This window comes from Macaca fascicularis, chromosome 2, assembly GCF_037993035.2.
Source record: "Macaca fascicularis isolate 582-1 chromosome 2, T2T-MFA8v1.1".
NCBI lineage: Eukaryota > Metazoa > Chordata > Mammalia > Primates > Cercopithecidae > Macaca > Macaca fascicularis.
Window position 1 is genome coordinate 97,990,266 of NC_088376.1, and position 105,723 is coordinate 98,095,988.

At 43.6% G+C, this 105,723-nt stretch overlaps 1 protein-coding gene and 1 long non-coding RNA gene across 3 annotated transcripts; one reads left to right on the top strand and one right to left on the bottom strand.

The window, feature by feature from the left end:
* Nucleotides 1-9,564: 9,564 nt before the first annotated feature.
* Nucleotides 9,565-71,851, bottom strand: ETV5 (ETS variant transcription factor 5). Of its 2 annotated transcripts, none has more exons than XM_045386505.2 (13): nt 71,702-71,851; nt 68,549-68,667; nt 68,326-68,413; nt 68,149-68,196; nt 68,005-68,055; nt 43,802-43,931; nt 42,574-42,861; nt 28,558-28,817; nt 27,496-27,555; nt 20,691-20,759; nt 20,343-20,512; nt 15,301-15,402; nt 9,565-12,083 (listed from the first exon to the last, which is right to left on the bottom strand). In XM_045386505.2, the coding sequence occupies exons 2-13, from the start codon at nt 68,591-68,593 to the stop codon at nt 11,862-11,864; spliced, it is 1,533 nt and encodes a 510-aa protein (XP_045242440.1). In that variant the 5' UTR covers nt 68,594-68,667; nt 71,702-71,851; the 3' UTR covers nt 9,565-11,861. The 2 variants fall into 2 exon arrangements, with proteins under 2 accessions (XP_045242440.1, XP_073887726.1); XM_074031625.1 differs by lacking the exon at nt 71,702-71,851 and adding an exon at nt 71,219-71,529.
* Nucleotides 71,852-104,660: 32,809 nt separating this feature from the next.
* LOC141409659 (uncharacterized) lies at nt 104,661-105,025 on the top strand. Its single transcript, XR_012430970.1, has 2 exons — nt 104,661-104,785; nt 104,910-105,025. It is a non-coding gene; the product is annotated as an uncharacterized lncRNA (long non-coding RNA).
* The last annotated feature ends 698 nt before the right edge of the window (nt 105,026-105,723 follow it).

Genomic DNA, 105,723 nt, shown 5'->3' on the forward strand with positions numbered 1-105,723 from the left:
CATCTGTGGCTCCACCATCCCCCCAGGGTCTTGCCACCTCCTTCTCTTTCATCAGGGCTGAGAGTCATGTTTCATTGAAGAGGTGTATGTGAGGGCTCCAATATTATCCTTAGGTTCAGTGATATGTGAGGACTCAGAATTCAAAAAAGCTTTTATACTCAGGGTTATGCTTTGTTATAATGAAAAGAGAGTTAACATCAGCAAAAAGAAAAGGCACATAGGGCAGAGGCTGGGACAGACCAGATGCAAACTTCGTTGTCTTTTCTCGGTGGAGTCATATGGACAGTACTTAATTCTTTCAGCAATGATGTGTGAAAACACTCATAAATTATTGCCAACTAGGGAAGCTCACCCAAGCCTTGGTGTCCAGGATTCGTATCAGGGGTTGGTTGATCCCATAGGCATGGCTGATTGTGCTCACAGCTGACCATAGTTATTCAAGTCTTCAGCTCTTCCAGAGGCCAGTTGATAAGAAGACCTCCACCATAAATCACACCATTAGCATAGACTACCTGGCGTGGCCTAAGGTCCTAGGTAAACAAAGACACTCTTATCAGGCAGGATATTCCAATGTTTTTCTTTTTTCCTTTTTTTTTTTTTGAACATATAGGGCTTGGACAATGTGAACTGAGTTAATCCTTTACCGCACAGCAGGGTATGGCTATTGTTCACTGAATGGTACGGAAGTGCCTTGCTGGTTGCACTTGCTGGAAATCTAACCTACTGGGTGCCAGGGAAAGCTGCTCAACCCATTTTGCTACAAAACTGCCTGGAAGGGTGGGACCAAAAGAAGCTGCAGGCTGCTAGGTACTGCTGACTACTGTGCACTACAGTAGATGGACCCTGGAGAAGCTGTGATCCTTGGAGGAGGCTGCACACGGGAACCAGGAAGAAAAACGCTTTTCTCTTTCAGTATCACTCTAGCACCCCAAAGCTTCAGTGCCAGCCACCAAAGGAAAAATGTTTAAAGGTCCCAGAACAACTTTATGGAGCAAACAGACAAGGGTGAATTTTAGCTAAGAGACAATATATTGATAACGGGCACAGCCACATTGCAAGGAATGCTGGGAAATATAGCTCACCCACATATTTACCTAACAATCTTATTACTAAAAGAGAAGAAAAATGATTTTGGTGGACAGGTAGCACTCTGTGCCACATGATATTTCTTAGACTTAAAATGGAAAATAGGAATAGAGATGCTAAGCCCATCTCATTCTTGCAGTGAACTAGTGGAAAAAAACAGTAACACTCCCATCTAGCTCATTCAGAGATTCAATTCAGACAGATTTTTACTTTCTATGTTTAGTAAGTATATATCAGATTTGGTGATCTATTTATGTTTTCTGATCAATTGTGAACTAATACTTATAATTGCTCAATACAGAATAATTTTTAACATATATAGCTTTATTGTCAAAGGAAATTATTTAAAATAATTTGCTGTATACAAGTATGATAGAGTAAAAAAAATTTTTTTTTTTTTTTTTTGGGGGGGATGGAGTTTCTCTCTTGCTGCCCAGGCTGGAATGCAATGGCACAATATCAGCTCACTGCAGCCTCCACCTCCTGGGTTCAAGTGATTCTCCAGCCTTGCCTCATGAGTAGCTGGGATTACAGGCGCCTGCCACCACGCCCAGCTAATTTTGTATTTTTAATAGAGATGGGGTCTTGCCATGTTGGCCAAGCCGGTCTCAAACTCCTGACCTCAGGTGATCCACCCACCTCGGCCTCCCAAAGGGCTAAGATTACAGGTATGAGCCCCCGCATCTGGCTGATAGAGTAAAATTTAAAAGTAGGATAAAGCCTGGCACAGTGGCCCACACCTGTAATCCTGGCACTTTGGTAGGCTGAGGCAGGTAGATCACTTGAGGTCAGGAGTTTGAGACCAGCCTGGCCAACAAGGCAAGACCCTCTCTCTACCAAAAATACAAAAATTAGCTGGGCATGGTGGTGGGTGCCTGTAAACCCAGCTACTCGGGAGGCTGAGTCAGGAGAATCGCTTGAACCTGGGAAGCGAAGGTTACAATGCACCAAGATTGTGCCACTGCACTTCAGCCTGGGTGACGGAGTGAGACTTTGTCTCAAAAAAAAAAAAGAAAGAAAAAAGAAAAAAAAGTAGGGTAAAGACTTCCAAGTATAAAAATATATCAGGATAAAATACTTTCGGGGATATACATGGAAATATGGATTCAGGGATAAAAAAAGAATGATATAAAAGTCTGTTAAAGAAGAGATTGTGTATTTTGGTGGTAATTAATGGTGATAATTTGGTGATTGTGGTAATTAAATTGCTATTGTATACAGAATCCGTTGCTAACTTATAATATTTTTATTTAATTTAATTAATTTATTTGAGACAGAGTCTCACTCTAATGCCCAGGCTGGAGTTCTGTGGCATGATTTCAGCTCACTGTAACCTCTGCCTCCTGGGTTCAAGCGATTCTCATGCCTCAACCTCCCCAGTAGCTAGGATTACAGGTGTGCACCACCACACCTGGCTGATTTTTGTATTTTTGGTAGAGACTAACCATGTTGGCCAGGCTGGTCTTGAACTCCTGACCTCAAGTGATCTGCCTGCCTTGGCCTCCCAAAGTGCTGGGATTACAGGCATGAGCTGCTGCACCTGGCCACTAAATTGTGATAATATTTTTAAATGTCAGAATTTGTAATAAGTGGGAAATTATTTTTATAATATGGTGGAAATTATTAAGGGTCAACTTAAAATAGTGTTAAAGGGTACCTAGATTTTCAAAATTCTTTTAGAGAGAATGTAAGGAAAAAATGTGAAAACTACTGATCTAATTTATCATTTGTCCTCAACATCTGGCTCAGAACATGGTACATAATAAGTGCTCAATAAATATTATTTGAATAAAGATAAGAAAGAATGAATGGCAAACAGAGGTGTACATATAAATAATGCCCAATGTAGACAAAGATTATAGGAACCTTAGCAAAAGAAGCTGCAGGATATTAGTAAAGGTACGAATCCCACACAATCTTTTCTGGAAGGCTCTTTGCAGTTTATATAAATAGCTTTAAAATTTGCCTCCCTTTTGACCAAATCATGCATCTTCTAGGAATTTATCCTGGAAGTCGTAAGTGAACAAAGATACTCGTAACTGCGTTCAGTCAGTCAATACATATTGCTTAATCACCTACTCTTTATCATAGATAAAGCAGTTAGGTATGGTCCTGCCTTCATAAAATCTATTGTTTACTGGAGAAGGCCAAGTAACTAATCTTGCAAATGAAAGGTTAAAAATTGTGAGAAATTCTATAAAAAAATAGATAGCAAGCACGGAAAGAGTATTAAAATGGTGTTGGAGGGGAATGAGAGTAAATCCAGGAAGGCTTGGAAAATGAAATTATTCATTTATTTGAAAGATAAACTGATTGTTTTCCCTGGGGTGCTCTTAGAAATGGGGGTAAAGAGTGTGTGGAGGGTAAGCTGCTTGGAGGCTAGGGATGGATTCAGGGGCAGTATAACATTTCAGCTCCAGGAACAGCTCATGTCAAGGCTGAAACAGGAGGGAGCAAGGTATGGCGGAGACACTGGAAGAAGGCGAGGGGCCGTGGAACACATGTTATAGGGGAGAGGATGGTGCACGGTGAGGCTGAAGAGGTATTGGCTTGGTAAGGCCAAGTTCAGGATTTTTATTTTATCTCAAACAATGACTGTAAGTATTTTCAGAGGAATAATTAACATAAAATAAAATGCACACACTTCAGGTGTTCAGTTCAATGAATGTTAACAAACATATACGTATAACTACCACCCAAACCAAGATATAGACAATTTCTATCAATTACCCCAGCATGTTCCCTCTACCCCTTTCCAACCAATACCTGTCCACCCATCCCTTGCTACCACTTTCTATCACCATAGGTTAGTTTTGGCTATTCTACAATTTCATCTATTATAGAATCACACAGTATGTATTCTTTTGTGTTATTATTTAGTTTAACATAATGTTTTTGAGATTCATCCATACTGCTATGTGTATCTGTAGTTCATTTTCTTTTATTGCTGAGTAGTATTCTGTTGTATGGATACCATGACTTGTTTATTTGTTCTCTGGTTGATGGGCATTTGGGTTGTTTTTAGTGGCTGTTATCAATAAAGTTTCTAGAAATGTTCTTGCATATGTCTTTTTGTAATACATGTTTATATCTCTTTTTGGCAAATACTTAGAATTGGAATTGCTGGATCATAGAGTAGATGTATGTTTACCTTTGTAATAAACTGCCAAATAGTTTTCCAAAGTTGGTTGTGTCATTTAACACTCCTGCCTGCGTTGTATACTTGCCAACATTTGGTGTTGCTGGTCCTTTTTATTTTAGCCACTCCAGTGGGTATCGCTGAAAAGTCTCAAGTAGGGGAGTAACTTGTGCTTAAAAACAAATCACTCTGACTACATCATGGAGAAGGGGCAGGGGTGGGGTAAGAGTAGATGTGGTGAGAACTGTTAGGTGGTGACTGCAACAGTCCGGGTGAGAGATATTGGGAGATTTATGGTACTGATGATGGAGATGGATTTTAGAGATATTTAGAAGGTAAAATTAATAGGAGTCGGTTACTAATTAAAACAATAGAAAAGACCAAATTATTATTTGCCATTTGTTTGATTTTGGGCTGGGGGGAGTGTAGATTACTTGGTTTGGTGGGCATGGGCACATCATATTTGTGGTCCCTTTAACTCCAGCAAAGGGGGACTCTTAAATATATGACGTTACGTATCTACTATGGAATCACATGCTGTCGTTAAAAATGGTGTAAAAGAATTTTTCTTGATATGGAAAGATGTTCAAAATACAATGCTTAAAATAAGTTTAAAGACTTCGTAAAGTGTACAGCATGACCATTTTTAATATTTAAAATACAGTATAGAGAAAAGCCATCTGGGAAGATGTAAAGTGTTAACTGTGATCTCTAGGTTGAGTTTTCAGAAAAGTTTTTAATTTGGGCTATGATTTTTTTTCTGGTTTTCTACAAAGAACATATGCTAATTGTGTAATATGAAAAAAGTTATTTTAAAACACTTAACATTTCAAAAATAGAAATTTATTTTAAGAGCACAAAATGAGAATAAATAGAGCCCCAAGGGGATGGGAAAGGTAGTGATAACAGGATCTTGATCCTTCTTCCTTTATCCTCAGATATTCTTTCCCACCCTGTATCTTCTGGTCCGGCTACCTGGCAGGGGTTCCTAGGCCTTTTTCAGCCTTTGAGGGTCTGAGAGTAGAAGGGCTAGTCAGAGAGGCTGAGCTGAACTCAAATCCAGGATTTTGAAATCCATGGAATCTTCTCTGATCCCTGTCCCCAACTGAGGGTACATTCAAACCTCCTTTGGATTCTAGTAGTATTGATCAGTTCTACTGCCTCTGCTACTCTGGAAATGGCTTCTGCAAGTCATACATGGCCTCCACATTGCTAATCCAGCCACAGTCCTCACCATACTGGACACATCATGATGAAGCACTGGCCATTGTCGCCCTCTCCTGCCTCCTGAAGACACCCTCCCGGTTATCCCCTATTTCACTGGCCACTCTTTTTCAGCCTCCTTTGCAGGTTCTTCTTTGTCTCTCTAGCCTCTTAATCTTGGAGTGTCCAAAGGCTCAGTCCTTGGAACTTTTCTTCTATTTATACTTACTCCCTTAATCATTTAATCCAGTTTTAGCTTTAGATACTCTCTTGCACACTGACAATTCCTAATTGCTATCTGCAGCCTGGATCTCTCCCCTGAACTCCAGACTTGTATAACCTAATGTGTTCCCATCTGGATTTCTCAAAGGCATGTGTAAGTTAATATGCCCCCTAAAGAATACCTTTTCTTCCCCACCTCTCTCCAAATTGTTCCTCCTCAGTCTTCTCCCTCTCGGTAAATGGCAACATCAACCTTCCTTGGGCTGAGGCCACACACCTTGGAGCCATAATTGACTTCTCTTTCGTTTCTCACCTTCCATGTCCAAAGCCTACTGGCTCTGTCTTACAAATGTATTGATATATGCTCTCTGTATGCCCTGACCCATGCCACCATCTCACCCCACCTGGATTACTGCAGCCTCCTACAACTTGGTCTTCTTCCTTCCTTCCTTGTTCCCTACGGTCTATATTCAACTTAGCAGTCAGAGTGATCTTTCAAAATACACATCAGATGATGTCACTTCTTAGCTCAAAAAACTCTAACAGCTAGACATAAACAGAGTAAACGCCAGAGTCCTTAAAAAGCCTACCCGGCCCCAGATGATACAACCCGTTACTTTTCTTTTAACCATATTCTGCCTGACTTCTGGATCCAGTTTCACAGTCCTTGTTATTCCATAAATATTCCAAGCATGTTCAAAGCTTCAGGGTCTTGTACTTGCTCTTCCCCCTGCAGGGAATGCTTTTCCTTCTGATATCCATCTGGTAGCTACTTTTTTTGGTCTTTGCTCAACTGAGACCTTCCCTGACCTACCTCCCTGCTTAAAATTGCAACCCTCCACTCCCACTACTCACCATTTCCTTTCCCTGATTTATTTTTTCCCATAGTACTTAATACTTAACAAATTCTATCATTTGTTTTTTTCCTCCCTTGCCCAGATGTAAGATCCTTGAAAGCAGAGATTTATTTCCCTCCACTAATCCTAGAGCAGTACCTGGCATAAACTAGGCACTATTTATTGGATGAGTAATACTCAGTATGTTATACCTTGTATTCTAGTTTCACCTGGAGAAATGTTTTCCCCACTAGATTGCTGGGTGCTGAAGGAGAGGGCGGGCTTCATTGTCACTCCCTTATCTCCACCTGCAAAGTGTCTATTACAGTGTCTTACACATCATAGATGATTGATACGTGGTAACTCAACGATCAAAGCACAGACTCACCCTTGTTTCACTCTAGCAAACAGGTCATCCAGGACAGTCCGGCTAATTGTTAAAGGTAGGTGTCACAGACATCACTGATGCCAGTTCCATGTACCCTCAACCCCCTGAGCTAACTGCATCTGAAAACAGTTCCTAGCACACTGATTATCTGCGTCTACTCTCTTCTCTTCCTGATAGGATATATATTGAAGAGTTAACATCTCTGGGGATAACCTCCAACCAATAGGGGCAGGAGTTGGAGGATAAATGCCCCAGCCCCTCCAGCTTCTGGTTAACATGGTCTGGATAAGATGGTGTCAGTAGTGTTTAAGTATGACCTGGAAAGTATAGCATTTAAACATGTAAGAGGTTGTCACACAATTACTATACCACAAACAGGGCTTTCGCTTGAAAATGCCGTCTAACTCATTTATGTTTAGCATCCAGCAGTGCCTGGCACCTAGTAGGTAGGTGCTCAGCAGATGACTGAAAATGAAGAAACATGTCCTTAATGGTGGAACTGAGCCATCTTCAGAGCTTGCTTAAAAATGGTGACTTGAGAATGGTGTTCTTAACTAGTTGTTAACTCTCCTACACACGCACAACCCCTCTTGACTTCCCTAGGAAACTCCTTTCTTTCTCCCTTACTGCCTATGAGATTGGGGGAGTAGTACTTCATCAGTGCCCTCAACGAACCTGGGAGGTTAGGCCAGATGGCCCCTGAGACCATCTAGTTAAACCCAGTCAACCACTGAACTGGGGCCAGAACCCAAATGTCTATATAGCCTCCATGGGACTAGTCCTCTTTCCACAGTAGCCACTGTGAAAATTCCAAAAAAGAAATTAATTTTGGAGGCTAACAGCCATGGCATCTTCAGACTCAATTTCAACAGTATTACTGTTTAAGAAAGGCTGCCAAAAAGATAATGGAGATGAAAAAGTGCTCTGTAAACTGTAAAGTGCTACCCGAAAGGTTATCTGACTGCCAAGGTCAACAAACCCGGGCTTGGGTGTAGAGCCAGCGCTTAAAACTGGAGGAGCTGAGGCTGGTCATTCAAAGGGCCCCTTCTGAATGGGACACCAGTGTACTCGCTGGGATCAAAAGGACATAGCTGCTCGCCTGGTACCACCCTCACACCCTCCCCCTATTTTAAGTACAATACACTTATGCTGAATAGAATACTTAGACTATGTATTTGTACTAAACAATACTTACACTATGCATTTGTATTAAACTGATGATCTTTTGGACTTTTTTCCTTTCGTTTGTATTTCAGAGGCCACACATTGAGCAGCAGCCACCTGCACCGCTGGGCAATGAACTGCCTCTCCAAAGTTTCCAACCGTCTGGGTACATTAGTGTTTTTCTTCCACATTAGTTTACATTTGTCCCAGCTGCATTAGAATTTAGATTCTGCACATACTCTGGCTCTCAAAACCACATTCTTCTGTGCTCACACTACCTCTTTGTCATCTAACAACTGAATACGCATTGTTCCCCTGGCTTGGCTCATGAAAGGGGACCCTGATGAAGAGTAAACTGCCCATTTTCTGGGCTTCCTTATCCTAGCGCCCAACACTAGAAGGGCGGCAGTGTTTGGTGACCTCCTGCGTTAGGTTAACGATCTGGGTCTGGGCCCAGGCTGGATAACGAGCCCGTGAATAATGGGGAGCGGATTGTTAAAGCCTTATCATGGTGAAGCTGAGAGGCGGAGACGGCTTTTTCCTGCGCACCCCTGCCCCTTCTCCCCAAGCATCTTTTCTTAATCTGTCGAAGCTAATGGGGTTTATGTGGCAGACATTCATTCCTCACAAGTTCCAATTCAAGCGGCGGTGCACGGATTCAGTCTCGATGTTTCTACACTTAGAGGCTTGTAAAACAGTAAAGAAAGATAGCAGATAAACCGACAGAAAGCCTTCTGTTCTAGGCTTGAAAAAAGGCTCTACTTTATTTCTCCACTGTAATAGGAGTCTTGAAAAGGCCAAATTAGAGGTGCAGAAACAGGGTGAAATTAAGAGCACTAAAAGCCATAATAATACTGCATCCAACCCAGCGAACTTTATTTTCTTCCACGTATTTCCTGAGTGGTATATATTTCACGAGAAAAAGACAAACTTGGAGGAAAGGTTTTTACTGCTGCATGGCCAGAAACAAACATAGTGGGCAAAACGTTCCTGACCTTTTTTCGTTATTTATCAACCATTAATTGAATTTTTACTTGTCAAAAGCAAAACTTATTGGGGAAAAATTAGAAAATGAATGGTCTTAAGTTCTTATTGGTTTTCAAAGTATTCACATAAGGGGCTGAGAATAATCCTGGGACTCAAAAGTCCTAGACTACTTTGTCATCTTTTCACACAACCCAAAGCCAAACATGGGCTATAGTTTAAAATAAAATAAAAAAAAAAGTTACTAAGAATTGGTGGCTCGGTGGGCTCAAGGGGATGAGGCGATCTCAGCTTACCATTGGCTGGGAAGAGGATCTCTTGACTTTCTACGTCTTTGGATTACATTTTTAGCTGGAGTTTAAGAGCAGTTGTCTATGTCTATTTCCAGGTAACAGAGTTTCCTGAACTGCCCTCAATTCCACTGTCCACTGGTAAGGTTATATTGTTGAGAGGGCTAGGGTGGGGGTGGAGAGAAAGGCAGAGGGCTTTTGCCTGCTTTAGAATTAGACCAATGAGGGCAAGAAAGAGGCAGGTTCAGGTGCTTGGTAAACGAAAAGCAAACTTCTTTATTGTACACAGTACAGAATATAACGCAGCTTGGCAGGATGCATACGGCCCTGCGCAGGGGAAAGTATTTCAAATCAACTGGCAGGTTAAAGCCTTTCTGCACTGTAGACTTTCCACACTCTGGAAAAGAAGCAAACAAACCAACCCCAAAGAACCCCCGAAAAAACCCAAAACCATCCGGGAGGTGCATGAGTCCGATGGGAATGCAATGGTGATGCTGCTGTCCTATGCCCGGTGACAGCACAGGCCACGTAAGTTACAGCAGGGGAGGGGTAGCTCAGGCTACAGAGGATTATTTTCATATTGCTAAGACAGCATAAATCCATTCAAAAAAAAATCCAAACCAGGGTAAGTAAAGAAAGGAAAACCAAATCTATACAGCATTTACAACAAATAAATCTCTAGCCAGCTGGGGGTAAAATATGCATCTATGTATAGACTATGTGTAGGTTAAGAAAGCTATAAATATGGTTTAGAAAGAGTCCTTTGATTAGAGTACAACGCTAATTAAGGCCCAAGCTACAGGTTTACCACCTTTGTGGGCTAATTAGCTTCCAATAGAGGAGAATCTCACGTTTCCATAGCTATAAAGTACACCCCTTATCCCTGTGAACCTCTTCACAAATGTGCTGTTGGTCATAAGGGGGACAGTTTGAGACTATGGAGTGCTCCATTGATAGAAAAGCAGTTCAAACATGTGTCTCACACTCACGGAGTCAGCACTGCCTCCTTCACATACGAGGAACAGTGCAGTCCTTCTTAATGTGCTAAATGTCATGGGGAGCACAGAATTCTACCAGCAGAGCAGGCAGCAAGGTACCACCAGTAATTTTTTCCTCTACTTTGAGCTCAGCTTTCACGTAGCTTTAGCTTGGTTGTTTAAAACTTTTCCAATATAATACAGCAATGAGAATAATTTCTTTTTTAAAAAAGGCAGGAATCTAGAATGCTAGCACTGTTGCTTACCTGTCAGTTACACACGTAAGTCTCAAACCCTACTGAATCACACAGGTAGGGTCTAAAGTCCAAGATTTAAAGAAAAAGGAAAACAAAACGAACTGATGAAATGGAAATTGTCATCAGTCATGCCCAGGGAAGAATCCCAAGGGTTCTCACCAGGTGACCAGGTTTCCAAAGGACATGACACATGTTATATACATATGCTTTCCAGAGAGGGCATGTTAGTGAACACGGGGAACTATACACAGAGAATCTAAGCTTGTGTCCAGGCTGCCCTGCACACTTCAAAAATGTACAACTCAGGTGCAAATGTTCCATCAGGTTGTCTGGTGCAGAAAGCACAAAGCAGGCAACACGGCGGGCTTTCACATGGCCAAGGGGAAGCCTCAGCAAAGCCCCTCTCAAGCTGCAGTGTCTTCATAAGTTGGCACGGCCCTGGCTAAAGGACACAGTGCACAGTTACCAAAAGGTTTGTTTTTGTTTTTTGTTTTTTTGCTTTAAATACCAAAACTACAAAAATCAGTTTATAAACTGTTTTTCCAAAACAACCACCAAAACAAAACAATCCCCCAAATCAAGGCAAAACAAAATACTGTCAAAAAGTGTTAATCGCCCTTCTCCTAAAAGTCATCCACACTCAGCCATGTGACTGGGAAGAGAAAGGGTGCTTGCTCTACTTGGCGCACATGGCTGATGGTTCCCAAGAGTAGCCATGGTTTATGATTTTGAGAACCACGAACTGGGCTACAGCTGTTCTAACTGCCCCCCTTTTTCTAGACAAGGGGTAATATTTCAGATTCAGCTAGAAGAGCTTTCCAATGTTTAAGATATATTTTTAACCCTTAATGGTTTGAGCCTCCCCAACTTAGCCTACTTACTTTTCTATGGGTTTGTAATTTTTCGACAAATTGTGCAAATCAGAGCCCTTCTATGTGAAGGCATTTAGTAGTCCATGATCGATGCAGATTGTCACATACTGTGTCCCGTTTTGCGGGTACTAACCTGAACAAGATATTGCTTTGCATATATTGTCCATGGTAAGGAGACTCCATTTTGATCTCTTCCCAGAAACCTCATCAGAATCAGAGTTGAGGCACCAGCCTTTTGGTGGTTTTTTGCCCCTCCCTGTTCCCACTCCCCAGCCAATGTATCTGTCTTTAAGGGTGCCAATCCAGAGACGACTTGGGTTCTCCAGATAATACTCAAAGGGCAAGCTTTAGGAACAGTCAAAAACACAAACAAAACCACTGCCCTCGTTTGCCTGAATGGGAACTGCTAGCTCTAGGGTTTGGCCACTCTGCCACTCAGAAACTTAGTAAGCAAAGCCTTCGGCATAGGGGAGGCTGCTGCAGCGGTCCATGTCCAGGAGGTAAGCAGGGCTGTCTTCAAAGTGGGTCAGCGGCAGGGTGTCCTCCTCGCTGAGGTGGCACTCAGACTCTGCCTTCAGGAACGGACGCTGGTTATCCGGGAAAGCCATGGAGAAGAGGGCATCTGGGTCACAGACAAATTTGTAGACGTATCGCTCTCCAGCCACCTGAGGGAGAAAACACACCTTACAGGGCCCAGTTGGAACAGGGCATGGGATCAGGGGACGAGAACAAGGTATTCATAAGTCACAAAGGCAGGGACCAAAGGAGCAGCTGATTATCCCCATCACTCAGACTTATTTTGAGAAATCCTGGGAACCTATTATCTGCCAAGTATTTTACTGACACTACAGCAATTAAAAAAGAAGGTATCTGAATTTTGAATTCACACTAGATGGACTCTTAAAAGAAAATTCCCACTTTCTGTCTTCCAGTGACAGCTTTGAAAGCATGGTTATACTGAGCCTGGAGTTTGGTGTTCCAAAAAGGTGTAAGGACTGACAGGTGCAAGGCAGAAGCCTGACCATATTTTTGGTCACCTCCGGAGTTTACAGTCTTTGCAGTATGGCCTTGTTATTTGAAAGGTTAGAAATCTGATGAGAGAGAGCCTATGCAGAAGCCTTAAGTATGTTCCGAAACAGAAAAGAATTGCTTTTGGCTTACGCTGCAGTTTTAAATGACTCATCGCATGGCTCTGTCACACTGAGGGAACCGCTAACTACCTTTCTATGGGTTTTCTGCATTATAATATTAGAACCAGAAGGTCTTGGTTATTCAAGGGCCTCATGGTATGTGGCTGATGAGCCATCTGTGTCAATGGGATCACCTTCTCTCTGCTGGTTGTTTAGCAACAGTACAAGAGGCACCTAATACCGAAAATCAAACCCAGTAATTGGCGTCTGTCTGGAGACGCAGAGGGGCAAGGGAAGGCAGCCAAAATTACTGATAAGATAAACATTTTAGATTTAAAAATTCAAACTGTTGAGTTTAATCTTGCCCTTCAGTCATTCTGCTGTGATTCTAAAATCTTTTTTTTAATTGAACAAGTATGGCTCTGCTTCCAAATCTCTATCAATCAACCATCTCTAGTTAGTGTTATATGCCAGTTTTACCTTAAAGCCCAACCCTGAAAATTAGTTTGTGTGGAAGAGTGCGGCAGGAGAGCACAGTGGAAATAATCCTAGATCAGAAGCCGGGAGCTGCCAGCTTCCAGTCCTGGTTTAGTCACTAATGAGTCTTAACCTCTGTGAACCTCAATTTTCCCTTCAAAAATGGAGGGTACGGCACTACAGCTTTTCTAAGTCTCTCTACACACTGACGGGCTATCATTCACCTTTTAATCAGCTCTCATTTACTTGTGAGTCATATAACAAATACAATAATAACCCCTTCTTTACATTGGATGGCACATTATTATTTCTGAAATATTTTCAAATATATTACCCTGTGGGATTAAAGCAAGAATTATTATCTACATTTTTATTAGAAATAGAGGCTTTGGGAGATTAAGTGACTATCTACATTTTTATTAGAAATAGAGGCTCTGGGAGACTAGGTGAGTTTCCTCAAATCATACAGCCAACAAATTGAAGTGTTAGGATCTGAGCCCACGAAGCCTCATTCCTGGGCCTTCCTGTACTCTTTGCCTATTTATTCTCAGAAACGAAGTTCTCTTCTACTCCCTTAGAAAACACAGAAGCTAGTCATAAGGACAGCTCATTTCCATTGGTTCAAGTTACTGCGTCCTGGGTTGCATCTCCCCGTGTTGGATGTGGAGTTGGGAACAGCAAAGGAATGATGGTGGCTCTCCCACCTGAACTTAGGATTTGACCTGATGATGTCAACTCTAAGGAGGACAGGGGACAATGTGGGGTGGCTGCTGATGGCTATGGTGTTTCTTTTTGGGGTGATAAAACGTTCTAAAATTGATTGTGGTAATGGTTGTACAGCTCTGTGAAACCACTGGACCGTATACTTTAAAAAAAGGAGGGGTAGGGTAGCGGACCACCTGTCCTACAGCATTTAACTCTGTGTCAAGCACTCAAGTTAAACCTCAATTTCTAACCCAAGGGAACTCATACTCCAGTGGGGGGTAGCAACAAGGAAGGAGTTATTTGAGACACAGTGAGAAGAGCAGTGGTAGGAACAAGTACTGGTGCCATCAGAAGCAGCAAAGGGGACCACCTAACCCAATCTGAAATGGAAAGGTGATGACTGAGACAGAAAACAAGGAGGGGCTGGGCAGGTACTGAGAGCATTAGGAATGTTCTAGGTCTTAAGGAGGATGTAGTTTAACAGGTGTTTTCCATTTTATGGTATGCGTGATAATGTACATGTATGTAACATGTATTCTCTGGCAAACAAATACTGCATTAAAGGTGGCTATGCTAGTGAAAGCCGTCAAGTTTGAGTGAAGAAATGAGAGCTGGGTGGTGACCAGAGTGGGAATAGCCTCAGAGGCTGTATGAAGCACTAACAAGTCTAGAGTTTATCTAGAAAATCACAACGAGCTGTTGAGTATTTTTTAAGGTGGCGAAGAGAATATAGGGTCACATTACTACCCACCTATGAGAAAGAGGAATCTGGCTTCTTGTAGACAAGTTCTCAGCAGTTTTGCCCATATGCTTCTGCCAAGTTCATCTCATTGGCTACTGCCAGGTAGACTGCCTCAACATATAAATGCCAGGATCTGGGCAACTGTACATTACGAATCTGGTAGCTAAGAAAGACTTGCCATTCCCATCTTCTACTTCTCCATGGGATGCTGAGACTGTGGCCCTCGCTACCTATCCCACTAAGATTTTTGTACTGATTTCCTCAAAATATGCTTCATCCTTTATTCCACAAAGAGCAACCTGCTACCAGGTGACTCTGCTGCCATTCTACAAACTTTGGGTTTTTAACTTGAGTTCCAGTTTCTGTAAGTCTGAAATAAAAATCAGATGTTCTTATTCCTCTAACACTTCTGAGCGTATCAAACTAACAGATTTGGAAGTCTAGGTGTTTTAACAACTAAAGACTTCAACCAAGCTGTTGAAGTAGAGACCTTCAAGCTGATTCCCTGGAGTCCCTTTCGGATACAACAGTTGGCCTACGTTTCTGGGAATTCTCATAGATAGAGGCAGTTTCGGGAAAGCAGAGGAGCCTAATTTTCCATTGTGTGTTCTACATGCAACTTCTAGTTTCCACATGCCCAAGAGCATGAAACGTACCCTGTATCTCATTTGATTCTTGTCTCAAGTTTGTCTTCTCAAGATTGTTTCCTACCACAGAATCAGGGGGCTAACATTTTCTCCTAGTGATGACCACCAGTCTCACTATACAAGCCCTGGACTTTTTCCTTAAGAGACCAGAGTGGGCTAAGGGTCTTGTATAATGGCTCACCTTCTGCATGATGCCCTTTTCATAGTAATAGCGGAGAGAGCGGCTCAGCTTGTCATAGTTCATGGCTGGCCGGTTCTTCTGGATGCCCCAGCGCCGAGCAACCTGAAGAGACAGTAAAGTGAAGAGCAATGAAAACGCATTCCCTGGGCCCTGTGTTCTCTCCCAATCCCAGCAGAGCCAGTTCTGTAACCTGATTGCTTTGGTCAATGATCCACTACTCTGACCTGGAAGGGAAGGCATTTAGCTCCTTCCAGACCAAATGTTCAGCAAAGGCGATGACTCAGTGATGACTACTAAGAGGTGAGACCTAGAGATGGAAGAATCCTAGCACTTTAAGATTGCAGAGGGCTTGGCTAACATCCCAGAGGATGCAGGCCCTCTACTGTTTCTCCACATATGAATTATTGACCAATACCCATAGACCATTAACATGTTGCCATTAAGTGCTATGGTTTCTGTAGCAGTCAATAAGGAATAATTAGAATGGTCATTCCTGAAACATTAGAAACACACTAGTGAGTTGCTAATGGGCCAGCAGAGCAAAAGTTCAATTCTAATAAGATTGGAGGGGGGCTGGGAGATGTTTACTTATTGCAGCTCACGGACTAAGGGGGAATCAGATCATTTCAGCCTGCTGCCATCCAATCCCACGCTCCCAGCAGACTTACAGAATGGACATTAAAGCATGTAGCACCATTATCCACTTAATGAAAAATTAACAGGGCTTTCCAAACAGTTCTGAAATGCATTATATCCAACCCAGTCCACCTGAGGTGTGCTGATAGGGCAATATAATTGGAGCGCTGGGCAAAGAAGCCTTATAGCAGGAAAACTTCCTAGTAGAGTTTACCCAATTATCACGGCAGCCAAGCAATTTCTGTACTCAAGCATATCAACTTCCAAAATCCTACTCATGAGAATGGCTGTCAAGGTAAGAGAATAACCCTGAAAATGTGAGTTTTACTCGGAGGTTTTCAAATGTATGCAAACCGTGGGTCGGGGTCATGTTTTGAGCATTTTAGGTCAGTTTTGGAAACTTAAAAAACAAAAACAAAAACAAAAAACTATATTCCTTCGATATTTTATTTTTATCTTGTGAGATGGAGTCTCACTCTGTTGCCCAGGCTGGAGTGCAGTGGCACGATCACGGCTCCCTGCAACCTCTGCCTCCCAGGCTCAAGTGATTCTCCGGCCTCAGCCTCCTGAGCAGCTGGGATTACAGGTGTCCGTCGTCATGCCCGGTTAATTTTTGTATTTTTAGTAGAGATGGGGTTTCACCACGTTGGCCAGGCTGGTCACAAACTCCTGACCTCAAGTGATCCACCTGCCTCAGCCTCCCAAAGTGCTGGGATTATAGGCATGAGCCATTGCGCCTGGCCCCTTCGATATTTTAAAAGCCAAATGTTAGACACGGAGTAGGAGGCAGAGAGAAAACAGCATTTCACATAAACCTTTTCCTTAAAATATCTGGGCAGAATGAAAGCAACATCTTCTAAATTCAGGATTCTAAAATGACCTTTAATAAAAACCAAAAATTATCTGATAAGAATGCATCTCTCTTAATTACAATAATAGCAATGATTCTACTCTGCCTTGCAAGAAACCTTATGAAAGTTCAATTTCCGTTCAATTGCTTCATGTCCCCACAGCAGACACCATGTCTTGGGTCTCCTCTTTTCTCCATATGGTACCCACTCAACTCTACCTTTGAAACAGCCGAAAAGGCGAAATTAACCAAAAATTACATCCTGGTTAGAGAAGATAAACATTTAAAACCAATAGAAATAATGGTAAGAAGAGAAATCTGCTAACCTAATAACATACGTCATTGTACCCTGTTCAGAAATGCTTTATAAAACTAATCTTTAACTGCTATCTGCCACAAGTGACACAGGAAAATTTCAAAGAAGCCCAGCCTCATCATTTTACTACGTTAAGGGGTGGAAAACAATCTTTGAATATTCTTCAACTTCAGCGGCCACCTCTCAGCTGTCACTTGCATATGCAATTGCTTACTGGAGAAAGGTTTGGTATATGCACAGATTTCAAAGCAGCTCTGGTAGCCATAGTTACTGACTCATCCTCTCGGGCCAGAGCCCTGTGATTCTGTAGCCCTCACCACGGCTGTTCCTTCTACAGTAATGCATGGTGCGGCTCAGCTCCAGAGCAGCTGGGAATTAGGGCTGCCCCTCTTCTGGGATTGGGGAGGCAGGCAATAGCTTGTCATCAGATCTTTCTTCTCTCTCATTAGTTACTTTGGTAGCACATATCTTGAGGACTGAGGCTGAAGGAGTTAACGGATCTACCTATTCCTCTTCCCCTTTAAAGAGAGAGCAGCCACAGCCCAGGGAGTGGCTCTTTCTAGCAGCCCATCCCTTCAAACCTCCCAGCAGCAGTTATCTGCCACATGTTCAACAAACAACCCTACCCCCCAAAATATTCATTAATGCAGATTCACAGTTAAAATGGCTCCAGATTAAAGCCGAGTCAGTCATAATTGAGAGGGTGCTAAGCTGGATGACTATCAAAAGACATTTGATTAGGGGGCCTGCCAAAACGCAGTTCTAAAACCACAATTTCCATGCACAGTGTAATGGATATTATGGATAATTACCCAGAGTGCACTACTCAGCCACACAGCTGCCTACAATTACGTCCCCAACAGCTTCCTCCTCCGCTTCACCCTTCAAGCTCCCCCATGACGACTTCTTACAGCTTTTTCCAGAAGCTGGTATCTTCCTGACATTAACAAGAACAGGGCCCTCACAGGTATACAAGGAGGGGCGGGGTGGGGGGGAGCTCAGCAAATGTCACCTGTCCTGAGGCTAACATGCACATGTGGCACCCAACTGATCCTGGGTGAAGAGAAAGGAACATCTGGAGCTTAGGGAAAGCTTGGGGACTTCAAGGTGGGGTGGAAAGCACCATTTCCTGAAGAAACAAAGCTGCCCGGTCAACCGAGGGAGGCTCAAGGACACCACAGGCTTCTCACATGACTTGGATGCCTGGCACTTATGAGCATTCTGTATTAATATTAGCTTCTTTATTAAGTAAGAAAGCAGGGGCCCTTTGCCATCTGTTCATCATTCTCTATGCCACTGGTAGGAGTGCAGAAGATTCAATAACAGCTTTACCAAGGGTCATAACCAGGTTTACCTGCAGCTGGACGGCCTGTGCTTAGGCCCGAGGCAGTGGCAATAAAATAATAAAAGCTCCTGTTTGTGAAACAAGATAGATCAATAAAGGCTGCCCACATGACAGAACTACTTTCAGAAAGCCTCAGTGAACCTAGGTGACACGCTTTTCTCCAACTTCACATAAACCAGGCCACGTTATTTGGAAAGCAGTGAGCAGAGGCATGGGTCCACGTGGGGTGGATGGCTCTCTAGGGGTGCTAGAAGCCTGAAGCATGGCTTTGTTTCTACATAGCAGGAAAAAACCACGTAGGCACTAAACTAACACAGTGGCACTCAACTCCAGCTCTGAAGGTAGACTGAACCAAAGAGAAGCTGTTTAATTAGTCCATCTAGAGATGCTGACACATTTCCATTCTTGTGACTGAATGTAAAACAGGGAACACATATGCGTATCTTGTTTTCTAATTGCCTTTAATGAAGTCTGCCTTCTATCAATCAGGATTCTTCATAAATTTCCAATCCATACATTCTCCTCCTTTTCCTATTTGAACCGTTAGACCACTTTCTTCTTCCAAACCAAGTCTCAGGTTGCTACCTCCTCCTGTTAACCCCATGCCAACGTATTTCCTTGGTGTGCTAAAGCGAGCCCTAGAGTTAACTGAACACTGAAAACAGCAATTGTCGTTCAAATGCTTTCTAAGAGTGTCTAAGAGTGTTGTTCCCAATTTAATTATACCCAACCCAAAGATGCCTTTTGATCTGCTGGTTTAATTTATATGCCTAAGAACATGCTACTAAAAGAAGCATATGTCAGTTTTTTTGGGCAGTTATTTCTGTTCCATTTATAATCTCTCTAGATTCTAAATCAAACAAATTAAAAATCAACCCCTTTAGAATATGCTATACTGAGAGCCTGATTTAATTTACTTTGTTATGTGATATTCAGGAAAGGGATTCTAGGGTGTGTCTTCTTCATTGAAGAAACAGTACTGGTTCTGTCAACAGAGTTATTTCTGTTCTGGGCACAAACACAGTAACAATGTTTTTTTCCTATTAAAATAATTGAGGTTTGTATCATCTCTCAACTACTCTATTATGACGTCACATAACACACTTTTATTTTATTTTTTTGGACACAGGGTCTTGTTCTGTCACCCAGGCTCAATCGATCCTCCCTGCCTCAGCCTCCCAAGTAGTTGGGACTACAGGCACACACCACCATGCCTAGCTAATTTTTTTTGTATTTTTTGTAGAGATAAGGTTTTGCCATGTTACCCAGGCTGGTCTCAAACTCCTGGGCTCAAGCAATATTGTTGCTTCAGCCTCCCAAAATGTTGGGATTACAGGTGTGAACCACTGCGCCCGGCCATAACACACCTTTTAAAAAAAAAAAAAATCTAAGCTCATTAAGATTGAGTCACCTCTGATAATTTTATTTCTCCAGGCCACAGCCATTTGTAATACACTGTGGGTAGCTGTATCCTGTAATATATTGTCAAAATGTCATACAATATGTTCATGTAGCCTCAGAGACAGACTATGGCCTACAGGGGCTAAGACCAAAACAAGTCTGTATCATTGAAACAATACTTGAAAAAGACTTTCCAAGAGGGACACCATATCCTATTTGAATATAAGACTTCATGATCTTGCTCCCTAGATTTTGCAGAAGTGTTACAAATACTTTTAATGTATTCTACAGTGGAGAACTCTGCCTGTGCATGCATTATAAACTGTCCCATTAATAGGAGGGATACTGCCAAGCCCAGTAGCCACACCAGAATATGAATGAGAAAGAAAAGCAGACTTGACACAATACGAAGCCTCAATGGAAATCTAAACAAAAAACACCATCATCAACAACAACAAATCAAAACCCATCTGAGTTCAGCATCCAGTGCATACCTCTTCCGGTTCTATCAGCTTGAACTCCATGCCTCGGCCTGTCCAGGCAATGAAGTGGGCATTGGCTGGGTCATCAAGAAGGGTGACCAGGAACTGCCACAGCTGAAGGGAACCTCGCCTCTGGTAAGGCGGCCCCTCTCGATACATGGTAGGCTCCTGTTTGACTTTGCCTGTTTAGGACAAGGACACATCACACAATAGCTTAGTCCTAAGTATCTCAGGTGGTTGGGACGAAAAGGAGTTGTTCATGCTGATTTAATCACTGGACTTGGGAAGAGAGTCATGGCTGAGGTGTTCTGACATCTGCCAACCTCTACCTGGCAACAAACCTTGGATGGGGCTACTTACCTTCCAGTCTCTCAGGCACAACACAAGTGTCGTCAAAGTATAATCGGGGATCTTTTTCATATGAAAAACCTGAAAGAGAATTTAAAAAGAAAGACTACATTGCTTAACAAATTCTGTGTTGTACTAAAAAACTATGGATTTAAGGACTAGAGTGGCATCCTGTCATTTCAGACCCTAAGTCCTACTGCTGTATCTATGACAGACGGAATTTTCAGGGACTTCGAGAGGGCTCAGGCATTCCGATTCCGATGTAATCACCTGCGCCTCAGTCAGAGCCGCATCAATTCCTGCTTTTACAGCTAAGGCTGCGGGGAAGTGCTGAGTCACCAGGACGTTCCTTCACATTTTGCTTCTGAGGTCCGCCTGGATCAATGTTGCTCTGACTAAGCCTTTACATCTGAAAACACATCTCTATTTCAGTTGGCCTAGCTGGATGGATTTGGTTCATCTGTACACAGACCTGCCATTTTCCTTTTAGCTAAAATTAATTTCAACCTTTCCTATAAAGTCATCCAAGCTACTCACATACCTCATTCAATTACGAAAGAGCTTGAAGGGTAAAGAATGTTGCCAAAATGAATAAAGACTTGGGCCTGTAGAGGATTTCGAAAGCAGTATTGGAGGTATTATTACCAGACACAGTGGAAAGGATCTGAAAAGACTTTCTAGCAATGAAACAAATTCATTGTATAGATGACAAAACAGAGGTCAAGAAGGAGGAACTGGCCCAACAACACATGCAAAGGAAATAAAAGAAGGCAAGGCAAAAAGTTAAAGGGCTCAAGAAGGAAGGATGGCCTGACAGTCTTCCTCCACAAACCCCTAATATACATTCAGTGCTAACCACCATGTCACTAGGCACCCTGTCAAGATTGGTTTAAATCAAAGCCAGGTAACAGGTAACTCTGATGGGGGTCCCATCCCTCCTTGTAGTTTAGCCTGTCTCAAGGTGTAAGGTCTCCAGTGTATATTCCTTTACCAGCACACATCTTAGGACAATGCCCCAGGGCTCCCGTCTGATAAGCGGTGCTTCCCTGTGCTCTATTTTCCCTTCAGTTCACCTGGCTCATAGTACAGGTCTATGTGTGTTGGATATGCAGTACGGGCAGGTAGGTGAAAAGGCTCTGCAATGAAGGACTTTCATTAGAGTCTGCGAAGGATTCACTACGACTTGAAAAATCCACGAGGCTGGGCATGGTGGTGAGCAATTATAATTATAATTCCATGAGCAATTATAAGGATGACTGCACCTGTAAAGGTTCAAGGGTTCTGAATGAGGATAGGCATAATAACAAGTGCTATGTGGCTTATGGAGGAGTAGGCAATAAGTGATTTTAGATCGGTTTGTTGAAGACAAATAGCCTGTAATCCCAGCACTTTGGGAGGCCGGGGTGGGTGGATCATGTGAGGTCAGGAGTTCGAGACCAGCCTGGCCAACATGGTGAAACCCTGTCTCTAGTAAAAATACAAAAAATTAGCTGGGCATAGTGGTGGGCGCCTGTAATCCCAGCTCCCTGGGAGGCTGAGGCAGGAGAATTGCTTGAATCTGGGAGTTGGAGGTTGCAGTGGGTGGAGATCACGCTATTGTACTCCAGCCTGGGCAACAGAGAGAGGCCCTGTCTAAAACAAAACAAAACAAAACAAAAAACAAAAGAAGAAAAAGAAAGAAGGAAAAATCCATGAGTAAAGGTGCCAAGATATAATTTTGCCATTCTTTGTTTCTTCAGTCAACCCAGATCAAGTAGCTTCTTGGCAGGACCAGCACCATTTTTAAGAGGCCTGGGACTGAAGAAACTCTGCACAACTGAGACTGTTTTGAGGTTTGTATTATTCATTTTTGTTTTCTCAGCCCTAAGCATTAGTTCTCTGTTGCTTAAGGACATCAAAGGAAGTCTATTTTATTGACATTTATATATTATTTAATCCACTAAGTATTTATGCCAGGCATTGTGCTAGAAGGGAGTCAGTAGCCAGGCGAATATAGACTTGGTCCTTGTTCTCATGGAGCCTGTATCTCAACTGGGGGAGACAGACAATAAAGGAGAAAAAGAAACAAGAGGTGGCACAGCACTGATGGACCCCAGTCAGCTGTGTGATCTTGAATAAATTAATCTCTGTGCTCCAGTGTCCTCACTGCAGCAGATAATTCCTACCTTATGGTGTTGTTATGAGAGTTTAATTGAGTTAGTATCATTCAACTGATCTATTTCTCTATCTTCATACCAGAGTGCCAAGAGTAGCTCCTGGTACATAAGTGTGTAATAAATGATAGTTAAAAAAATAAAGTCATTGTACATTGTGTTGAGTGCTATTAAGAAATTAACTGAATAATGTGAGAGCTTGATCGTATATCCTCCATGAAAGATTCTAAATTCCTTGAGGATAAGGATCGTATCTTGGTATCTTAGTGTCCTCATGGCACCTTACACATAAGTACTAAGTAAATATTTGAATAAATGAGAGGTTTTATAGTCTTCATTAAAAAATATTTAAGAATATAATGCTAACTTTCAAGTCAGGGATTAAATGACTCCTGAAAAATTTATTTTCCAATTTGGCACTCAACTGACTTTTATGACAAACTGGTATACTCTGTATTACCAAAAAGACTTTCATAATCCACTATGCTTCAAATATTTTGCCTTGTCTGCCAGAAAGCTATGTATTTCCCGATCTTCCATATGTATTTTGATATTCTGGTGATGTTCTAATGGTCTTATTATAAAGTCATTACAAGTGAACTACTTCAAAGTTTACGTATCTGTCAAACTTGCCATGTTATTTTTAGAGTTCTTCTCCTCTAAGGTAATCACAGTATGTAGAAAAAAAATACAACCACCTACATCTAGATGAAATTCTGGTTTGGTTTTCAAAACTAATCAGATAAAGGTCTGCCTATAAGAAGTATCACTTTGGCATATTTTGTGGTTTCTAGTCATCGCCACATGCGGTCCTCTACACCACCTGGAAGATACTATTGGTTTAAGTGAAATTTAAGTCAGTTCAATTTGAGCCAGCAGTTATATCAGTTGTGGCCACAATCATCTCATCACTCAAATAAAGGTGGCAGGAAGGAAGACCTGTTTGAGGAGCAAACTAGAAACGAAAGACTCAAAACGTTATTATGCAAGGACTCCAGGTGAACACTTAAGGCAGGATGGCTATCTTAGCAATCACAGATGCCAATCAGAAACACTTGTTTCATTAACTGTTCCACAGGCATCTGTGGTCAAGCCTGTATAAGGATAGGAAAAGCATGTCAGGGTAATTTAGAACAATTAAAAATGCTGGATTCTTTGAAACTAACTTCTTTGATGTGTGTGAAGTCAGGGAAAGGAATGGGAAAGGGTGGAGGGAAAACACACACAAATGCACCAGATAGTCTGTGTGTAGTAAGCAACCCAATGCCTTGCTAAAAATATTTCCCTTAAGAGCATGCTCTTTCCTAAATGTTGTAATTATGCAAAATGTTTTCCTCCCTCTCTTCCCGACTCCCTCCTAGTTTGCCTGCTGCAGACATCAACTGCTTTTGTAGAAACATTCAGGAACCTCAGAGAGCCCCAAGCAGCTGTGCCCATCACAGCCAGTGTCCGGGAGACAGCTCTTCCTTTCCAGGGCTAGACACTCACTCAGAACATCACAGGGTACCCGGGGAAACAACACTCGGTCTCCCATCTAACCAAGTGAGCGCGAAGCAGCTACCCATAAAAACGACTCTTATGAACCAATCACTTATAAAAGCCACCCAGCGCTTCATGAGTATCAGCTCCTTTGACTTGCATTTAAAATGACAGACCAGTGGTTCCCAACCTTGGATGCACACTGGAATCACCAGGGGAGCTTTAAAAACTACTAAAGCCTGGGTCCCACCCCAGAATTTCTTATTTAATTGCTCTGAATGAAGCCTGGAAGTCAACATTTTTAGAAGCTCCTCAGGTAATTCCAATGTTTGACCAAACTTGAGAACCGTTACTACTCAGTAGTTCTCAAACTTGAAGCTGCATCAGCATCTCCTGCAGGACTTGTTAAAACAACAGACTGCCGGGCCCCACCCCTGGGGGTTCTGATTCAGTAGGCCTGGGATGGGTCCCGAGAATGTACATTTCTAAAAAGTCCCAGGTGACGCTGTTGCCACAGGTTTTGGGAATCACACTGCTTTAAATCTTTAGGGAGAAATGTATTTGAGAAAAAGAAGACATACATCTGGGGAAGGTGTTATAAAAAAACTTCAATGTTTCAGTGTTTAGAAGGGAATTCCTCAATCCACCATCCCAAGTTAGCCTTTGCCCAAAAGGGTAACTTTAAGCTCTGAGCCCACCTCTCCAGGCCTTTCATGCCCCGCAAGCATGATCTCAGTCCCTACCAGGGCTCCTTTCCGTCAAATGAGCCCATTGATTTGCTACTGTCATTCATTTATGCAGGAGATTAAAAGCCCAATTATCCTCCCCCAACAAAAGGCTCCCTTCTTCCTTCTGATTCACATCTAATGACTTCTTTAGAGAAATCCTAAAATTAAAAAATCTGTGACAATGCACTAAAAACAACAAAACAGACCCTCACAAAAACCAGCAGCAGATGCCTTAAAAAATGTCATACCCCCTTTTACCCAGAAATTTCAGAAACTTAGCTTCAAGAATCAAGAGAACAAGAAAACAGCTAGATGAATGTTCACAGAATTTGAGAATAATCTGGAAGTACCCACTTTTCAGCAACAGGTGATCAGCTGAATGCATACTCATGCAATAAGTACTGTGCAGCCATTAACGAGGAAATCACAGGGGAATGTTGGGTGCTAAAGAGATGACATTGGCTGTGGAGTATGGAAGGAGATGAAGAGTATGGGCTCTGGAGCCACAGGGCTTGGCTTAGAGTTCTGGCTCTACTCTTACAGCCACATGCCCTTAGGCACATCTTTTATCCTCTCTGAGCCTCAGTTTCATTACCCTATGGGGCAAATAGAAATATCTATCCCTTGAGAGGTTGAGGAGGGCAGATCACGAAGTCAAGAGATTGAGACCATCCTGGCCAACATGGTGAAACCCCATCTCTACTAAAAATACAAAAAGTTAGCTGGGTGTGGTGGCGCGCGCCTGTAATTCCAGCTACTTGGGAGGCTGAGGCATGAGAATCACTTGAACCCGGGAGGTGGAGGTTGCAATGAGCTGAGATCGCGCCACTGCACTCCAGCCTGGCAACAGAGTGAGACTCCGTCTCAAAAAAAAAAAAAAAAAAAAACACAAAACACAAAAAACCAGAAATATCTATCCTATAGGGCTGCTATGAGAATTAAACAACTGAATTTATGCATGTAAAGAACACAGAACAGTGTCTGAAACATAGTAAGTGTTCAATTTGAGTTAATGACTATTGTTTAAAAAAAGACTATAAAACAAGGATGTTTTGATGTATGATCTGTATAATTCTATATTTACATATGCACAGCAAAGATTGAAAGACTATGTAGCAAGTTAATGGTTATCTCTGGGTAGTGAGACTTAATTTTCATCTTTTTGCCTGTTTGTATTTTCTGAATTTTGTGTAATTAGTATTTGTTGCTTGTGCTAAGAATAAGCTACAAAAGTTTGTATTTTAAAGAAAACTAGGCCAGGCGCAGTGGCTCATGCCTGTAATCCCAGCACTTTGGGAGGCTGAGGTGGGCGGATCATGAGGTCAGGAGATGGAGACCCATCCTGGCTAACACAGTGAAACCCCGTCTCTAGTAAAAATAAAAAAAATTAGCTGGGCGTGGTGGCGGGTGCCTGTAGTCCCAGCTACTTGAGAGGCCAAGGCAGGAGAATGGCGAGAACCCAGGAGGTAGAGCTTGCAGTGAGCAGAGATCACGCCACTGCACTCCAGTCTGGGTGACAGAGCGAGACTACGTCTCAAAAAAGCAAGCTCCTCCAAGAAACTGACATTCTAGCTCCATTCTGACTACTTCCTTGAAGCCATATGCTATGGAACACTTATGCATCTTATTTGTTCCCAATTACTTTCACCTAATTGGTAGGTCAGCACTAATAAAGGCAAAGTCACAGGCTCAACCTTGCCCACTGCTCCTGCTCCTCATTAGGTGAGATTATCTCAGAGACTTACTGAATTGAGTTGGTCCCAAAGGGATTGGGCACAAGAACTTGAGCAGATAACATATACCGTTGATATAAAATGATCATCTTCACATAAAAGTAAATGTTAGGATATGTGTCAAGGTTGGTGAAGAATACCTTCAATTTCCCCCCCATGTTAAAAGTGGCAACCATTTATCATATAATAATAATTACAATGAAGAGTTACCCACCCCGAGCACTCAAACTAAGTAAAAAACCTAGAGACACATTTTTAAAACTCTAAGACATCCTTGGACCCTCACTGACATAACTATAAAATGTATAAAAACCACTCTCACTGACATAACTCCTAAATTCCAGTTTAAGCTGATATTGTTATATAAACATAACCTTCATTTCTGGAATTGTGGAAATACGGTGGGTTTGTTTTTTCTCCAAATTGTCCTATCCTCTTAAAAAGTTGGGGTCATTGCTAATGAAAATGGCAGCCCTCACAGGGCTCAGGGGCATGCCTTAAACCCTGCCTGCAAAATAATTGAAGATTGCAACCAATTAGCTCTTATATTCATGAGCTAAGCAAGGTTTAATCTATGATCTCAAATCTTAGCCTGGAAACTGAGCAATTTTAAGCTTGAGTATTATTCAAGGAAAGAAAGAAAGAGGAAGGAAGGAAGGTAGGAGAAAGAAAGAGAAAAAGAAAGGAAGAAAGGAGAGGAGAGGAAAGAAAGCAGGCTCCTTACCTTCATGGCTGCTGGAGAAATAACCCCCTCTCATGTAGGATGACTGACAGTTAGGCACTTCTGAAAGGAAAGCAAAGGTGGACACAATCCTGTCAATAGTTTCTGCAGCAGACACAGCACATCGGTCAACTGCAGCTCTGTGGTAAAGCCCCTAAACGCTCTGGGGTCATGTCTTTTTGGCTTTGTCCTGGGAAAGAGGTGCCACACCACTAAGCAAGATGGCAAACACCACAACCCACCATCTGAAAGGCAGGCTCTCCTACTCAAGAGTCACGGGAGGAAAGAAAAAGATGTTTCACTCTCGTTGTTCACTCATTTTAGCAATTAGTTAACACCAAATCTGGTGAAAGAGCCAATGATAGTGGAAAAAATATTAGCTTTCAAAAGGCCAAGCCTGGCCTCTTGCCCCATGCTGACTCCTGGGTGTTAGGGTGGGAAGGGGAATATGACTGCTTCAGATCTTTCCCAATTTGCTCCCCTTTACTCCTCGTGGTCACATCCAATTCTGCTCCAAGAGGTGGGAGTATTTTTAGGCCAAAGGGATTAGCAGACCTGAAGTTAGGACGCCAGGACCAGCATTGGAAGGGGGGTACAGGATTGCAGTTTGGTCCATTTTTGCCATGCTGGGACTGTCACACTGAAACCAAACCACACTCAAGTGACCTCTTCTTCAAGCATCATGTTATCAGTGTTTCCCATAACCAATTGGTGCCTGAATAGATCAATCTACGTATTATCTCAGAGAAGGTCAAGAGCAAATTCCATCCAAAACTGAACCCCAACACTCTTCAAGCTTGGACTCAGAGATGTACTTCATACCACTTCTGAATGCCTACTGCACTTCCTACCACTTACATACCTTTTCCGTTTTGTTTTGTATTCCGTTGTGCATAAACACGTCAGCTCTACTAGCTCCTAAGTTATTTGAGGGCAATTCTTATAAAAATTACAAAAAATTCTTATAAAAATTCCTGTCCCCAAGGCCCTGCATGTATAAGACACTGAATAACGAGACAGAAGAAAGCAAGAATGAAGCAACGAATAGCACAATTTGATGCTGACCTGAATCGACGCAGTAATCCCGAGGCTCCTGCTTGATTCCCATTGGTGACTGGAACCCGTGTGCTGGGGGCCCTGGCATGGCTGGGACCCCATGTTCATAGAGTGGGTCATGGTATTCTTGTTTGAATCCCTGAGGGGGCGGGGGAGCTGCAGGGACAATAGGCTCTGACATTTGCCGATGGTAACTGGGGCGATTATCTCCAGGAACTCCTGGCTGAGGAGGGAAGGGGTGGCAGGGTTCAGACAGTTGTCTCTGAAATCTGTAAGAAGAAAGAGGTTTTCGTGGTGAACAAAGACTTGATGAATACCTACTATGATTGAGCACTGGGGACTAGAAGAAGTTCCAATTAATGAAATTATTTGCAAGATATTTAATAATGCTTATTTCTGGACATTTTTACCTTCTTCCCAAAATTACATTGTGTATTTCGAAGCTCTTGAGTCAGGAAGTGGCAAAAAAAAAAAAAAAAAAAAAAAAAAAAATCAAAGCAATGATGTGGTAGCCTCTTTTTCTTTCATGTATGTATACTGTATGCACAGTCTATCTGTAAAGATGGGCCAGATTATGTATATGAATATATGAGACCAATTATTTGCAAATAGCACTAACATATACATAAATATTTGTTCACTAGTTCATCCATTCTCTCACCTACAGATAGAAGGAATTTTTAAAGACTGAATACAAACTAATCAGTTAGAAAATGTAGTTAAAAAGGAGAGAATCCCATTCACAGTAGCAATAAAAAACATAACATTCCTAGGAATAATCAGGAAACGTATAGGCCATATAAGAATAAAATCTTAAAATTGTTCTCTGAGGAAAAGAAAGAAAAAAGATCTAAGAGAAGATATTTAGGACTTTGAAGCTATTGATTCACTGAAAATTAATCTGTAAAAGCAAATGCCTTCGCAACTAACTTGACCAAATGATTCTAAACTTTATTTTGAAAGGACAAAAGGACCCACTAGCTATTGACATATGTCATAAAACTACACTAATTAAAACAGTAATACAAGGAATTGAGAGATAGGCAGATCAAAGGAATTTAGTGGCAAGCCAAAAACCGTCAAGTATATTTCAAAATTTACTACTTGTTAAGGTTAGCATTTCAAGTTAGTTGGGGAAAAAGACCCCATTTTATACAGATACCAAAATAAATTTCACATGGATTAAAGGTTCCAATATAAAAAGTGAAACCAGGCCAGGAATTATGGCTCATGCCAGTAATCCCAGCACTTTGGGAGGCCGAGGTGGGCAGATTGCTTGAGGTCAGGAGTTCAAGACCAACCCGGCCAACATGACAAAACCCCATGTCTACTAAACTACAAAAAAAATTGGCCAGGCATGGTGGTGGCTCACGCCTGTAATCCCAGCAATTTGGGAGGCCAAGGTGGGCGGATCAGGAGGTCAAGAGATTGAGACCGTCCTGGCCAACACGGTGAAAACCGTCTCTACTAAAAATACAAAAATTAGCTGGGTGCGGTGGTGCATGCCTGTAGTCCCAGCTACCCGGGAGGCTGAGGCAGGAGAATTGCTTGAACCCGGGAGGCGGAGTTTGCTGTGAGCTGAGATTACGCCACTGCACACCAGCCTGGTGACAGAGCAAGACTCCTTCTCAAAATAAACAATAAAAAAACCCCCCAAAAATTAGCCAGGCGTGGTGGTGTGCGCCTATAATCCCAGCTACTCAGGAGACTGCAGCATAAGAATCACTTGAACCCGGGAGGCGAAGGTTGCAGTGGGCCCAGATTGCGCCACTGCACTCTAGCCTGGGCGACAGAGCAAGACTGTCTTAAAAAAAAAAAAAAAAAAGTGAAACCATAATATGAAAGTAAATATATATGAAAACTTACAAAACTTAGGAGTGAGGGAAAACCTAAGTATCATACCAATAGCAGAAATCATCAAGATAAACCTGGATATACCTCACTGTATAAAAATTTCTGTAACTTAAAAAGACACCAGAAACGAAACAAAACCAAAAGAAACACCTCAAACCAAGGGGAAAGAAACACATCAAACCAAACGCCAGAAACAAAACCAAAAGTAAAACTGAGGAAAAATCTCCACAGATACAGCAATCTCACTGTTGACATAAAGAGCTTTTAGAAATTAACAAAAGATGAATATCTCAAGAGGAAAAAAATGGGCAAAGGACATAGGAATATCCTTACAGAATAGAATGGTCATAAACAAAAAGTTTAACTCATTAGTAATTAAAAAAGTAACAAAGTCAAAAGAGAAGTATTTTTTTCCTTTTAGCTTGGAAGATGAGCAGGCAGTTAATAATTCAGTGCCAGGTACCCAAACAGCACTTCAATCACAAATGATGTGTAACTACAAAGATGGTCACCAATGCAGCTGTCTAACAAGGAAATCGGCTATATATATTGTGATACAGTCATTTAGTTGAAAGCAACCATTAGAAATTACATAATATGTAAATATATAAGGGCTTGGAAAGGTATTTTTGACATATTCAGGAAGGTTGCTAAACAGTAGAGTATCAAAGCTTAGCAAAAATAAAAGTAGTAGTATGGTGTCACATAAAACCACAGAAAGATTGACATTTAAATATTAACACTGCCTATCTGTGGGGTGGTTATAATTTTAGGTGAATTTCTTTTTTTGCTCATCTATAGTTTGATAATAAATATGCACTGTTTTTATAACAAGATAGAACAATAAAAACCTGTTGCTATTATTTGAGTTTCCTTAACACTCTTCAGTTGTCAGATAGATCCAGATGCATGCCAGCTGCCCTTTCCCTGTTGGGTGTGCAGTGTAGAAGGGAAAGCCTGCCATCCCTTAGTAGGGAAGTGACCAAAGGCAAAGTTTCTTGGCTTTGTTTGCTTATCTGTGACATAGGGATGTATTATCCTCCAAATGCTTCTGAAATGGTGAAATACAATCATGTGTGTAAAGGATGGTTTCTGCCACAGCCATAATTGACAGACTGGGATAGAGTTTAGGAAGGTGGCTGTGGAAGGTTAGAGATGTGTGACCCTCAGTCCATGAAATACACAGGAAGCACTAATCTATGTGTATAAAGAAAAGCATTTATGAATATATACCCTCAGGTAGAAAGTAGGAGCCAAGGTTCAAGGGAAAATAATACAATCCTATACTTTTAAGGTCTTATTCTCTACTTTTAGCTTAAATTCTATTAATTCATAGGATTCTTGAATAGCTTTAATAAAATAGTTCGAATTTGATTTGAATCAATCTGTGGGAACAGGTGGCCAGCAGATTTCTAGAACATCAAGATTTACGATCTTAAACTGAAGAGATCTGTGGGCAGATAGGATACTGTTTACACCAGGGTATAGCACAGCACAACATGCTCTGTCTTTACTACTCTACCTAAAGCAGCACGGTAAGATCATTTCATAATATGAAAACTACTGGGCAATTTACATATACTTATCCTTTTATCCCAGACATCAAAAGCCTCAGAATCCACCTGGCCAATGTCTTAAACAAGTTTTACCAACTATTGAAGGTTCAGTGGGCTGACAGCCTTTCACGGGTCACTGAATGCCCTGCAGCAGAACTTCTTCAGGTTGCTGTTACTTAAAGAAACCTTTCAATGGTTTTTAAAGAAGTGTAAACTCCCAGGTTTACACTTGACATTTAGAACACAGGCACCGGCACCGTGTTGCAAACCTAAAGGGAATTCTTTCAGAAAAGAAAGACGAAGTTTTTTTTTTTTTTTTTTAAAGACAGAGTCTTGCTCTGTCACCCAGGCTGGAATGCAGTGACTCGAGTGACTTGATCTCAGTTCACTGCAACCTCTGCCTCCTGGGATCAAGTGATTCTCCTGCCGCAGCCTCCCAAGTAGCTGGGATTTTTAGTAGAAACGGGGTTTCACCATATTGGCCAGGCTGCTTGAATTCCTGGATTCAGTGATCTGCCTCTTTCAGCCTCTCAAAAGTTTGCTGGGATTACAGGCGAAAGTCACAGTGCCTGGCCAATGAAGATACTCTTTTTATTTATTTTTTTTTGAGATGGAGTCTCACTCTGTCATTCAGGCTGGAGTGCAGTGGCATAATCTTGGCTCACTGCGACCTCTGCCTCTCAGGTTCAAGCAATTCTCCTGTCTCAGCCTCCAGCAATTCTCCTGTCTCAGCCTCCCAAGTAGCTGGGATTACAGGTGCCTGCCATCATGCCTGGCTAATTTTGTTTGTATTTTTAGTAGAGATGGGGTTTCACCACATTGGCCAGGCTGCTTTCGAACTCCTGACCTCAAGTGATCCGCCCGCCTTGGCCTCCCAAAGTGCTAGGATTATAGGTGTGAGCCACCGCACCCGGCTGAAGATATTCTTAAGGCCTTGGTTTTGTAAAGTGCCTAAATCTTGTGCTACTTGAAAGGAATGGTAAAAACACCTTCCATTTTCTCTCCTTTTCCCCTCTGCCACTATTCCAGCACCTTCGAAGGTGACCTCCATAAATCAGTTCCTTTGATAGCTCCGAGTCGGCATGTGCTGCTCAGTTCTGTAACCAGAGCCTCTGCAGCTGGCAGGCCGATGGCCTCACTTCCGCTTAGTGCTCATCTTCTCACCTTCCACAATGAAACTCTAGAGTTGGCCTGGTATGGCCTCCTCAGGAAAAGGTACTTCCACATGGGCACTAGCCAGCTACCTCATCCCCTCCCCGCAGCATAACTTTAAGGATGCGCAAAGCTTAGAGGCCTGTGATCTGCAGAACAGATTCTATAACTGGGATTGTTCTGTACTGGTTTGTTTTGAGAGAGCGGGAGTGGCCAAGGGGGATCTCAGGGGTAGGTCACAAAGCCAGTGTCTTTGGAAGAAAGATTCTCAGAGCTTGCTGCTGATAATGTCTTTTATGTGCAGAGATTAGTAAAGTCATTCAGTCCTTGTCCTCAAAATACATCCTGTGAACTTTACTCACTGACCTTCATTTGAACCCCCCTCCCTTCTCCAGTCCTTTTGAAGTATGTGAGAATGTGTTGTATACATAATACAACCACGACAAAGATGCCTCTAATTTACCAAGGCAGGCAATCACTTTCAGTGAAGGCACAGCCTGGTTCCTACCAAACCTCTTCTTCCTCCCCTCCCTCCACTCCCACCATTAGCCCAACAGAGCACACGTGTAGGGAACTCACATTTGGTGAGCAAAGGGAGACTTCTGACTCTGAAAAAGCCTAAATTCAATAGGTCACAGTTTAAGGCTTTTTCGGTGCAAGTTTATTTAAAGAACCAGTTATTTATTTATTTGTCAGATTTATATAGCGCCTTTCCTCCCACGAGCTCACCCACACTCCCAACATTTGGTTTACGTTATGAAAACCGTTAGATGCTTTTTCTGCATTTCCTTTTTGGTTTCTGCTGCCAGCACACAGAGTAAACAAAATGCTTACAGGAAAAAAAAAAAAAGGAGAAAAGGATCTCACAAAGGCTATATGGTGATTATGGGTGCCAGGTGAAGCAGTGACCGTTTAAAGGCCGGCTGAGAAATGATACATAAAATCTGCCAAGAAATCAACATCATGCACTTAGTACTTCCGTTAAGGCTCAGAGAAGAAGATGGAAAATTGAGAAGCAGCATAGCTGGGTAAGAGGCTCTAGCTGTGAAGTCAGAATATCCTGGGCTGAAATCCAACCTTTACCACTCAGTAGCTGTGTGACCTTGTATGAGCTTCTAACTGCTCTGAAGCCTCAGTTTCCTCTCCAAAAAACTAAGGACAGCCAGGATACCTTGTAAAGATGATGTAAGATAATGTATATTTTAAGGCCCAGCCCTGTTACAACACTGGTAAGTTCTCAATGAACATTATCTTCAACTGCCCCACCTTCTCCCCACAACTCCCAAGCTAAAATCAGAAGATATGCAAATATGGCTGGGCACGGTGGCTCAGGCCTGTAATCCCAGCACTTTGGGAGGCCAAGGTGGGCAGACTACCTTGTGAGTTCCTTACATGATGTTGGGAGTTTTGAGACCAGCCTGGCCAACACGGTGAACTGAAACCTGTAACGGTTTCACCGTTGACATGGAGTCTCGCTTAGTCGTCCAGGCTGGAGTTCAGTGGCACCATCTCGGCTCACTGCAACCTCCGCCTCTCAGGTTCAAGCAATTCTCCTGATTCAGCCTCCCAAGTAGCTGGGATTACAGGCGCCTGCCATCACACATGGCTAATTTTTTTGTATTTTTAGTAGAGACAGGGTTTCACCACATTGGCCAGGCTGGTTTCAAACTCCTGACCTCAAGTGATCCACACACCTTGGCCTCCCAAAGTGCTAGGACTACAGGCGTGAGCCTGTTGCAGTGGCTCAGGCCTGTAATCCCAGCACTTTGGGAGGCTGAGGCGGGCAGATCACCATGTGAGTTCCCTACGTGAGGTCGGGAGTTTGAGACTAGTCTGGCCAACACGGTGAAACCCCGTCTCTAGTTTCTACTAAAAACACACAAAAATTAGCCAGGTGCAGTGTCAAATGCCTGTAAACCCAGGTACTCGGGAGGCTGAGGCAGGAAAATTGCTCGAACCCGAGAGGTGGAGGCCGAGATCGCGCCACTGCACTCCAGACTGGGTGACAGAGCGAGACTCCATCTCAAAAAAAAAAAAAAAGCAAATAAAAGAGAAGATCTTAAGGAACTGGGAGACTATGATACACACAAGCCACACACAAATCAAAGGAACCCACTGTTTGCCTTTTCAATATCCATTCTCCTTTTGCAGAAAGAGAATGGTGATTTTTGTCGGAGGTGGCAATGTGCCAACTTCACAATAATGTTTATTTTCCTGAGATACAATGAAGAGCCAGACTCTGTCCCTAAACATACACCAAAGAACTCCGAAACAACTCCATAAGGCCTGCCAACACTGCTGAGACTCAAATGGGCCCACTTAAACTGTGAGAAGACACTGAGAGATAAGGAACAAAAAGCATGTCCTTTCTAGGCCTACATGTTCGTCTGACTTCTCAAGATCAAATATGGGAGAGGGATGGTGTTGAAACTAAGACATATCCCCAGGATATCAGATAGTGAAAGTATTAGTTGTAGATATAACATTAATAACTTTGGCTGGGCGTGGTGGTTCACACCTGTAATCCCAGCACTTTGGGAGGCCGAGGCAGGCAGATCACCTGAGGTCAGGAGTTCGAGACCAGCCTGGCCAACACGGTGATACCCCGCCTCTACTAAAAATACAAAAATTAGCCTGGCGAGGTGGTGTGCTCCTGTAATCCCAGCTACTAGGGAGGCTAAGGCAGGAGAATCGTTTGAACCCGGGATGGGGAGGTTTTAGTAAGCCGAGATCCCACCACTGCACTCCAGCCTGTGCGACGGAGTGAGACTCCATCTCAAAACAAAACAAAACAAAAAATATTAGTGTGATGATGAAAGATTAGGGATAAAGGGAGCATTACATTTTAAAAACTTAACATTAAATAATGAAGTTTCTCAGTTTGCGGTATCTACTTCATTTAAGGAAGCGTCCTTTAGTATAGTTTGTGTAAAATAAAAGTGATTTTTAAGAAGTAAAATTGTCATAGAAGCTAACATTTACTGAACACCTTCTCTATCCAAGCGTGATTTTATTTAATCCACCCAATGCCTCTATGTGGTGTCTATTATCCTATTTTCACATGAAGAAACCAAAGTTTGGAGAAGGTGAGTGCCTGCCTAAGGTCACACAGTAGCAGAGCAGCAATTCAACCCCAGATCTGTCAGTCTGTCCCACTCCAGAGCCACTGGTCTACAGTATTTCTACAATCGTTTTAAAATACTCTCTGGAGGAGATTTAAATAAAAATCATATAGTCCAGGCAGCCAGAAAAATCCCATATGTTTAGAAATTAAGAAACATATCTATAAAGAACTCCAAGGTTGAAAGAAATAATAGAAAATACTTGGAGCTGAATTTTTAACATACTGCAAATCAGAACTTGTGCAATGTATCTAAAGCAGAACTTGGATAGGGAGATCAAATAACTGATTGTCCAAACCAGGATCCTTTGGAGAGTACAAGAAGCAGCTATTAGCAATCACTTCTAGACAAGGCATAGACAGACCATAAGTGACTTGGCAAACTTCCATGTACAGTCACCCCAGCCTTAACAGAAATTTTATATGGTTTTGTGCTTATATATTATAAAGAAAAAGGGCTAAAAATTAGTGAGCTAATCACACAACAAAAGAAGTTGGAAAAACAGAATAAACCCAAAGAAAACAAAGAATAAAGTATTTTAGTGAGAGCAGAAATCAATGAAACAGAAAACACCCGAGAGAGAATAAGGCCAAAAGCAGATTTGTTGAAAAGGCAATATATTGTCTGCCAAGACTAAGAAAAAAAAAAGGTCTATATAAATAATATCAAAAATGAAAAAGACAACTACAGATGCTATAGAGATTTTAGAAAGGGCACCATGAATAACTTTATGTCAATTAATTTTAAAACTCACACAAAATGGACAACTTAGAAAAATTTATTTATTTATTCAACTAAATAGAAATCCAGGGCAAAACTGTAAAATGTGAAGACACTGAGCCAGTAATTAAAAATCTTCCTACAAAGAAAATGTCAGGCCCATATGGTGTTACCAGTAAATTCTTCAAAAAGTTCAAGGAATAAAGACTTCCAATTTCCCATGAGATATTCTAAAATACAGAAAAGGGAAGACACCCTCTACTCATTTGATGAATATAACCTCAATGCTAAAACCTAGCAAGGACAATATAAGAAAGAAAAATTGTGTACTTTCTCAATCATGAAGACAGGTGTGGAAGTCTTACATATTTATATCAGAAAACCCAAATTCAAGGGCCACATGTGGTGGCTCACGCCTGTAATCCCAGCACTTTGGGAAGATGGGGTGGGTGGATCACCTGAGGTCAGGAGTTTGAGAGCAGCCTGGCCAACAAGGCGAAACGCTGTCTCTACTAAAAAATACAAAAATTAGCTGGGCATGGTGGCGCCCGCCTATAATCCCAGCTACTAGGAAGGCTAAGGCAGGAGAATTGTTTGAACCTGGGAAGTGGAGGCTGCAGTGAGCCCAGATGGCGCCACTGCACTCCAGCCTTGGTGACAGAGTAAGACTCTGTCTCCAAAAAATAAAAATAAAAAAAAAAAACAAGTTAGCTTTGTCACAAGAATGCAAGGTTGGTTTCATATAAATCAATGTAACTCACCATATTAAGAAATTAAAGGAGAAAATTATTTGATCATCCCAATAGAGGCAGTAAAAATGTTTAATGAATTTCAACCTCTATTCATGTTAAAAACTTTCAGTAAACTGGGGATAAAAGGAAGTGTCCTTTAGCTTGTTAAAAGGTAATAAGAAGCCTACTGTAAACATGATGAAACGCTGAAAACAAACCCTCTTAAGACTCAGAACTTAAAAAATCTCTGCACTCTAACCATTGCAAGAACATTATTCAGTCTGTCAAAGAAGGTTCCATTAAGCATCCACGAAACTCAGTTTCAGATCCCAAAGTGAATTTGTGCTGCATACACAACATGCTATTAACAGGCGCTTGGAGAAGAGATGCATCAGACACATTCACTTTATTCCAGGCCAGGCTACAAATGTGACTCACAGTTAAGTTTATTCCTCTCTAAAAATTATTGTACTACAAAATCTGAAGGACAAAAATGAATAGCAATTTACTTTAAGGGTAATGAACTTTAAGAGAGGAAGAAAAAACGAGGAAAAACAAGTATATTAAATCTCTTAATTTATCTAGCATCCTTAAGGAATTGGTAGTTTTTGTTAAATCAAAATTCCAGAAAACTTAGCCCATCCCTTTAAGCTTTGAATCCTCAATAATAACCACTGAGGGAGACGTTCTTGACATTCTCAAACAGCTTAGGCCGTTTCCTCCTTCAGAAGACACTACCCAGTTGACCTTTTCCTGATGACTCCAGCACGGCACATTATGTTCTGTCAATTTACAGCGTGCTAGCCTACCACAATACTGATGCCCTTAGGGGCTATCCAGAAGCAGAGGATTCTTCTACTACAAGAGCATTTTCCTTAAATGTTGCTGCTTCTTGGGTTTTAACCTCTTTTGTTGATGTCAAGTAAATGACAAAGCAATGTGTTCCAAAATTCTTAAGAGATACATTTTTCTTAGTGGAGCTTCTTCAGTTGAATTGTAGGGCTTTCCTCAACACAAGATATAATGAGATATAGTTTAATAAAGGCCAAAAATATATGCGGCCAGTACTATAGGCATGACATAGGAATATTTTTCTAAGTTCCTCCACCCAGCACATGTAAACATCATAAATAATACAATGAGAAAACTCTCAAGATTGGGAAGGCTGAAGGAAAAAATATTTCTCCTCTTCCAGGAGCAGCCAGTCTTTCAGGATAAGTGGAACATGTCTGAACATGTCAAATTACATATCTTTTCCCCTCTCCTTGTGGGGAGGAAATCACCAGTATAAATCATGGCTTTCAAACACAGTATTTATCTTCTAAAAATAAACTGAATTGTGAAGAATTATATGCTAAGACTATATAAAACATTAAGAATGTACTTTTTTCTTTCTTCATTATTTTCTTAGAGATGGGAGTCTCACTATGTTGCCCAGGCTGGAGAGCAGTGGCACAGTGAGATCATGGGAGTTTTGACCTGCTCTGTTTCTGACCCCTGGGCCAGTTCACCTCTGCTTAGGCAACTTGGTGGTCTCCACTCCCAGGAGGTCACCGTATTGTTGCTAAACTTAGTGTGGACACCTGATAGATCGGCATAGTGTACTACAGAGCCAGGACTCCCGGGGTCAAGTGATCCTCCCGCCTCAGCCTCTCGAGTAACTGAGACTACAGGTGTGTGCCGCCATGTGCGGCAAGGATGTACTTTTGACTAGATTACATTTTAGTTATTTACGGCATAATTTAGCAAATTTCCATCACTATCAATAAACATAAATGGAGGACAAATAAGATACAGGGCTAAATATGGCCTAAAGAAAGGAGTCTAAATCACAGGTTTTTATCCTCAAAGAGCTTACTCTATTCAACTGAACAGATACGGCACACCCAGCGAAAAAAAAGGACACATGTTAAGCACATGGGTTTGGATTAAATGATATAGGAATTTATTAAGATTTTGTAGTTGAAGAGATAGATAGAACTTAAAGTATAATAAAAAAAGAGATCATGTTCAAGGTCAAAACATATTTATCAAGGTCAATTACGCAGTTTTTATAGTAGACATTAGTGGATGTCAGCAGCCCAAATAAAATCATAACTGAAACAAATGGCGTAATTATACGTCATGAAAGTTTTTGGTTGCTGAATGTAGGACCCTGTATTTGGTTATGTGAGCTTTAGAAAGTCCCTTAACCGTGCTGAGGCCTGATTTGTAACCTGCAAAATGGTTTTTTTTTTTACTCTGCCTATGTCACAGGGCTGTTAAAAGTTTCAAATGAGACTCTATTTACTTCTATCATGCAAAATATCATGTATTTGTATTAGGGATTTTGTTTTGAAGTAACAGTCCCTCTAATTTTAAGTTCTAAGCCAAGAGACAACCTAGTCACCAATAAAAGTAATCTGTCCCAGTTTTCGGCAAGCATAAAAGTTATTAAATGTATGATTATTAAGCTTGATATTATCCATGACTGTAATTTCTATTACTTTTACAAAAATCAAACCAGGGATTTTAGTCTGTCTCATTTTCTGTGTACTATCCAGTATCTAAAAGCAAAATCAGTCATGTTTTTGATGTGTTTTATGTCACACAGATATCACGTGGATGACCATATTAGTAGACAAAGGCAGTAGAAACAAAATTTGGTAATATATGCTTTAAATAAAGGTGGGGTGGAATAAGGATGAGGGTAGAGAGAGCTGCATCACAATTTCTCAAAGTGTGACAAGACTATATCCAAGCCCCACCCCAGGCCCACCGACTCTATCTCTGAATGTTAACAAGGAATCTGCATTGAAAATCCCCCCTCCACACTCCGTGGGGACTCCTGTGCACTTTCAACTTTGAAAGGAGAGCATTCTTGTGTAGAAAGCCAAGTGCAAAGTGTTGTTTTTAATCAATTTGGTAGCCTACAGAATACCTCCCCCTTTACCTCAATTATCTCAAGGATAGTGTGTGTGAGAACTTTGAATTTTAGACCCATCAGTCCTAAAGGCAGAGTATAAGAACAAGTAAGTCCAAAATGCACAGGCAGACTTCAAGGAGGAATCACCCAAAAAAGAAATATCTGCATTCTGGTTCCCTCCTCTCTTCCTTTCAACACCCAAGGGCAAATAACTCATCAATCCCAGGAATCCAAACCTCCTTCCTTCTCAGGAGGCTGGGTGGACTGGAGACAGGCTTATTTCACAGCTGAGACTGGGGCTACCGTCTCCCAATTCTCCAGGAGAACTAGGATACTTGTCTCCCAACTCAGTTAACTGTTAATACAGTATGTTACATAAGCCCCTCGGATAAAGAACAAGGATTGAGGGGGAAATATTAGATAAAGGAATTTTCTTTTATACTTCATGGTACAACAAATAGAAGTTTGCTAAGAATTTCAAATACTGGATATATACCCGACCCCACCCCACCTCCCCAGTTTCCCCATAACCCTTGCAGAAAATCAGCAAGATGCTGTTTAAAAACACCAAAAAACCATTGAAATAAAAATGATATCTAGGCCAGAGTTCACAAATTGGCAGGCCTGCGGGGTGATTTTGCCCAGAGAAGTTTTGTTTAGTCTGCAGAGTGATGTTGTTTTTAATTTGAATTAGTTGCCAACTTGAAAAAAAAAATCTACAATTTTTACATAAAAAACCAAGTATCCAAACTCTCCTGCACAAGTACAGGTTGTTAGTACAAGGTAACAATTGCCAAAAGCTCAGAGGCAGCTGTGTGTTCCAGATGAGCCCCGGGTGGCAATAGAGGCCCACTCCCAAGCCAGCCCCCTCGCCAACTCCATCAGTGCTCACCCCTTGAGCCCTGTGTAACACGAGTGTTCATGTCCCTTGGCCTAACCAAGGAATAAACAGCAACTAGCCATATTCTGCTGTTCTTAATGGTGACTTTCAGAGCAAAATGGGAAGTGGATCAGAACCAGACAAAGGGACCTTATTTTTTTCCCTGCATTTCATCTAGAAATAAAGTGATCTCCAAGTAAATACTGGCAGGCATCTGGAATGGACCAGGCCTGGGAAAGGGACACTCATGTATTTTCCCTACCCCTGCCCCATTGCCGCCCCCCCACACCATCTTGCATCCTTTGGTAATATTGTTGACAACTACCCACCCATGGTTATCTCCTTATCCCAAGGAAACTTGAAATAAAAAAAGGCCCCCAGCACATCTTCTATAAAAGAAGGCCACAAGCATCAGAGATTCTAGAATGCCACAGATAATAAACTTAGAAGGCTGGAACTTTAAGAGGTCAGGTTTGGAGTGCACAGAGAAGGTTCCCTTTACACACTTTTTTGATAAATGAATGACTCTGGACAAGTTACTCCTGATGCCTCAATGTCTATAGAAATATAAAAACCCCACCTGCAGTGTAACCAGGAGATTTCTATCTCAAAAGCAGACGTATAAACAAGGTCCTTAGCTAATCTCCTACTGTTAAAACATGTTAAAGTCAGATGAGTAATACTACCTTGTATAACTCAGCAATCGTCCCTTATATGTAAGTGAAATGTTAACAACCAAAGTTCGATTCTATTAATAGTAGGCAGCATCCAATGAGGAGTCAGGAACCTGCCCTCAGTGAGGGACAAGACTATCCTGGCAAGTCATTCTTCCTCTAGTTCTGTGAGAAGGGAGAATACCAGTTACCTCTCCCTTACCTACTTCATAAGGATGTCGTAGTCCATCAACCATCTGGTGTACCTTGGGAACAGGGTAGTATATAAACAGTCATATTCATATTGCTATTAGTCTTGCTTCACAAGCTGCCTCAATGCAATCGTAACTTTTTAGGAACCTGGTAAACAAGAAAAACTGCTTCCCTTCTCCCACTAAGAAAGGACAGGGATGAGGGAGGCAGGTAAGGAAGAAGGCCAGATCAATACCCACCTCTGTTCTGATGGATACTGGTTTTCAGGCATCATCTTTGGCATCTGCAGGGGTTGATGTGGTGGTCGGGGGACCGCAAATGTTTGCTGCTGTGGTCCAGGCTCTGGAAGCGAATGGGGGGCGGGGGCGGGGCCCACACCTTGAACAGGGCCAGCTGCAGGGGCGTGGGCTGAGGTGGGCAGAGTTGCCTGAGGTGGGGGAAATAGGGGATTCTGATGGGTGGGTGAGAGGGGGGTTGTAGGAGGGGTTAATGGCTTGAACCCAGAGGGAGGCTTCCTATCATAGGCACTGAAAACAGAAAAAGAGAAGGAACCATTAAGCTGAAATGAAGCCATTAGCATGGTTACCAAGTCCAGCAGAAAGCTAGTTTGCAGCCCATTGTTGCCAGGAAATAACAGCATTAACATAGTTAAATCGCTCGTAGCCCTGAGGGGATATTTGTACCTCCGAAAAGTGACAAACACACTGCGTCACAGGGACTTGTTTAACACTTCTAGTGATTTTTCTCAAGGATAATTTTAGCCTCTGCTTCCGGTTTCCTTTCTCCCTCCTTCTAAAAGAATTCTCCGTGTATGCCTGTGTAGGGTGGGTGGGTGAGGGGAGAATTTACGCTTTGCCAGGTGTTCTCTGGTCCCCTCTCCTAACTATTCCAGGGTTCCCAGGAATTAGTCAGAATCTGTGTTGAAGGTACGTCTGTGCTGTGACATCATTTGAATTAACAACTCTTCTCCTCCCCCTTTCAGGCAAATCTATGTTTATCTTCTAGAGCAAAGAATGATTTAAAATTAAAGCTTCATTCCTGAGGCCTGGATATTCTTAAGTAAAGGGCACAAGCTTCAAGACTTTTTCATATATTCTGATTTGGAGATTACTTCTTTGGTGCTTAAAGTTCACATTAACATATGATAGACATGAAGAAGTATATATTACCTGCCTCAAAGCCACAGATCAAATATCCCAGGATTGAGACTCTTTCCCTAGAAGGACTGGGTACCCTATGAACTTAGCGCCCTGCGGAGCCACAAGGCTTTAACGGTTTTCTTTCGTGTGCAGTACGATGATCCCAAGGGGACTATGCTACACCTGGAGGATGACACTGCCATGAAAGGAGGATGTGTTCTACCCCAGGGTCTGCTGGGTAAGTAACACTGGGAAGGAACATTCAGGTTGATGGCTACTTCCAGAGCCTTTCTGGGCAGCCTTTCTTCGACTCCACTTGCCCACTTACCAATAGTTGTAGAGGCACTTTTCTCCATAGTTAGCACCAAGAGCCTGCTCATGGCTACAAGACGACAGCTCAGAGGAGGGGCTGTGCAGCTCCCGTTTGATCTTGGTTGGAGGTGGGGCATGAAGCACCACTGAAATCAGAAGAGGGATGAGGGGGGGAATAGAGAGAGAACAGCTGATTAACAGGGAGCACAATGCTTCCTTCTGCAAACCTTCTAACTAGCTGATTGTTCTTGGAACTCATGTCAAGTCACATGTCAGAAAAAGCAAAACGATTAAACACACAACCTCCCATCTAAGGCCAATTAAATTCTTCAAAGTCAGAAGTCATCATCTGACACTTTTAATTATCCAAGTCTTTTTTCCCAAATTTCTTTGGTCATGGGTCTTGCTTTCCAGAAGCTGCAAAACCCTTAAAAACCTTGCAGGTAATGGGTCTCCACCAAAAATGCAAGTGGCTGCAGACATGAAGAATTTTGTTTCCAAAAAGGACGAAACGACCAAAAATGTGTTGGTAGACATTACCAACACATTTAAGCTTATCAAAGGCTTAAAATTGCTGTGGCAAATATATTTCTTATTCAGATGCATATTTACAAATTAAATATAGAATTTTTAAAAAGTCCTTCCTCAAGTAACTTTAAATATCAGCTCTCAGCAAGAAATATTCAACTTTAAAAGCATTGGAATGCTTTTAAATATTCATTCCAAAAATTTTAAAAGCAAAGGAATAAAACAACAGACCAATCCACTACCTAGAAAAGGCTAATGAATACAGAAAGCAGAAAGCCTGGCTACCTTTGTGCTTACATCTGCTCCAGGCCTGTCTCAGTGACTGACCAGCAAGGGTGGGTTTGTATAACCAGTCCTTTCATAGATGGTACAGTGAATGTTCCTGAATTCATGGAATAAATGCATGGAGCTACTGCTTTTGGTTTGGAAGCCAACTACATATTCCACGTAGGATCCTGAGAGGGCAGAGTAACAAGAATTTTTCAAATCAAGGTGATTTACATGTAGTGGCCAAAAAAAACAAAAAAAAACCAAAAAAAACCCAAAGAACAAAAAACCGAGTTTGCCTTTTCTGTCTTCTCTAGGAGCTAAATTGTTGCAGAGACAGCATTTTATCCGAAGTGGAAAGATGCATTTCACTCTATAAGGGCTGCCTTCTAGTTGAGTTAGAACAGTTACTCCTTGTCTAGCTACCTTGGAAGGTGGGGAAGGAGAGCAAGTTAAGCTTCTGTGCTGGCCACTGTATCAAAGGTCTCATTAAATAGCTAACTACAGTCAGTGATCTGGTGACCCAATAACATTTTCAGTTTGACTCAATGTTTAAACCTGAAACATCTTTAGGAGTTAGGTTAATTCTTAGTAATTATACTAGGTAGAACTAGCTAAACAAATCATCACTTCTCTCTCTTTTTTTTTTTTTCTGAGATGGAGTCTCACTCTGTTGCTTAGGCTGGAGTGCAATGGCGCGATCACCGCAATCTCCGCCTTCTGGGTTCAAATGATTCTCCTGCCTCAGGCTGCTGAGTAGCTGGGATTACAGGCGCCCGCCACCACGCCCAGCTAATTTTTGTATTTTTAGTAGAGACAGGGTTTCACCATGTTGGCCAGGCTGGTCTCGAACTACTGACCTCCTGATCCGCCCACCTCGGCCTCCCAAAGTGCTAGGATTACAGGCGTGAGCCACCGCGCCCAGCCTAAACAATCATCTCTTTTCTATTAATATCTGATAAGACCGAACAATCTTCCAGCCAACTGGCCTCTCAGGTGCCTCTATAATCCCAAATTCTGAACTCAGGAGTGAGTACGAGGCAGATGACTCTATCACAGATGACAAGGTTATAAAGCAATGTTGCTGCAAAGTCCTGCCAGTGACTGACTTGAAAGGACAGGTTTTCATAATTCCTTTCTTACATAATGCCAACTGCTTTTCCTGAATACATAAAATAAGCTGAGAACTAGCAGATTATATTTAGAAGTCATTAGAGTTTCTCTCGTGATTTTTTGATGGTGACATCATGGCAGCCAACACTCAATTGTTACCAATTGTTTCAAATATTCAGACACAGAAAATAGTGAAGCTTGTTTGAATGTTGGTAGTAAATGAGAATTTGACACAGAAATCCCTTTCTCCAACGCAGTAGATAGTCTGGCAGTTCTCAGCACTGCCCCTTGGTCACTGCCTTTCCTCTCACCAGTCTTCTGCTATAAAAGTTTTGGCAAAATAATGAGGAAAGGTAATGATGACCCAATTTAAACAAAAGCTACATGTCCCTGAAACGTCTACCTTTCTTGCTTTATCTAATGATAGTCATTTGCAATCACTTTACCTAATTGTTTGGAAAGAAAACAATTAGTGTATTATTCAATGGTCTGATTTCAGGTTTTAGAAGTGTCTTGACATTGTCACAATATTATTATAACAGTTACCAATTCTGCTGACAAGTCTAACACCAGAGGGTAAGCCAAAGTTGCCCAGAAAGAAACATTTTGTATTTGTTTTGGGAACTGCACATATCTAAAAGGATCTAAATTGCCAGCGAATTCTGATGTCTTGATTTCTTCAAATCTAGACAGTACTTAGTGTGTACCACATCATTTTGGCTCTAAATTATATAGTACCTTCTATCCCAAAATGTCTTGTATGTGGAATAGTATATTCTTTATACAAAGGGGGAGTTCAAAAAGTATTTGCGTGAACAAATGGATTGTATTTCCAATTTGTTCTTACCCTTGAAGGCAGGGACCACATCTACCCTACAAGGCTGGGTACGATGTTGTTATACATACTTTCCCTACCCAGGATAAAACACGGCAGGAACGAGAACGGAAAAAGTTTCACAGATCTACACTGACAGAAAAGCCACGAGGGGCCCTATGAGTGGTGAGGAACACGGCTCAGCTCCTTAAAGGTCTGTAGGACTAGAGGATGTGTGAAGGAGCCTAATTCTGGCATGTGTTAGTCAGAGATAGTGGTGTATTTAAAGCAGGAACTCAGAAGCCCAAGGAATGCTCCTTGCTTTCAGTCTGTTTCTTCATTTGTAAAATGAGGTATGCGATGCTGCCTTGAGAAATAAAGAAAAGGGCACAGCACCTTGCAGATGGTGCTATGATGTTGTGTAATTATACCCTGTGCTTTCAAAAATAGTATTTACCTTTGCACAGCTGACTTACTAGATGATGACAGAGACCCAGGACTATAAAGGATGGCAACAAATTGGAATTGAAAAGGGATCATGAACTCTTGAGGAAGTCTGAAAAGAAATGCTAAAAAAAAAAGAGTTGACATTTGAGCTAATAAACATCTTCTGCAATTAGAAACTTTGAGTTTAAATTCAGAATTGTAGAAGAGGGCCCACAAAGTCAGGGGTGTCCTGACAATAATTCTTGCTGAATGGGGACTACCCTCTTTGTCATGAAGATCTTTCTTTCCTTCATCATTCATTCATTCATTCATTCAATTCATTCATTCATTCACAGAGTATGTTCAATGGGCCAGGTATTCTGGATGTCAGGGGTATATGATGCTAAGCAAAACAGACATGGTCCTTTGCTCATGGGCTGCATAATTTAGCATCTTCTCAACGATGCAATTAGAGATAGATTAGGGCCTCAGTATGCTGAATTCAAGTCCTTAAATTTATAGATAAGGATCCTGAGGCCCAAAGGAACTAAAGGTCTTAGGCTGCTGCTATTTGAGGGGAGAAGAGGCAAGGGCCCCTGCACTGTCACTGTAGTCATCTTCTATCACACTGACAGAAACGCAAGATATTCCGCTCGCTCACTTTGTACATTCAAAATAGAAGGCATAAACCTTTTTTTTCAACTAAACAAAAATACCACTTACACCTGGTTAAGAGAAAATGCTCTAGAACAAAGGGAAAATAGTTGAGAAGAACTAATACCTCTGGAAAAGAACAGAGAAGGCTGATCAAGAAAGAAGCAGCCAGCCAGACCCCTTACCATTTCCTTTATGCCTAGTTGCCCTTATACACCTAATTTCATTAAATCTTCCCAATTTAATGAGAAAGCTATTAATGCTTCCACTGCCTTCATTTTACAAACATGAAAACAAGGCTCAAAGTCACTCGCCACGGTTTCACAGCTGGTCAGTGGCCAGGATTCCTACCTATGCCGTTCTTAGTCTTTTCATTCTATTGGCTCCCAGAAGGAATCTGAGAGAAAAAAGACCAATCAAAGAGGGAATAAAAGAAAAAGGGAAAGAGAGAAGGAAGACAATACAGGAGAAGAAAACAGAAGGATACTTTTTTCCAGCTCTCAGGGCTGTATCCTCACGTTTACCCTACACTCCCCAGTGCGAGCCACATCTCATACCCCTAAATCCACTCAAGGACTTACGCCTTTGTCTGGCTCTAGGATACCAACATTAACCAGGATCTCTATTTCACCTCCATTATCACAGGCAATGACATCCCCGACTCCAGTAGCCTTTTGTTTTTTTTTTTTTGAGACGGAGTTTCACCCTTGTTGCCCAGACTGGAGTGCAATGGCGCAATCTTGGCTCACTGCCACCTCCGCCTCCCGGGTTCAAGTGATTCTCTTGTCTCAGCCTCTCGAGTAGCTGGGATTCCAGGCGTGCACCACCACAACTGGCTAATTTTTTGTATTTTTAGTAGAGACGGGGGTTTCACCATGTTGGTCAGGCTAGTCTTGAACTCCTGACCTCTGGTGATCCGCCTGCCTTGGCCTCTCAAAGTGCTGGGATTATAGGTGTGAGCCACCGCGCCTGGCAGCCTTCACTTTTTGTAATCCTTGCCTCCCATTCTAGCATTCCATCTAAAAGGTCTCACTCTCCCGTCTATAGTTAAGCTGATCAAAACCTTCTGCTCATTCAGACAGCTGCCAGCACTTCAGAAGACCTGCTGTCTTCTACAGCCAGAGCCATGGATGCCGTCTCTCTCCCGAGAAGCCCTGCCCCGCCCTGAAACTGCTTCTGGACAATTGTCCTACTGCCACCACTGAGGCAGGAAGACCTTGAGTGAGCTGTCTGGACCCCAATTTGACTATAAGAACTCTGCTAAGGATCTATGCGCAAATATATGTATGACAGTCTTAGCTCGTCAGGGGTAGGAAAAAGAAGAGCAGCTAGCTGATAAGATGTAATTAAGTCTGTATCTGTGGGTATGCACAATCAAGTATATGTATTGCCTTGTAGACAACCGTAACACTATTTTAAATTTAGATGTGATGCTCACAAGTCAACCAACTTCATAGTTGCTTTTCTTATTAGACTAGGGAACTCCTTAGATTTTTCTATCTGATACAGGGATCAAAATCCAAGCCTGGTCCTAGCCAGTGCAATAAGGCAAGAATAATAAACACAAGGCAAATTAGAAAGAAGGAAAGAAATCTGTCATTATTAACAGGTGGCCTGGTTGGGTACATAGAAAATATAAAAATGACCACAAAGTATAAGAATCAGTAAGCAAAGTCATTGGCTATGAGGTCAACATGTTAAAAAAACTTTCAATATACAGTAACTAAAACAATGTGAAATTAAAAGCATACACAATATCAACAAAATCATCAAATACCTAGGAAAATGTCTAATAAAAGATATATAAGATGTCTACACTGGGCCAGGCATGGTGGCTCATGCCTATAATCCCAGCACTTTGGGAGGCTAAGGCAAGGCAGATCGCTTGAGCCCAGGAGTTTGAGCCCAGCCTGGGCAACATTAACAAAATCCCGTTTCCACAAAAAAATACATTAAAAAAAAAAAAATCAGCCGGGACTGTAGTGTGTACCTGTGGTCCCAGCTATGAGGGAGGGTAAGGTGGAAGGGTCACCTGAGCCCACGAGGCTGAGGCTACTGTGAGCTGTGATCATGCCACTGCACTCCAGACGGGGCAACAGAGTGAGACCCCATCTCAAGAAAAAACAAAGAAAAAAGATACCTATACTGAAATCCACAAAACACTAAGGAAAATTAAAGAACTCTCAATAAATGGGAAGGATAGATCATGCTGGTGGACTGGAATGCTTCACATTATAAAGATACCATTTCTTCCCAAATTTATCTATAGGTTCAGTGTAACCCCCAACAAAATCTCAGCATTACACAGAAGGGAGAATGAAGAAACTGCAATTATGCTTAACAACATGGATGAATCTCACAAATATGCTGAGCTAAAAGAAGTCAGGCACAAAAGGGTACCTGCCATGTAAGTCCATTTATATAAAGTTCAAAAAAAGACAAAACTAATCTACGGTGTTTGAAAGTCAGGAGGGAGGTTACTCTCGATGGGGTGGTGCCTGTTAAGGGGGCACAGGAGTCTTCTTATAGTCTGATAAGTTCCATTTTCTGATCTAAATGCTTACACTGTTTGTGAGAATACATCATGCAGCTGTACTCTTGTGATTTCTGTATGTTACTTCAATTACATTTCTACTTTTAAAAAAAGCAGCCTGGTCCTCATCAAATAGCACCACAGAGTTAATACTAAGATTTATCAAATTTTAGAAAATCTTTCTTCTGTGATGGTCTAGAAACAGTCTTCCAAAGAAACAACTCAGTTGTTTTAAAACAGAAAAAATAAACTGGTCCATTCAAGAGAAATAATAATTCCCTCTGCTGACAAAATCTGTTTCCTGCCCACAAGTACAGGCCTGTGGACTGTTCAAGGCAGCCACCCCATGCCCATTGCTAACGGTAAACTTCACTGTTACAGCCCCAAGGATCAAGACGTAGGAAAACACTTTCGTTGGATGTTATGAGGAGCGACAGTTCCATTCAAAAGGATTTTTTTTTTTTTAAAAAGACAAAACCCATCTTGTCTAATAAGGCTTTCTTTGGTGTTTCATAATCATCAAAGTTTCAGTTTGCCACAGACTTTGTTGTGAATACATAAAACATTTATGTAGCTGCTGAGTGTTAAAGAAATTGCCATTTAGTTACCCTGCGGTTTGAAGGGGAGAAGGACTAAGCGCATCCGGATTTCTCCTACTTCACACACAGGCTTCGACCACCTTCCACCAGTTGCCATGCTTCAGGTTCTGTTTTGGGGTTTTCCTTCTCCCTTCTTCAGTTTCATTTACCTTCATCTGGGCCAGACTCATCTTTCCCAAATCAGCTGTGCAGGCCTGACTTCCAGGGAAGACCTTATTTGGTCATACACTATAGCCATGATCCTCTTACTTCACATGGAAAGTTGTGTCTCATGACAGAAGTTGACCAGAGCACTGACACGTGCTTCTGAATGGTGTGTCCATGAGGCTGCAGCTCAGGGGGCTGGCCTAGGTCTCCAGAACCTCCCATTACACTTGAACAGATACGATATGGAATGTACACAAATAGTAGTGACCATACACTGCTCAGGGTTCCAGAGCTACCATCCTGAAATGAAGGCCTTCTCCTAAGTCTCCTGGCCACCAGCTTTTTGGGTCACTGCTCCTCTCTCTGACCACTGCCATCTCACATCCTTTCCCTCTAGAGGAAGAATTACATACTGTGTAGTCTAAGAATGGGGGTGGGAGGGGAGAGAAGTCCGAGACACCTGCCCATACTATTAATATTCTATGGTTGTGGGAGTGAATAGAACACAGGGAAAGAAGGCAGAGGAAAAGATGATCAAGAAGAGGGACCTGGAAATATAACAAGGACACTGGCAAAACAGAACTGAAAAACCCATCAGGGAAGAGCAAGTGTGACCTCTTTTTCCCTGATTTACCCTTAACTTGTCTGAGGACTCCACTGGCAAAGACCAGAGGGCTTTGAGTCACCAGAGGGAGTGTACCTTGTGCTTCCAACATAGTGCTGTCTACTCTTAGCTCTTGCCTTTTTTGATGAATTTTGAGACAGAGCTCAAATACTTAGCAGGAAAAAAGATGTAGATAGGGACCTTTTTTTTAAGTTCTACTATATTACCAGAGAGGGTCAGAAATATTTATTTTAGGACTGAGCAGATTAAAAACTCATTTCACACATAAAATCTATTATACCTCAATATTCTTTGTAATTGCTCTAACAGCACTAGTGAATGTCTCTAATAGTAGATAATACCCTGTTCTGGGAAACAAGAAGGTTCACAAGGAGATAAGGTTAAGTGGACAGGTTCTGGCACTTAAAAAAGAACATCTGGAAAAGGAGATGTCTGGATTTCCAAACCAAGTAAGAGGCATGCTCAAACTTGTTTAACATTGATCCTGCCTGGCAACAGTTTCCAAAAATAAAAATCGACAATGTTATCAAATTTAGTTAGGGGACACAAGTTCTAAAAGCAGAACTGGAGTAGGTATGGAAGAATGTGCCATTTTTCTTTAATATCTCATACAGCTAACCTGTGTAAGGATAAATTCTCGAATTTAATATGTGAAAAATCACCCACACATAGTAAAATCAACCATCGAGCAAGCTGTGCTAAAAACTCTTTAATGAGTCCTCCAAAAGCCCTCTCCTCAAACATGCACAAACCATCTCTGACCCAATTCTCTCCATCTGTGTCACTCTGTTCTTTCACCACTGTTTTAAGGCCAACACAAACACATGAATGTGAGAAGTGAGAGAATCAACAACATTGGAGATTTCTAAGCCTAAGGGCAGCATTTCTGGATGCTATTTGCATTTCTATATATTCTTTAAAAATGGACCGTAAAAAAGTTAATGACTGGCCAAGACTTCAAAAAAGTCACTGTTACAGGGAAAATAAAAAAGCTAGGGAGACTGTTGCATATTAAAGAGGATAAATGGAGCATAAACATAAATGCAATGTGTGATTTTAAACTGAATCCTAGATCAAAACCATTATCAACATTGCTAAAAAGATATCTGGAGACAATTGGGGAATTCTAAATATTACTGAATAAAGGTTTTCTTAGGCTATGTAGCAGAATCTGTGGAGATGCACACCAGATTATTTGGGGTGAAATGTTATAATGCCTGAAACTTGCTTTCAAATGGTTAAGAAAAAACTACACATACACAGAGATGAAGCAAATGTAGCGATACGTTTTAAAAATAAATAAATAAAACAGTGATTCCGTCCCATTTCCTCTGAGATATCTGAAGAAAAAAATCCTTTATCTTACGGTTGACTAACATATCAAAAGTAGAAATGTTAAGAACTTCGAAACCATACATCGACACATGAAGAAAGCCACCCTTGGCCTATTACTGAATTGGAAGGATAATACACCCCTGGGAATCTAGCCTTACACAAGGATAAATGCTGGTCACACCTAATGTCTACGCCAGTGGTTCTCAAACATTTTGTTGGCTTTGGCCCACTTAGAAAGGACAAGGGAACACTCCAGAGACAGCAAAATAAAAACAGCCACTGCTGTTACTGTGACTACTGCCTTCTGCTAATACTTCCACCACCAAACTGCTTGGGTAGAAAGACAGCAGTTACACAAATGCAAAATGATTAAAATAACACCTATCAGTAACTCCATATTCATATTAGTGCATATATAACAGGAACTAAAATATATGCCCAAGTCAACCACAACCATTCTTGAGAAAAAATGGAGAATTTCCACTCCTTGTGAATTTATATGTAAAACAGGTTTAGGACAATAGGTTGTCCAGAAGAGCTGGACAACCCATTCGATTTCATCCCCAGGGTCTTCAAGAGAGTGCAAGGCAGCTATCATCAACCTGGGAAGGTTGGCAGAATTAAAGTTCTCTTTCTTATGGTTCTCCTTCATTTTCTTCCCTCATAAGCAGCTGGGTTAGCCCCTTCTACCCCTAAACGCTGAGCAGGGCTGGGATCAGGATGAGAGGAAGCTGGAAATAGGTGGCCTAGGCTTTTGCTGCTCTGAGCCTAGGGGCTCCCACTGTTCAGCCTAGTTTACCAGGCTAGATAAAAAGGAATATGGGGCTGAAGACCTAAACTGTATTAAAGTAAGTACACTGATTTGGAAAATCTCCTATGCATTTATGTCTTAGGAACCAAGAATGGCAGTTGGACCTCAGTGTGGAATCAAGGCCCTCCATATGACTCACGGGGGACATGACAAACACCTGATAAGCCAACAACTGGCTGGCCATACCACATGCCAGGGCTGAGATTTCAGGGCAGGCTCGTTCTGCAAGAACAGCTGCATTTGTCCTGGGCAAAGTTCCACATGAAGAAAGTAAGACTTGTGCTTTTTGCTTGTGCTTTGGGATAGGGTTTGCTATTAGCAGGTACAGGCAAAGAAGCTTCACAACTGGCACAGCTGTATAGTATTCAGGACTTTAGATTAGCAATTAATCACGGTGGTGGAAGGGGGTTATGATGTTGATGACTCTGGGGTATTTTTGCGATTTGTCCTATTTCTCAGCAAGAACCAAAGGACTGACTGTCACCCTGGTGGTATATTTCAGGGCTCCAGGGTATCAGATTAACCATGAGGTAGCAGAATTCATCAATGAACAGTTATAGAATAGAATCCCTTCCTATAAGGCCAATTATCATCTTCTGTACAATAAATAACGCAAGAGCCAAATTAGGGAGTGGTAAAGCTAGTTCCTGGAACACTTGGCTTCAGGAATCAGATTTCTCCCATGCGGTGGGAAAAAACTACAGTCAGCAGAAGAGAGGCTTCAGGAACTGGTGTGTGGACAAAAACAAAACAAAACAAAAAAACAACAAAACACTATATTCTTCCTGATTTAGACCTAGAAACTTGGGGTAATACAATCAGCTAAAAATAAAAGGCTTTGAATGTATTATCATGACATGGACTATGGGAAAGACAGATCCAAAAAATGGGGTTAGGGTTACATTGGTATAGGAATAAGACCAACCTAAGACCCAGATTCCAGTTTTTCAAGTTTTGATGGCCTTGCATGAAAATGGCTAGAAATACCAGGATGAAATAGCAGCCAATGAAATTAGAGCCAGGTCTTGCCACAGTGGGAAAGGAAGTGAGGGAAGGAGACACCTTTCTTGCTCATGAGAATAGATGAGGTTGTATCAAGTGTCTGGAAATTCAAGAGCCAAGACCTTTTGGGGAAGATTTTTGAAATGCAAGCTGAGGAATTTTGCTGGTGAGTGCTATGTTAAAAAATGCTAGGCACCTTGCTTGAAAGATAGCATAGAGACTATCTCCAGAGAGCCCACTCTCAGTTCCTAAGGGTGGTGGTAGAAACACAATTATTAAGGACACTGGAAGATTACTCTAGAATTCTGAAAATGGCCTTGAATATAACAGAAACTAAAGAGAAGAAATGGAGCTTAGAAAAGAACTGAACCAACTTTGAAAATGTATAAATAGCATTAGTAGACAATGGTATCTGAAACATCTCTAAGAGGTTGTCTGCAAAAATAGTGGAATTTCTCCCAGAATACAGGAATTAAGAGTTATTGATAAAAGTTCCCCTACCTGGGTTTCATTTTATCTTTTTTTGTTTGTTTTTTTAGAGGCAGGGTCTTGCTCTGTGACCCAGGCTAGAGAGCAATGGCGCAATCATAGCTCACTGCAGTCTCTCAAACTTCTGGGCTCAAGTGACCTTCTTGCCTCAGCCTCCTGAGTAGGTGGGACCACAGGCGCCTGCCACCACATCCAGCTAAATTTTTTTTTTTTTTAAGAGACAGGGTCTCACTATGTTGCCCAGACTGGTCTCAATCTCCCAGCCTCATGTGATCCTCTAGTCTCAGCCCCTCAAAGTGTTGGGATTACAGGCTTGAGCCACTGCACCCAGCCTCAAAACTGGGTTTTAAAATAGATGATAGAACTGGTACCAAGAAGCAGTTAAAACCATGAGGCCATTCTCTCTAAGTCTCTCCTCCGTTGCTTGTTTACCTCAGATAACCCTAAGCCTCTGCTATGCCCTCGAGCTGACAATAGCAACATGGGTCTAGGTTGTGACACATAGCATGTATTGGGCTTGTAGAACATTGCTTTCTCTGGGGAAATGCTGGCTGTATATAGAATTGGTGCTTGAAGACAAGATCCTGCAGAGTTCTGGAGAGTCAAGTGTTTATATAAGACCAGTGTTATGATATTTTATGCCTTTATTGCTCCTTGGAATGTGGGCTATATGAGATACAGGATAGATTCAACAACGGAGAAATCCAGCGTATCAGCAATTCCAGCTTAGGGGACCCACAGGTTGTAGCTTCTAGTAGACCCCAGAACAAAGCCCGTCCAGTTAGGGTTTTGTAAAAGCAGGGAAAGATGAAAATGGTGATTTTACACTTCCAAAGGAATTTTAATTTCTTTGTGGGAAGGGGGAATGACTTGACAAGGAGGTTACACTTAACAGAAAAGGGGCTTTAGTTGGGAGCATTCTCACACTGTTAAAAATCTTATTATTTGAACTATAAGGTTTATATTATCTAGTGGCTTCATATAACCTTGGGGAAGGGGAGGTGGTTTAAAGGTTTGCCTCCGCTAAGCCTGGCTCAATGATTGCAACATTCAGCAAACAATTGCTTCCCTCCCCTCCCCCGTTTCCCATGGCCGCTTACAGCAATGGTAGCAGCTAGACAGCAGAACCAGCACAGGGTATCTGGCAATCAAATCCCCAACTGAAATACAATTGGTTAGAAGACAAAAACTAAATTCTGCCCATGAAAGTCAGCTTGGGAGGTTACTGTCTAACATAAAATTGTAACCCACAGGTTGTACAGTACAACTCAGGCTGACCAGCCAAAGGGTTGGGGGCACTCCAAACTCCAGGGGGAGCTCAAGACTTGCCCTACCTCTGTACTCCTTCCAGAGAAGAAATGTGATCCAGTCTAAGATGACACGCAGGTCCTCAAGGACAGACGAGGAAAGATGGGGTGGGGTGATAGTTTTGGCTAGAAAGAGCAAATGTCATCCTGAACATTGTCTACCTTTTCTGCTGCATGAGGCTGAAAGCTGCTCCCACTCTCCAAAGCCTGAGAAGGCCCAGGGAAGAGCTCAAGGCAATGGGCCTATTGCAGGCCTTCAGAGTAAAAGAGTCATCAAAGGTGACCTATGGGGCACTAGCAAGTTTGCCAAGGTAGAGAAGTTGGCAAGTCACGCCTTTGGTCATCAACTAGGAGAGCTGGCTTTTGGGATACTGGTCTTGTCCTTTCTTCACTTCTATCAGTGAATGACATGGGTGATTTGTAAAGGTTTCTATTCTAACTCTGGCTAAAATACAAGGAAAGAAATTCTTTGTATTAATGCTTCGTCACTGCTCCTCCTCCCAAAAGAAGTGGTCAGGCATGGGAGGAGAGCCTTCCATCCACGGGCGTAAAGTACTAAATCAGCAATGTCCTAATTCATAGATGGTGACCTGTGGGTAAGAACGATTATCTATCACTGAATAGCTGCATCTTATTCTCAGGACAAAAATGCCTCTTTCAGACAGACAGTCATTTCCAAACAGAAAACCTCTGTTATCAAATAAAGAAGAAAACTGAATGCCAATGGTAGTAGAGTGATTTTTTTTGACCCAGATGAACTAGTTTCAGATTTACTTCCTTTAAGTTCATATTCTTTCTACACTTCAGCATTTTTCTTGAAACAGCTTGGATTTGTACAGTTCCTTTTCTTCGAAGGACTCATTTAGCCTAACAATTTAGGACTGTTACTTTAGAACTCCAAAAATGGAAACCTAGATGGCTTGAATGTAAGCGTTAGAAATTAAAGGTCAGTAAAGGAGACTAGAAAAGAATTAGACCAACTTCGATTGAGGTAGGGCTCCAGTATTAGTAGATATGGGGCTCTTCCATTAAAAACATTTTGTACGGGATGAGTATTTCTAATTGCATAAGAGTGTCGCATCTCAGAATTTGTGGGATGTGGAGAAACCAAAGCATTTCACAGTCAAGTAACATGCTTGTGAATACAGAGCTGACTCCAGGAGAGTCAAGATAAAAAACAAGAGGTTCTTCTGACTTCTAATGCGCCACCCCCTTTCGACTACCATAGGCTGGGTGCTTTTAGACCTACAGCCACAGAGCTGGCATGTTGGTTACTTTCATGCTTAAGAGACCAGCAGGATACAAATGTGAGGGACTGGCCTGATGACACCAAAGGAGAATCTGAGCATTATTTGAACCAGTGTTTTGCTACTTTCCTTGGGCAGCTAGCTGTTCAAAGAATTTTAATAGTCAACCTGTAGAAATATGATAGACAACTATTGGTTTTACTTTCAAGATTGAGAAAGAGGTCTAAGGAAACCCTTGTTCTCCCAACTCATTAGCGATGACAGGGCGGCTTCCTGTACTGTGCCCTTACATCGATCACAGTGGATTTTACCATGAAGGGCTGCTCTCAGTGGATCACGCAATCAGGATAAGGGGAAACAGGACATTTTTCCTGAAAGGAAAAAAAATTGCAAAACTAAACCTTAAGCTTTAACATCCCTTCTATAATTTACTCCCAACTTACATAATTCTCATCTACACTGGCACTAAAGTGAAATGTTAACAGTACTTGAAATAGGATTTAAGCACTGTGGAAAATCTTATCTTTAATTTCAAATTGAAAATTCATCCGTAAAATCTGACAGAAGAAAATCCAAACCCTAGGGAAATGAGTTTCTTCCCCCAGAACCATTCCCTTCTATCTATAGCCCCACTTCTCCTAAAAGCAGAAACTCAGCAAGTACGTCAAGGGTGCCTAAACTGTGACTTGCACTCTAGCACATGCAGTCTTACTGGGAAACATAGCATTAGCTGCTCAAAGTCTAAATGCAGCCTAGCAACACTTGGCTAGTGTATGTGTTTAAAAGAGGAAACAGAAAATGAGAAATAGCCCTAACTAGCTTTTGTTCTATTTATCTAGAAGGTCATCCCAAGGACTCTGAACTCTGGGTTTGAGACCCTTTACAATGTTACTTCCCCACCAGCTGGAGGCTGGGGCAGCTGGGATGGGAAGGGCCTGTGGTAGGGAATGCGGTGGTGTGCGGGCTGTATGCGCCAGGTGTCCACAGTGTGCAGAGCAGGCGCTGTGGCCGAGGCGGACATAAACACGTGACAGGGCTCCTCTGCTTTTGCAGACACTCAGAGCCTAAGAAACGTGATTTGTTTCCTGTTTCAATAGGAATAAAAATTGGGAAGCAGGGACTATGATTATTAGTTGTCAAAATACTAAATACTTCTCAAAGCCCTATGCTGTTTCCACCTTCTTCTGCAAGAAATAAAATTCCATTGCTGCTGGGGAAGAAAAAAAATGAAGATGGAGTTGAGAAGCAGAAATTTTTCGAGTCAAGATATCCCTCAGCACAGCAAAGTTATCCCCCCTCAATTATTCTCTCTTAAAATTCAGATGAGGAAACTAGGGGTAGGCTCCAGGATCTGGCCTTTACTGTGGGTGATCATGTGGAAGAGACATCCCCTCCTCTTCTATTCTACCTTTTCTATGGAAAAAGTATAAAAGACCCTCATTAAGTGCTCTTGCAGGTCATTACAAAGCATTTCCAGGCACTCAGCTGAAAGTGTTTATGTAAGCGAAGTCCTTCTCAGTCCCTCTGGAGAAACACACATATCAGCATCCTCCTACACAGCTGATATCTAGTGTTACCTCCTGAGAGGTTTCAAACTCTCTCACAAAAGGACAATCTGCCCAGGCCTGCTCTTTTTTAATAGGGAAGGGAAGGCATGCTTGCAAGGCCAATTTACAGCAAGGTAAAAAAAATCCTTGAGGCAAAACACAAGTGCAAACTGCCTTATTAAGGTTGTGAGGATGAAGAGTAGGAACTAAGAAAAGCTCTTTAAAATCCTGAGGAAGCTGCTCTGGATCATTACTATTACGTTTTGTTTTGCCTTTTAACTGATTGTCCTTTTTATGCTCATCATACATCCCTGGGCTATCCCACAGAGCACACTGGACATGTATCTGTGAGCTGCCGGTGAGCTACCGGGTAAGATGTTGGAGGATGTTTAAGTGTGGAAGCAGGTGGGTGTGGTGGTTCGAACCTGTAATCCCAGCTATGTGGGAGGATTGCTTGAGGCCAGGAGTTCCAGACCATCCTGGGCAACACAGCAAGACTACCCCCACCCCACCTCCTTGGCCAATCAATCCCCTTGGCCAATCAATCAATCAATCAATCAAGGGTGGATGCTAGTTTGAGGCACGTGCACTCTTAAAACCTGGCCTAGTTTTGGCATGATGAGGCTACTTTGGTTTGGGGGTTGCTCAGAGGCTGAGTTTTTCTGGTACTTCCAAGGATGTTCATTTTGGGAGGTTTTGCATTTGATTAGTGTCCAGTGGAAGGGTGATTCCAGTGAGATTCCCTCATTGCTCAGTACCAGAGTTTGAGTATGGTCGTTTAAAAAATGATACTTACCTGACCACAGTGGAAAATTAAACAGGAGTGAAGGCAAAGGAGTAGAGAAACTACAACTTTGTCTCCCCCATGTTAAAACTGTAAGCCTAAGCAAGAAGTGTCTGTGTCGCGGCAGGCAAACACCTGGGCTACTCAGGCCTGGAGTAGACTGGAGGTTAGAGGAGAAGAGCAGGCAGGAATCCTCAATGGGGAGCTAAAGCCACAACCCCACGTGAAGGAGATAAAAGGGTAACAGCCTCAGATCAAGTCTCAACACCTCCCTCTCCAGGGGAAGCTAAACCAGCCTCTCCTCTATTATCACTCCCTTTAGACAGCTACCGTCTAAAATGAGAGACAAAGAAAGGGGAGTGGGCTTCACTGGCTTTGTAGGTCAGTAGCAGCTCTTCCCCAGAAACCCAGGCCATCAGCCCGGCAGTTTAAGGGTTAAAGTGAGCACTTAAAAGAAAACTCAAACCCCATTAAGCCCAGGCTTGGAGAACAGGGAGCAGCAGGGAAGCCAAAGGAAACTAATTTTGGAGGCTCTCCAAGCTGCCAATCACAAGCATATTTCTAACAGTCCCAGTGTTGTTTGAGTTGGTTGTTTTTCCACAGGCTGCACAATGGGGTCTGGTTATTCATTGAAAAAGTCTGCAAGTGAGCCCCGCCCTCCATTCACAACCAATTTGGAATGCTCCATTCAGGCAAGAGGGGGAATCTGCAGCTCTGCTAGCTGGGGCAGACCTAATAGTGCTCAGCGCCCAGCTGTCGCCGCAGGGACGCTTGCTCGCTCAGTACGCTGTGTTTATGTAAGAAATTCAGACACGGCAGGGGCTCTTGCCTGCTGTGCACCCTTCCTAGGATTCAAATAGCCAAGACCCTTGTGGAAATCTGCAAGGGTGTGCAAAAGTCCGCTAGAAGTAAGGTCAGAAAGTGCCCTCTGGCAAAAGGGGAAAGGCAAAAGAAAAACTATCATGTGCCACTCGGTTCAGAATCTGGCTGTAGCCACCAGCTGAGAGAAAGAGACTTCAGTGGTATTTCTCCTGCCCCAGGGTAAGCTGGTTTGCATTAGGGGACAGCTTTCTCTGGAAGCCTGCCTCTCCAGACTTTCTTTCCCATTCACTGCTGGTAGCTGCGCCCGGCGCCACCTGGCTTCCTCCCCAGGGGAGGAGGGCTCTGGAGACACTACTAGATTTTCTGGCTGCAGAGGAGGGGACAAGCTACCTATTACAACAATTTCACAGTTCCTTTTTTAGCTTTGGATCCAGCCTGAAGAGTTCGGAATACCCTCCTGAATGCTCATGAGACATCAAAAGGGAAGAATGTGGAGATCTAAGGTTGGAAGGTGAAATCTACGCCGAGACTTTGCAAAGTACAAGGCAAAAAAACTGGTTTCGTTTCTTAGGTATTTTTTCCAAACCTTCAATAATCACCCTGAGGGAAAGCTGATGGAGCCGGTCTGACAACCACACTTTATTTCAAGGAAAAGCATACTTCTTTATGAAAAGCAAATGCAGGGGATACATTTGAGCTCCTTTTTTTCATCACATATTTGGCTCTTTTCAAATGTCTTATGTATACTTCTCACTGCCTGCCCTCATGTCCCCTCCAGTGAGCTCAGTGCCACTGGAAGCATTTCTCTTCAGAAGAAGAAGAAGTTCTTCTGACCACAGAATCCCCAATCCATGCCTTGGCTCTTCAGATCAGCCTCAAACTCCTGGCCTTTTAATAACTAGATCTTATCCTGCTCCCTGGAATCTTGCACTCTCTGCTTCAGTTTTTCCCTAGATGCTTCTTTCTTTTTAAACAAGGGAGCGCCCTTTATTTTCTATGCAGAATCCTCTTATGTGGAATTCTTTTCCCTTTAACATCTGAGTTGCTAGCCCACTGTCATTTGCCTGCCAGGCCCAAAGGTGTACTTACATTATGGTTATAATTTATACATACACCCTCTAACTAGTGCGGGCACATACTAGGGGCCTGGTATCTTGCCACTCCTTTAAGCCAAGTCTAGAGGGACAGGACAATGATAGAAACTGACGACCAAAGCCTCTGTTAAATGAGCTTGATGAGTTCACAAAATGAATTTTTAAAAAAGCAACCTAATCCGGTAATGGCATCAGCATGCCTGGCACTTGTCCAAGAGCTGGGAGCTGCAACATGACAAGCCTCTGAGCTCCTTGGATTCCAAGTGGAGAAGCACTGTGTGCCAGGGCACAGATGGGGCCCAAGCTGCCTCAAGGGCAGCCGTATGCCCGAGAGGGGGCTGTCAGCCTCTGAGGCTGGATGTACTTTACCACCACTAAAACCCAAGAAATGTGTGGAGGGAACAGTTTCTCGGCAGAGAATCACACACCCCACCCCACAAGAAACTTTTTTTTCTGGGGCTGAAATTAAAACAATGATACTACTAGATGATAGAAATGGGAGACAGTACACATTTTCAGCTTCATTATGCTACCCATGTCTTACTTTTGTAAAACTGAAGAATGCTGAAAGAGGAGGGGATAAATGGTAATTTCTTGATGGATGCCAGGATTTTGTTACTTCTGTCACCTACACAAGTGATCTTGACACAGATGTAACTCCCCATCCCAAGTCTTTCTCACCAAATACAAAGGACTGGTAAGCCTACTGGGTTTTGTTAGATGACTAATAGCACAGAGACACAGAAGGGTAAGAGAAAAATTCAGTTTAAGTAAGTCTAACTGAATTAAAGGTAGACGAAAGCAGATTTTGTAAAACAGATGGCTCCTTTAAGTAAATAGGTACTGTAGGTCTGGGGTCCTTGAGAATACTGAGTCTAGGAATCTTTGAGGCTATCAAAACAGGAAGGATTTCAAATCATTTAGCACCCTCCCAGCAGTAAGGTACTGGGCTAGCTAACAAAGACTTTGAAAGTAACACTGTAAAACCTGGAGTCAGAGAATCTCTCCTCCGTGTTTTCCTCACACTTTCTTCAGCATTCTTTTCTACCTTCAGAACTACTGACTCCTGAAAAGTATAAACCGATGGCCTTGTTTTCCCTCAAACCTCTTATTTTTTAAAAGCCCACTGTTTTCTTTCTTACCTTGCCAAACAAAAAGACTTTAGGATGATCCTTTTGAATAGAGGTGGCCCAAGCAGGAAAATGTGTTTTGCTACACCACACCTAGGACCAAAGACCAAAATGATGTACCCTGTCCAAAGGAAAGGCACTGCCTCTACTATACTAACCTCACACATTAATAAAGAAATCCAGCTGAATAATCTCATCGTGAAACAGGATTAAGATCAATGTGTTTTAGGCTCAAGGGCTGTCATTAACAGTTAATCCTATTTCCCCAGCCGTCTATTGCAATGTATTTATGAAAAGTCGATTTTATCAGTTAATTAGCTGGTCCTTAGGAAATTACTTGTACTTCCTCCAGTTGTTCCATTCTTTTTGAAACACAGATCTTAAAAGAACACTTCAAGGGGAAAATGGGGTCATCTGGATCTTAAAACAATTCTCTAGGCTATATTTGGTATAGAGGCCATGATTTTGAAATAAGATTTTTATCATGCTCTCTACTCAGCATAAAATATCTTATTCAAGATGCTAACAGGTATATATTTACAATATCATAACTGAAATAAATGAGATTAAAAATCAGACCCGAAATGTCTATTAAAAAAACTGCTATTTATATATACTAAAATCAAGTAATACACTCTTTAAGTACCCAAAGAGTTCAGAAAAATGAATGGAACACATCGCCTTACCCCCACTTTGAAACATTCTTGAGTTCCAATCTTATCCAAGGCATAGTTAGTTCTATGAAAATGTGTAGGAAAGATGTACACACATCTATGCACTGACCCAGATTCCCTGGTTTAGTAGCTCTATGTGTTAAGGTACACATTTAGCTACATACACACTTACGTAGATATACACACATGCACAAACACTTCTTCATATGTAGGACATATGTACACAGTTTTATCTGTATACACACTAAAGGTGTCTTCTAGGAAACATGGCAGTTTTTTTTGTTTTTGTTTTTTAGAAATAGGGTCTTGCTCTGGTACCTAGGCTGGGGTACAGTGGTGTGATCACTACTTGCTGCAACTGTAACCTTGAATTCCTAGGCTCAAGTGATCCTCCCGACTTGGCCTCCCAAAGCACTGAGGTTACAGGTGTGAGCCTAAATGTCAGTTTTTTAATAATTTTTTTCTTTTATAATTGTTCTCTCTCTTCCAAATCCTAGACAGAAAAACTCAAAGCATCAAGGTATTGAGTAACTTTCTCAGGATCATAGAAGGAAGAGAAGTGACTGCTGAATTGGACAGTCAGAGGTCTACCTGATGCTTTCCTGAACGCCATCTCTAGATATCTGAAATAATGGAGAGCCCTGAATACACTTGAACATGCCACTACTCCCTGGCTCTGCAGCTTTGTGAGAGCTTCTTTAAGAATATTTATCTTTTTCTTACGTCACCTAACCCTTCCCGTTTGCCCCCACTACTGGTCAGCCTCTCCAGCTATTTGGAAATAGCTGTGAAAGGAGGGGGCTGGGCAAGACTGTCTCTACAAGGGACATCCAACTCAAGCAATCTGAGATCTTCAGGGTTACTTCTTAGGACCAAAGGATAATGAGGTACACTGGTAGAATCCCTATGATCTATAGATTTCTATTCTAATCCCTTGAATTTGACCTTTAGGAGTTTCCATGCTTTACTGATATCTCTATGTGTGAGGTAGAGGTGAAATCTGTACAGCTAGAAGTAAGCTGGGCATTTCTATAAGATATAAAAGCAATGGTTTCTTTCACTCAAATCAGACTTAAGGATGTATCCCTATGGGCAGGAAACCCAATTCTGAGAAACTTACAAAATATAATCTCTTTAGAAGTTGAACTTTTAGTGTTTAGAGAAAAAAAAAAGGCCATAATCTTTAAAACTGACATTCCAAAATAAAAATATTACCTACATTTCTATTCTCTTTCTTTTATGTATACAATAAATTTATACATATACAATGGAAAATTTTCAAATCACTATTAATAGGAAAGTCTATTACCAGTGGCCACCAGTAAGAATATTTGTTACAGGCCGGGCACAGTGGCTCACACCTGTAATTCCAGCACTCTGGGAGGCTGAGGTGGGCAGATCACCGGAGGTCAGGAGTTCAAGACCAGCCTGGAAATCATGGTGAAACCCCGTCTCTACTAAAAATACAAAAATTAGCCAGGTGTGGTGGTAGGTGCCTGTAATCCTAGCTACTTGGGAGGCTGAGGCAGAAGAAATGATCGAACCCGGGAGGCGGACATCCCAGTGAGTGAGCTGAGATTGCGCCATTGTACTCCAGCCTGGGTGACAAGAGCAAAACTCTCTCTCAAAAAAAAAAAAAAAAAAAAAAAAGGTTTGCTTTCCCCTGGCAAATCTAAGTTTGGCTAATATTCATTGGTTAAGTGAGTCAAACCAACTCATAAGGTTTCATTAAATTTGAATGAGTTTTTTCCCTCCCCTGAAAAAAATCATGGGCTCTTCCAGAAAATGACTAGAGTGAAGCTGGTCCTGAACTCGAGGCTGTGGAAAGTGCTCATGGAAAAGTAAGTGCATGCAGCCGGCTGTGGGCTCTGCCAGCTCCTCCTCATGCTTCTGGCTGTCAGTCTGAACTACAGGAAAACATAAGAGCAAGAATGAATGGCTCAAATATGCACCACCCACATTTGTGTTCTTGCCTTGCTTCTTAGGCAAGTTATTCTACTTGAATCTATCCCTTCTTGAAGCTCTACCTCAAGAAATAAAGTCAGAGGGAAAGAATCATTAGAAGACCTTTTCTAGGCTAGTCAACCATCTTTTATATCCTTATAAGATAGAAAGGCTCAACCTTAGGCAGTTAAAACAAAAAGTAAGCAAAGTAAAAAAAAAATCATACTTGGTAAGCAGAAACATCTCCCAAATCACCTCCATTTAAGGTACAGAATTTTAATTAAAGAACTTAGTACATTCTATTTGCTGAGCAGAAATTATTTCTAAAGAGCCAAAACACATTTATTGATTTCTTCACTTTAGCCTATTCCCACAGATAAAAATCTCTCCAAATATAAATCCTGCTTGCTGACAAAGAACATACCCTTGCTTCAGCACATGCAATCAATCTGAATGCAGCCATCTCATCTCCCTTTTAACTCTTTTGGGTTACAGAGAAACAAACAAAAGTGTCATAAAAGCATTTCAAAGAACCTCTGCCAAGAAAGCCACCTCCCAAACAGACTGCAGTTTATGCTGCTTTGAGCAAGAACTGGAAAGGCTGGGCCAAATTGTCAACACAGAACAAAGTTGGATTACAAACCCTGTCTTTCATCTTGCAAACACACATACACACACACACACACAATTTGGGTTATCTTTATTTAGTCTTTCAGTGGCAGGCTTCCCCATCACTTGAAAGCAATCAAAGGGCAATAATTAACATGCATTTACTCTCCTATAGAACACATCCACAGCAAGCTGTGACAAAGCTAAGGTAACCATGCATGTGTGTGTTACAGTTTATTCTCTTTTACAGTTTCATGGCATTGTGCCTTGGACATGAGGCCTATCATTAAGGAATGTTTAGCTGCTACCTCTGTTCTTACATTTAAAAGATTTGGAATACCCAGCTTTTTACTTAGAGACAGACCTAAGATACTGTCTCTCCAGTGGCATTTTCACACACATACACCCACCTACCCAGAGATAAAACAAAGCTGGGAAGAATCTGTTGGTCCAAAATGAGAAATTGAGTCCTTGCATGGCTCAGGTGCTTGCTATTATAAACTATGACTAAGAGACATGAATTTCTCTATGATGCAACTCTCAAGAGAGGCAGCATTTTCTCCAGGCCTCTCTTAAACCTGCTCATTCGCCAGTGACTAATGCTCTCTAGAGCAGCCCTGTGCTGCTCAAATTTCATCAGCCAGCTTTGTCCTTGATAACTCCGCCTAGACCATAAAAGCTCCCAAACCTGTTGAGGACAGCCCCAAATGATCAGTGCAAAGTAACCATGCCCCTGCCAGTGCTGAAAACCATCTTTTGAGCTTCCCACTGCATTTTATCTCTAGTAATGAGCGCTTAGTGGCCATTTTAAGGAAAAGTTTCTCTTCTCTGAACAGAAAAGCCACAGCAACTACATGAAAAGTAAGAGTAAATCAGGCCACTCTGTGACCACCCCTTGTCAGCTATGGAGTAGAGACAAAATTGACAACTGTTGGATGAAGCCAAAGTTAACTGGAGTTTTCCATTAACTATTTTCTGCACCTTTAAGAAAAAGAGAAATATCAGGTTCATGATTCACATCAAGGACTTAATTTATAAAACAAACCCCCAAAAAGCCACAAAACAATGTGTGATTAATAGATGCTTGGCCCAACACCATATATATTATGTCAGTTAATTTATAATTTTGAGCTTAAAACTTTGCAATATTCTTTTTTTTTTTTTTTTTTTTTTTGAGATGGAGCCTTGCTCTGTTGCCCAGGCTGGAGTGCAGTGACGCGATCTCAGCTCACTGCAACCTCCGCCTTCTGGATTTAAGTGATTCTCCTGCCTCAGCCTCCTGAGTAGCTTGGATTATAGGTGCCCGCCACCAAGCCTGGCTAATTTTTGTATTTTTAGTAGAGATGGGGTTTCCCCATGTTGGCCAGGCTGGTCTTGAACTCCTGACCTCAAGTGATCCGCCCTCCTCAGCCTCCCAAAGTCCTGGGATTACAGGCATGAGCCACTGCGCCCAGTCAGCTTTACAATATTCTTAAGGAAAAAGAAATTTAGGATAAAATTATGTTCAGTAAGTCTTACCTGCAATACAGTAGAAACACTTTAGAAATAATTTTAATAAGAAATAAAAGTTTTCAGGGTTAATTCTGAATTATTAGAAGAAACTAAATGCATACTACTGTCTAAATCTGGCCATAGCTGAAAAAAGCATATTCTAGACATGGATGATCCAAGACCAAACAATTTCAGAACAAATGTGCCATCACCAGAAAGGTACTTACAGTTATCAGACTGAAAATCTGGGACAAACTGTTCATCATCAGGAACTTGTGCTGGAAAATAGATTTTTATTTTAGACCTTTAAGTTTTATTAAAAAGCACAGTAAAATGTTTTATATGGAAAATAGGACATCCATGAAACTTGCCTTCAGCTAACCAAGCCTCTTGAAGTTGACTGAGATCCTGAAACAGCTCTGAAATTGAAAACAGAAGACCCCAGAATGAGGATATTTCTTCTGCTAGGGAGAAGACAGGGAAGAATCTACATGCTACTGTCACTGGGAGCAGGGAAGCCACAACATAGGCAGGGAAAGCTTTACTACCTTCAGAATCGTGAGCCAGATCTGTGTCCAAAAACTTCCTTTTTCTGTCAATCACAGGCCGCCCTCTACATTCCTCAGATCGAGATTTCTGAAAGAGGCCAACAGAAAGTGAAGGCTCAAGTGTAGTAAAGAGGTCCAAAGGGGGTCGACTCACTAAACCAACAGGGGGAAGAGTCATATTGGAGAGGGAGGACAAAACAAACCAAAAGCCACATAAACTTACCCCTGGGACCATAAAAGGGACTTGCTGATCATAAAACCCATCCATGGTGCTTTCAGCGTCTCTAATACCACTTTGAGAGGTTTCAGCATTGAGTAATTTCTGGGGGAAAAGGGATCCTCCTGTAATATGAATTTGGGAGATTTTAACTAAGAGGGGGGAAAAGAAACTAAGGGGGGGAAACAATTTTAGATTGCCTTTTTTTTAGGGCCTGTGCAAAATTATTACCCTTCTGCGAAGTACTTAAAACTTACTCAAGGTGCAAGCTTTACAGACCAAAGACGGGCTTGATTAATGGTATCAGAGGTACATGATGTACTTCGTGCCAAATCCATTTACCCAGTCATCATTTTTTCTTTGTTTTTAAATCATTAAAATTACAGATTTGCTACTGTCTGTCCTCTACCAAAACAAAACAAACCAAAAGCCCTTATTTTCATTATAAAACGGTGATTTCAAGATTCTCTCACATACTCCAGGGCATTTGTAGTAGAGTTTTTAAAAAAGAGATAATTTAATTTTTAACAGTACAGTGTCAGGAAGCAGAGAAATTGAGTTTAAGTATTCCAAATTATTGGCAATTAAACACCTGACATACATGGTGTTTCTAAAAGCATTTTGTAGGTCAGTGTTAAAACACTATATATAGTTCCTAGAATAAATTGATCAGAGGTATATTTATCTTCACACACAACTCTTTATTTAAAAGAGGTCTAAACAGATATAGCCATCTGTAATGTCACAAATATCTCCCTGGTTACTTACAGAGATATTTGTGACATCTCCAACTTCTAAAAGAATAAAATGCCTATGAAAAGTAATGGATTAAAAAACTAATTCCATTGCTTGTGGTACAATGCATCTCTACCAAAGGTCTTTTAAAACTTAGGCTGTTTCTTACAGTGGAGTCATTTTTTCTAGACATACCCCCCACCCCACCCCCAAATGAAACTCATTTCAGGACTGGTTAAGTGCTAAGTCTGGGGAAAAAGGGGTGGGGTGGGGTTAGAAGGGAGAAAACTTCTAACGTGAGTGGAATAAAGTAACAATTTTAGGAAGGTACCATCTTCCTAAACACTTTTATTCTCCAAATAAAAACATCGCTAAGTCAACAAAAGGTGGAAAAACATTAATTTCACTCACTCCAGCTCTAAGCAATTCAAAATGCTTAAAGGCTAATTTCTTTTGTTTAACATATACACAAATTTTAAACAGGAAACTTTCCCCCCGTAAGCAATTCCATCCAATTTGTTTTTCACACTATGTGTAGCATATCAAATTTTTCATAAGTGAGCAGGATACAAGGAAACCCTTCACAGCCAGCCTCCTCCTCAGCACTTTGGCCCAAGGAATCAGATTATTTTCAAAGTCAAAGGAAAGAGAGGAGCAAAATAGCACGCAGTTCGTAACTTCCTAGAAAAACACTCGCCCCAGCCTGCCTGCGTGCCCCGTCCAAACAGCCCAAGAAACGTTCAGAATAATACCTCTCTCAAATGCCACCAAACCGTATACAAAATTTGAGAAACCTCAGCAGTGAGTTGAGGGGGCATGAAAGAGTGTGCTCTGTCGCTTATGAAAATCTGTCAGATTAAATCGTGGCCTTAGACATTTTGTGAATGTTTGTTAGGGGGAAGGGGACAACCAGTAGAAGACGGGAGGGGGAGATATTTTTCAGTCTCATGATGAAATACTTCACCCGGAAGAGCAAAAAAAATTCGAAAAAAATTAAAAGAACTAAACTGCCATAAACGAACCGAAAAGAGACATTCCAAGGTTAGAAAAATTTTATTCCAAGTATAATTTTTTAAAAAGGCTGAAGGAAAGGCTCGAGTTCATCCAGGAGTTTAAACCACTTCCTTTGCCCCCCCCCACCACCCGCGCCCGGGGTGCCCCCAGGAAAACTTTAGCACAGCGCAGCGGCGCGATCCAGGCCCCTCCCCTGTGGCGCGCAGCGGGCCCGGTTTTATGAATGGGAGAGCGAGCTGCGGCCGCCACATCAGGTAGAGGCTGTAACTGGATCTCTCGCGCTGGGCCCCATTCACAAAATAAGACACACTTCCACCCAATTCCCAGCCTTCCCCATTCATGAAAACTCCTTCAGCTGCGCCCCCGCCCCCACTTCCAACGCACGCCCAGCCTCCGACGCAGGCCCCTCACCCCAGCGTTTTAGGAAGAAAGCTCAATGCTTCATTCACAAAAAGGGAAGGAAAAAAAAAAAAAAAAAAAAAGCCGCAGGGAGCAGCGAGCCAACGAAAGAAACCCGCTTCATTCATAAAGTCACCCACATTCATAAAAACGAGGTGCTGCGGCCGGCGCTACCAACCGCTTCCAATCCCTCCCACCCCCAACATCTCTCCTTGGCACCCCCTCCTCGACCAGGAGTTCAGTTCCCCGCCCCGAGTTTTCTCCACCTTCTGAAAATGCGGCCAGAACCCTAATCCACCGCGAGGCTCCAGTATCTTTCGGTGCTGCCCCCTCCACACCCGTGTTATCCCCACCATCCCCAGGCCGCTGTTCCGGTGCGCCCCGATTTTTCTCGAGTCGCAGCACAGCCCGACGCCCTCAGCCTGCTAGGTGGGAGCAGGGCGACTGCATGTCCACTTTCCACTACCTGAAACTTGCAAGGCCTGCGTAAGTTCCTGATCGACCCCCGCCCCCGCAGGCTGCACTTGCCTGTGTCATTTACCCCCTCCCGGTGCTCTGGGGGGCAGCGCCTCTCAGACATTCCCCTCAAACTGCTTCCCGCCCCCTCCTCCCAACTGCGGAGCTCCGCCAAGCGTCTCTTCTCGCGAGCCTCCAAGTCCCCTCGGGGCTCTCGAATCTCCAGAGACTGTGAAAGCCTCGCAACTCCGCGATCCCCCATCCACTCGGGAGCCCCCGCACTCGCGCTCCCGCGCGCCTCCCCCACGGCGTGTGGAAAGCCGCTCTCCCCGCGCTCCGGAACCGTTAGCCGCACCCGCCGGGCGCCTCCCAGGAACCAAACTGGACCGAGCCGCGGGGGGAGGGGGCGGTCAACCCGGGGGGGGTCACCCCAGGTACTGCACCCCGACTTTGAAGATTCTGAATCAACCCGTGAACTCTAGCCAGCTGGGCCTGTCGGACCCGTGGCCGGACGCCCCTTCCGATCTCCCTCCTGCCCCCGCAAAGCCCCCTCACCTGAGGCGGCCGCTCTCCTCCCCTCGCAGCGGCCCCGGCGGCGCAGGCGCGCTCACGCACGCGCGCACCGGGCCTGGGCGCCTGGGCAAAAGGCTGGGCCGAACCGCTCCGAAGACGGTGAACCGCTCCGCGCACCAGCGGCTGGACTCTGCGCCGCAGCTGCCAACCAGGCTGGAGCGCTGGCCCGGCCCCCCGCGGCCCGCTGCTCCGCCCGCCGCCATTGGCCCGCGGCCCTAGCCCAGCCTTGTTCCCATTGGCCCGAGGCCGTTCCCGCGGCTGTCCATCACCTCTTGTTTACCCTGTCTGCGGGCAAATCCAACCAAGCCGCCCCATTAACTCCGGCCCCCATTGGCCAACGATGCATCTCTCTCCACCCCCTCAGGGGTCTGTTTTACATAATTTATGCACCGGGGGCCATTGGCCAATCAGCACAGGCTTGTTTATATAATGAATGTAAGGACGTTTTTCATTCATAAAAAACGCGACCTGAGGGGGAAGCTTAGCTGAGTCAGTGAAGCACTTAAAGGGGCCGAGGCCGGGAGGAGCCGCCGTTACTTCCCTTCTCGCCGCTCTGCCGACTTTTCACCGAGGCACGACTCTTCCCCCTTACCCACTCAGCCCCACTTCTCCATCCAGCAAAGCCCCGACCAGAATTGGGTCGCTTGGCGCCAGACGTTCGCAGCTGCAGCACCAAGCAAAGTTATCATTTTAGAATTCAGGGGAGAGGAATTCGTCATTCCACACAGAGAAACTCGCTGACCGACCTGGGCGTTTAGCCCACAGAAACACAGAAAACGGAAACGGAGCCCTCTAATCTTAGTTACCTTTAAGAGAGGCCTTAATTTCTTTTAACCAGGTTTCCAGTGGGAAGAATAAGCAGCATCTCCTTTTAAAATCTCAGCTCCCAAACAGATTTTAGTTACTATTTTGTACTGGCAAGGCCTAAGGCCCAACCAAATCCCGTTTTCTCTTTAATTGCGGCTCGTAACCTCCGCCAGAGTGGGTTCTGTAGTCGAGGTGAGACAGGGTTCGGGCTCTAAGAAATCCTCTCCGGGGACAGCAGCAGCCAGTCCACCGACCTGGAAACCTAAATCCCTCCGAAACGGGCATGCAGAGTTAGACTTTTTGCTTCCCTCCCCGGGCTGCTTGTTTTCCATTTAAGTATTGAATGCAAGATGGTGTATTTGCGAATTAGATCCCGTGCAGCTGGAACGACGAGAAGCGGCTCTGCTTGCCAAACGATAGGGCACTAACTGCAATTGCTGAGATTCTTAACAGGGTGTTCCAGGAAACAAATAAACAAACAACCCTCTCCCCTCTCCGCCCCCTTACCCCCTCCTGTAAAGGCCGCCGGGCGGCTCTATCTTCTCCCCGGGGATGCTGGGGCCTGTGACGGAGCTCTGTTCACGTCCTGCTGGAGTGCCCTGCCATTCACGCCGCATGCCATCGGTGGGGAGGAAAGATGCTAAGTGATAAAGAGAGCCCCTAGCAATGGGGGTCCCAGGGTGGCCAACTTTGGGGCCACCCCCACATTTAAGTCAAAGGTTGCCTACCTTCTTTCTTATCTCCACTTGTGTCTCTTAAACAGAGTGGACACTTGGTCACTTGGTCTGTCGTTTATAGTCTTTGAAATGTTGGCGTGCACCTAAGCAACCTGCAGCACAGGTGTTGAGTCCTGGGCTCAGCACTGACCAGGCACGCTGGAGCTGTTGACTTGGAAAGACTGAAATGGGCATGAGTTGATGGATGGAAAGTGCTCTAAACATGTAACTAGCGGTTCCTTGAGATCTAGTTTCCTGGTAGAACATTTTGCTTCTGACTCCAGTTTTCCCTCAGTGCCCTTTTTCTTTCTCCAGGTGGTACCGTTTCTGTTTGGTGGCTGGAGATTTTACACTATTACAGTTGTGCTCTGAGCTTATTGCTGACGTTCCTGAGAGCTCTATCTCCCTAGCTAGATGAAGGACTCAGGTAAGCTCCCAGATCCTCCTCCTCCCCAACTTTGTCTACCCCCACTCCCACTCCTCCCCTATCCCATCCCATGACATCCTGCTCTCTAAACTCATTTTTCCAAAGGGGCTTTCTTACTCCTCTTCCCTTAAGTCTCTCAGGCCCCAGCCCTCCGGAAGGCTTACAGCCCACAGAGCCACATATCCTCACCATCTAAACCGTAACACATCAATCACACTTTATAACTTTGGCTACAGGAAAACAGTGCAGCATGCTTCACAGCAGCTTCCTCACAGGGTTGGACCTGATGCCTGGAGTTTGGCTCTTGTGACCTTTGCCTCAAGCCAAGTCTCTCCATTCCACCTTGGAAAGAGAAGTGGGATAGTTCTGGGTTGAGTAGTAACAAATAGTGGCTCAGTTAGGGCAGGGGAGGATTGGGTGATAGATTTTCTTCAAAAAAGCTTGTCTTGAACACGTGATCATGTGTAGGGATTTACACCAGAATAGAGTAATTGCCAATTAATTATTTAGATTATTTAGTCATCCCAGTAAACATTTATCTGGTACCAAATATTCAGCCAGACCTCGTGCCAGGCAAAAAAGTTGCAGAGATGAATAAGATCCAGTCTTTGCCTTGGAGGAGCCCACAGTCTACTGTGTATCTTCAGTATCTGAAGTTTACTCAGCACTTTATATATGACTTGTTCATGTTATATACAATTCTTCACAGATTATCTCATTTAATTCTCATAATAATAGTACCAAAGTGGTCGGGTCAGACTATTAATATCTCCATTCTATAATATATAGTTGAGAAACTAAGGCTGAGAGAGATTAAGTAGTTTGCTAGTGGTCACAGTGCTTGAAAGTCAGTTGCTGAACTTGGATAGGAAACAAGGTGGTCACATTCCAGAGCCCATATATGGGAGACCTACCATGTGCCTCTCTTCAGCGACCACCAGGAAACATCATTTCAACCTAGAGTGGTAAAAGACAGAGCTGGTCAAAGTGAAAGCAGGCAGATTTTAGCTCCGAATAGGGTTAGGAAGGACTCTGGGATGTCTGGAGTGGTCCAACAAAGGAAGACTGTATCTGGCCATGAGTCTCCCATCACAGGAAGCATTTATGCAGAAAGATTTAGGGATAGGGTAGAGGGACTAACGCATTTTCCAGGATAGAAGAACTCTGAGGATTGTTGCATCTCTCAGAGTCTCTGATTCTGGGAATTTGGAGCTTTGTGCTGGACAAGGGGTACAACTCTTGGCACAGCCATCTTGGCCGAAGCATTAAAAGTCAGAGTACAACCTGTGATGACCTGAGCCAGCTCCTGGGCCCAGGGTGGGTTCCTCATTGTTAAATATTTACTGATATCTTCTCTCCACTCTTCTTCCTTCTTCTCTTTGCTTCTCTTTATGATTTACCTCCCCGGCTCCTCTTCTTCTCTTGTTATCTTTGCCTTTATAAGAGTTAAGGGTTTAGAAGTTCTTTGTCTATTACATTGAGTCTTCCCTCCTAGGAACATTGCTTACATGGGAGGTTTTGTCGAACAAGCGTGTGTTCTCATTATCATTCCCTCTCCTCCAGGAGAGAAACAGGATTGGAAAAGAAAACAAAAAGAGAGACCAGTCCTCTGGAACATTCATCTAATGTCAATCTAGCCTTTGTCCTCTGGCAGTAGCAAAACTCAATCACAGCACGATAATCAGACCCTTGTTCTTTAAACTCAATTTGCAATGTGTCTAGAGGGAAACAGTGTAGAAGAATAGAAAAGAAAGACCTTGCCCCAAGCCTGAGAACTGTTACCCTTTAGAGGACTGCTTTTAGAATTTTCCCCTAAAATGCCAAAAACAAGTTACCGTATAAGGCAGGCAACCCTGTCTTGAGCTGATCACCAAAATGATGGTAGGAAATATTGAAGCATCATGATCCTGGTCTCTCATACTGGGAAAATGCCTCCTCTTTCTCTGTTAGAAATGCTGGGGTGAGTGTAGGCCTGCCTAGAGGTTGGGGTGTGGGCTACAATGCTCCTGGAGTCCTTTCCCATTCTTGTATGGGGGGAAGGAAGGGATTTGAGGAAAGGGTCAAAAAGGTACTGAAATGTTGACCATACGTGGTGGCTCATGCCTGTATTCCCAGCACTTTGAGAAGCCCAGGTAGGCGGATCACCTGAGGTCAGGATTTTGAGACCAGCCTGGCCAACATGGTGAAACCTCGTCTCACCTAAAAATACAAAAATTGTCCAGGCGTCGTGGTGCATGTCTGGAATCCCAGCTACTCGGGAGACTGAGGCAGAAGAATCGCTTGAACTTGGGAGATGGAGGTTGCAGTGAGCTAAGATCATGCCACTGCACTCCAGCCTGGGAGACAGAGCGAGATTTCGTTTCAAAAAAAAAAAAAAGGTACCGAAATGTGTTTATTTAAGGGAGACATAAAGAATCCTATCTTCCCTTCTAAAATTCAGAAATAAAGGCTCTAGAAACTTAAGGGGGAAAAGAACATCTGTTAGCTTCAATGTCTCTTTAAAAAATAGGGCCATATTGTCTTCAGGGTTCCTTCTAGCCGGGGAATAGTAATAGCTGACATTTACTGAGTACTTAATATGAGCCAGACACTTTGCTAAACACTCCACATGCCTTGGCACAGTTAGTCCCAACAACAGCCCTCTGAGGGAGGTACTATTATCATCACCTCCACTTTTCATAGATGAGAAAGTTTAGGTAGAGAAAGGTTCAATCAATTGTTCCAGGCCACATAGCTAGCACACAGTAAAAAAGGGAGTGTGCCCAAGCAGTAGAGCCCGCTCCCCTAGGGCCTGCCCAGTAGCCACTCTGCTGCCCTGCGGAAGCTGTGTGTGCTTAATGACAGCAGCCAGCACTGCAAGAACACTTCCCTGTGCCAGGCTCTGTTTAGGGGCTTTGCTTATATTAACCCACTTGATCATCCTAATAACCCTGTGATGCAGATATCATTATTCTCCTCATTTTATAGATGAAAGTGAGGCACAGAGAGGTTAGGTAACTTGCCCAAGGTCACACAGCTAGTAAGAGTTGGAGTTAGGCACTGAACGTAGATCTTGAACAGAGTCCTTGCTCTTATTCGCTCTGCTCTGTTGCCTTAGTTCCTGCAGTCTCTCACTTTGTTGTCTTGCCCCTCACCTTGCCCTCAGGGCTTTGGCTGCTTGCTTGCCACTCCAATGAGAGCTGCTGTGCTTCCTTAGGAACCTGCTTCAGCAACTCCAGCCAGACTTCTGAATTATTGTCCTGGGCTGGCAAGGATTTGTCTTCATGAAAGCCACTTTAGAAAGAGAATGGAAATGATGTTTACTGAGCATCTCCAATATGCCAGGCTCTGTGCTAGACACTTTACATACTACAGTGTTTCATTTAATATGCCCAATCTCTTTTAGAGGTGGTAATAATACCCAGTTTGCTGATATGAAAACTGAGTTTCAAAATGAGAGGTTTAAAACCATGTCTGAGTTTTCTCAGTTAGAAAGGAGCAAGTCAGGTCTCTGACAGAATACACGTTCTTGACCCTCAGATCCAGCCAGCCTGGGGGACCTTATTCCTCTCCTGGCTCTTGACTGAGCTTGAAGACATCCTTTCTCCTGTCTCCTGACTTTCAATTCTTACGAAACAGCCACTATCAAGAAAACCTGGAAGAGCATGTCCTATTTAGATTTCTGATGGCTGACAGGTTTATTTCTTAAGCCCACAGCTTTAAAAAGATACAACCGGCCGTGCATGGTGGCTCACACCTGTAATCCCAGCACTTTGGGAGGCTGAGGCAGGCCGATCACTTGAGGTCAGGAGTTCGAGACCAGCCTGGTCAACATGGTGAAACCCCATCTCTACTAAAAATACAAAAATTGGCCAGGCATGATGGCGTGCGCCTGTAATCCCAGCTACTTGGGAGGCCGAGGCAGGAGAATCACTTGAACTGAGGCGGAGGTTGCAGTGAGCCAAGATCATGCCACTGCACTCCAGCCTGGGACACAGAGCAAGACTCCACCTCAAAAAAGAAAGAAAGAAAGAGAGAGAGAGAGAGAGAGAGGGAGGGAGGGAGGGAAGGAGGGAGGGAGGGAGAGAAAGAGGTGGAAATCTTAGGAAACTTCCCATGGCTTCTCCTTGACTTCAAAACTGAGTCCAGCTCTGCAGCAGAATCTTTGCAGCACCCATGGGACCCTGCAATCCCTCCCAGGCCTCCTGAGTCCTTTGGTCTCGCCATGCAGGGAAGAGCTCCTAGAGCCAGTCACATGCCTGCATCCTTCCGTACCTCTGAGAAATTTGAAGGACTGCCTGTCCCCCATGAAAGAGCCTCGGGCTACTGGACTTTTGGTGGATCCTGTGTTGGATCTTCCGAGTTTTCCTGCTCCCTTTTCAATGTCAGGTTGTTAATCAGAACATCACGATGCATTCAGCACGTGCTTCTCTAGCCCCTCACATCTGTTGTAATTTTCTGCCTGTGATCTGCCATGGGCATGGAAACCAGCAAACCAAGTATGTTTGCAACGGGCATAGAGAAAGAGTCCACAGGTTCTGAGTGGCAGCAAAAGCATCCCCTCCAATGAGGAAGTGGACAAACTCGGATGTGTAGACTTGGCAAAATCTATTTTGACCGCTCAGAGTCCTCTTTTTGCTTCCTTTTATGCCCTTGGTGGTGAGTTTTATGTGACCAGGGGTTAACCCCTTCGGTGCCCTCCTTGGACTTCGGCGCCTACAGCAGGAACAGGCTGACTCAGAACTTGCCTGTCTCAAGCTACGAAAGGCCTTGCTTCAGCGTCTCCCGCAGCTCCACTGGAAGAGACTAAGGGGCTGGCAGGGCTGGAGCGGGGCTTCTTCATGGGCCTGCTTCAACGTGGCAGCTGGAGAGCGGGTGGTAAGGCGGGTGGTTCTTTCAGCTCTTGGCTTGGTCTGTAGACGCCCACCTCTGCTGAGGCTCTGCTGGGCCTGTGGAGTGGGCTGTATTTATTTTGAGTTGGACAAAGGGAAGATCAACCATGGCCAACTGACAATTGAGCCCCCAGAACAAATGTCCCGTCAGTGGATTTGATCGCTTGGCTTCAAATGGAGGGTCCAGTCTGCCCTTTTCGCCTGAGGCATCTTCCCACTCATGGCCACGTCAAACCAGATAACCACAGTGAGTGTTTAAACGGAAGTATACATCCTCTTCCCTCCTCTCCCCATCATGTTTCTTGCTAATAGTCTGTCTTGCCTGCCTCTTGGCTCTGGGGCAGGAGGCAGCCTCAATTTAAACCAGACCCATCTGAAAACCTCTTCTCATCCCCGCTCCTCTCCCTTCTCTGCCTTCTCTCCTCTCAAGAGGCCAAACTATATGCCTAAAGATATACAATATGAGAACAGCATCCCATCCCAGGACAGCCCTGAAGGCATCCAGGTTCTCTGTTTGTTCCTTCCTACCCTAAGGCTCTACTTGGGTGCAAGACACTAGCGCTCATGAAATGATCAGGGGGCACAGTTTCACTCCCATCTCCCTGCTGACCTGTATTTATTTCTAGGAGGCTGGAAGATCAGCATCCAGCTCTCAAGAGGTATTATTAGCTTGATGTAAGGGAATGTTCAGCCGTCTCAATTTGGGCCTATTTTGCATGTTTACTTTTTAATTGAAGTATAACATATACAGGAAAATACACAAATTGTAAATATATAACTCTATGAGTTTTCACAAAGTAACCCACCTATGTGCATTCAATACCAATATTAAGAAATAGAACACTCCCGGCTCCCTTCCTCATCCCACCAAAAGCCGCCTTCATAGCCCTTACCGATTGCTAAATCCCTTTCCCCATGAGGACAGCCACCATCCTGGCTTCTGACATCAGTTTTGCCTGTTTTTGTACTTTATATACATGGAATCATACAGTGTATAATGTGGTGTCTGGCTTCTTTTCTTCAACATTAGGTTTGGGTTATTCATTCATTTTGTAGTATGTAGTTATATTTCATTCATTCTCATTGCTGTATAGTATTCCATTGTATGAGTATATTACAACTCATTTACCCATTTTACTGTTAGTGAACATTTGGGCAGTTTCCAGTTTTAGCTATTTTTAATGATGCTGCTATGAACATTGTAGTGAGACTCTAGCACATCTTTTGGTAAACATCAACCTAATTTTAGTTGGTTCACTTAAGATGCAGTCACAGGAATTGTTTTAGTCTCTTATTTCTTCGAAAAGTGTCAGAGACTCATGACAGAAATTTCAGCATCACAGAAAGGTGTAGAATGAAAAATCAAAGCCCGTACATAACCTCCTAGCCTGTATCCATTTTCATGCATGATTAACAGTTTCTTGTGTATCATTCTGTTTTCTATTGCCTTAACAACTATATCTATATGTTACAACCTTTTAAAAATATAAATTAAATTTTATTACACTGTATTTCTGCCCTTAGGTCCCCTCCACCCCACCCCATAACACTATAGAGTCCCAGCAATAAGTGGGTGAGTGTATCTGACCATGGAAAGTGACTGTTCCTTCCTTCTATCAGATAAGGCTGGGCAATCACTTTTTATTTATTTATTTTTTTTGAGATGGAGTCTCACACTGTCACCTAGGCTGGGGTGCAATGGCATGATCATGGCTCACTGCAACCTCTGTCTCCCAGGTTCAAGTGATTCTCCCATGTCAACCTCCCAAGTAGCTGGGATTACAGATGCCCGCCACCACACCCTGCTAATTTTTCTATCTTTAGTGGAGACAGGGTTTCACCTGTTGGCCAGGCTGGTCTTGAACTCCTGACCTCAGGTGATCCATCTGCCTTGGCCTCCCAAAGTGCTGGGATTACAGGCATGAGCCACGGGGCCTGGCCTGGGCAATCACCTTTAATGGGTTCTTATTAAGGTAAAACACATAGGAGTTTGCACAGCAGTAAATTTCATTTTCACTTCTAGAAGCATTTGTTGAGTTGCTGGTGTCCTCAGCTTACGACTTGTCTGAGAAAAGGTCACATCTAGTGGGAGGTGGAAGAAGGGCACAGGAACAAATAGCTATTGTACAATGTTTACAGGTGTCGTAATAGAGCCCTGTAAATGGGTTCTGGGAGTACAAATGAAGGAGCAGTGAGTACTTCCTGTGAGGGTCAAGGAAGGCTTTAGAGAGGGTTGACATTTGGGACAGCCCTTGAATGATTAATTACTCAACTCTGCTTTGCAGAGCAAGTAGTTTTCCAGGCAGAGGGAACAGCACACACAAACATATGGGGGCTTGGCAATAGCTGACGCATCTAGGGACTGTCGATTCCTCATGTGTGTCTAAACTGTAGAATGTTAGCTCGGGGGGAGATATGACTGAGAAAGGGCTAGAATGGGTATTTTAGGGACAGGACATCAAGGGTCTTAGGTAATCATTAAAGGAGTGACAATTCACATTTTGGAATCATTTAATACATCTCTTAGGTACTTAAAAGCAATCAACCAGGCTGAGCGTGGTGGCTCACACCTGTAATCCCAGCACTCTAGGAGACCAAGGCGGGTGGATGGCTTGAACCCAGGAGTTCAAGACCAGCCTAGGCAACATGGCGACACCTCATCTCTACAAAAAATTGCAAAAATTAGCCAGGTATGATGGTGCGCGCCTGTAGTCCCAGCTACTTAGGGGGGCTGAGGTGGAAGGATCACTTGATCTAAGGAAGTGGTGGTTGCAGTGAGCTGAGATTGTGCACCACTGCACTCCATCCTGGGCGACAGAGCAAGACCCTGACTCAAAAAACAAACAAACAAATACCGAACAAACCGAACAAAAAACAAAACAAAAAACCAATCAACCAAAAGATAAAAACCTCTTCAAACATCATAGCCTTTGTGATGTCTTCAATTAAAGCACAGATCACATTATTTGTGCATCTGTATTTCCTGTGACACAAATTCCTCTAACAGGGAACCTCTCAGACTCTTGTCTGAATCCTTCAGCCCCAAATACAGCACCTGGCACTTAGGAGGTGGTCACCAAAAGATGAATGAAAATGTGAATGAGCAAATGAGCAAGTGATTTCTACTGCACAGCAAAACGCTGTGCCTGAGAAAGGGGGTGGCTGGGTTACCTTCTCTTTGTGGATGTAAGTTTTACAGGTGCGCAGCTTCTGCCTTGCTCACATGGTGGAAGAGGAATGAGGAACTGGTAACCTGGCCTCTGCAATAGCTCAGAGTGTGTGTGGAGGGAAGCACCGCATTTCCTTAGCAGCAGTACCTGGACCCTGGGACACAGAATTTCGTTTTGGTCAGATTAGGAATGGCATGAATCTCAGTGGGACCCTAGGGTCTCATCTTAGCATTTAGCGACTCAGAAGGAGTTCATACTGCACCCAAATTCCCAAGTCTCCCATTTGCATGTCCTCATTTAAGTCTTGTTCAGAAGGAGGACTTCTACCTCCTCATTGACTCATTCCACCTACGTCCCTTTCCCTCCCTGACAGGTGCCCCTTTATCCACTGGGACTGGGCAATAGTGATCAGGTTGGAAGAACCACTTTCCACTTCTCCTCTGGTCTGGGAAGACTGGGAGGCTTCAGTGTCCCCCCTAAAAAGAGTGTCTCACTCACCCCTGGTGTTCCTGGTCCTCACCATTGTTGCCAGTTTCCTTGTGATACACTCCCTTGCATCTGGAGGGTCTTTAGGCAGCCAAGAAAAATCAACATTCCGAGGCTTTCCTTTCTGCCTGACCATCAAGGAGTTTTCTTCATCAAGTAGCATCCTGGTTGGGAGAATTTTGTATACCTTTGACTTGAACTACCTTTGAAATCTTTCTTCACTCTTCTTGCTCCATAACCTAATTGCTTTGTATATTTATCTGGGTTTCATCTAGATCTTCTCACCTAGGAATGTTCATCTTGAACCTGTGAGCTGACCTTAGGCCTGCTCCAACAGGGTCTGTCTCCGTCACAGGGGAATATACCAGCTAAATATGGACTTCCCCTTCCTCCCTATTAGTTAAACTGCTTTCGATGACAAGATGCAATTTTTCATTACAGGATCCATGTTTTACCCATTCCAACCCACACATTCCTGACTGGAATGCGAGTAGCATTCATTTACAACTATGTGTACACCTTGTAAATGTAAATGGTAACTAGGTAATCCATATGGTAATATGGTAATAGCTCTATAGACTCTCGTTTGGAAGAAGCTCTCTATTTATCCAAAGATCTTCAGTGGCGTAAACAACCTCTCCCTGTTTCCCGGATGTACTGTTTTCTCTCAAAGCTACTAATTTATTCCTGTGCTTCCTTGTAGCAGCTGGGGTATGGTGAAAAGATCATGAACTTGGAACCAAACCCTCATATCCTATCTCACCTCTGTCATCACTGATTAGGGGACTGTGGGTTCAGGCTATTTTATTTCTCTGCATATCAATCTCCTATCTGAAAAATGGGAATAGTAACTCCTGTCTTACAGGGCTGTTTGACTGTTCAATGAGATAATGTATGTGAGGATGTCCAGTGCCAGGTAGATGTGGGCAGTGGAAACGGGTTTCCATCTTGTGAAGTGGATGAATTTGAGCAAATAATTTAATCTCTCTGAGCCTCAGTTTTATCATTTGTAAAACAGGGATAATAATGCAAACCTTAAAGTTTCCAAAAGGAATAAATAGAATATTTGAAAAGCATCTAGCAGAGTATCTGGAATAGAGTAGAAATGTATTACATTGTGCTGTCTCCCAACTTTTCTGAATGAATCTTGTCGCTAGGAGCTCACTTTTCATGACCACTAGTGACCTTTTCAGTAAGATCCACAATGGTCTTCTCTGGGGTGAATTAAATAGTTCCCACACCTTCCTTCTCAATGTGATATTTCCTCCTTCATAGATTTCACTTAGTGTTTTCTTCTTTACTACTTTTCTCTGATGTCGAGTGTTTCTGTCTTCCTCACTGATTTCCAAAGAAACGAAAGGGATTCTAGTGGATCTCAGGACAGAAATGAGAAAGCTTTCTTGGAGGATGGGACCTCGCAGAATGCCCAGGTATTCTTTGGCAGTAAAGGGGTCATGGAGACCATAAGAAGAATGGTATGATGAAGGCATAAATGTGTATGAATCTGATATGTTGGAAGAAGAAGAGTGTGTCTGAGGCAATACTTTGTATAGTCACTGAGATGTCCTGGCTCTCAGCAATCACAATTTTCTTAGTAGAACATTATGACTTTTTTTTTTTCTAAAAAAAAAAGACTATCAGAAAAGTATGTGGTATATAATTCTATCGTATGAACCAAAACAATTTTATTAGTAGAAAATGGGAATTTATTTTATGTGTACATATAAGATCACAACCATGAGCACGTGTCTGAAATAAACAAGCTGTTGAAGGACATGTGATGGGCTGCTCCTGAGGCTTTTCCATGATTATTCACACGGGACTTGTTCCTTCGCCTTGCCATCTGTGGGCTCTCACTAGAGATAGGCAGAGCTGTGAGTGCCAAAGGTTTAACAAAAATTGATGGGAAAAACTTAACATTGAGAAAATTGTATCTTTGAGCATAATTTGGACAAGCTTCCACTATTCTATTTTAGTGCAGGAACATTTCTTTCCAACTTCGGAGTGCCACTGAAGTTCAGTCTGCAGGGAGAGCTGGGTTGGGTGCTGGGGGTGGGGTGGGAGTTAGGTGGGATGGGGTGGGGGTGAGGGTAGTCTGGCAGAGGGAGGTGAGTTTGGAGGAAGTTGGGTGGGGGCTGTATATTGGGGATCTGAGGAATTTGGGTCTGATTCTTCAAGCCATGGTAAGTTGTAGAGTAAAGGAGTGACAAATGGAAGGGGGAAATTTGGGAATGACAAACCTGATGAGGGTGAATGGTGGGTTGAAGCGCATCAGAGCAGAGAGGTGAGAGAAAGAGAGCACAGACCTGGCTGAAGAGATGGGGGATCAGAAAAAGCTCAGAGGAGCAGGACTGGGTTCACAAGGAAGAACAGGGAAGGCTGTCTGGGCTATCAACACTCTGAGTGTCTTGGAATCAACCCAGCACGTCCTGCTGCTGCTGCTTTCTGCCTCTGCTAGCTTGGATCCGGTAGGAAGAACAGAGTTTTACATTCCTTCAGTGAGTAATTGACTAAGCTCCACACCAGGTATGAGTAGGGGGCTGGGGAAGTTCATATTTGCTCCTCCCCGACTTCTTCTCCACCCTCCCTCCCCCTAGGCACACCAGGGATTTGTTCGTCAGGGCTGATCTTGAATGGTAGAGATAGATTCAAGCCATTTTGAGCCCAGTTCTAGGGTAAACAAGTAACAGAATCCTGTAGGCTGTTACATTTGTTGTTTTAAAAAGACTTGGTACATTATTTGTAAGGGAGTGCTGTGGGAAGTAAAATAGTTCTTTCAACTGGTAGGCATGCCTATCTGTCATGATACTTAAAAAAATTAAACTTATGGCCTAATTCCAATCAGAGAAGTTTCAGATATTTAATAATCTCACTTGTTACAGTTTCTCCAAAAGCATTTGTTTTTGTTAAGTTTTAAAATCAATCTTCTCAATTCACCCAAATTGGGAGTTATAAAGACACTTTACATTGTAAAATCATTCTATATCCATTGTATACAATTAGGGAAATATAAAAAAAAATTAAAAATAAACTAAACATCCATCATTCTAGACATGAATACTGTTAACATTTAAACATATTTCCTCCCTGTCTTTTTTCCTTGCGGTTTTACATAATGGGGATTTTAAAAGATAAAAAGTTTTGTATTTTTTCCGAGTATTATGTCATAGGAGTGGCTCTAGGTTATTAAACATTCTTCAGAAACTCAATTTTTAAGGTTTGCGTAATATACCTTCTTATAGTTATAATATGATTTGCTTGTTTCCCCAATGTTGAGTATTAGGCTGTTTCCAATTTTTTGAGGTTAAAAAACAACACTACCATGAATATCTTTGTGTGTGTGTGTGTGTGTGTGTGTATGCGTGTGTATGTTTTAGTATAGGTATGACAGCAGGAGATCTGGCTACATTCTGTTGTCTATTTTAGATGGGGATGGGACTGCCCCCTTGCCATTATGAATGACACCTGTCAGCCAAAGGGAGGGCTGCACTAGAGACTGTCAATCCGGCTCCTGGGAGAAGGGATAACACTCAGCACAGGAATGTTGTAAACACATTAGGGAGGTCTTGCGTCCACTTTGAAATGGAGGAACCTAAAATACAATCCATTTTCAGATGAGGTCGGGTTTGTTCAGGGTGGTATGGCCATAGACAGCAATCCATTTTCAAAGGAAACAGAGATTTTCAAAAAGCCTTTTGAATGGACTTGACTAGTATTGTGTGATTTTTAAATTAAATTACACATGTTAAAAAATGGGGGATCTAATGAAGTAGAGAATAGAAGTTACTTTGAATGATAAACTAGTGGGAATAGTATTCGTGAAGTTCCAGGCAGGCTGACTTCCTTGATGAGTTCACCAGGGTAACAGGAGGAGTGTTGGAGTTGGAAAAGCAGAATTCTGACACTAGCTGGGCCATATTGGGCAAGTTGCTTGGTGTCTCTGAGCCTCAGATTCCCCACTAACAAAATGAGGTGGATAATGACACTAATATTTCTCACCTGCAGTTTGTTGTTAAGAGGATTTAAACACCAAGGAAGGATTAGTAAATGGCAACTAAGGCTGTGCCTAAGGGATGGCTGAGGCTTGTTCTTAACGCAGAATTCAAAATAGGCCTGCCTGACCTCAGGACAGCGCAATACTTGAAACTCGCACGTACAGAACATGGATGTAAAGATGGAGTCCTGGGTTATAGTTTCAGAATCCACTGTAGGGATCTTAAACCTTCTCTCTTCAGACCTTGAATAAATGATTTAATTTGCACACTGGACAGTTCAACACTATTGTTTTTTCTTTTTTTTGCCCCAGCCTGTGAAAAGGGACGGGGTTGGGCTAAGGCAAGGTTGAAACATTGCATTCCTCTGTCAGAAGCTTAAAAACCCTGCAATCAAACCCGAGGCCCTATTCGGAAACCAGTGTATCCGATGACAGCTTATTATGGAAGGTTCTGAACTTCTAAGAATTCCTTAGTAGGAAACAAACAAAACACAAAGATATCCTCCTAATTTTCTGCGACTGGGAATTTTTGTTTTTTCTTCCTCACTTCTCCCATCCATTCGGCATGTTTGTTAAAATGTAGGCACACAGGGTCCACGGTGTGTGATACTTGGGTGGGCAGAAGGCTAGTTCAGCCGGCCAGCAAGGCAGACAAGATGTGGTTCAACACACACATTGCTGGGAGCTGGAACTTCTCCCTCATTAGTTAAATATGGGCATGAAGTAAAGATTTCTGGTGTGTGTGCCTGTGTGTTTTCAAACGGCAGGTTCGGCGCTTCTAAGTACATAGCATGATAGGAAAACGAAGCCTGTAATCACCTCTCTTGTCTGGGGTCCTGACAGGCCCACAGCAGGTTTGATTTACATATCTTCAAGCGGGAGACTTGTCATCCAGCCTTCATTCGCCCTTCTCTCTGGGCAGGAAAGAGCTCCATGTTTCCCGCTCCACAGAGGACATTTTATTTTTGCAGTTCTTTGAACTGCCCTCACAGATCTAAGCACCAGGCTGAAGGCAGCTCTGTGTATCCTTGCAACAGATTAGAACATATTCACAATTTATTTGCTCACAGAACAAATATTTCCCTTGGAATGAGACCGAGGCAGTGGAGCAGGACCAGGCAGGACCAGCCACCAAAGACGGCCCCCAGGCCCCAGGCTGGGCCTGCTCAGCGCCTGCACAATTGGTTCCACATAATTGCTTCTCTGCACTCACCTCATTTAGGCCCTATAGACACCTATGAGCTGATTAGTTGAGTCATTTATTGATTCAGGAATATTTGTTGAGCCCCAACGATATACCAAACACTATGCTGGTTACAGAAATAAAGAGAGAAACACATTCTGTCCTCAAGGGGCTCCTAATCAAGTAGGGGAGAGAAGCAGTGTCTGTATATTAATAAATCAAATCAAGGTGACAAAGATAAGCTTCAGAACCCAGGAGACGAAGTGCTTGAGGTAGGTCATTATTCTGTCTGTGTGTTGTGGGGTATGTGGGCAAGGGTGAGGTGTGTGGGGTGGTGTGGATATGGTGTGTATGGGCCTCTGTGTGTGTAGGTTATGTGTATGTGGTGTGTATGTGGTGTGGGGAGTATGTTTGCGTATGGGAGTGTGTGGCGACAGTGGTGAATATGTGTGTGGGTATGGTAGTGATGGTCATGGGTGGTGTTCAGTGTGTGTCGTGTGAGAAGTGTGTGTGGGTATAGGGATGTGTGTGTGTGTGTAGTGGTGATGGTGGTGTTTGTGTGGTGTGGGAGTGTGTGTGTGGTGCAGGAGAGTATGTGTATGGGAGTGTGTGTGTGGTGACTGGTGGTGAATGTGTGTGTGTAGTGGTGGTGGTGTTTGTGTGGTGTGGGGTGTGTGTGTGTTTGGTGGAGGAGAGTGTGTGTGTGTGTGGTGAGTGGTGGTGGTGAATGTGTGTGTGTAGTGGTGATGGTGGTGTTTGTGGTGTGTGTGGTGTGGGCTGTGTGTGTGTGGTGAGTGATGGTGGTGAATGTGTGTGTAGTGGTGACGGTATGTTTGTGTGGTGTGTGTGTGTGTGTGTAGTGGTGGTATGTTTGTGTGGTGTGTGTGTGGTGAGTCGTGTTGAATGTGTGTGGTGTGTGGTGAGTGGTGGTGGTGAATGTGTGTGTGTAGTGGTGATGGTATGTTTGTGTGGTGGTGTGTGTGTGTGTGTGGTGGTGATGGTATGTTTGTGTGGTGTGTGTGTGTGTGTGTGGTGAGTCGTGTTGTTGAATGTGTGTGGTGTGTGGTGAGTGGTGGTGGTGAATGTGTGTGTGAAGTGGTGATGGTATGTTTGTGTGGTGGGGTGTGTGTGTGTGTGGTGGTGATGGTATGTTTGTGTGGTGGTGTGTGTGTGTGTGTGGTGATGGTATGTTTGTGTGGTGGGGTGTGTGTGGTGGTGATGGTATGTTTGTGTGGTGTGGGGGGTGTGTGTGGTGAGTGGTGGTGGTGAATGTGTGTAGTGGTGGTGATGGTATGTTTGTGTGGTGTGTGTGTGTGTGGTGAGTGGTGGTGTTGAATGTGTGTAGTGGTGGTGATGGTATGTTTGTGTGGGGGGTGTGTGTGTGTGGTGAGTGGTGGTGGTGAATGTGTGTAGTGGTGGTGATGGTATGTTTATGTGGTGTAGGTGTGTGTGTGGTGAGAGGTGGTGGTGAATGTGTGTGTGTAGTGGTGATGGTATGTTTGTGTGGTGTGGGGGGTGTGTGTGGTGAGTGGTGGTGGTGAATGTGTGTAGTGGTGGTGATGGTATGTTTGTGTGGTGTGGGGGGTGTGTGTGTGTGGTGAGTGGTGGTGGTGAATGTGTGTAGTGGTGGTGATGGTATGTTTGTGTGGTGTGGGGGGTGTGTGTGTGTGGTGAGTGGTGGTGGTGAATGTGTGTGTGTAGTGGTGATGGTATGTTTGTGTGGTGTGGGGGGTGTGTGTGGTGAGTGGTGGTGGTGAATGTGTGTAGTGGTGGTGATGGTATGTTTGTGTGGTGTAGGTGTGTGTGTGTGGTGAGTGGTGGTGGTGAATGTGTGTGTGTAGTGGTGATGGTATGTTTGTGTGGTGTAGGGGTGTGTGTGTGTGTGGTGAGTGGTGGTGGTGAATGTGTATGTGTAGTGATGGTATGTTTGTGTGGTGTAGGTGTGTGTGTGTGTGGTGAGTGGTGGTGGTGAATGTGTGTGTGTAGTGGTGGTGATGGTATGTTTGTGGGGGTGTGTGTGTGTGGTGAGTGGTGGTGGTGAATGTGTGTAGTGGTGATGGTATGTTTGTGTGGTGTGGGGGGTGTGTGTGGTGAGTGGTGGTGGTGAATGTGTGTGTGTAGTGGTGATGGTATGTTTGTGTGGGGGGTGTGTGTGTGTGGTGAGTGGTGGTGTTGAATGTGTGTAGTGGTGGTGATGGTATGTTTGTGTGCTGGGGGTGTGTGTGTGTGGTGAGTGGTGGTGGTGAATGTGTGTAGTGGTGGTGATGGTATGTTTGTGTGGGGGGTGTGTATGTGTGGTGAGTGGTGGTGGTGAATGTGTGTAGTGGTGGTGATGGTATGTTTGTGTGCTGGGGGTGTGTGTGTGTGGTGAGTGGTGGTGGTGAATGTGTGTAGTGGTGGTGATGGTATGTTTGTGTGGGGGGTGTGTATGTGTGGTGAGTGGTGGTGGTGAATGTGTGTAGTGGTGGTGATGGTATGTTTGTGTGGTGTAGGTGTTTGTGTGTGGTGAGTGGTGGTGGTGAATATGTGTGTGTAGTGGTGATGGTATGTTTGTGTGGTGTGTGTGTGTGTGGTGAGTGGTGGTGGTGAATGTGTGTAGTGGTGGTGATGGTATGTTTGTGTGGTGTAGGGGTGTGTGTGTGATGAGTGGTGGTGGTGAATGTGTGTAGTGGTGGTGATGGTATGTTTGTGTGCCGGGGGTGTGTGTGTGTGTGGTGAGTGGTGGTGGTGAATTGTGTGTAGTGGTGATGGTATGTTTGTGTGGTGTAGGTGTGTGGTGAGTGGGGGTGGTGAATGTGTGTGTGTAGTGGTGATGGTATGTTTGTGTGCTGGAGGTGTGTGTGTGTGTGTGGTGAGTGGTGGTGGTGAATGTGTGTAGTAGTGGTGATGGTATGTTTGTGTGGGGGGTGTGTGTGTGTGGTGAGTGGTGGTGGTGAATGTGTGTAGTGGTGGTGATGGTATGTTTGTGTGGTGTAGGTGTATGTGTGTGGTGAGTGGTGGTGGTGAATGTGTGTGTGTAGTGGTGGTGATGGTATTTTGTGTGGTGTGTGTGTGTGTGGTGAGTGGTGGTGGTGAATGTGTGTAGTGGTGGTGATGGTATGTTTGTGTGGTGTAGGTGTGTGTGTGGTGAGTGGTGGTGGTGAATATGTGTGTGTAGTGGTGATGGTATGTTTGTGTGGTGTGGGGGGTGTGTGTGGTGAGTGGTGGTGGTGAATGTGTGTAGTGGTGATGGTATGTTTGTGTGGTGTAGGTGTGTGTGTGTGGTGAGTGGTGGTGGTGAATGTGTGTGTGTAGTGGTGATGGTATGTTTGTGTGGTGTAGGTGTGTGTGTGTGGTGAGTGGTGGTGGTGAATGTGTGTGTGTAGTGGTGATGGTATGTTTGTGTGGTGTAGGTGTGTGTGTGTGGTGAGTGGTGGTGGTGAATGTGTGTGTGTAGTGGTGATGGTATGTTTGTGTGGTGTGGGGGGTGTGTGTGGTGAGTGGTGGTGGTGAATGTGTGTGTGTAGTGGTGATGGTATGTTTGTGTGGTGTGGGGGGTGTGTGTGGTGAGTGGTGGTGGTGAATGTGTGTGTGTAGTGGTGATGGTATGTTTGTGTGGTGTAGGTGTGTGTGTGTGTGTGTGTGGTGAGTGGTGGTGGTGAATGTGTGTGTGTAGTGGTGATGGTATGTTTGTGTGGTGTAGGTGTGTGTGTGTGGTGAGTGGTGGTGGTGAATGTGTGTGTGTAGTGGTGATGGTATGTTTGTGTGGTGTGGGGGGTGTGTGTGGTGAGTGGTGGTGGTGAATGTGTGTGTGTAGTGGTGATGGTATGTTTGTGTGGTGTAGGTGTGTGTGTGTGGTGAGTGGTGGTGGTGAATATGTGTGTGTAGTGGTGATAGTATGTTTGTGTGGTGTAGGTGTGTGTGTGTGGTGAGTGGTGGTGGTGAATGTGTGTGTGTAGTGGTGATGGTATGTTTGTGTGGTGTGGGGTGTGTGTGTGGTGAGTGGTGGTGGTGAATGTGTGTGTGTAGTGGTGGTGATGGTATGTTTGTGGGGCGGTGTGTGTGTGGTGAGTGATGGTGTTGAATGTGTGTAGTGGTGGTGATGGTATGTTTGTGTGCTGGGGGTGTGTGTGTGTGGTGAGTGGTGGTGAATTGTGTGTAGTGGTGATGGTGGTGTTTGTGTGGTGTGTGCGTGTGTGTGGTGGAGGAAAGTGTGTATGGGAGTATGTGTGTAATGAGTGGTGGTGGTGAATGTGTGTGTGGTAGTGATGGGGGAGGGTGGTGTGTGTGTGTACACGTATACGTGGGTCCAGACGGAGGCAGGAATGAGGTCCTAGATCTTCCTGACAGCGATGAAGGGGAGGAGTTGTGGTCACAGGGCGTGAGGGGGGACCGCAGGCAGAGGGCTGAGCCTGCGAAGGCATGGAGATGAGACAACTCCAGAGGGTATGTGCAAGGGGAGGTGAGTGGTGGGAGGTGAGCTAGGAAGGCATTTTTACTGTTGACCCTTACTTTCTAATCAAGACAGTAACAGTTTTGCAGCTGTTCCTTTTCCTAAACTCATGTGAGGATTTTGGGTTAGAATTGCTGTGTTCTTCTCTGTCGGCCAAAGCTCACTAGCGCTGGGGCCTCCATTCTGGGAAGGGCCCTGTAGGTGAATCTCTGAGCGTTTACTGGGCTTCTTCTCTACCTGGGCTGCTGCACCCAGAACAGTTCTTAGAGTTTCCAGCCTCTTGAGCAGAATGGCAAAGATGGGTTCTATTGGACTTGGGGCAGAGGAGGTTTAAATATGACGATCCCTGAGGCAAGTGTTAGAAGAAAGGGCAGTGCGGCAGTGCAGGGGATCTCCAGCTCTCTCACAATGGATGGCTGCCCTGGCTAGATCTGTACTGTGTGGAGCTGTTTAAAGAAGGAACAAGGGGCCAGGCACGGTGGCTCATGCCTGTAATCCCAGCACTTTGGGAGGCCAAGGCGGGAAGGATCACCTGAGGTCAGGAGTTTGAGACCAGCCTGGCCAATGTGGTAAAACCGCGTCTCTACTAAAAATAGAAAAAGCAGCTTGGCTTGGTGGCGCATGCCTGTAATCCCAGCTACTTGGGAGGCTGAGGCAGGAGAATCACTTGAACCCGGGAGGCGGAGGTTGCAACGAGCCGAGATTGCGCCATAGCACTCCAGCCTGGGCGATAAGAGTGAGATTCTGTCTCAGAAAAGAAAACAACAACAACAACAAACGAATAAGGAGGCAGATGGCCGGAGATGGCTTTCTTCCTCAAATTTTGGTTTGCTTTTTATTACTTTCCCCTTACTGGATAGGGTCAAAGCTGCCTCATGATTAAGTTGGCCAGATAAGAATGATTTATTTCCATTTTACTAGACAGGAACTGGAAACCCTTACAGAAAGTCTAAAGTTTGCAAGATACTGGTCATATTGTCTCAGCTCATTTTCGTGGTTACCTGCGAGGTAAATGTTTTCTGGTATCATCCCCATTTTACAAATGGGGAAATTAGGGCTAAGAGAGGTAAAGTCACTGGGACAAAACCACTCAATCTCTTCCGTGAGTTCCTCACCATGGATCGTCTCACTGAAATTTGAACCAAGTCTGTTTGGCACCAAAGACCATGTTTTTTTCATAATGCTTCCTGAAGTTTATGAGGCAGCATGGTTTGGTTAAATGATGGTGTTTTGTTTTTGTTTTTGTTTTGTTTTTGTTTTTGTTTTTTTGAGATGGAGTTTTGCTCTTGTTGCCCAGGCTGGTGTGCAGTGGCACCATCTCAGCTCATTGCAACCTCCGCCTCCTGGGTTCAAGCGATTCTCATGCCTCAGCCTCCCGAATAGCTGGGATTACAGGCATGTGCCACCATGCCCAGCTAATTTTGTATTTTTAGTAGACACGGGGTTTCTCCATGTTGATCAGTCTGGTCTCAAACTCCTGACCTCAGGCGGTCCACCCGCCTTGGCCTCTCAAAGTGCTGGGATTACAGGCGTGAGCCACCGTGACCGGCTGATGGTGGGTTTTATCATTACATAGGAATGGATTTAAACCCAAGTTCTCCTCTGTGGTGGTTAGGTACCTGACCTTGCATTCTTTTCTTCCTTGCTCCCTTGTGAAGTGTTAATTGAGGCCTATTATATCCGTGTCAAGCACTCTGCTGGGGTCTAACTTCACAGTCCTTGCCCATCCAGGGCTTCCAGTCAGATGAATAATTCAGACAATGAAATAGGCAAGTACAATGAAGTTTGAGAAGTGCTGTGATGGGAAGCCTCAGGTACTCTCTGTCCAATACAATAGCTGCTAACCACAGCCCAGTGCTATCAGTGTAAAATGCCTGCAGGATTTTGAAGACCTAGTGCAAAAAAATAATGTTAAGCACTTCATTAATAATGTCTTATATTGATTACATGTTGAAATGATTATTTATGGGATATGCTGAGTTTAAAACTACTTTATTCAAATTCAAATTGATTTCACCTGTTCCTTTTTAGGTCTTTGTATGTAGCTATTAGAAAATTTAAACTTAGGCTGGGCATGGTGGCTCATGGGTATAATCTCAGCACTTTGGGAGGCTGAGGCGGGTGGATCATTTGAGGTCTGGAGTTTGAGACCAGCCTGACCAACATGGAGAGACCCCATCTCTACTAAAAATACAAAAAAATTAGCCAGGTATGGTAGCGCATGCCTGTAGTCCCAGATACTCGGGAGGATGAGGCAGGAGAATCGCTTGAACACGGGAGGTGGAGGTTGCAATGAGCCGAGATCACACCACTGCCCTCCAGCCTGGGCGACAGAGTGAAACTCCATCTCAAAAAACAAACAAACAAACAAAAACAAAATTTAAACTTACATACGTGGCTCACATTGTATTTCTAAGGGACAGCGCTGCTGTGGAAGAATAAAGACATGCAGATATATCCTATCTTAATGCAACAATCAAAGAACATTTATCCTGTGACCTCCCCAGGAAGGCACACAAGAGATGCTTAACGAGTAGGAGCTTCTCTCCCTCCACACATGGTTTAAGAGGCTGTTGTTTATTGTGGAACCCTCAGTCCTCTGGTACTGTGGAGAAGGTATCAGGTGACATGGCTGCAGAGCTTGTTCAGTCCCCTCAGGGATTCCTTTGGGTCCTATATCTTGAGAAGTAGCTGTCGTAACCCATCTCCCCCATGCCCCCCGAAAAACCCATGGCTGACAGTCAGATGAAATAAATGTTGCTTGTTGCCATGGCCCCTAGGTATCTTTGCTTTTCTTTATTTTAGCAAAAGGAAGTCATGTTAAATATTTCAGGAGAGTCTGATTTTCAATATCTTTATTGGACTGAAAAAGACAAGGCACATTAGGTTAATGATAAGGCCTTATCTGTCCATTAGATTCAAAGAACTGGGAAGGGTCTTGGGAATTGACTAGTCCCACTTCTGACCCTCCTTCTCAGAAAGTGAAGCTCAGAGAGGCTAAGGGGCTTGCCTAGGGTAACAGAGCCAACCAAGGTGCTCAGCGACTGGAACCCAGTCTTTCCATCCCTCGCTTCCACATGCAGCCATCATTCCGCACTGCCCGTTCTATTCTGAGTTGCTCCCTTTTCTGCTCCTACCTCCCAAAGTCTCCTCCTGTTTGTCCCCATCCTCTTCTGCTGCCTTCTCTCTCTCTCTGACCCAGTGTCTTTAATATAACAGGAAACAGAAACAGGTGTCAAAAAGAGATAGGCGCCGAGCGTGGTTGCTCACGCCTGTAATCCCAGCACTTTGGGAGGCCGAGGCGGGTGGATCATGAGATCAGGAGATCAAGACCATCTTGGCCATGGTGAAACCTGTCTCTACTAAAAATACAAAAATTACCTGGGTATGGTGGCACATGTCTGTAGTTCCACTACTTGGGAGGCTAAGGCAAGAGAATAGCTTGAACCAGGGGGTCAGAGGTTGCAGTGAGCCGAAATCACACCACTGCACTCCAGCCTGGCAATAGAGCAAGACTCTATCTCAAAAAGAAAAAAAAAAAAAGAAAAAAAAAAAGACACCAACAAATGAAGGCAGGGAGATTTTCGGTGGCCTTAACAGTGGTTCAGGGCTGGGCACGGTGGCTCATGCCTATAATCCCAACACTTTGGGAGGCTGAGGCGGGTGGATCACCTGAGGTCAGGAGTTCGAGACCAGCCTGGCCAACATGGTGAAACCCCGTCTCTACTAAAAATACAAAATCAGCTGGGCGTGGTGGCTGGTGCCTGTAATACCAGCTACTAAGGAGGCTGGAGCAGGAGAATTGCCTGAACCCAGAAGGTGGATGTTTCAGTGAGCTGAGAGCATGTCATTGCACTCCAGCCTGGGCAACAAGAGCAAAAGTCTCAATAAATAAATACATAAATAAATAATCATTGTTCAGGTGAAAAGGCAGCCTGGGTGTGTTTGGAGGAGCATAGATTTGGAATCACAGGCTCAGGGCTTGAGGGCTGGCCATGAGGCCTTGGAAAACCATAGTTTCCTCCTGTTTAATCAACTTCACTGGGTTGTCATGAGGGGCAAATAGGAGCATGTTTCTGAAAAGGTTTTGTCATCTCTGAGACGTCATATGAGTGGTGGTTATTATCATTCACATGATGCTAGGAGATTTTGTTGGCTGTGACAGCAGGATGAAATAGCAGAGTGATATGGTTGCCAAAGAAAGCTAATGTGGTATCGAGAGTAAGGGACGCGACTCTCCACTTGACCATCCGTTTCTGGGACACTGTGCTGTGTTCAGTTCCGGGAATTGCCTTTTAAAAGGGACTTTGGCAAACTGTTGTTGTTCCAGAGAAAATCGCAAGAATAGCTTAGGGTTTGAGAGTTATGACATATAAGGGATGATTTAAGGATCTGGAGGATGTTTAGTCTGGAGGAAAAAAAATAAAGACTTAGCTAGAATGAGGTAGGTCTTTCCAAATATCTGCAAGTTTCCTACGGAAGAGAGGAAAGATTCATTCTGTGTTGCTAGTGGCCAAGCCAGGGCCCAATGATGGGAGTTAATAGGAGGCAGATCTGGGTGCCATTGGAGCCTATCTAAAACTCAGAAAGTTGTTCCCAGATGAACTTCCTGGGAAAGTAGTGAGCTGTCCATAAGTGGAAGTCTTCAAGCAAAGGGGGCTGTTTATGGGGACAGGGTGCTGTGAAGAGAAGTCCTGCTCTGGCTGAGAGGTTGAACCAAGTATTCTCTGTGATCCCTCCAATTCTGAGACCACGATTATCTCCTTCTGCTCTCTCAGATCTTTCTTGCTGATCTGCTTCCCTCACTGTTTTTGATGTCTTTGTTGACTGTCTGCTCCTTCTGAGAATGTTTTAGGGTTTTAGATTCAGAAATATTTCTGTAATCGTTGATAGTCCAGTGTAACGGAAAGTAGGAGGGAGGAACATTTAAGAACAAAGGCAGTGTTGTTACTTTGATGGACACACAGTAACCTGTTAAGTGGGGGTAGAAGCAGAAACATGGTGGTGTGTGTTTGGGAGTCTTGTAAATACTACAGCAAACGAATAGGCATCCCTTATTCTTAGCTATTGTTTAAAATGCAAGCACAACTGCTAAAGGCCTTTGTTCTTGAATGGACCAGCATTCTCCTTGTTTATACAATTCTTTTGTTAGCTGCAGAGATTCAAGAAAATTCTCACTATAAGAATTCTAGATCATAAACTGCTTTGCAGACTCATAATTTAAGTGCTTTGCTGATTTGGTTATATCAAATTCTGTACAGGAGGTGTTTTCATGATTTCTCGACTTCAGAAAAGCCATTTTCTTGAAAATATTTTTTCACGCATAGTTAGTGTTGCAGCTGGGAGAGTAAGAGGCTAGCTGAATCTCTGCAGTTGAGTGGGCAGCTGAGCTATTTCCAGGATTTTGTTCTGCCCCCAAGTAGCAATTATGCATCTGTCTCACAGTGCTCCACCTCAGACATCCCAACCGTCATTTCAGAAACCTCCACCTAGACTCTAAGGCACAAAATAGAACTCAGCAGATCCAGGTGGAAGGAGGAGGGCATGGGTGGGAACATTTTGGTCAGGTTCCCTGAGGTCAGAGTGTTTGCCCAGCCCTGAGAATGACAGCAGAGACATGGAGAAAACTGTGGATCAGGATGTGAGTTCCAATACTTTGGGAGCCTTGTTGGTCCACTGTGGCAGGAAGACCCTGGAGAGACAACAGTAATGGTTCTTCAAATCCGGGAGACTGGCCAGTTGGGCCAGGCTGGGCAGGGTGGTGGGGTGCTGAAGAGGCAGCAGCAATCTGTAGGAGCTGCAGTGTCCGTGGTCATCCTCTGAGACTGCTGCCCTATTGCAGACCCAGTCTCTGAGGCTGCTGTGTTGAACCCACGTCCTGTTGCCTTAGCTCCACCTCAGTGTGCCCTTGAACCCTGGGCTCAGGACAGCCTCAGCCTGGAGACCAGCAGGTGGATTTGCTCTTGGATCTACATTCTGGACAGAGGGACCAGCCAACTCTGATTGAAGCCCACAGCTTTACTCCCCACTCATTCTTTTTTTTTTTTTTTTTTTTGAGACAGAGTCTTGCTCTGTCGCCCAGGCTAGAGTGCAGTGGCACGATCTTGGCTCACTGCAACCTCCGCCTCCAGGGTTTAAGCGATTCTCTTGCCTCAGCCTCCTGAGCAGCTGGGATTACAGGTGCCCACCACCACGCCTGGCTAATTTTTGTATTTTTAGTAGAGATGGAGTTTCATCATGTTTGCCAGGCTGGTGTCAAACTCCTGACCTCAGGTGATCCACCTGCCTCAGCCTCCCAAAATGCTGGGATTACAGGCGCGAGCCACCATGCCTGGCCCCCACTCATTCTTTTACTCCAGACCTGCTTCCTCACCAGTCTATGTCTAGGGGTGGTCTTCTATAAGCTCTGGTTTCTGAGCTTATAGAAGTCTGGGAAAATGGAGTCTGGGAATGGAAGGGACTTCTTACCAAGTCATTTTAAAACCCTGACTTGTCTCTGTCCTTCCAAAGTAGTCCTGCTTTCCCTGAATGGAGTGATGCAATGGTTCTCAAACCTCTGTGGGAATGAGACAGCCCCAGCTTTTAAAATATCAGATGTCAGAGGTCCATTCTCAGAGATCGTGATGAGGGAGATCTGGGTGGGCCCCGGGAATCTGGAACCCAGGTGTTTCCTATGTAAGCAGACCCTGGGCCATACTTAGAGAAACATTAGAGGAAAGAACATGAATTTTGGGGTCTGAGAGAGACAGAACTGGGTTATTGTGTTATGTGTTGAGCAAGTTAATCACCATTTTTGAGCCTCCTGTTTTCATCATGTATAAAATGCTGACCATGTCTCAGGGGAGACGTCAGTGTGAAGATGTACATAAAGTGTTTAGCTGGGGCTTTTTAAAAATTTTATTTTACTTTAAGTTCCAGGATACATGTGCAGAAGGTGCAGGCTTGTTACATAGGTATACATGTGCCATGGTGGTTTGCTGCACCCATCAACCCGTCATCTAGGTTTTAAGCCCCACATGCATTAGGTATTTGTCCTAATGCTCTCTGTCCTTGCCCCCCACCACTCAACAGGCCCCTATGTGTGATAGTCCCCTCCCTGTGTCCACATGTTCTCATTGTTCAACTTGCTGGGGTTTATTAAATAGGGCTTTTGGCTCTCTCTCCCCCTCCTTCAGCACCAGGGAATTGGCAACAGAGAATTTCAACCCCTCCTAGACATGACACATTAGTGGTGCCTTTCTAGCAGTGTGCACCTGTGGAATGGTCATAGAAGTGTCTGGAGGAGCACGCACATCCCCAGTGCTCTGTGCCTGGACAGCCAATCCTGATTTCACAAGCAATGGCATGAAAAGAAATGACCAGGAGGTCAGAGGTCAGCCACCTGCTGTCATTTTTATTTGCAGTAAACCACAGAGTCAGAACATACACAATATACAGTGCATTGCAGAGCAAGTCCACGGCACTCTATGCAGGCAGATGAGCAGGCTCGAGCAGGCGACCATTGTTACAGAATAACATGTCTAGGGTTGGGGAGGCAGTGGAAGTGGAAGAGCAAGGAAGGAAGGATCTGGATCCTGGTCCTGTGCTTCTAGTTAGCTACTGCCCCAGTCATGGCTGGTAAACTCTGCATTTCTGCACTGCAGTTGAGGTGTGTTAGGACCTTTAGCTTCAACCTGTGCCCAGGGTCCTCCCTAAACACTGAGGTTTAGCTGAGTTCCGTAAGTGGAAGTAGTGCTTTTCCACGGTGGGACTGAATTCTCTCCCAGCACTCTGGCAATTCGAGAGGGCAAAAGAGGTTTGATACATGGAAGGGAAAATACTTACATTTCAGGGTTCATGTATGTATCTGTGTCAGTGTATGTGTATAGGTGTGTGTAGAGGTGGAGAGTTTACCTAAGCGTTTCTTTGTAGTGTTTCTTTCATGTTGGACGCCTCCCACCCCCAAAATTGGCTGATTTCTGAGCATGATCAATCATCGAGGGAAGGAAAGTAGATTCTTGGCAGAGGGGCTAGGAGTTGCCCTCCTGGGTCAGCAAGGCTTGGAGAAGCCTTGGGCCTGCTGGGAGACCCATGAGGACAAAGACCCTACCTCCTCTCTTATGGCTGCGGCATTTACCCAAGGTGAAGCAAGATCGCTACAGCAGGAAGGTCTTTAGAGCACCACCTTGTTTGACAGATAGAGAAAAACAGGTCCCAGAAGCCTACAGGATGTGTGTCCAAGACCATGTAAATGAGACAGGACTGAAGCCCACTCCCTGTGCTGCTCTTGTTTTCCCAGGCAGGGTTTCGGGCCTTATCCTAACATGGGATGTGGAATGATTCCCTTCCACAGCAGCCTCTATGGAGCATTTGCCAGACTTCCCCAAGATAGAAGGTTCTTACTTGTTTTCTACAGAGAGAGAAAATCATCTATCAGAAACCCCTTAGCAAGTGGCTTCTTGGAATTATGACTACTTGCTAATAATAACACTTTCTCTGAGATAGCCACCGAACTTTGAGGTCAACGGTACAGAGAAGCATAAAAGCATAAAACTTCTTCCCATTCTATGGAAGAGGACAGCTGTGCTGTAAGCTGGGTCAGCAACTTGCTGTGAATCCTCTTCTCTTTAGTTGAGTTGTCTGCCTCTTGCCATCTGAAGGAGGAAGCAAGAAAATGCGGCAGGTTTTGAAATCTGCCTTCTTGTTGAGTGACCTACACACTAGACCACACTGTCTCTATTAAGACTGTAGACTACTTCGGCAGGTTAGCACAGACCAAAAAGGGTAACATCTGGAGCATCAGGCCCTGTCCAGGTGAACACCTGCTTTGCCTCCTATCCAGGGTCCTGGGAGAGTTGCTTTGAAGAAATTTTTTATATGCTGATGGAAGAACCAGTACTGAATGACCGCCATTCGTTATTCAACTATAATCAACAGAGATAGACTTTGTGCTATGCAGGCTGCCAACTCTGCATAAAAGGTTGGACTTGATAACATCTAAGGAAGGGCCTTTCCAAGCTAAGGGGGCTATGATTTTAGAATTCCTTGCTTCGTGGACTTTTCATGTTAATTGAGATAGTTTGCTAGAAACTGTGAGTCCAGTAGGGTTGTGCTTGTTGGTTTTTGCTTATTTGTTCTGTCTTTGCTGATTTTACAGAAGCCCAATCCACCTAACTGCCATAGCCTCTAGCCCATTCTGTGTTCCTGAATCTGTTTTTACATTGAAACTATGATTGTTATGGCCTGGGATGTTCCACTATGTCATTATGGGTTAAACTTCCCAACAGTTCTCCCCAAAGGTGCTTTATGTCTGTGATGAGACTCAAGAGGTGAAGAGAAAAAGGAGAGTAGTATTGAACGGAGAGGTTTAAGTTAGACATTGAGGCCATTTTTTTTTATGGGAGAAGTTGTGAGACGCTGGAGTGCACCCTGACATTGGGCTTGGAGTATGCCCTCTGATCTTTCCTGGGCCTTTTAAGCACAGGTTTGCCTGGAGGTAACAAAGTGGGCAGATGGCCCCTTAAAACCCTTTTCTAATCCTCTGATTTTATGTATGAACATTCTAAAAATAGAACCATGCTGGGGTGGGGGAGGGTGCAGAGAGTGAAGAAAAATATCATGAGAATAAAAGAAAAAAGCAGAAGAAGTAGGCTCTGGGTGTGGGTAGAGGTTGAGAAAAGCAGAATGTGATGGGAAAAGATGGAGAAAAAGTAAGAGAACTGCATTGCAACGTATTAAGAGATTAGGGTGCAGTCCCTGACAGATCAATATTCTTTTTTTTTTTTTTTTTTTGAGACAGAGTCTCTCTCTGTTGCTCAGGCTTGAGTGCAGTGGCAAGATCTCGGCTCACTGCAACCTCTGCCTCTTGAGCTCAGACGATTCTCCTGCCTCAGCCTCCTGAGTAGCTGGGATTACAGGCACACAGCACCATACACAGCTAATTTTTGTATTTTTAGTAGAGATGGTATTATGTTGGCCAGGCTGGTCTTGAACTCCTGACCTCAGGTAATCCTCCTGCCTCAGCCTCCCAAAGTGCTAGGATTACAGGCATGAGCCACTGTGCCCAGCCCAAATCGACATTCTTTTTTTTTTTTTTTTTTTGAGATGGAGTCTCGCTCTGTCACCCAGGCTAGAGTGCAGTGGCCCGATCTCAGCTCACTGCAAGCTCCACCTCCTGGGTTCACTCCATTCTCCTGCCTCAGCCTATCATAGCTGGGATTACAGGCATGTGTCACCACACCCAGCTAATTTTTGCATTTTTAGTAGAGATGGGGTTTCACCATGTTGGCCAGGCTGGTCTTGAACACTTGACCTCAGGTGATCCTCTCACCTCAGCCTCCCAAAGTGCTAGGATTACAGGCATGAGCCACTGCACCCAGCCCAGATAGACATTCTTTAAAAACAAAATATTTACTGATGAATCCATTAGTAAGTGTGTGAATCACCCTATCCAGCCCCATTTTACATGTGGGGAAAGTGAGCTGTAATATGACTTGCCTATGTCCCTATTGCCGGTTGGTATCAAGGGAGGCACCGGAGTTGGCCTTGGTGGATAAGTCCAATGCTGAGTGGAGGAGGCAGAGCACATTTCCCGGGCTGAGGATGTGTGTATAGGAAGTGCCCTCAGGGCGCGGCTTCGAAGCTCAGGAAAGAGAATGAGAATGGGCATAGCTAAGGCCTGCGTCTTCCTTCCCCGGCCCTGCCTCAGAGCCCCAGGCTCGGAGTGACTGAGGCAGCAGAAGGGAGCTGGACACTCCAAAGGGCCTCACGCCTTGCCTTGCCTTTCGTCAGTGGCAGTAGGAGAACCAAATCCTGTCATACAACCGTCCCTTCTCCTCTTGGGAGCCATGCAAAATATCCACTGAATTTGGAAGTTGGGCTCATGAATGGCTTTTCCTTGCTTTTTCTCTTTCCTCGTTTCTCTGAGTTCCTGAGTGCAGTTTCCAGAAGTTTCTTTCCTCCTTTAAGAAAATGGAGTCTGGGAATGGATGGGACTTCTCACCAAGTCAGTCGGAGGCAGGATGGATTTCTTGCAGATGACCTACCTTTGAGACTATCTGACAGATTTCCCTGAATGTCCTTTTATTTCCCCTTTGGGGGAAGGTGGGAACTCTCATTGATTAGGTTGGTGTGAAGGTAATTGCGGTTTTTGCCATTAAAAATATAAACAAAACAGCAATTACTTTTGCTCCAACCTAATATTTTGTCTCTCCCTCTGCCCTAGTCCCTGCTCACAAACATCTCAGAAGGGACCTTCGAGCTGGAGTCCTCTGAAATGTCACAGAGGCGTGGCCCCCAGCTCCCACTCTGTTTCCATCCTTGCTCCCCTGTGGTGACCCACAGCAGTGTGGCCCCATCACAGAAAACAGCCAAGTGAAGGGGGCTCAGCACACTCAAGTGAGCTTTGGCTTTGGAATTCTTACTTTCCCCCTTAGGAAGCTGGGCCACTTTTAATCAGTGGGAAATAGGAAGAAACTTTGTGCTTCCTCTTCCCTACTACAAAACGACTGATGAACAGTAGTACAAATAGGCCTCTCTGTTCTGAGGAGATAGAGAAACAAAAAATCATGTTGCCTAGGCAAGGCAAACGCAAGTGTGCAGAGACCTAGCCCAGCATCCGTCTCTGGGAACGCCTGCCAAGAGCTCTTATATAAGCTGCAGTGAGCTCATGTGTTTGATCAGCAGATCCTGGGCTTCAGGGCCAGGGGTTAGGCTGGAGGAGGGAGCTTAGAAGAGACTGTGTTCTTCCAAAGAGGGGGCGATCTGGGAAGAAAACATGTTCCTATACTCAGAGTGATGGAGGCAATTTTCATCTCTGTGCCAGTCAACATAGACTTCCATTTCTCGTGGTGTCAATATCAGGAGAAGAGAAGGTGACGTTTGGTGTTATGAACTCCATGGTGTGAGGAAAGGGGTGGCGAAGGGAGGGGTGGTGTTTAATGATTCAAAGGCGGGCAGATGTGCACTTGGGGTATGGATAAGAAAGCTTTCCTCTTGATGTGTAGGAAGTCAGGTAGGTGCCCATTTAGCTCCACCATGCACAGGCTGGGAATCTATCAGGCCTTGGTTTCTAGTTGTTGCTTCTCCCTTAGGGCGTGCTTAAAATGGGAAACTCATTTTGTTCATTGACTGAGACAGGCTGACTATTCTGGCACCTGCTGTCACTCATTTTTGCCTGCTTTTCTTTTGTTTGGCAGAATCACTGAGCTGGTAGACCTTTGCAAGCAAACTCACCACCCACCTTGCCCACCATCTTGTCCGGAACATGTGCAGTCAGCCCACCCTGATCCCAGCAGCTAAGCACAGAGCAACCTGCTTTCCATACATTTTGCCTATTGAAAATTATCTCTCACCCTGCGTAAATGAGCCAAAGCTTTTCAACCAGGCTTCCCAGATGTTCTCTCGGGGGTTGACACACTTCCAGATCAGTCCTGCCCTAGTGGAGGGGGGTATCTGAACATCACAGCAGCCTACCCCCTCCCTGAGTCTAGCTTCCTAGTCTTCACATGATTCGGTAATAACTATAACTGTCCTTTAGCTGAACAGATAAATCTACAGACATCATGTTCTATTGTTTTACCGGTTCAAAATAATGTGCCCAGCCACTCTGTAACTACTAATGCTTTAAACAGTCTTTTTATTTCAGAATTAAGAACATGCATTTTTCAGGTGAATTTCTTTTTCTTTTTCTTTCTTTTTTTTTTTTTTTTTTGAGACGGAGTTTTGCTCTCAGGCTGGAGTGCAGTGGCACGATCTCGGCTCACTGCAACCTCCGCCTCCCGGGTTCAAGGGATTCTCCTGCCTCAGCCTCCTGAGTAGCTGGGATTACAGATGCGCGCCACCACGCCTGGCTAATTTTTTTGTGTTTTTTTCAGTAGAGACGGGGTTTCGCCATATTGGGGACAGGTTGGTCTCGAACTCCTGACCTCAAGTGATCCGCCTGCCTTGGCCTCCCAAAGTGCTGGGATTACAGGCGTGAGCCACCGCGCCCTGCCTTTCAGGTGAATTTCTAACTCATCCAAGTGTTTTGCATTTTCTCTTTGGCGTCATTAGTGCTTACAGCACTTTCCAATTTAGTGTCTTTTGAGAATTTAGTTCATGGGCTGTTTGCTTTCCTGTTTCCAGAAGAATCAGAAATGTTTCAAATACAGCTAAGACCATCTTTGGTTCCACCCAACACTTTCTCCTCATGAGTGATGGTAAATGTCCTGATGAATTTCTGCTTGGGAACAACTGGACTCAGTCAGCTGAGAAATATCAGAGCTCATATGCACAACACCTTGAAGCCTTCCTTCAGCAATGTGGATGATACACACAACCTTCAACACTTCAGAGAGAATCCTCCGTGATGATGTCGGCTCAAGTATTTTGGTGTGAGATGTCATGATAACTTACTTATAACAAATTCAGCCAGAAAAAGATGAAACAGGGCAAAATGTTAACAACAGTTAAATCTAAGTGATGGGCACATGGTTGCTCATTATACTCATGGCTGCAATTTTTTTGTATGTTTGAGCATTTTCATCATAAAAAGAATTTATTCCCAGATGTTCTAATTTCAGGAGGCATATTTAACCTGTGGGGGCTTTGGGAGGCTGACAGGCAGCAGATGGGAGGCAGGAATTGCTTAGTTCTCCTAGGTCTATTATCATTACCTTAATGTCTGCTAGTAGCAGAGTACGACAATAGCAAACCCCAAACAGCAATTCCGTGACACCCTCTGTTATTAACACCTTCCATGCAAGTACGGTTCTCTGAGTTAAAAGGTGTAGTTCTCAATCCCTTTACCTCAAGGATGTTGGGGAGAGAGGAAATATTCACCAGGAAAACTTTTCTTTTCTTGAAGATCATGCCATTTTCTGGTAACCAATTGGTACCAGTTTTCTTAAAAAAATAAAAAACACAGAACAATTTCATTCATTACTTTGAAAGTACTGTT

Bases quoted from the DNA above. Each gene is read 5' to 3' on its own strand.
- ETV5 (XM_074031625.1), bottom strand. From the start codon at position 71,408: ATGGGGGATCGCGGAGTTGCGAGGCTTTCACAGTCTCTGGAGATTCGA. The intron at 68,056-68,148 runs GCAAGTTTCATG...TCTATTTTCCAG, and splicing joins AGAGGCTTGGTTAGCTGAAG to CACAAGTTCCTGATGATGAA. The intron at 20,760-27,495 runs GTAAGGAGCCTG...ATTCTCTTTCAG, and splicing joins TTTCTCCAGCAGCCATGAAG to GTTTTTCATATGAAAAAGAT.